The sequence below is a fragment of the Mytilus californianus genome, unplaced genomic scaffold, assembly GCF_021869535.1.
Source record: "Mytilus californianus isolate M0D057914Y unplaced genomic scaffold, xbMytCali1.0.p SCAF_20, whole genome shotgun sequence".
Classification (NCBI taxonomy): domain Eukaryota; kingdom Metazoa; phylum Mollusca; class Bivalvia; order Mytilida; family Mytilidae; genus Mytilus; species Mytilus californianus.
In genome coordinates this window covers 3,203,620-3,347,798 of record NW_026262669.1, presented here as the reverse complement: position 1 = coordinate 3,347,798, position 144,179 = coordinate 3,203,620, and the positions used below count along the sequence as shown (strand labels likewise).

At 32.4% G+C, this 144,179-nt stretch overlaps 3 protein-coding genes across 16 annotated transcripts; 1 reads left to right on the top strand and 2 right to left on the bottom strand.

Annotated features, from left to right (window-relative positions):
- Positions 1-2,337: 2,337 nt before the first annotated feature.
- On the bottom strand, positions 2,338-20,176 carry LOC127731807 (sodium-dependent multivitamin transporter-like). The gene is made up of 12 exons (XM_052240648.1): positions 19,838-20,176; positions 14,426-14,494; positions 13,363-13,414; positions 10,853-10,920; positions 9,725-9,805; positions 7,883-7,953; positions 7,633-7,770; positions 6,378-6,513; positions 5,615-5,703; positions 5,003-5,115; positions 3,515-3,672; positions 2,338-2,343 (listed from the first exon to the last, which is right to left on the bottom strand). Exons 1-12 carry the CDS (start codon positions 20,174-20,176, stop codon positions 2,338-2,340), a joined length of 1,320 nt encoding a protein of 439 aa, XP_052096608.1.
- Positions 20,177-50,382: 30,206 nt separating this feature from the next.
- On the bottom strand, positions 50,383-55,632 carry LOC127731647 (isoinhibitor K-like). Its single transcript, XM_052240401.1, has 4 exons — positions 55,585-55,632; positions 53,313-53,331; positions 52,114-52,287; positions 50,383-50,611 (listed from the first exon to the last, which is right to left on the bottom strand). Exons 1-4 carry the CDS (start codon positions 55,630-55,632, stop codon positions 50,541-50,543), a joined length of 312 nt encoding a protein of 103 aa, XP_052096361.1. The 3' UTR covers positions 50,383-50,540.
- Positions 55,633-65,545: 9,913 nt separating this feature from the next.
- LOC127731709 (phosphatidylinositol 4-phosphate 5-kinase type-1 alpha-like) lies at positions 65,546-132,878 on the top strand. 14 transcript variants are annotated; one of them, XR_007995703.1, is made up of 22 exons: positions 65,546-65,815; positions 67,929-67,969; positions 68,963-69,103; positions 69,702-69,832; positions 71,406-71,523; positions 72,427-72,579; positions 75,879-75,938; positions 76,942-77,181; positions 78,542-78,619; positions 79,193-79,298; positions 80,781-80,795; positions 84,045-84,162; positions 84,923-85,055; positions 85,605-85,692; positions 90,940-91,065; positions 92,370-92,538; positions 95,005-95,171; positions 97,409-97,668; positions 98,580-98,606; positions 102,297-102,320; positions 108,874-110,370; positions 132,689-132,878. XR_007995703.1 is itself a non-coding variant. In XM_052240514.1 (21 exons), exons 1-21 carry the CDS (start codon positions 65,743-65,745, stop codon positions 130,914-130,916), a joined length of 2,280 nt encoding a protein of 759 aa, XP_052096474.1. In that variant the 5' UTR covers positions 65,546-65,742; the 3' UTR covers positions 130,917-131,131. The 14 variants fall into 14 exon arrangements, 12 of the variants coding, with proteins under 12 accessions (XP_052096474.1, XP_052096478.1, XP_052096483.1 ...); XM_052240514.1 differs by lacking the exons at positions 108,874-110,370; positions 132,689-132,878 and adding an exon at positions 130,905-131,131; XM_052240518.1 differs by lacking the exon at positions 132,689-132,878 and having other exon boundaries at positions 79,193-79,274; positions 108,874-110,562.
- Positions 132,879-144,179: the final 11,301 nt, after the last annotated feature.

Sequence of the window (144,179 nt, the reverse complement as noted above, 5' to 3'; positions counted from 1 at the left end):
CGCCCGCCCTTTGATCATTACAGTTATTGAATAAACACGTGTTCAGCATTACTTTATTTGCTTTTACCTATTTTACGCATTAACAAATCTGGTATAGCAACGTTTTCCAGAAAGCCTATGTTCAAAGTTTAGAATTTAATTTTATTTATCTAAGTTTTATAGTAGATTTTGGAAATGTACACTTTCATTTAATGCTGAATTTAAACCAAACTCTGCTTATCCTTCCGGACACATGAGTTCACACCTTCTTTTTGATGATGTTGCTCAGTCTTTAGTTGTCTATGTTGTGTATTTTGGACTGTTGTTTGTCTTTAAATCGATTATCTTTTCTTCCAGAGCATCGTTAGTTTTTTTTTAATTATGAACTTGAATATCCTTTAAGTATCTTTCTCCTCTCTTTTTCAAATTGCTTTCATAAAATTAGTCTTATTTCAGAATAGCACATACATTATGTTAGGGAGGAGGAATTACTTTTATTAAGTCTTCGTTGAATCGTAGATGTTTGCCTTCTTGGTCACTTATTTATAGAGTAATATAATTGAAAGTCTATAGTGTAGATAGTGATATTAACCTGTGAAAATGGTAATGATGATAATGAAAGTAATTAGTCTTTATACATGTTATAAATAAACACTAAAAATTACGGTCATTATGTCATCTACATATCGCCCGGTAAACTCATGTCCATCGCTTCACCTTGTGCCAAGTATATTGTTTTAGTCATACAACTCCAACCTTTAGTAACAATGTTGTGTGTAACACCGCACTTAAGTAATATCAAAATTGAACAAATGCCAATGAATATTTGGCTAGAGGTTACATGCTAGTATACCGAAAATTAATTTCAGGTGTCTTCATAAAAAAATTCGGACCATATACCGGCATAACAATGTTTTACATAAGTGAACTTGGTAAGTAGAGAATTTTTCTCCTTTATCCACATGAGGAGAAGGATCTGATTACCCTTCCGAAGCTCACGGGTTGTGTTGCTCAGTTTCTAGCTTATTGTTATGTTGTGTTTTGAAGACTGTCTGTCATTTTGGTTTTTTTTTCTCGGCTTTTACTATGGCAGTGTCAGTTCGTGTTATTATATACATGTTTTTGACACAAGGTTTCGTTTAATGTCAGAATGTGGCCATTCCAAAAAGGAAACATGTAAAATACATAAGTGAAGGTACGATGGACAATACGGCAATGTTTTGGTTCCTTAAATCCAAAATGAAAAAGCATGTTTCAGATGTTTATAATATATTAATCTGCTATAAATAGGAATATATTTGTCTAAAGTCTGCTATACACATTTTCCCTTGCATTTTATTAAAATTAGTGAAAACTGTCAAAAGGATCTCATTATTATTGTGAATATAACGGTACGCAAACATAATTATTCAATCAACAATTTATACTTTAAAAAAAAACGTCATTACAAATTGAATATAAAACAGAAGTGCGTGAAGCTGTTATTAATCGAACAACTTTTCAGTGTCAATTTGAATGTTCGTTTCAGTCATCTTCATAAGTTCACTTGACGTCGCGTCCTCGGATACTTCCCTCCTCAGACAAGTATATAAATACTTTGAATCAATTGTTTGTTGTCTTCCGCCTATAATTATAAAATATCTTTTAGTCATTGACAAATAACGTTTTTACATTTTCATAATTTCATAAATTATTATGATACTAGTTAAAGTTGAATTACAAATTAGAAGACTATAAATATAATGATGTGGTCTTATATCATTTCCATAACAACATATGACAATATATTCGTTTACTTTATAGGAACAAAGTCGCGTTTTGTTTTGGAAGACCGTGCTATTCATACAGTTGTGTATACACCTTTGTCAGTTCCACATAAAATACGATAAGTGTTGCAAATTGTAATTGATTATCTGAAGTGGAAGAGATGTGGTATAATAATCATTGACATTACATAAGATTCCGATATAAGTACCATATCAATCCGCTGAACTGTTAGGTGCTGTTCCGTGTCAGACTCAATATTGGCAATGCAAAACAAAAACAGATATCTCTAGAAAAATACGTTAATAAGTATAAATTTTGGTTAGCAAAATTGTAGAATATAGGGATTATTTACAATATGATAACAAATTCAATCGCATTATTGAAAAATACCCTTTTGTCGAGAGGTTCTTAAACCCTTGCCGCTTGGCATGTTCATTTTCATTTTATATTTTTTTTGAAATGGAGGTAATATTATACAAACATTTATAGTACATACCAGTTATGATACTAACAATTATTCCAATACAAACACAGATAACAACACTAATGGGGGTATACCAGACATACGATATTTTGTAAATCCATAATATATCAGGTCTGAAAAGAAAGAAAAAAGAAAAGAACAATAAGTTTTTATTCAATTGATAATATTCGGTTAAAGATTTAATATTCAGATCGATGCAATATAGTGTTCATGAATCATACCAAGATATTATTCTAGAGATCTAAAATGACTTGTTTTTTTAAATCCTTTTATCCCATTTTAATTCTGTCAAAATTTTAAAATACTAATTGCATTTAATTCAATACTGTTGTGATCAATCAAGTTACTACCAACAGTCTGTGCACCCTACGGAAATGAAATTCGAAGCATTATTGTAATTGCACTACGCTATACTAGTAAATTGATGGTATTTGTTCTTATGTTTTGAATAAACTGCAGGTCTAACAAGTATAAGTTCATTAAGTAAACAACTTGCTTTAACAGAAACTTCACAAGATCAGAACGTGTTTCAATGAAATGTAACAAGAAGCAGTCATTAGCGATGTTTTCGTTTTTCATGCCTCCACTTACACCCTTATAAATATTTGATTTAAAACTATTTGGCATTTTTGTAAATATGAAGATTAAATATGTTCATACATTTGTAAAGGAACTGTCGTAGAACTAGTTCCGTTAGTGATAGTAATGGTCTGCAATAACCCTGTTGTATTTCCACAGTTATAAACCGGCCCAAGTTGAAGAAAAGGCGATCTTTTCTTTTCAAATACAGCACCAAAAGCAATCCATAGGACAACGGAAAACGATACTAACCATCCTACCAAAGCACCCTAAAAAATACAATGTTTTAGAACGTTTGGCAAATTTGTTTAGCCACCTCGCGTTGACGATATAATGCCAACTTTTTAATTTCACTCCCCTTACAGTATAAAATGAGACTATGAATCCCAATTAAATATGATATAACAGAAAATGCATTGTCGTCACAAAGAAGTGTTATTCGCAACAACCAAACTTAAATTTTGTATAGAAAGCTTCGAAGAAATGTTGGAGTTTGGAATAAGTTAACTTGAAAATGTGAATTGATTAATGACACTTTGCTTGCAGCGTCTATTGAATTAAATACTGGATACAGCTCTGTTATTACATATTTCATTCTCCTTTTGAAAAAAAGCTTGCTTTTCTAATCTTTGTATCTTTCAGAGCTAACCTGTTAAATAAAACATTTCTACATCTACATGAAACGAACAGAAGAATTATATATACCTTGTAATTAGCACACCTAAATGTTGCTCCCAAAATAAACATCCCAACAACGGGTCCATTAATGCAACCAAACGTCGCCTGAGTCACTTGTAATATCGGTCCACCAGTGTGTAATATAATGTAAGCAATACCAATGGCTAAACCACCGTATAAAATCACTGTAATAAAAACAATTGGATACATATGGGAATGTCATGTGACAAATGAATATAATTCCTCCTCCCCCAAAGAAAACACCATGCCGTGTATCACAAAATATATGGCAAAAAAATATTTATGAAATGAAAACATTTTTAAGAATTTCAGTGATGAATAAAGAAAAACAACACACCTATGCTTTCATCGAGCATTTAGAACTGTATTTAACATCGACACGTGGTTAAGGGAGCACATAAGGGTTGAGATTACATAAAATACTTTAACACATTTGCATATACATGTGCCTTTTACGGTATCATGTCATTTCTTGATGTTGTTGTTGTTAGAAGAATTCGATATTTTGTTTTGTTTTGTTCTGTTTTTAATGGTTTGTTCCTCTTTCTTCTTTATAAGATTGCTTGTTTAAACTTAGAACGCCAGTGAAGTCTACGTTCCGCTATATAGATGATGTTCTCTCACTAAATAATACAAAATTTGGTGACTATGTTGAACGAATCTATCCCATCGAACTAGAGATAAAGGATACTACAAATACAGTTAAGTCTGCCTCATATCTTGAAATTGACAATGAGGGTCGGTTGAAAACAAAAACTTTACGACAAAAGAGATGATTTCAGCTTCCCAATTGTGAACTTTCCATTTCTATGTAGCAACATTCCAGCAGCGCCTGCATACGGAGTATATTTCTCCCAATTGATACGATATTCCCGGGCTTGTGTTTCCTATCATGATTTCCTTGATAGAGGATTGCTGCTCACAAGGAAGCTATTAAACCAAGAGTTCCAAATGGTGAAGTTGAAGTCATTCCTTCGTAAATTTTACGGACGCCATCACGAGTTGGTTGACCGTTATGGAATAACCGTTTCACAGATGATATCGGATATGTTCCTTAGGTCGTAACTACAATACACTCTCTTTTCACGAATGTGACTTACCAAATTAGACTATTTACCGGATTTGTAATAACATAAGCAACACGAAGGGTGCCACATGTGGAGTAGGATCTGCTTAACCTTCCGGAGCACCTGAGATCACTCCCAGTTTTTGGTGGGGTTCGTGTTGCTTAGTCTTTGGTTTTCTATGTTGTGTAATCTGTACTATTATTTGTCTGTTTGTCTTTTTATTTTTGGCCATGGCGTTGTCAGTTTGTTTTCGATCTACGAGTTTGACTGTCCCTCTGGTATCTTTCGTCCCTCTTTTATGTTTATTGGTTGTTAATTTTTTAAGATTTTTAATTGAGTAATATATTTGTATTCCACATCATTTATTCGGCATATGTAACCAAAATCAACATTTATTTAAGTACTGTGGATTCATTATTATTCATACCTAAGCATTTACCAATCAAAAGTGTCTTTCCATCAGACACTGTCGGGATAATTGGTTTCAGAAAATCTTCCCATGTAATTATTGGAAGGCTGTTCAATCCAGAAGAGAGAGTGCTAAACACGTTAAAGAAAAGTTGACATTGAGATAAACACAAACCAACGATATAGTCTTGCCAAAGGGATATATTGAATTTGTATATGTACTTGTAGTCGATGACAATTACAAATTAACAGACGACAGAAGGCTGATGACTTGTTATTTATATTTCCGTTATGATTTCCTATCCTATTGCTTTTTCAAAAACAATTTAAAAAAACTGTTTTAGTGTAATTCTATCAATATCCTAATCAATTCAGGAGAATCACATTTATATCTAGTATGTTAAACATAACTATTTCCACCAATTCCATAGATATGTTCCAAGCTTCTAAATAAAGGCAACAGTAGTATACCGGTGTTCAAAAGTCATAAATCGATTAAGGGAAAAAAATCTAAGACGCATGGTTTATTTCAGTTCTATTAAACATAAATGCATATAACTGCATAGAAGAAAATGACTATCACAAGTGCGTTACTTATTTGATATGCACTAGCTCTCGTGTTATACAATACCTTATTGTTGCACTGAACAGCGCAGCTAGAAATAATCCTGGAAGGCCTGGGACTTCTTCAAATATATTCATTACAAAGTATGGTAAAATCTACAAAATTACGTCATGCTATGGATAGGAGTGATGTAAAACACCAAATAAAGTATACTGATTAACATATTAGAGCGTGTTTTTTTTCAATGATGTTCAATGTTTGTGATCGGTAGGCGCATAAATACTCCATATCCTGAATCTTGCTGTATAGATACATTTGAGTGAGGTTCCAAAGGTGTCCTTTCTAAGTGGCTACGATGAAGGCTTAATCTAAGAAGACTATACGAATGCAGTATAGTCTTTTTAAGTGTTTTACTTCCGTTTTAAAATTATGTTTGACTATTTATTAAACGGCAGGACTTAATTCAATATTCAATAACATTTTGGACTCGGTTATACCTATGGTCAATCTCGGATATATCAGGCTTTTAAACATTTTCATTTGTTTTGGAAATTCAAAATAGGTTTTCATAAACTTTCGAGTCAGGAACTAAGGTCATTTGTTTTTTCCATTATGTATATTTGGTGTGTACTGCAGATCATTTATAGTTTATTTTAATTACATTCAAAAGAATTTCCCATGTTGATTGGGAGCATTGCCTATTAAATAAAGACTTGTGTTTTATCCTCTAGATTTTTTTTTCTATTTAGTTTTTTTTTTGTCGATGAGTAACGGTCTCACTGACATATACCACACATCTTCTTTTTCATATAGTCTATATTTATTATACCTGATTTGGACTTTTGATCATTTTGCTTTTTAATGGATCACATCCTCTTTCATAGAAGTAAGAAAATGCCATTAAACCAAGCGTACACGTCGAAGTCCAAAACACAATAAATCCAGGTATGGTGGATCTAACAGACCTGGTTTACACATCATATACATGGTATAAACATATTGCTATCAGTAATTATTTCAAAAGTGCTGTTTTATTTGCTTTCATTTAATTTGTGGGTTCTCACCAATAAAGAGCTACTCTGACCTAGCCCTAACCCTTAATATAACATTAACCTATTATCAAACCTACATGAAGCAATACAGCTTACCCGAAATATAATAACCTTAGCATCTAACAAAGCCCAACCTTTAACACACCCGTATTTATACTGTAGATGCACCCGGTCTTTTTGGAATTCGGTCGATTCCCATAGCTTTAACCTTTATTTGTATCTTCTTGATTGATTGGTGATATTTGTACATCGTTGAACTTCTGCAGACTCTAACGTTATCCGAACCATAACCTTAAACTGAACCTTAACTATAAGGTACAGGAATTCATAAAGTAAATGAAGACTATGTTAGTATCACCAATATAGGAACACTTGACAGTCCGTTGTGGTATTAAAGTACAAACACAAATTAAGGCATAATCACTTCATTTGCACTTAGACAATCCTGATGAATGTGTAGTAACACCTATCTTACCTCCTATACATTTCTAGGAACATCATTGGTTAAAAGCGACCGCGTGGAGACCGTGTATATTTCATATAGGAATAGAAGGCGTGGTTTATTTAAATACACGGTTAGTAGTGGTGTTACGTCCCTTTATAAAAACAACATGACTTTAAGACAAAATCTGAAACGCTTCGCCCGGACAACAGACGAAGAAATTGTAATGCAATATTGAAATAAATGCAGAAAAACATTAAAAGTTAACAAGTTGTTATTGTTGGCATTTGTTGTTGTATAGACCAATGGAAGTATAGGTTCTTTATATTAAAGACTTGATCACTTTGATAGGCCACTAGTCGAAATACCACTTGTGAAGATAGTCGGTAAGATAAATGCGTTACACAGTGTGATATTGACCTAATACGATATATATGGGGTCAGTAAATTCCATATGGGGTTCGAGCTTCGCTCTCAGCACATATTGAATTTACAGACCCCCATACATATCGTATTAGGTCACTAGCACACTATGTAACTAATAATAAATATCAAGCTAGTAAATAATGCCCCTATTAAATCAAGATTACCTTTTAGATATTGATGTATTCTTACATGACAAAATCCTTTGTACAATAAGTTGACTGTACCCAAGAGAAAAGAAGTGGAAGGCGTTTCCTATAACTAACCCCCACACTGTATGCCTAACAGTCGGATCGAAGCTTATTCTGAAAAGAAAAAACAATGATACATTGAAATTAGCAGGTGCTTGCACAAATTATATTACTGGATATACGTATTGATCTTATTAGTTTGAGACATATTTACTTTTATACTCACTCTGTAAAATCTATCCTTCCACTTTCTTTTGCAACTGTTAAGAAATTTAATTCTTTCAAAGACATCAGTCCCTGTAGTGTAAAATATAAGAAAAAAATAAATTCTGTCTTTACATATTATATTTGTGCATATGTCAATAAATTATAATGAGTCCTTTTTCAATGGCAAGTGATGTATGCCTAGCAGGGTGTATCCTGTTTGGAGTTCATGCGATTATCTTTCTTTGTTCATATTGATTGTAGCCATAAACTGTTGACACAGAGATAAGTATCACCTTTATGTAATTTTGATAGGATTATGCAAATGTTGAAATTACAATGTCGACACTACAACATGAAAAGTATGAACAAGTTTCACATATAATAACCAATGAAAAAGGGATCTGTGTTAAACAAAATCCATGAAAATGAAATGTGCTAATGCTATTAAAACTGCATAGCAAATCCTATTGACTTTCTATATATAAGTGGTTACTTTCCTAATCACACACATTAACATATATACTATTCAAAACATTTAAATTCAACACATTGAGGGGCTGAGCCAAGTAGGGAAATGAGATGTATCGATGAAAATACAACTGCATACTAAATATCATTGACTTACTATATAAATGGTTCCCCTTAAACTGACATAATCACAAAAAATACCTTGCTATTAGAAGTTCCCCTTAAATTGATTTTATAAAAAATTCAACACATTGTTGACCCTGCCCAATGAAACAGAACGCCTACGTTTTGCCTTCGCGACTTCGTCGAGCCGAGAAAAGGTGTATTGGCGAGATTTGATCATCAGTATGCCACTGTTGCCTCGTGTTTATTCTACACGAATACATCATCATATATGTGCATTTATCAAGCAAACGTTGATAGCAACGGCTGTACACAACTTGGAACACAGTTTTGAAAAAAGACATTGTTTTCCAATATGCTCATTTCTGTTCATCTTACATTTTTACCACTTAATTGCCAGATAAATTGATCTGGGTTTTTTTTTGTTGTTGTTAGGAAAAGCTTATTGATTTGTTTATTCTTAAACTGTTGACACAGATATGTGTCTCGTCTGTATATAAAATACATACTAGTATAATGCAAATGTTGAAATTATAATGAAATCACATTTCCACGTAAAGTATGCAAAAGTTTAGGTCGAATTACCATGACTACATGTAAGTGATCGATGAGATAATGTCCATTTAAATGGAATATATGCTAAATGTTTCTTAACTTTGAATCTTTTGTTGTTAGTCTGTTTGTCTTTTTCGTGTTTAGCCATGGCAAAGTCATTTTATTTTTGACTAATGAGTTTGCTTGTGCGTTTGGTATCTTTCGCCTCTCTTTTGCAAATATTACATGTTAAAGTGTTGCTATTCGTCTATAAGTCAGTGTGTTGACTTCGGGAACGGACAAAATATTTCCAAGCCGTTAATCTTTATCCTTTGAAACAGGTCAGTTTACTGTCGTCGGAAAAGGGCAAAGCTATATTCTATGGGTTACCGTTAATGAAAATCTATATTACAGATGAACACGGATAAGTTCCAAATGTCGTCACCACTATCTCGTCCCTTTTTCCTCTATTGTTGTATAACCGAATTTGTAGTTACCATTGGTAACATGACGGGTGACACAACACAATGTGCTTGTATGTCCGTAGTACTAGAGATTACCCCGGTTTTTGATGGGGTGTTTGTTGCTCCCTCTTGATGTTTCTATTTAGAGTATTGGGGACTTTGTTGTATTTTCTTTTTATTTTGCCATGGCATTGTCAGTTTTTCGTCGACTAGTGAATACAAAATATCCCATTAGTATCTTGTGCTTCTTTTGTATATATTCTTTCCTTTACCTTTATTAATATTGATAATAATCCGACTATTATGATACAAAACTGGAACACGTCCGCCCAAATTACAGCTCTGTATCCACCCTAAACATTATATAATACATATTTAAGATACAATTTGTATTACGCAATATACATATAGCTTATATCACACTTTAGTTAGTCGTTATCGTTGAATAATTTATACATTATACAACGCAATCATTACATGTATCACATTTTTCCTATATATATATACAACAAAGGTGAAGACAGTGTATGAGTTCCTTCATACCAAGCTTCAGTTTCCATTAATGTTTTAGTATATATATATTGCATTGGTCGCATTGTTCAATGCAGTTAATTCAGTACAACATAACCCTAAAACACTTATTTACTCAATTTACTAGTGTACAGAATAACTCCAAATATAAACGTACTCACTAAACGGCTTTACTTTTGAAATGTTCATACAATCACCATACTAGTGTTAACAAAATAACTAACAAAATGGTAATTGCACTGACTGTACTTAATGAACAAGTGTACATACAAACATAACAAATAGTAATGTACTCACTATACTATTGTACAAACAAACGTAACAAATAGTAATGTACTCACTATACTATTGTACAAACAAACGTAACAAATAGCAATGTACTCACGATACTATTGTACAAACAAACGTAACAAATAGCAATGTACTCACGATACTATTGTACAAACAAACGTAACAAATAGCAATGTACTCACGATACTATTGTACAAACAAACGTAACAAATAGCAATGTACTCACGATACTATCGTACAAACAAACGTAACAAATAGCAATGTACTTAATATACTATTGTACAAACAAACGTAACAAATAGCAATGTACTTACTATGTTATGGTACAAACAAACGTAACAAATAGCAATGTACCTTCCATGCTATTGTACAAACAAACGTAACAAATAGCAATGTAATCACTATATTATTGTACAAACAAACGTAACAAATAGCAATGTACTCACGATACTATCGTACAAACAAACGTAACAAATAGCAATGTACTTACTATACTATTGTACAAACAAACGTAACAAATATCAATGGACTAACTATACTATTGTACAAACAAACGTGACAAATTGCAATGTACTCACTATACTAGTGTACAAAATAACTCCAACTGCAACGACAACGAATGACCCCCAAATTGGAAAACCAGTAACTGGAAAAACAATTATGACGTTATATTTGTGTTCCTCAAAATGGTTATCTCATTTCTTGTAAGAAATTGTAAATGGATTTTTAATTCTCTAATTTTTATGCTTTTTTCACATTTCTCGATCGGTGTGAGAAAAATATTTCTCATCTCTAGAGACTACTTTGTTCTCGGCAAATGATTGGTCGAAATTTAATTATGACGTCAAATTTTCTTGGTTTCTTCTGATTTTTTTATTGTGACGTCATGAAAAAAGGCGACCATGCCTGATGACGTCACATATAAAGAACATAACTTTATTCAAATCTTTGAAAAGGAAGGATATCTGCTAACAATCATTAGAGAAACAGATTCCACCACTTTAACTCGTGTATTACGATATTTCTCCACTCTCAACAGTTGAATTTTAATTCTCTAAAAAGCTCAGCAAACCTCGCGCTTTAATATTAAAATTTAAATGTCTCGAGTGGAGAAATATCGTAACACACTTGATGCAGTGGTGGAATCTGTATTTACCTGACAAGGTTAAATTCTACTGTCTTCGATAAATTGTTCCGAAAATTTTACTTAAAGAGATGGAAATGAGATTTACTTATTATTTTATAATGTATTTTTCCTGTATAGAGAAAATACACCTCTCACGTTAAAATAATGCAAATAAGAAAATCATTTTTTGAAATGACATTTTCAGCTCACCTGGCCCAATAGGCCAAGTAAGCTTTTCTCATCACTTGGCGTCCGTCGTTCGTCGTCGTCGTCGTCGTCGTCGTCCGTCGTCCGGCGTCCGTTAACTTTTACAAAAATCTTCTCCTCTGAAACTACTTGGCCAAATTCACCCAAACTTAGCAAAAATCATCATTGGGGTATGTAGTTTAATAAATGTGTCCGACGACCCCGCTTGCCAACCAACATGGCCGCCATGGCTAAAAATAGAACATAGGGGTGAAATACATTTTTTGGCTTGTATCTCTGAAACTAAAACAAAAGTATAATGGTTGCATTATTTCATGCATCAATTGTAAACAAAAATATCAGAATACAAATAAGTCAACATGACAAAAATTGTCAATTGACCCCTTAAAGAGTTATTGCCCTTTAAGTAAATTTTTAACAATTTTTCGTAAATTTTTGTAATCTTTTACAAAAATCTTCTCCTCTGAAACTACTGAGACAAATTTAACCAAACTTGGCCACAATCATCATTAGGGTATCTAGTTTAAAAATGTGTCCAATGACCCCGCCTGCCAATCAACATGGTCAACATGGCTAAAAATAGAACATAGGGGTAAAATGCAGTTTTTGGCTTATATCTCTGAAACTAAAACAAAAGTATATTATTTCATGCATTAATTGTAAACAAAAATATCAGGTGAGCGACACAGGCTCCTTAAAGCCTCTAGTTAAAAATACCCGAACCAACAAATGGCAGTAAATTCAAAATTCTAAATTGTATTCCAAATGTAGAAATATACTATCTTATACAAACCATTGTTTGTAATTACATACATTTTGTTTTGCGTTTCTCCTGAAATAAAACAGCATGTTGATTTTTAGCTCACCTGGCCCTGTGGGCCAAGTGAGCTTTTCTCATCACTTGGCGTCCGTCGTCCGTCGTCGTCGTCGTCGTCCGTCCGTCCGTCCGTCGTCGTCCGTTAACTTTTACAAAAATTTTCTCCTCTGAAACTACTGGGCCAAATTTAACCAAACTTGGCCACAATCATCATTGGGGTATCTAGTTTTCAAAATGTGTACGACGACCCCGCTTGCCAACAAAGATGGCCGACGTGGCTAAAAATAGAAAATATTGGGTAAAATGCAAGTTTTGTCTATTATTCTGATAACCGTTATAAATAGATTTTTTGCGTTTTTGTCTTATATCTTAAAATTTATAATACATAGAAAGAAACTTAAATAAACAAAAATGATCAGTAAGACAAGATCTACAATTAAGACAAATGGCGAAAATTGTCCGACGACTCCTTATTGCCCTTTAATGACGATTTTTACGATTTTTTTTTTTTTTACGTTTTGCCTTATATGATAGAAATTATGATAGATAGATAAAAATAATCAAAAATGATAAGCAAGACAAGATCTACTAACCGATATAATTAGTAGACTGTTACTCTTTATAGGAGTTATTGCCCTTAAATTAGGAATTTTTTTTACCCTCTTTTGTGTTTGGAGCAAAAGCTAAATAAGATAGAGAGAAACTAAACAGACTTCAATGATCAGCAATATAAGATATAAAAAACAGAGATTTTTGTTATTAATTCTATCCTCGTCTACAATGTTGGAGAGTGTCCTTTGTTGAATATGCATATAGACCAAGGTGAGCGACACAGGCTCTTTAGAGTCTCTAGTTTTTTTTCAGTGGTTAGTTTTTTCATAAGATGAAAAGTTGATTAAATTAAAGTACTGAATAGATAAATATTCAAACTCACTCACCAGTTACAAGAGCAATAGCTGGTCCATATAGTACTAATCCTAGATAGATAGCCTGTAATATAACCGTCACTAAACCTTTCAAATCAAAATAGTATGTTAAGTTTATTTGTGTATAAATCTGCTACATTCGTTTATCTTGTGTTTTCACAAAAAGTTTTGTATTTAGAATTACTGTTATTGATACAATCAAAAACACTTTTCATTGCCGTTTAATTTAAGCTCCAAAATCAACCTATCGAAAATTGAATGGAGAAATGTATGCTAAACGTTTAGCGGCGAATACAGAATATTTGAAGGCACATATTTTAATGTGATACAATCATAAACCCTGACTTTTGCTTAACCGACATTACATTACCTACCAAATTAGACTTAATACCGGGTTTGTACTAACATGAGCAACACGACGGGTGTCACATGTGGAGCAGGATCTGCTTATCCTTCCGGAGCACCTGAGATCACCCCCAGTTTTTGGTGGGATTCGTGTTGCTCAGTCCATTGTTTTCTATTTTGTGTTTTGTGTACTGTTGTTTGTCTATTTGTCTGTTTCTTTTTTAGCCATGGCGTTGTCAGTTTATTTCGACTTGTGAGTTTAAATGTCCTTTTGGTATCTTTCGCCTCTCTTTTACAACCTGCAAAGAGATATCGCATTCTGATCGAACACGTTAGTTTAATTAAGCGAGTAATCGCTTTTATTGCCTACAATACACGGAAAATTTGAACAAACCCCGCCAAAACTTCGTTGGTATACTAAGGTGCTCCGAAAGATACAGAATGTCTTGGTTCTCTGGTGATATCATCCGTGACTCTTGTTGAAAGACAATGATGAGTCACATCCGGAGATAAAAGAATTTTGCAATAGATGACAAAATCGATGTGAAAACATGAATCGGCAGTTGATAAAAAAAGTTGAATTTTAACTTTAACGTAAGCTATAATTCAAATAGGTAGGACAGTCCATAACAGTTGTTTAATAACACTATGGGTTCATGACTTCACACCATACAGTAGTAATATTTAGTAATAACTCTGTAGAAACAATAGAAATGCACAAAATACTTACAACTACTACAAGTCCAAGGAAAGAAGCAAGCTTTCTGGGAGCATGATGATTATACCGTAATTCCAAGTACTGTAAAAATAGGAATAATATACCCTTACTTTTGACACATAAACATTAAAATTGAGCACCAATTACCAATAAGAATAGTCAATAGAAAATACTCGTCTTAAGACACAATATATGGTTAAAATCAATTTCTATGTATTCTTGCATTAAATTTGATATTTGTGCATGTGATGTGTGTACAGAAAAGATTACCACGAGTTCTCATGAAGGGTAGGTACTCTTATCGGCGCATGAACTGCTTTTTAAGATCGATGTTCGCTCCTCTATTTCAAAATAACAAGCTGTTTAAATGTCTATTATAAATTTGTTCTATACAAATGGCGGAACTTAAAAAGAAGAAAAAAATGACAGGTATGTGTCCTTGTTTTTGAGATATAATCAATTGAAAATTTGGCAGGAAATGATTCTCTCAAGATTTTTAATGCATTTAACATTGGTACATTTTTCTTTCAAAAACTATGAAAAAAACAAGGAATTTATTAGATTTTCAAAAATGGCTTTTTGAACTATATGTATATAAAATTATGAAAAGAAAAAGTAAGGGTTAGCAGGCAAAATTTTTATTTGCTATACATGGATAAAACTAGAAGATTCCGAATATCTGACAAAAAGTCAAAAACATGAGTAGCGAACATCCTCAAGTTAACATTCTTTCTATTACCACATACCGTCTTCTTACTTTCGAAAACAAAAGTCAATAATGCTCTCAATGTGACTAATGTTATAGGTCGAAAGAAAACATTCTTGTTGCCCTACTGAGTGTTGTTTTTTATATAAATCATATATTTTTCTATTATTAAGTCTGCGTTTAAATAAGTTTTAGCGCTATCATACTGATTTGTTCCAATGATAATTTGCCTCTTAAATATAGAAGTTTGTTAATAGAATTATTAAGTTTCTTATGTCATTCTTATGTGTTTTTGTTAGAATACCAAATAAAACAAAATCTATATTAAAGTTAGTTCTATTTCTATTTTTTTCAAATATCCAGGAGATAAGGTCTTCCCATAATTGTAATATACAAGGACACATATTATTGGGCGAAAGAAAACCTTCGTGTCTATTTTTTTTTTCTTATATATTGATATTGGTGTTTTATGATTTTGTTTATACCTGTTTCGTGTGTTTGTATTGGTTTGTTTTGTTTTGTTTTGTTTCATTGTATTTGTTTAGTGTGTTTGTTTTTGTTTTGCTTGTTTGTTTATGTTCTGCTGGTTTTAATGTTTGGTTATTGCTTGTGTGCTTTTGAAGAGTGTGTGACACCGTTTTCATAGCGCATCACACACATTCATAATCAAAAAAAAAATATCAAACGTCAAAAGTCAAAGATTAGATAGTTGACGTTCGAAATCATTAAAAAATTTAAAGGATCGAAATCACAATAGCCTTACCCTCAAGGATCAACTAAAACTGAAAATATCAATGGAAAATATTGGCAGCATACAACTAGGTTAAGGAATAATTTGTATGAAATGCGAGATGTAACGGCATATTTGATTGGATGATGTCCGCCGTAAATAAAGGCAACAGTAGTATACCGCTGTTCGAAACTCATAAATCGATAGAGATAAAAACAAATCCGGGTTACAAACTAAAACTGAGGGAAACACATCAAATATAAGAGGAGAACAACGACACAACAAAAACACATCATCAAAATGTAACACACAAAGAAACGAACTATAATATAACAATGGCCATTTTCCTGACTTGGTACAGGACATTTTAAGAAAAAAATGGTGGTTTGAACCTGGTTTTGTGGCATGCCAAACCTCCCGCTTTTATGGCAACGTCAAACACAACACCAAAACGACAACATCACATGACAGGACCACAAAACAAATAAATGGGAGAACATATAGGACAAAGAAACACACGAATAATAGCTAACAAAAGGTACTAGGCTTAAAATTCAATACGCCAGACGTGCGTCTCGTCCACACAAGACCAACCAGTGACGCTCAGATGAAAAAAGTTTGAAAGCCAAAACAAGTACAAAGCTGAAGAGCACCGAGGACCAAAACTTCCAAAAAGTTGCGCCTAACACGGCCAGGGTTTTCTGCCTGGGACAAGAACATCCTTATTATTTAGAATAATTTATAATTTGGCAAACAGTAAATTTTATAAAATGACTATATAATAGATATACATGATAAAACCGAAGTGGGAACTAACTACAGAATAAAAACGGATACATTCCATAAAACAACTTAATCCAACACTTAAAAATACACAGCCGAGTTAGCCAAAGCCTCAACGCACAAAGTGACGTCACATTTGAAATTCTAAGAAAAAACACACAAAGTGACGTCACATTTGAATTTGTAAAAATAAATAAATAAGATAGGATTAGGATTGATATAAGATTAGATTTGTAATACTGACATTACATTTATTAATAACAATGAAAATTACAATACTTATTAATATCAAATTGTGGTAGTAATTAGAAAATTAATTGTATTATCTAGCTATGTCGGTGTTTCTTCTAAATCAAACTGTAAACCAAATATATCGTATAAATTTCGTTGAACCAAACTAAAATCTAATAAATGAAGGGGTGATTAATTATTTTTAAATGTCAGGGTCAATGGGTGCATTCGCCGTCAATGTCAGAGTCAACGGATGCAGTTGTCGCCAATGTCGGAGTCAATTGGTGGTTACGCCGTCAACGTCGTAGTCAATGGATATGTTTGCCGTCAATGTCGGAGTCAATATATCCAAACGCCGTCAATGTCGGAGTCAATGGGTGCATACGCCATCAATTTCGGAGCCAATGGGTGAATACGCCGTCAATGTCGGAGTAGATGGGTGCATATACCGTCACTGTCGGGGTCAATGGGTGCATTCACAGTCAATGTCGGAGTCAATGGGTGCATTCACCGTCAATGTCGGAGTCAATTGTTGCAATTGCCGTCAATGTTCGAGTCAATGGATGTATTTGTCGTCATTGTCGGAGTCAATGGGTGCATTTGACGTCAATGTCAGAGTCAATGGATGCATTTGCCGTCAATGTCGGAGTCAATTGGTGGTTACGCCGTCAACGTCGTAGTAAATGGATGCATACGCCGTCAATATTCGAGTCAATGGATGCATTCGCCGTCAATGTGTGAGTCAATGGGTGCATTCGCCGTCAATGTCGGAGTCTATAGGTGCATACGCCGTCAATATCGGAGTCGATGGGTGCATACGCCGTCAATGTCGGGGTCAGTGGGTGCATTCGCCGTCAATGTCGGAGTCAATGGGTGCATACACCGTCTATGGATGCATTCGCCGTCATTTTCGGAGTCAATGGATGCATTCGCCGTCATTTTCGGAGTCAATGGGTTCATTCGGCGTCAAAGTCGGATTCAATGGGTGCATACGCCGTTATTGTTGAAGTAAAAGGATGCTTTCGCCGTCAATGTCGGAGTCAATGGATGCATTCGCCGTCAATGTCGAAGTCAATGGGAGCATTCGTCGTTATTGTTGTAGTCAATGGATGCATTCACCGTCAACTTTGGAGTCAATTGGAGCATTTGTCGTCAACGTTGTAGTCAATGGATGCATTTGCCGTCATTGTCGGAGTTAATGGGAGCATTTGCCGTCATTGTTGTAGTCAATGGATGCATTCGCCGTCAATGTCGGAGTCAATGGGTTCATTCGCCGTCAATGTCGGAGTCAATGGGAGCATTCGTCGTTATTGTTGTAGTCAATGGATGCATTCACCGTCAACTTTGGAGTCAATTGGAGCATTTGTCGTCAACGTTGTAGTCAATGGATGCATTTGTCGTCATTGTCGGAGTTAATGGGAGCATTTGCCGTCATTGTTGTAGTCAATGGATGCATTCGCCGTCAATGTCGGAGTCAATGGGTTCATTCGCCGTCAATGTCGGAGTCAATGGGAGCATTCGTCGTTATTGTTGTAGTCAATGGATGCATTCACCGTCAACTTTGGAGTCAATTGGAGCATTTGTCGTCAACGTTGTAGTCAATGGATGCATTTGTCGTCATTGTCGGAGTTAATGGGAGCATTTGCCGTCATTGTTGTAGTCAATGGATGCATTCGCCGTCAATGTCGGAGTCAATGGGTTCATTCGCCGTCAATGTCGGAGTCAATGGGAGCATTAGCCGTCAATGTTGTAGTCAATGGATGCATTCGCCGTCATTGTCGGAGTTAATTGGAGCATTTGCCGTCATTGTTGTAGTCAATGGGTGCATTCGCCGTTATTGTCGGAGTAAATGGGAGCATTTGCCGTCAACGTTGTAGTCAATGGATGCATTCGCCGTCAATGTCGGAGTCAATGGGTTCATTCGCCGTCAATTTCGGAGTCAATTGGAGCATTTACCCTCAACGTTGTAGTCAATGGATGCATTCGCCGTCAATGTCGGAGTCAATGGGTTCATTCGTCGTTTACGTTGTAGTCAATGAATGCATTTGCCGTCAACTTTGGAGTCAGTGTGAGCATTTGCCGTCAACGTTGTAGTCAATGGATGCATTTGCCGTCAATGTCGGAGTTAAAGGGAGCATTTGCCGTCATTGTTGTAGTCAATGGATGTATTCGCCGTGAATGTAGGAGTAAATGGGAGCATTTGCCGTCAACGTTGTAGTCAATGGATGCATTCGACGTCAATGTCGGAGTCAATGGGTTCATTCGCCGTCAATGTCGGAGTCAATGGAAGCATTCGCCGTTAACGATGTAATCGACGGATGCATTCGCCGTCAATGCTGGAGTCAATGGGAGCATTTGCCGTCAACGTTGTAGTCAATGGATGCATTCGCCGTCAATGTCGGAGTTAATGGGAGCATTTGCCGTCATTGTTGTAGCCAATGGATGCATTTGCCGTGAATGTCGGAGTCAATGGGAGCATTTGCCGTCAACGTTGTAGTCAATGAATGCATTCGCCGTCATTGTCGGAGTTAATGGGAGCATTTGCCGTCATTGTTGTAGTCAATGGATGCATTTGCCGTGAATGTCGGAGTCAATGGGAGCATTTGCCATCAAGGTTGTAGTCAATGGATGCATTCGCCGTCAATGTCGGAGTCAATGGATTCATTCGCCGTCAATGTCGGGGTCAATTGGAGCATTTGCCAATAACGTTGTAGTCAATGGATGCATTCGCCGTCAATGTTGGAGTCAATGGGTTCATTCGCCGTCAATGTCGGAGTCAATGGGTTCTCTCGCCGTCAATGTCGGAGTCAATGGGTTCACTCGCCGTCAATGTCGGAGTCAATGGGAGCATTCGCCGTTAACGTTGTAGTCAATGGATGCATTCGCCGTTAAGATTGGAATCAATGGGTATAGTAAATATATGGACTTGACGGTGACAATTCTTCTTGTATTATTTCTAAATATTATTCTTTACCTGATAAACAGTTTTGATATCCAATGGGTGAAGTAGTGGTGCAATCAGCAGGCTAATCAGAACAAAACCAATGCTGACTCCCACAAGTATCCACATGAACATTGTTCCATATACGTACAATTCTGCAGGCATACCAAGTAGGAAAACTGAAGACTGATATGTCACAATCAACGACAAGGTAACCGGTATGGCACCCATTGTTTTCCCACCAAAGTAATATTCATTCGTTGTTTTGTGATGACGTCCTTTAAATGCATGATAAACCCCGATACCTATCGAAATGAATAAACAAGCACCGAAGATGACATAATCCAAAGGAGCAAACTGTCTGTGTGACATGCTAACTTAGTTGTCCTACGACCTCTATCCAATAACTTTCTCAAAATATTAGTTGTCCCACGACCTCTGTCCAATAACTATCTCAAAATATTAGTTGTCCAACGAGCTCTGTCCAATAACTATCTCAAAATAATACAAAAATATTTAAGAATCGATAAATTGTTACATTGAATGATTTTACAGTTATTTACCATAAATATATACTGAAAATGTATTTTGCAAAGAATAATTAAAATGTTACATCATAACAGATTAAAAAAGAAGAATCGTTAAAACGGAACGTGTCACTTGTGTAATGAAAAAGAATCACTATGTCATCTTTTTATATAAATTAAGAGTCGAAAATTTACAAAAGTCAGAAATTAGTATCCTTTTATGTGTCATAAATGCAGATACAGATTTCAACGAGTAGCACGTGGCAAAAGATCATTCGACAGGAATGTTATAGAAATCATCATAACAAAATTACTAAATGAAGTTCTTTAAAACCGAAACTGCTTAATATACAGGTAGCTATTATGGGAAAAAATATACAGATAACATGAATAATCTGTTCAAATGATTATATATGGCGTGATGTATACAAATATATATAGATGATTATTTAAAATCGGAGGTTTTTTTTCCTCATTGGCATTTTCCCCGACAAATGAGACTGTAATAATGCGGGGTCCCCTAAGTTGCTTCCCTCGACAACTTATAGAGTTATGTAACAGGTGATAATTAATAAAGTATGTTTACAATTTTTAAAAAAAGCTCGAAGCTGGATCTTCAAATTACAGTAATGTTTGTCAGCTTGTTTTTCAGCTGTTTACAAGTTTTCGAACCTTATATCACTCCCGATGTTTGTCATTGTCCTATTCGTGATATATGTTTTTGGTTCTGCGTATTTACCAATTAATGTCTGATTTTGATGAAAGTATTGTGCCTTTGTTTTAAATTGACAGCATGGATATCTATGGTTTATAAGCTCTTTGTGTTTGTTTTTTTTCAAGTATTTCAGCCTCGAGCATCACCAAAGACATATTCTTTTCGCAGTGCCCATCTGGTGTATAGGAATTGGAACCGTTAAATTTCTGTTTCTATACACATCATAAATTGGTCAAAATTTGTAATTATTTTTTCAAAAATATGAAGATTTATTTGAAAAGTATGATTTTACCTGCATGAATTTGTTAAAGACTTTTTTTTAAAACAAATTACATTCTACATCTATATTTTCACAGTTATATAATTTATAAAGCTATCAGATTTCAGATTTGTCCATTAAATCTTTCGTTCGTATTTGAAAGACTGGTTTATCAAAGGTTATACTGATTAAATTGTTGTTTTCCAAACTTTTTATTTGGTAATTTTGTTATTGATATTATGTCTGAAGAAAGAGGTTGATATTTCTTTTGTGTAGCATTAAAAAAAAAGAGAAGAAAAAAAACTTATTAAAAACTTCAAGCGTCCGCGGCACTTTTCTGGATTTATCTGATTTCGGGACGCACAAAGTTGAATATATATTTAAGAGCCACGGATGTATAAGAACTGATTCACAGAAACAGTTTAAGAGATACACGACCAACATAAAATTTGGTATCGAACCGACTGCTAGCAGCCGGTTGGGTATTGAATATCGAATAACGAATAACGAACCGGCTGCTAACTTCACATACATGATATTACAAAGTTAAAAATCCATGGTCTATCTCCAATGGAAATATAGGGATATTTTACAATGTTTGTAGTGAAATGTTCAAAGAACAGGATGCATTTATTTATCTAAGTTTCTTTTCTACTAGTATAAAAAACAACCGAATAAAGAGTAATTCTTCATGTTACGTACATTCGATTCTTATATAACTTTTTATGTCTCTGTCAAATATTTATGATATTTAGCTTTTAAACTTTAAATCTAAATTTTTACCACTATCACCAAATGGGAAATACATCATTATAAGATTCACACGACTTAGTGCTTCTCCAAAACTGATTTTCATTTCATTTTCGTTACGTACTTCATGTTACTAAACTGATCAGATTTCTCGAGAACTACCAGTTTCAGACTCCCACCTAATCATGTGACTGTTAATTTCTCGGGAACCACTAGTTCGGACTCCCACCTAATCATGTGACTGTTGATTTCTCGAGAACCACTAGTTTCAGACTCCCACCTAATCATGTCACTGTTGATTTATCGAGAATCACTAGTTTCAGACTCCCACCTAACCATGCGACTGTCTAATGACAGAAACTCTCCTATCAGTTGTATTTTGTGATATTCTATTTTGTGTTAATAATAAATTCGTCATAGATACCAGGATTAAAATTTTATACGCTAGACGCGTGTTTCGTCTACAAAAGACTCATCAGTGATGCTCGAATGAAAAATGGCAGATCTTAAATAGTCTCTGTTTAATTAATCATCTTATATTTTTCTAAATTTGGAGCGCTAAGGAGCTTGATAAAGTGTACAGACATCTTGATACAGTTTAGGATCTTGTGTTGCCAACTTTTTAAGCTTTATTTCCAGATTAAAAATTATATCAATGAGCTGATAGACAAAAAAACTTTCAGCCAATCAGAAGACGTGTTACATCAAAAAGTAATTTATACAGCGATATCTCACGAGTTGTTAACCCTATTACACGAGGAACCGACTTGCTCTGGTTAAACATGTGCGTGTTTTTTTATATCATTAAAGGAGTCTTAAATATAAGGCGCATATGGGAAAAGTCCGTTTTGACGTTTGAAAGTCATTATTGATATTAACGGATAGCAATTAAAAATTACGCAACTTGATTACACCTAGCTTGCTGGCCAGGGCAACCCAAATTTACGAGTTTGTCGTATGATACATATTACAGAAATTAGAATAAGTTAACAGGTCACAATCATAAGTGAAATAACAGTACAAAGCTTTAAAGTGTATCAATATCTCAGTTCTTAATCTAATTCACTTGTATACCTTCCTTTTGGTTCTCACATATCATCCAATTTTATCTCAAGACAAATGCCAATTAAAACTGGTAAGTTAATTCAAATGATATACAACATCCTGTGTCAATTATTCATTCAATGTATACATTTTAAGAAAGTTCAAAACTTGAATTCACATGTTACATAAAATTGTTTTTTAAAAATCCCGTCAAGCACAGCTGTCACAAGATAAATCAAAAGTTATTTAATTGATTAACCAAGTATAAAAAACATATGTCGTGAAATATTTTACTAATTTTCATGTATTATGTCGTACATGTGAAATGAATTTGTTTCTATATTTATCGCAGAAAGACTACAACTACTGAGCACCAGCTAGCTCTGATAAAAAACGCGAGAAATTTGTACTGACCAAAACAAAGTGTATGAGAAGAATAGTATGTACCGTACGTAGTAAAATGACCGAACTTGACTATTCATGTACTGATTCTCATTGTGAATCCTCTTGCATCTCATTTCATTTAACCAGATTTTTATTTGTTTATTACATATAACAAAAAGGATCAGTCACAAGTTATCACAACTTAGATAGTCCTCTCCTAAATATAATAAGTTATAATATATAAATATAAAGACATGCAACAACAACATTAGATAATTATAGATTTGTACAATAGTTATAGAAATAAGAAAGTTCACAATTTCTCAAATTGACAAACAACAGTCCTACTTCAAAAAGCTTATTCATCGACATACTAAACTAGTTTAGTGCGACGTCCATTTTCATTGAACTAGTACACATTTTTGTTTAGGGCCAGCTGAAGCCCGCCTCCGGGTGCAGGATTTTCTCGCTGTGTTGAAGACCTATTGGTGGCCTTCGGCTGTTTTATGCTCTTTGGTCGGGTTGTTGTCTCTTTGACACATTCCTCATTTCCATTTTCAATTTTATATCAGTTCAAAAGAGAAAGAACAATTTCTTTCTAAAGGTCAAAACATTCACTTTTCCGAATAAAATGCAAGACTTCTTTAATAAAGGATGTATTTTGACTAAGAGTTAAATTTTCGTTTCCATTTAGTTAAGTATCAAGATCTGATAACTAACAGACTGCTATGTAAAATAGTAGTACCGTAGTTTATTGTTATCATCAGTATTTTTTAATCACAAATACTGTTTAAACTAAAAGAAAACTAGCTAATGCATGTGGCTGACGCATGTCATGTTTTATGTTGTTGAGATAGAGCAAAAAAAAGCCTAAAAATACCTCAAAAATAGCCACAAAAAATACACGAAAACAATTAAGGATGTTCGCTGATCTTGTTTTTGACTTTTTGTCAGATATTCGGAATTCTCTGGTTTTATGCTTGTAGTGTCATTTTCAGGTATTCGGAATCCTACTGTTTTATCCATGTAGTGTCATTAAAAAAATCTGTCCGCCAACCCCTACTTTTATTTTCATGATTCTATTACATATAATTTAAAATCCATGTTTTGTATTCTTGAATATCTCTGCTTTTATAGTTTCTCTAATTTTACACTACCAATTTATAACCATGTTATTCTGAAACAGAGTAGCGAACATGTCGTCATTGACCTCAAAAGCTAACCAATCCTTTAAACAGGCTTATTCAGAAGGGATATAGTTACGATACTGTTGTCAGGTCATTAATGATGGCCTTTTTTGGAATTAATATTGATTCACTCATAGAGTCTTTGCATCGGAAATAACATTTGTTCTAAAACCAGTTGTTGGCATGCTCCGGGTCATGTTCTTCTCGTATAATGGATGGCATGATACTAAACCCCTAAAGGGAGGATTTGTTGTTTGATTTTCATCATCTGTTCTGGAGCTGGCATGTCAGTACCTGCTAGTCGTCCTTTGTTAATTTGTTTATCATTGTCACTTTGCTTAGTTTCTTCAGGTACCTATTCTAACATAGGACTCGGACTTCGGACTTCGGTCGCTTATAGGACCACTTAAATGGTTAACTTTTCAAAGAAAACAGTAGGTAGAAAAATTAGGAGAAAATGCCCCATATAATACCTTGGGAATGTATTCCACAACACAAAAAGGAATTAATTGTGTTCTGAAAGCCTACTGGTTACATTACTATATTATAGAAAAACAAAGGATATGGGGTAGCCATCCATGACACATAATCAGTATATGCACAGCAAAAACACACAAAAAGCAAAGGAACAACGCTTTTATTGCTCTTCTTCATCTCAAAGTCACAGTGAGTTCTTCAACACGGAGCAAAACACGGAGCAAAAAAAAAAAAAAAAAAAAAATTCACCTCACTGCAAGTTGAGTTACTTTCACTCGATAAATCGGTTTTACAATTGATCTGTTTTGCAATATATATATTTCGATGTAAAATTTCTGTTTTTGAATCTTTATGATTAATATACAATAACCTATGGTGCATGTGCTTTTTAATGATAGAATAGAGAATGGATACGGGGAATGTGTCTAAGAGACAACAACCGACCAAAGAGCAGAAAACAGCCCAAGAACACCAATGATACTTCAACGCAACGAGAAAATCCCGCTGCATATATATAGAAATAAGTAAAAGATGTTGGAAAATTGTGGGTTTTTTTTAAAGTGAAAATAGTGATTTGGCCAAAGAGAAGTAGAAATTAGTATTCAGCATTCATTAAAGACTCAACTTCGATCCTTTGAATGTTTTCAGGGCTCTCAAGATAGAAATGGATTGTGCTGGGACAAGCACATTTTATTAGAATAACAATGGTCTATAAGCAGTTGAATTTATTTCATGCTTGAACCGGTACAAATATTTAATTCAATATGACTTTAACAAAGAAAAGCATTGTAACCAATGGTAAAAATATTTGTGGTATGAGGCCAGTAGGACAACCGGAAGTGATTTTTTTCTAGCAAAACGTGACTTGGGGGTGTTCGGTACTCCTAGGCGAAAACATTGACTGTTTAGAGTTGGACATCAATTGAAAAATGGCGTGTTTCGGTGCAGTTTATAGTAGATTTTCTGCAAGTTCTAAACGTTTTCAAGCTTATATACTATTGTCAATCATAAAATTATCTAAAGGAGAGTGAAAATAGATATAAGAAGATGTGGTATGAGTGCCAATGAGACAACTCTCCATCCAAGTCACAGTTTGTAAAGGTAAACCATTATAGGTCAAAGTACGGCCTTCAACACGGAGCCGTGGCTCACACCGAACAGTAAGCTATAAAGGGCCCCAAAATAACTAGTGTAAAACCATTCAAACAGGAAAACCAACGGTCTAATCTATATAAACAACGAGAAACACCTATAAACCACATCAACAAACGACAACCACTGGACATCAGAAAAAACCAAATATAGCATGATAAACAGATTATCGGGTTTTTTGCATAGGTATATTAAGTAGTTTAAATTATCATGTGTGTTTGTCTCAACTCATTAGCGACATGTTTTCGCGATCTTAGATCTTTAGATGAGAAGAAGTTGTTTGATCTGTATATTTACCGATTGTGTCATATTCCAGTTTGTGAAATTGTGACTTAGTTTGGATTAGCATATACGGATATTTGTATCATGTCCGTACATCAGGCATCATTTCCTTTGGCGTACATACAATTCCCTCGGTTTTTTGTTGTTGTTTTCTCTATACAAATAAGAAGATGTAGTATGTTTGTCAATGCGACAACCATCCACCACAGATCAATGATGTACTAGATGTTAGCAACTACAGATCACCGTACGGCCTTCAACAATAAGCAAAACCCTTACCACATAGCAAGCTATAAAAGGCCTCGAAATGATAAAATGTTTTACAATTCAAACGTCCTGATTTATGTACAAAACAATAAACTAAAAAACCAACATGATACTCAGCAACAAACGACGACCAATGAAATAAAGGTTTCTGACTTAGGAAAGGCATATACAGAATGTGGCCAGGATATCATGTTTGCACCCAACTATCCTCTGGTGAAACAACACAACCTTAACATTTAAATAGATTTTTATCCAAATGGATTTTTGAGATTTGAACATAAGTTGTAATTTGTACAGTTCCTTATTTTCCTAAATATTTATACATTTCATTCGTATTCCCATGTCGAAGCATATATGTTTTATGAGTTAAGATTTGAATGCGTTTGCATAGTCCGTGGAATCGACTTGTAAAGTACGAGCCATTCATCTCTTTTGGGAGGCATATTTTTATTTTTTTAATTTAAATGTTTGATTTCAATTTTCTTGAAAAAAAATTGTTGTTACAAAATGAAAGAGAAAACAATAATTTGCTTACATAGAAATCAGTAAAAAAAATAATGAGGATGTTGATGTTCAAAAAGTAAAATTTTTTTTCCTGTATATTTTTGAAGAAAAATAATGTTTTTTACTTACATTGAAGAAACAAATGTTTGCCCAGAGAGACAAATATCATGCCTTTAAGAAAAGATTAATGGAAGGTGTTTCCGGGACCTATTATTTAATATTCAATTAAACTAATATGTTATGTCAAATTGTGTATATGATTTAATATGAATTTAACTCATAAAAATATCTTTACAACTAGGTGTCTTATGAAAAGAAAATTGTCGCAACAAGATCGTTTTGGAAAGAGTCGATTTGTACTTATGTGTTGATCAGTTGATTAATTAAGGTTGTACCTAACACTACAGGGGGATAACTCTGTAAAAATCAGCTAAACGTTTTAATAACGTTGTATTGTAAAGGAAATATTAAGCTTCTCAATGATCAAAATTAGTGTTTGTCAAACTGCTATATAACCAAAGAAATTTTTCTGATAAAGTGGTTGGTTCAAATTTTTTGAAATTTTTATATTTTTGTCAAAGGGTCAAAGTAAACATTTTGTCAAAATTTTATGAAAATTAAACGAGCCAAATTAATATTAGTCAAGGTGTTGGGTACCACCTTAATTAAGTTTCTTTTAATCATAATGTTAGGAAAATTATTGAACCGATGCATGCATATATACCAAACTAAGTCTTCTATGCACAATTGTTTTACATTTATAATGAATCCATAACGTATAACCCACAAATAATATTTCATTCACTTAATTTTTAATATTTATGAACGGACCTTTTATCTTTTTATAAGTTATCACACAATTAAATAACCAAAACATGAACATTGAGATTTCTACAATTAAAACTATCTTTATTTTGATCATGTATCGTAGGGCATTTACTTAACTGATTGTAAAAAGCAATAAAATTAAATATATACGTAGCATGCGGCATATGGTGACCGTAAATGTTGATAATTTTGTCCTGGGGTCTTTTTATTTAGTGCTGGTCAAACCTCATTAATTATGTGAAGACAGACCGTGCACACATGTGGGCAGCCTAAAGCGCAGTAAAATGATATAAATTCTTCTATGATGAATCCAGGAATTCAATTTCGACTCTAAACGAAAAATGCAGGTAAGCCATTTAATAATATCTATTCATTAGTATAGACTTTGTTTCCTTTGAAGGTACATATTTACCATACACCTTCATTAATTTATTATCATGATATCCCTGTTTTATTGATAAAACCTTTCAAGTATATGTACGGAAAGAGACAACCGGTATATTGTAAATCTGTGTGTGCGATCCGAAAAAAACAAACAACAATTAGTTATTTTCTTCTGTAAAATAGACCGCCTTTTTACGCTTCAGTATTTAATTTTTACTGGGTGGTAGCTATCTATGGGACATTCTGGTATTTAGTCAAGTAAGAGCCACGAAAAGAAGTCAAATAAAGCTTACGATCGCTGCAATTTGAGGAAAACACTTTTTCTATGATATTGTCGTGTGTAGAAAATTAATTTTTATCGTGTGTAGAAAATTAATGTTTATCGTGTGTAGAAAAATATTTTTTCACCAAATTGCACCGTTGTAAGTTTTATCTTACTTGTTTTAGTTGCTATATAGTTATATCGTCCATACATTGCCCTATCATTGTTAACTTCCTCGTCATTGCACCGTTGTAAGTTTGATCTTACTTGTTTTAGTTGCTATATAGTTATATCGTCCATACATTGCCCTATCATTGTTAACTTCCTCGTCATTGCACCGTTGTAAGTTTGATCTTACTTATTTTAGTTGCTATATAGTTATATCGTCCATACATTGCCCTATCATTGTTAGCTTCCTCGTCATTACACCGTTGTAAGTTTTATCTTACTTGTTTTAGTTGCTATATAGTTATATCGTCCATACATTGCCCTATCATTGTTAACTTCCTCGTCATTGCACCGTTGTAAGTTTGATCTTACTTATTTTAGTTGCTATATAGTTATATCGTCCATACATTGCCCTATCATTGTTAGCTTCCTCGTCATTACACCGTTGTAAATTTTTTCTGACTTGTTTTAGTTGCTATATAGTTATATCGTCCATACATTGCCCTATCATTGTTAACTTCCTCGTCATTGCACCGTTGTAAGTTTTATCTTACTTGTTTTAGTTGCTATATAGTTATATCGTCCATACATTGCCCTTTCATTGTTAACGTTCTCGTCCTTTGCACTCTGATGGGTAGCTGTCAATTACAATTAATTTAATACAATTATTTAAATGTCTTACATTTTTAATAAAAACTGGAACAAAACTTTTGTTTAAGTTAGCTCAAGTACACTGTACAAATCGAGCTTAGAAAATAAACACTTGTATTACAAGTTTAGTTATAAACGTGTTTAAGGTCGTGTTTAATATCTAAGTAAGTTATAAACGTGTTTAGGGTTGTGTTTAATATCTAAGTAAGTTATAAACGTGTTTAGGGTTGTGTTCAATATCTAAGTAAGTTATAAACGTGTTTAGGGTTGTGTTCAATATCTAAGTAAGTTATAAATGTGTTTAAGGTCGTGTTTAACATCTAAGTAAGCACACTTGTCTTGGATATAAACATGTTTATATATGTTTATAATTAAAGTGCTTATGAATAAAACCCTAAATTCTTTGCTTAAGACGATCCTAAACACAATTATTAACCAATTATCAAAAAGTATAGCCATCTTGTCACAAGTGAAAAATCATTGTACATGTATTTTTTTCATAATTGAGTTTTTGACCGGCTGTTTATCTCAAATAAGCATGGTTATATCATAGAAAATAAAAATTGGCAGTAAAAGTACAGTTTCTTTTCTATTTTAAACTAAATAGTTTATAACGTTTTGTGTTAGGAAACAAGACTTTTTGATCGTATCAAAAAGTATAGCCGTTTTGTCACAATGTCCGCAAAACGTTATTGAGGTCATACTCGTGTTTTGAAATTTATATTATAATTCTTTGTTTCCAGTCTAAATTAAATAAAAATAAAAAAATATAAATTGTAATATATCCCACGTATAAGAAAAGAGAATTTTAAATTACAACTCAAATATTGATCAAAAGAGATTCATAAAAAGAAATATCTTCATCATTGATTTTAGTATATCTGATTGATTTAAGGAGTCGTTCCTTAAATCATTTATCTATGATCTATTGTCTGTTTCAAATCGTCAAAAGAAAAAGTTTAATATTGTCGTTCATTAAAAAAAAAGAGAAAAATCTTTAACAAATTAAACATACAAAAGGACCTGCGTAATGCCGCAAAAACATACGGAAATGTGAAATAACATTAATACCAAATTGTTTACTACCTTAGATCTTTTGCGACAAAGAAAACATCGCGAAATGATAAAACATAGGAATGAGAGGAAACTGAAAGAAATGGCAATAAAAGGAGTATATATACAATATATATAAAGTATAGGAAAAATAAATTCAATATATAATTTATTTTTAAAAATCTGTGTAAATTTGGAAATTAACTGCTAGCAAAACTAGAAACTGGAACTGAAAAACTGACAATTTCTGTAAATAAGTATTAATTAAAAAAATACATATGCGACTACTTTCAGTTTCATGAGTAAAACTATGCATTTTTCCACAAACCGAAATCAAGTTAACAAATTCATTAAATGTAATTTAACTTTTCAAATACAAGCTTGAACGCTTGAAACGTTCTTTGGAACAACGTCAAAATCGTCTTATTTTAGGGGAGTCATGTAACGCTCAATAGTAGCAACACCGCGTGCAACGTCATACAATATTTAGTGTATTAAAACAAAAACTGCTTTCGTTGTTGTTCGTTTCAAATTATCTATTTTGCATACCAACATAACAAAACATAACAATTATTTCTTAAATGTACATTATAAATTTATATCTGTAATTGACTGATTAACTGACGCATGTTTATCTTCTTATATCTATATATTTTATTTTAATTGTCTATTCCAGACTAAAGTATTGTTGACTGTTGCTGTGTTGGTTGTGTTCTTAATAACAGTCGAAGGTCAGAGCTGTAGGACCCGCTGTGAAAACAAAACAACAAAATGTAGGAAGGAGTGTAAACACAAGCATGATGATATCAAAAAGAGGCAGAAGTGTGTAGATAAATGTTGGAATGAAGACGGAAAATGCAAGAAGAAATGCAAGCCCGGTAGAGCCCTGTTATCCGACTTTCTTTTTGATTTGGAAGATGAATGAGATATTTCAGCTTGGTTGAAAATTACAAAGAAATAAAAATGAATATAATATAAGTTTTATTTATTGACATGCAACATAAGGAACCAAAACTGACCTGTTTTCACCTACGGGGCAATTTTACTTGACATCCAAGATAATAAGGTCACCAGGGTTCCTATGATGTCTAATATAAGTATCAAGGTATCTATGATGTTAAGTGTTTTTTGCAAATTCTGAAGCGAGAAGGGGTCTAGGGGGTCTTTTCTCAAAATACATTGAATGTGTGCGCATTGATACATGTAATCGTCATAATACCTAACTTGGTGGTGACAATTTTAACGTACGTTCCTCCAGTGTGTTAGGGTCGATTTCCTAGCTTGGTCAGTAAATCTATGAATTGTGTTCCATTCCCGATCGTAACAAGTCTGAACTTTCTTGTCGGGTGATGCATGCACAGCAGAGGACGTTTATCTTGCGGACACAACCGGACATACTTAGGTTTGAGATAATAATTCATAATTTTTTTCTCTCTCATGGTTGTTTTTTTTCTCAAAGAAACGTTTTTATCTAAAGAGGTAGTCAATTAACTTACACTTACACGAGGCATTATTAATAATAGCTTACAGTGTCAAAAGTCAAAATCATATATCTGGATATAATGATCCTCCGAACTGTTAACACGTTTTTTTTTTAGCTCGAACGCAAATAGTTGAGCTCGGCAATTCCAATGGTATCATTCCTTTTTTTTACTGCCGCCTTTTAGACATTGCGTTGCATTAAAACGTTCAAACAGAACAAAATTCAATCAGGAATTCGTTCAGGATATGCATGTCTAAGGATTCTAATCGCTTCCTTGATACCGGTGATGTATTTGATCAATATAGCATTCATGGTTAATTGTTAAAAATTGAATAGATATAAGAAGATGTGATATGAGTGCCAATGAGACAACTCTCCATCCAAGTCACAATTTGTTAAAGTAAACCATTATAGGTCAAAGAACGGCCTTCAACACGGAGCATTGTTTCACACCGAACAGCAAGCTATAAAAGGCCCCAAAATAACAAGTGTAAAACAATTCAAACAGGAAAACCAACGGTCAATCCATATAAACAACGAGAATCAAGTATGAACAACAGATTCCTGACTAGGACAGGTGCAAATAAATGCAGCGGGTTTAAACGTTTTAACAGGCGCCAACCTTCACCCTAACATGAACCAGTAGTATAACATTACAAAATAGAAAGACACATTATAAAATATCAATTGAAATGGCTTTGCTCGATCAAAAAAAGAAATATTAACAAAACAAGTCAACATACACTGAACAAATGAATTTGATCTATGACACAATATAAATACAATATGTAAAACAATGTCAAAAAGACAACTATAACCTGGGACAAAAAATACAATAACGTACACAGATAGCTTTAGATATAACAATTTTGTTGTTGGGAGTACGGAAATATTTTTTACAAAATAAATTTGTTGTTCATAGTACGAGAACATGGGTGAAAAATAATGCTTCTTTTTGTAATTTTATTGGGACGTAAAAGCATTGATCACAGCACATTTTCTAGAAAGCACATACTAAAAATGTGAGCACAGTCAACGCTTTTACAACCAAATAAAATTTAAAAAAAACCATGCAATACTTATAATTACATTTTATGTTACAACCATAAAGATTGTTTTCATTTTTGCCTATTATCTTGATAGTGATATTGTATGGAGAGGAACTTTTAATGGCAACAATTATCACGAAGACAAGATCTACAAATATGTGAACAATGTCGTAATCGTCAGACGACTCCTTTTTGGAGTTATTGCCCTTTAATGACGATTTTTATCATTTTTTTTTTGCGCTATTGCCTAATATCTTAAAAACTATAACAGATAAATGACAACTTAAATAAGCAAACATGATCAGCAAGATAAGATCTACAAATGTGCTTAGTTGTTGAAAACGTCTGACGACTCCTTATTGGAGTTATTGCTCTTAAATGACGATTTTTATCAAAATTTTGGGTTTTTGCCTTATATCTTAAAGCTATAATAGATAGATAGAAACTTAAATAAGCAAAAATAATCAGCAAGACAAGATATACAAATAAGTAAAATGGCCTAAATTGTCAGTTCACTCCTTATCGGAGTTATTGCTCTTTAATGACGATTTTTACCCATTTTTAGTGTTCTGCCTCTTATGTTGAAAACTATTATTGATAGTCAATCTGATTGCCCCACCTTCTCCTTTTACAAGTGCGTAATTCTACTCTTGAGCTTGATCTACATTTACAATTTTCAAATTACATTTGCAACACTTAAAACTATATAGTTATTAAATGGCATACTATCGCGCAGGGGTACTGGAAGCCATAAGTTTAATGAAAAAATGCAAAGAACCAATGAATAAGCAATATATAGGAATCTTTGTACACCTAGAAGGAACATTCTCTTAATGATATCACATCAAAGTGTTTAGTTCAATCTGTAATGTTGCAGACCAATTGTGGTTAAGGAGACTTTAAATTTTCCTCTCAGTACTCCATTCTTTGAATGTTACATAGTTCTCATCAGGGTCTCGTTCCTTAGTAAGAATTATGTCAGAATCGTTGCACAAGAATGAGAAGTACACCTACTGTAACCTCAGTGAATGTCTTGTTCATGATGCACGAGAGCCTCTAAAAAGACTCTACTATTCATTAAGTACTATGTTTCCTTGATCAAACACTTGTTCAACCACTGTTTTCTAACCTATTACATAAGGTTCGGAACGATGTCATTTCTATATAAAGACCTTAAACAAACTTTTCTTTATTCTGCCCGAAATATGTTTGTCCAGTTCCACTGTTCCGATTTTGCAAAAGCAAAAAACAATTGATCACAAATGATAAATGATACAGGTCTCGGAAAATATTAACACATTGCTGGATTAAAAAATCAGAGAATGTCAAATCGTTGTGACAGGTCTGATCTCTTCTTGTAACATTGGTCAATGCGGACTGATTTATAAAGGCGGGTGACCATTTGTCTTGGCTCTACATGCGTGGAATACTGTCCAGAAATATTTAATGTTTTCATTATCATCTGCTTGAAGCCATCTGTGTTATCATTTTGTTAACTTATTCGTACCATGCAAGGATAGTGTTGCACAATTGAGTAATTATACTAGGTTGGCATACATCTATAATACTAAAATAACGAGGTCCAATTGGGTAGCCTGCATGACGTCAACACGAAGAATTTTGTTTTCCACATAATTAATATTACCAATAATTAACAAGTCCCGGGTCGAATCCGATACCGATACCAATAGTATATGTCACATGTAGTTTCCGGTTGTATGTATGTTCTGTATTTTCCTTCTTTAGTAGGAGCACCACCATGGGGTACGGTACATGTAAAAGAGGACATCTCATACACTGTATCGGTACAGATTTAATGTGAGCATTTGCCTACCCAGTTTCCGAGCTTGCCGTGACGGGTTTTACTAACAGAAAGTTAACTCCCCAAAACAATAAGTGCAATGCAATAAAACATACGAACATACACTCACCTGATTCGATATCCTCAAAATACAAAAAAAAATGAAAATATAAAAACAATTAAATACAAAACAAGGGATTAGGATGAAGTAAGAAAACCAGGACGGGTTCAATAAGAAAGATTTTAAAATCAGAGAAAACTGTGCACCTTATAATCAGCATGACTATATCAGATGACAATACAAATACTAAAAAGTATTAATAAGGCGTAGGTACTTTAATTCAGTCACGGACTCGCGATGCCGCGGGTGTGTTCTAGTACATATATATGTATATCTGGTAGGACGATTGACAGAGTGCACGTCCATGAAACGAATATTATTAGATGTAAGTATGAAACGCATGCATGCTCTCTTGTGGAGAGTTGTCTCATTGGCAATCATACCACATCTCCTTTTTTTATATATGTTTCAAAGCAAAAGGTTATATCGAATTTGCCAAGTTGGACTAAGAAAATGATGAAATATTGAAATTGTCGTACTATGGAACGATTTGTTAGCCGTAGTTGAACTCTTGTTGTTGTCAATACTGTCCACGGCTGCTGTTGTTAAACCGGCAGGTTCGCGGGAGGAACCACAAATTCTATTCAATGTTGAATTTTCCATAAATGGAATCTTCTAGTACTGCAGATAAATGGATAATTGGATCATTCATAAACGACAAACGTTAACAATAAATAAGAAGATGTGGTATAAGTGCCAATGAGACAACTCTCCATCCAAAATGACAAGTGTAAAACAATTCAAAGAGGAAAACCAAAGGTTTAATCTTTATAAAAAACGAGAAACGAGAAACACCCATGAACCACATCAACAAACGACAACCATTGAATGCCAGGCTCCTGACTTAGGACAGGTGCATACAAATGCTGTACACTTTGTCATTTACTAGTAGTACCTCCTCTTTTCCTGATCCTAGCATCCAGTATATACATTATGAGTTGGTTTTAATTCAGTTGAAGGTAATGTTCAAGAATAATAAAGAAATAAAACCGAAGAATCTTTGAAATGGATAATGTTATATTTGCCTAATGGAATAACTCGACCTCATCTGAATATTTGGCCAAATGATTATCAACTAATGTTTTTAATGACTTTCGAAAAGACTTTTGCCTGCATTATGTCTTTTTGAACTACCTATAAGTGCAGCTTTTTAAATTATCGATGTCATACAATCAGATTGTTGCGGTTGCTTGTTTCATTGCAAAACAAAAATAATCACTAAACAGAAGAAGAAACCACCTGCCTTGTTAATGGCCTGGCAAGCCTGATTGTACTGCAATTTTTAGATCATTACTTTGTCCTCTTTCAGTTGATCACAGAGGAAACTGTTCGACTCGAGAAGTATACCTTCTAGTTAAGTCTAGCTTAAATATTGGAATAACGCCAGTGTATATACGTGATCTCTCGTTGTAGACTACTGTTCTGCAAGAATGGTACCGTAGCTGCGATTCTCAATACTTTTCTCACAAATCTTTTTATATTTGGCTATGGTAAATAAATGTAGCATACACTTTGTGTTATAGAGCACTTAGCTTTACTGAAGGTACGTCAAAACAAAACACATTCTTATCTTCTATAAGGAAATTTTATCGATATTGATATCATATGGCGGACATCTTGAAAAGAGTCGCCATATTGAAATTTCAAGTTGGGATCATAGCTTATATTGTTATAAGTACCCAGTACTACTAATATGACAAATTTGAACTAATATAAGGGATATTTGTTGATTTTGATATTTTGTGGTGGACATTTTGGAAAAAGCCACCATATTGAATATCCAGGGTGGGTTTAAAGCTTTTGTTTTTTAAAACAACCCACAGTACTGCCATGCCATTTTGACCATAAATTTGACCTTATATAAATAATAAGTGTTGATTTTGATATTTTAAGGCGGCCATCTTGGAAATTGCCACCATTTTGAAATTTCAAGGTAGGTCCATAGCTTATATTATTTGAAACACCAAGAACTACTTCCATGCCAAATTCGGTACTTTTATCATCAAACCCACAATTTTTCACCAATCAGCCGGATTAAGATAATAGCCACTTTAAATAGTAAAAAAAAGGTGAGCAAGACTAGATCTACACATAAGTCAACATAGCCAAAACCATTAGTCAACTTATTGATATTTTTGCTCTTTTGTCATAATTTTTACCAATACTTAACGTTTCTACCTACTATCTTGAAAAAAAAAACTATAAGTTATAAATAAGAAAGACACTTTTAATAGCAAAAATTACCGGCAAGACAAGATCTACAGATAAGTCAAATAAGGCCGAAATCGTAAGCAGATGGCCTTTAAAGGAGTAATTGCTCTTAAACATGTTAAATGGCATTTTTTTACCCGTTTTTGTGTTTTGGGCAACAACTTAAGAAGATAGAGAGAAACTGTAAACAGAAAAAAAAAATAGCAGCAATACAAGATAAAAAAAAAGAGATTTTTCTCATGAATTCTATTCTATTCCACAATGTTGGAAATAATGAAAAAAGGGAGGGGGTCATGGATCTTTTTTTATACAGACCAAATATTTGTATCTATGAAAGATTTTAGTAAGACGTTGTACCTAATGTCTACTACTTTTGTTCTACATGTTGATATTCAGTATCTATCTGTTGTATATCATGTGATCGAAAGTTCAGATAATAGTTCAGTCGATTTGTGCAGATTTTAAGCAAAATTGCTCAGATTGTGATAAAAAGCATGAACATTTGCATAAAAGTAGTATAGGTCATGGAAAACATTTTCAGCTATAGACCCACTCTGAAAGTCGAAATTGAAAAGGTGGCCATTTTTAAAATGGCGGACGTTGCATTTTTATAAAATACTTCCAAAATTCATGAAAATTATATAAGTTTAACTACAATTGACATAAAAGCTTGTAAATAGAGTGACAGTGCTTACACCAATTGCTATGTTGAACAAAATTAATGAAATTGTTACTCATATTGAATGGCGGCCATCTTAAAAAATCTTGAAATTTTTTAGCCAAAATAGGTGGAGCTCCAAATTCAAAATTTGATGAAATAATAAATTATTTGGTTGATATTGTTTATCTGAAAACAACTTTAAAATAAACCTTCATTGCATGCAGACATAAAGAGTATCATATCATACAAGAAATGTCATAAGGAAAACATCTGCTAAAATGTTCTCAATTGACGCTTTACATATCAAACCATAAATTAGTTGTACATGTTTTGTCAAATCATACAATATCAGTCACTCTCTATTATATTCTATCACATTTAACCCCACATTAACACAGAGTAGTTAAACTTGATGCTGTCTTTACACATTTGAATCTTCCTCGGAAACCGTTTTCACTTTTATATTCTCATATTATTAGCTTAGAGAAGGACTCCGAAGCTTGCTGCATACATGTCCAGAAGAGTTACCATATAGTCCAGTTGATTTGTGAAACAATTATTCAGATGGTGGTAATAGTATCAAACTTTGCAGAGCTTCAGTTTAGGTCATAGCAAACATTTATAGCTACGGACACATTTCAGAAAATCAAAATGGCCGCTCTGACTCATATTCAACTTCAGAAGAATCCTTTCGTGTTTTCTGAACAGATATTTTGAGATCTGATCATTTGTTTTGACAGGATTTGTGCCATTGTGCTTAGTGATTCTGGAATGTTTTAGCAATTCCATTGCCTTCATTCAACTGTTCCAAGTTGAGTGATTTAGAAACTCAATTCAATGCGCAACATCTTCGTATTCTAGCTTAAAAGGGTGTATAGCCAGAACCAATGTCTATGTCTATTATTTTGTTATTTGCAGGGCATTGTAAATCCTCATGTGTCCTTTCCTGCATATCACACATCCTTTTCGACAAAGTGTGGTCATATATTACGTAGTTTTCTTTTCTGTTGGAAAAAGTCACTTTGGCAAATATGTAAGCAAAAGAAATTATGCATAATATACCTTCAATTTATTTAATAAATAAAACAACACATAAATAGGATAAGTGTGCCTACAGGTGTAGCAGCCTTTAATATATTAATTACAATCAAAATTCTTCAAACTAAAGTCCTTCACTATAAATTCAGGCAAGAACACTACCAATCCAATCATATAATAGAATACACAATCAAAATCTATCTACAAAAGAGGAAAAATACATATTAATATCATGTAATATATTTATATACCCACATTAACAATAATCAACTCTAAAAGGGTGGGTGGGTGGGTAAACATAGTAACGATCTGCTGCTACGTATATGCCATCCAATCATATTTAACATAAACACAAACCATGTGGCACTGCTAAATATTCTAATTCGCCAAGCTCAAACAAATATAAATTATTTAATAAATAAAACAACACATAAATAGGATAAGCGTGCTTACAGGTGTAGCAGCCTTTCGAAAGACAAAGAAAGCCAAGTAAATCTGAACAAAAAGTAATATTTATAAAAATTAAATTCCCAAACTTTTAGATAATGCGAGTTTTTCTTTAATATTTTCTCTTACATAGCCGTCTTTTGCTTTATCTGAAGCCCATCTACCATGCTTCTTAAATAATCTATCATGAATGCAGCAGCTGCAGTAGCTCCACCTGATCTCAGGCTATGTAATCCAAATTTAGACTTATCTAAGCCGATAAATTCCAAAGCTGATAATATAATTTCTCTATCTTTAGTATATGACAAAGGTTTAAGACCTCTCAATCTATAAGATCTAGATGTTTTACAAATACATGGACCTAAATATATAATCTGAAGATGTTACATCTATATTAGATAATAATAAATATTTCTCCAACATACTAACAGGGCCTGTTTGTGTATTAGTTCTAGCAATTAAAACTTGCGTGCCTTCTCTATAATGATCAGTTTTGCTTTTCTGTATGAGCAAAGAGACATGTGTATCATTAAATTTCAAATCAGATCTTTTTAGATTAACCATTTCAGAAAATCTTAAAAACCCTGCATAACTAATAAGACACATACAACAAATTCTAAATTCTATAAGATTGTTACATTCTTTACCATATTTATTAACAATTTTCTTTAAAATATCTGGCGTAATTGGTTCTTTTTTATTTACAATAACATGCCCAATCTGTCCATGAGCCCCTTCTTTAACTGATATACACAACTGTGAATTACACGGATTAGAATAACCAGCTAGTTTGTGAGCCCAGCTTAATGAATAATATACTTCTTCAACTTTAGCACACGAGTTTAATGTCTTTGATATATGTATTAAATACAATGAAACATAAAAATCTGAAGCTGGTAAAAGTTTAACATAAGAATAGTTATTAAACCACTTACAGAAATTGTTAACTGCATAAGAGTATTTTCTTTTGGTGTTCTCAGCCTTCGAACGGAGACAGAACTCAGGTAGGCAGTTGGATAAAGATGACAAATCTTGATCGACTGGCTTAGGTAAGGATTTTCAGACTCCACATGAAAAAATATCGGAAAAACGTGCATATCAAAATAGAAATATAATCTACTGTACCACTACTAGCTTACAATATATTTAATGACCGTGCCATATTTATTTTTCACACTGGCCATGTCAGGTGAGACTTTGCCACTTTAATTTGGCCTTGTCATCAGCATACGACCTTGCCACTAGATTGGCCTTGTCTTTATCATACGACCTTGCTCAGCAGCCTTGTCGTAAATTCTTACATGAACTCAGCGTTCAATTTAATAGCTAAAACACTAGAGATGAATTCAGAAGATCCTAACAAGGACTTATTATTCATACCATGAATAAAAATGTTCTGATTTGGTTTAAATTCTAAAACATCTGTTACAAAGGGTTGCAAATGCGTACCTTTTTTAAAAATCATAGTCCAAAATGACGAGGAAGGCCACTTTGGAACTATCAAAGTGCCTTTAGCCTTACATAATATTAAATGTTTGATTGCTCTACAGACAACGGATATTGGAGGAACAATCCAATTAACCTCTTTTTTCCAATTTTGCGTGAAAGCATCAACTGCTTCAACCCCTGGATTCCAAAACTTAGAATTAAATCTTGGTAATTCTTTTTTTCAAATTACTCGCAAACCTGTCCACAGTATGCAGACCCCACATGTCATCTACTAATTTAAACAATTCTTTATTTGTTCCCCAGTCTTCAAAATCAGTCATTTTAGAAATATAATCAGCTTTCGTAATCTTAGATCTCGGGATCCAAACAACGTCTAAAGAAATATTCAATTCAGAACACAACTTAAAAATATTAATAGCTATCTCTCTCTCGCACTTTACTGTTTTCAATTGCCCAGTGTAAATAACGGGTCATTAAACTTGTTATGTTACCCATGACTGGACACATTGCTATTACCTTTCCCGTTACCTGAGCTAATTTCCGTGCTGTGAAATAAGAAAGTTATTTAAAATACCAACCAATGATATAAGTGTATCATCAATCCGTCTATCTGATATACTAATTGAAAAATCAGACGAATCCCAAACTAAACCTAACCACTCTAAATATTGTACTGGTTCAAAAATAGATTTGTCCATGTTAATTAAAAACCCTGCTTCTAACCAGGAGGTTTTTACGAAAGATGAACATTAGGAAGCTTCTAGTATATGTTTACTCGTTCCAAGTCCATCATCTAAGTAAAGTACAATATCTACGCCATTTTCTCGCCAATATTTTACGATTGGTCGTAAACATTTTGTGAATAGATATGGCGCAGATGATAGACCAAAGGCTAACACTGTGAAATAGTAAAATTTATTGTTCCAGCAAAATCCTAAATATGCTGTTGTTTAGTACAAACGTCATAATGAAAATATCCGGACTCAAGATCAAATTTAAATAGATAGCAATCTTTTGTGAAATAATTTAAAGCCACCTTCCAGTCTTCAAATTTTATCCTTTCTTTTTTAATAAAAACATTCAATTTACTTAAATCTAAAATCAGACGTTTTTTGCCCGAACTTTGAACCGCAACACTTAGCGGATTGACAACAAACGGTTGGAATGGAGTTTCAATAATTCATCCGATATTCAGTAATTCTGAAATTGCTTCATCTACAAATTTAGAATGAACATTTGCAGATTTGTTATTCTAAAATGACATAGATGTAGAAGTCTGCAAAAATAGAATAATGTAACCATGTTTGATAGTATTGATAACAAAATTATGTTTCCAGAATTGTTAGATATAAGAAGATGTGGTATGAGTGCCAATGAGACAACTCTCCATCCAAGTCAAAATTTATAAAAGTAAACCATATATGCTTGCGTAAACTATACATTACTCCTTTTGCAGCAGATGAAATATCAATATTATCAAAATATTTTGCATGTGACAGAAACAGTTCAAACTGTCCGTAAAGATTACTTTCATCTAAAAAAGTAGTATAAAAATACTTATCATTAACTCTGTTGTCTTGGTGTCCCTGGGACAACTGGTTTTGTACTGAAAAGGGGGCACTGAGTTCGCCAGTGACCAGGCTGGTTGCAGTTGTAACAGATGTCATGAGACGAGGGTTCCCTCCGTCTGCTGGTCCAAAAGGGTGGCTGTTGATAGTTGTTTTGTCGAACATTATGTTGATTGGAAATTGAAGCAGTAGGAGCAAATACAGTAGCTGTAACGGTTTTATAAGGATGAGGTCTTTTCTTCTCCTTAATGCTCCTAATAGCACGGCTTTCAGAAGAACGGATGCGTTTCTCCTCTTCTGAGTCGGAGGCAAGGTTCCCTCCGTCTGCTGGTCCAAAAGGGTGGCTGTTGATAGTTGTTTTGTCGAACATTATGTTGATTGGAAATTGAAGCAGTAGGAGCAAAAACAGTAGCTGTAACGGTTTTATAAGGATGAGGTCTTTTCTTCTCCTTAATGCTCCTAATAGCACGGCTTTCAGAAGAACGGATGCGTTTCTCCTCTTCTGAGTCGGAGGCAAGGTCGTCACTCTCATATTCATGGACGGTTTTCCAGCCTGCGGGAGATTTGTCTGCAATGCGGATGAGCTTATTTCGCTTCTTAACTTTGAGGATAGCACCAAATACCAATTGAAGACATGCTGCATTTTCATCAGGAATACGTTTCTGAAGCTTAACAAGGTCGGTCATAATGTCACAATTTAAATTGAACTGTATTTGGTTTCCCTCACCTTTAAGTTTGACTGACCCTTCTTGCTTAAGTTTGGTTGCAAAGTTCTCATTACCAACGGCCAAGTCTTTATGAAAAGTAGCAATCTTCCCGTCAAGATAAGTTTTAAACAGCGAAAATGTATCCACCAAGTCTTTATTACCAGTATGATGTGCAGAATTAACATCAGGCAACGAATGTACACTAGGACCAGGCAAAGGTTCATGGTCAGAATCTAGAAGTTTCTCGGAGTCAGACATACCACAATAACGATCTGCTGCTACGTTAATTATAGGCAAACTTCGATTAACTTTATTTTCTCAAACGAACCCCTTAAGTTATACTTAATCATGAGCTCATATACCCGTAAAAGCCGCATTGCGGGTATATGCCATCCAACATATTTAACATACACACAAACCATGTGCTTGATATAAACACAAATACGTGTTTATAGTAAACAATCACTTGACCGTTACTACGTCATGTGACCAATAACTTTAATAAATATATTTCCTGTAACATTGATTTGCAAAACCAGTTGTAAATGCATCAAAACAGTAGTCCATTTTAAAATACCCGCCCAGAGCAGCCATTTTGATTTTCTGAAATGGGTCCATAGCTATAAATGTTTGCTATGACCTATGATAAAACTCTGCAAAGTTTGATGCTTTTACCACCATCTGAACAATTGTTTCACAAATCGACTGGACTATAATAAGTATTCGACAACAGTTTTTGTTCGAGATATTGCGGTCTTCGGGGAAATATTAAATCAATATATTGTGATTATATATAAGTAAATGTCAAATTTAATAAATGACCAGGTCAAATATATTAACAATATCTAACAGATTGGCACTGGATATATTGCTTATGAGTAATTACATGGCTAGGATGTAAAAACGGTATTCAAATCACTTTTTACCAATGAAAATCATGTGATCGAAATCATATACAATTAAAAATTTAATGCTTTTTGTCATTTTAAACAGTGTAAAGGCGTTGACCGAATCAATTGTGTATGAAACGTCGATGCGCTTTACTCTAGAAATGGGCATACGATCAACGCTTTAAAAACCCTTTAAAATTATAAAAGCGGGAACATTTAGATCTGATAATTACATTAATAAGCTACAAACATGAAATAACGAGATACAAGTTTTATCAAGCTCTATGTTTCTTTTCTTTTCCTATGCATTGCTATGACGTTGTCATTGGCAGCAGGTTCAATCATGAAATGCCGTCAGCCAATCAAAAGTACAGATTTTTATGAAAACATAGATTTATAATGTATTCTAATATGACGTCCTTATTACGCTTTGTAAACAAAGCCGTGTTCTTATTAGTACAAAATATGATTGATACTTGCGCACAAACTTACTGCAATTTACATTCTCGTTATTTTCATTTTTATCCTAATAAAATATATACATTTTAGCTGCTTTCGTAAACTGTTATTAGATATTGTTTAACAAAAAACATAAATCTACCCTGCTTTTAGTTTTTAAACTTAAAACTTATTAAATATGAGAATGTAATGTACATACTGCACGGGGAGGAAACGGGAACACCCAAACATTTCTAAGGTATTTTCGTACGCTTCGACCTATAAAAATACTGTATTTGTCAAAAATATAATGCCTACTCATGTTAACATGAGCATAAAGAGCATGACATTAAGGAATTATTTCTTAAGGATGTTCGTTACTCTGTTTAAAAGTAACAAGCTTTTTAAAAGACTAAAATAAATTGAAAGTATATGAATAAAGGAACTAAAAAATGCAGAAAAAAGATGAAGGGTCCGTGTGCTTGTTTTCAAAATATAAGCCATTGAAAATTTGGCGGAAAAAATTCTCTCTAGAATTTTCATACATTTAACATTGGCACCTTTTTTTCTTTCAAAAACTATGAAAAATAACAAAGATTTGATAAGATTTTCAAATATGGCTTTTTAAACTATATGTAATAAAAATATGAAAAGAAAAGTAGAAGTTTGCGGGCAAAATTTTTAAATGGCACTAGATGGATAAAAGTAGAGGATTCCGAATATCTGGCAAAAATTCAAAAACAAGAGGAGCGAACATCCTTAAATCATTATTGATTAAAGTTATATAAAACAAGTTTCTGGTGATTATAATGTTAAGGAAATTATTGAACCAATGAATGCATATGGGCCTTTTTAAAAATATGTCCATTTTTGACAACTGGAAAATAATAAAAATGTTGAAAATTAAGTGATTTAATTGTACAAGTCAATACTTTAACACCAGTACAAACTAAATACAAAATATGCAAGCTTAAACTGAACGGAAAGTTTGAAAACAACTATGTAAAATTGAACATGGTGTACCAAGATGTCCCCTTCGTAACGATTTTTTAAGGCTCTACCATACTTGAAAAATAGAATTTAAAGGTATTTTTTCTTCAAAAATCTGACAAAATAAATGATTTATACGGTTTAACTATTTGCTTCGCAATTTTAACTTCTAGACAATATTACAAATGCCCACGGTGTAACGATATATGTTTCCTATAAAGTTTATTCGCGTGCGACAAGAATATGTCCACGCCCCTGCATTGTCAATCACTTACAACTCTTAAAGTGAACTGTAAATGTTTTGTGTCATATCCCTATCTATGAACTTTTTCCCAATGTCGTGCAACAAAAATGTATATTTTTTCATTGTCGAAAAATCTGCACATACTTGTAGTGAAATTGTCCTGTAAAATGATGGCTGGGGGACTCAAAGCTGTTTGGTTTTTATTGGTGGATTTGGCCAAACGGATTTGAATCGATAGAAAGAATATTATATTGCAAACTCGGTTTACTCTTTGCTTGATGGCTTATTTAACGTTTGTCTTGAATACTATCGATCGACCAATTCTACAATCCAAATTCAACTTAAACATGGGCAATTTTCTCATTCTTATCATTTCAATTTTAATCGTTAAAATTTAAATGTTATTGGCATATGATATGGACAAAAAGGGAAATTATTGCCAAATTACTTAAGAAAAAATCCACTTGGTTGACACAACTTTCGGTAATGAATCCAATGACTGAGTGGGACAAGTTCAGAGGAAATAGTCCTGCACCGTTTAATATGTAAGCAAATAAAATATGTTTAAACTAACCGTTTAATAATAAAACTCCGTGTCAAAAACTAGAATCGCCATGATGAAATTCAAATTTTCACTGATTTTTTTTACTCACATTGTGATCAATTCTAGGTAGTACGGCGGACAGGTGGATGTGGTCTCGGTCGGTACATAAAATATCGATGTAACGTTAGATTGATTCTAGGTAGTACGGCGGGCAGGTGGATGTGGTGTCGGTCGGCACATAAAATATCGATTTAACGTTAGATCAATTCTAGGTAGTACGGCGGGCAGGTGGATGGGGTGTCGGTCGGCACATAAAATATCGATGTAACGTTAGATCAATTCTAGGTAGTACGGCGGGCAGGTGGATGTGGTGTCGATCGGCACATAAAATATTGATGTAACGTTAGATCAATTCTAGGTAGTACGGCGGGCAGGTGGATAGGGTGTCGGTCGGCACATAAAATATCGATGTAACGTTAGATTTCGACGATTAGTCCGGCTTTGCTGTAGTTTGGCCGTCTCTTGTTTTAAAAGAATTGATAAAAGACGTAATTATGATAAGTGATCATTGCTAATTTTCGTGAAATTTAAAGAAAATACATGTTTTCAAACATTTGTATTTATGATTAATAATGAATATTTTTAGTTTTTTGCAGGTGAGCGTTGTTCAACATAGAGATTAATTTGAAAGAATGTGTACATGTGGCACATTTCTTCATCTTTTTTTTTTCAATTGGACGCCCTTTCCATACTGTCGCTATTTATTGACTCGTCCTGAACATGCATGAAATATTTGCCACTGGATGTTAAGCAACTAACAATCAAACTATATAGTAAGTTCCCAACAATGATATTGTACAGTATGACGTCACTGAGTGGAAGTAATATTACAGGCTGGCTCCTCCCCTTAAATATCTTTTGATCTGTAGAACAGATATTTACAAAGGCAAACATATGGAACCATGACACATTAGCCTTTCTTTTAATGACTTAAAATATTAAACAATAGTCGCCCTTTGATAATTGCGACAACAAGAGGACTTAAAATACTAAACAATATCCTTTCTTTTAGTAATTGCCACTTTGTCACCAACTCAAAAGGAATTAGTAATATCAAACTTTAATTATCTCCAGATATCTGAAAATTTCTATTTTTATGCTTAAAGTTTTTAAGCTCTGGAACAAATTGTCTTAAAGGGGCACTAGCTACGAGATATATAAAAAATGCAAATATGATTTTTTTTCTTGTTCAATCATTTATGAAAGTGAAACAGTGAAATACTAATTCGCTTTTAGCAGCCAGTATGGTTCTATTTTGTCAAAATAACCAAAGAAACATCGATGATGAATTATTTACTTGCAAGTGAATAATTCGACCTCATTGAATCCGTATTCATGTGACCTTCAATTTAACCCCTTAGCTAGAGATGGATTTCGCATGAATTATGCGTGTACAGTTATTAAAAGGAAAAGAATGTCAACATTGAAAGTGAAACAAAGGTAAATCATTTGATTGATTGAATCGATCCACAAAAACTCATTCTTATACAGGTAAAAACGATGATTAACATATATTTCTAACCTATAATATGAAATTAAACAGACCTAGAAAAATCCAATTGCACGAGTTCGCTATCTATTTATATCTATATTTATGTTTATAGTGCTTATATGACCGTCGGCAGTATTCGGAGGTCAACTCGATAGTTAATTAGATGGCGTCTAGAATAAAATACACACGAAACGATGATACATGCATTGTAAATTGTTTATTTAAGACTTTTTATAATTTGGATATACGTTTTAGTATGTTATAAATCAAATATGAGAATTTGAGTCAAATCGGTGATCATGAATTTGACAGCCAATGCCCCTTTAAGATCACCAGATTTAAGAAAGTAAGCTTTACCATGTATACCTATCACGGAATCAATAAGTCAATTATATTTAGTAGGGGTTCGTGATTGACCATATACATGTATCGAGAAATGTGCCAAATTTTGTTGTTTTCTTACCTTATACAATTTCCAGTTAAAATAGGCAACACCATAGCAAAAAAGAAAAATGTCGAAAAGACAAAAAAAGTGATATCTTTTTGCTATTTGATACCATATAAATTTCCTTATATGTCTGTAAGTAGCAACCCTTAATGAAGGAACTCATGATTGGAAAAGTAAGCCCTAGAAAATGTGAAATCCCTACCTATACATATATTTCACAACGAAATTATAACCCATTCATATATTCAATAAGTGCAAAAGGTTCGGTATGTGACCTTTTTTTTTACTATACTCTAGTGGGTAAAGATTATTAATTGTGACAGTGTAATAAAATTTGATCAATGTCAATAAGTTTCAGCCGATGTGGAAATTTTAATGACAAAACGTTTGGGAAATTCAGTGAAGATCGTAACGTTGCACAACTAACTGAAAAATTATGACCCATTGATATATCACAATTGGTCAATTACTACCTATTGATATATTTCCTCGGTAAAATTGCACCCAATTGATATATTTGACGTATCAAAAAACGGATCAATTCCAGCGGCACATATGTATATATATTTATATAAGAAGAGAACCCCCCCCACACACACACCCCGTGAGCTTTTATGGATCTGCCAAACAGCTAGAAATTGTTTTGCATTTACTGTTGGTTTTTCCTTCAGTGATCAATTGTCATCAACTTTTAACTTGTTGATGTTGATGTTGATTGTTTTTTGGTTTATATTGTTGAATAAAAAATATTAACCAAATTTCAAATTACAATTGTTTGTTGTTTATATTTTTCTTGCAAAGGAATGAAACAAAACAAATCTGTAGTATATCTATTGCGAACATTGAAAATGCAATAAATGAATTGTAAATGCAAAACTTAAAAATTAAGTGTTTGATAGTCTCTAAACCGAGGATATTTGTGTTTTAGGTCTTTGGTCAACAGAAAAGAAAATGGGATCAAGATCAAAGGTCAAGATTATGTTGTAATTTTTATTTTTGCTTGTTATTACTTCACTTCAGATACGATAAGAAATATCCACATGAAATGTGTACTGTTATTTGGGACATGTCGTAACTCAGTAACTGCATGACGTCATTTTGGTGTAAAGGTAACGGTGTCATTAAAGAAGGGTATATTCCCCTTGGAAAGGCTTATATATAATATTCAAAATGATAGAACTTATTTACCATAAACAGTACAGAGATAGGTTTTTTTAATTTGAGGTCCTTGCTAAATGGCCTTCAAAGGTGAATTTGACGGTCTACAATTTGACCTTTGCTATAACTTCATATTGCTACATGATAAACCCACTCATTCTTTTGCATTTGTAGGTTTGAAGACATACGAGCTAAAAGGGCCAACCGGCAATGACCTAATGCAAACTGGATAACCGTGTGCACTAAATCAAAAGTACCAGAAATATCTCCAATAGTATATCCAAATCGTATATTTTTGGAATCATTGTAACTTCAGCGATTATTGATTCCGGAAATTGTTTTTAGTTCCCTTATTTCATGAAAAATGTCCATAAACTTTGTATTTTTGGAGTCAGTGTGAGATATAAACAATGTTTTTACACCACAGCCCCTATTTATCATTCTTATTTTCTTCTGAAAAGTTACTTTGGTTTAGATTGAAAGACCTGTAATTGTGCTCTAAGCAACTAGTTTAAATAGGAATTCGTGGTGAGATCCGTTCGCTCAGATCTTAATTGGTAAGGATTTCTGTGTTCCTGCCGATTGTCGGTATTTTTCTCCGGTGTGAAACATAGTTTGTCTCACACTGACTCTCAAATTACAAAGTGTATGGACATTTTTCATAAAAAAGGGAAATAATAAGTAAATATTACCGCAGGATTAATTTTGGAGACTTTTAAAATAGAGAATAAAATAAATGTTGAAGTATCTTTGTATGCTTCATATTGAAAAAGAAGCTTTTTCCTAGTTATGTGTTGACAACAAATGTTTTAATACAATAAAACATCAACTAGGGACGACGATCACCTAACACATATAGTATCATCATAAAATATATACAAATCATTACTTTGCTTAATCTTTTATTTACAAAATCAAGTCGGTGGTCTATTTTCATTTAGTTTTGCAGCCATGTAAGCAAAAAACATCCAAGTCAACTTTATTATGTAATAGGTATAAGATTATCGAGTCTATGATTGGTCCTTCCAGATCTGGCGTAGACCTCACTTACGAACTTGTTGTGGTACACTACCCTTTAGGATCTCGCGTAGACCTCGCTTACTAAATACATTACCTACAATATAAATAAAATTAACACATAGGTATTCCTTGTTCATTTAGTAGAGCGAGCTGATCCAAATACACCATGCATACTTAAAATAATACAATAGCAAGTTCAAAAGTGGTAAGTCGCGTTTTTTTTTTTTTTAATTTTTTTTTTTCTTTTTTCTTTTGATTTCTTTTTTTCTTCAATTTTTCTTCCCTTTTCGGGGGATGGGGAAGGGGGTATTGTAAAAAGGAAAATCTCGCCACAATCTGCCAGTGATGCTATAAACAATGATATTGAGATATAAAAGTAAGAAGATGTGGTATGAATGCCAATGAGACAACTCTCCACAAGAGACCAAATAACACAGAAATTAATAACTATAGGTCACCGTACGGCCTTCAACAATGAGCAAAGCCCATAGTCAGCATAAAAGGCCCCGAAGTGACAAATGTAAAACAATTCAAAGAAGAAAACTAACGGCCTAATTTATGTACAAAATAATGAACTAAAAACAAGCATGTTACACAGCATCAAACGACAACCACTGAATTATAGGCTTGCTTGGGACGGGCACATACAGAATGTGGCGGTATTGAACTAGTTAGACGGCGCCGAACATTCCCCCTAGATACTGTATATTTAGCATTGAATAGCTGATGCAATAATGATAAGGAATTGCATATACCTATGCATGTTATAGACAATATACTGTTTTTCTAGCATTGAATAGCTCGTGTAAGAATAATAAAGAACTACACATACCTGGTATAGACAAGACATTTTTTTATCTAGCATGGAAAAGCTCGTGCAATAATAATAATGAATTACACATACCTGGTATAGACATTTTTGTTTCTAGCATGGAATAGCTCGTGCAATAATAATAATGAATTACACATACCTGGTATAAACAATAGTTTTTTATCTAGCATGGAATAGCTCGTGCAATAATAATAAAGGATTACACAAACCTGGTATAGACAATATTTTTTTTTTATCTAGCATGGAATAGCTCGTGCAATAATAATAAAGATTTACACATACCTGGTATAGACAATACACTGTTTATCTAACATTGCATAGCTCGTGCAATAATAATAATGGATTACAAAGACATGTTATAGAAAATATACTGTTTATCTATATAGATAAGAAGATGTGGTATGAGTGTCAATGAGACAACTCTCCATCCAAGACACAATGTAAACGCATTATGTTAACAATTATAGGTCAAAGTACGGCCTTTAAAACGGAGTCTTGGCTCACACCGAATAGCAATCTATAAAGGGCCAAAAAATGACAAGTGTAAAACAATTCAAACAGAAAAACCAAAGGTCTAATCTATATAAAAAAAAGACAACCACTGAACAACAGGCTCCTGAATTAGGACAGGTGCATAAAAATGCAGCGTAGCATTGAATAATTCGTGAAATAATAATAATGTATTACACATACCTGGTATAGACAATACACTGTTTATCTAACATTGCATAGCTCGTGCAATAATAATAATGAATTACACCTACCAATACATTCTATTTCACAGTCCATTAACGTTTCAAAGTTGTTGGCATTACCCTGGCACCCACCATAGACAAACTTTTCACATTTTCCAGATCTCTTGTTGAAGTAATATTTATTAAAGTATCCATAGCAGGGACCGGAACTTGCTGGCAACCAACAAACATTCCGTTCAAGTCCTAAATCTATAATTATATTAAAATAAACATTATTTTATCTTGCCCACATAAGGAATATTGGTGAAATACATATAGTAGATGGTATTTGAGATCTGCTACATGCCTTATATTTATAATTATATTTAATATACATTGATTAATCTTGCCATTGTCGGGAACTTTAGTAAAATGCGTATATTGTAGATGGTATTCGAAGTTAGCTACATGTAAAATTTACTCGTTTTTTTTGTAGACATCATTTGGGAATGTAAATTCTTAAAAAAGGAAATTCTATTTTTTTTTCTTCATTCATGGCCGTTTAGTTTACCATTATTTTATTATAGATAAACAAAACGATTAGACCAAAGTTATTCCAACTCGAATTAGTCCTATTTTTAAATTCTGTTAATTGTGTGCGTACATATGCTAAAACTATATTTATTAAACAATTGGAAACAACTTGAGAGCGATTAAGACCTTGACATGTGGTATAGACACTTGTCGACTCGAGCGACTTAGACCTTTACGTGTTGTATAAGAGGCATGTAATATAGCCATTTGTCGACTCGAGCGACTTAGACCTTGACAAGTGATATAGACACTTATCGACTCGAGAGACTAAAACCTTGACATGTGGTATAAACACGTGTTGATTTGATTTACTTAAACATTGACACATGGTAGACACTTTTAAATGTTGAACACGTTTATATTGACGTCCAGACGCTTTACGTATTATCCATGTGTAATATTTTTACGTATTTCCTTTATGTCATATCTTTATGTATTTCCAAGTTGTTATGTATGTACGTATATATTTCCTATGTGTCATGTGTGTTGTTACATTTTTATGTCATTGACGTCTTTTTTTTTATAAATCTTTGTTTACGTACACCAATACCTATACTATAAGTCTTTGTAAACGTACACCAATACATTTTTTAATCATTGTATACGTACACCAATACATGAACCATAAATTTTTATATACGTTCATAAATACAAGTACCCTACAATGTATTCCGCCTAAATAATAATCTACTTACCTAATGGTTCCGAAGAAACCTGAAATATAATCATATAATTGATCATAAAAACTTAATATGTGTACATGTACGTACAAAATTATTAAATATTATACTTTTGATTATTTGATTCTTTTTTTTTTAATTATTTAACATTATTTCAAATCAATTAATATCATTTCATACAACGTTTGATAGCCAGTGAGAATTTAAAACTGGTACTAATCCTAGTCAATTAAAATTGGGAGTTGATGAATTTAGCGGCTTTGCTAGCTACATGTTCAGTAGTCAAAATTTATGTAGCCCTACGTAGCAGCTACGATATTGAACGCAACCCAGCTATAGGTAACAGTACGGCCTTCAACAATGAGCAAACCCATAATTCATGATAAAATTGAGAATGGAAATGGGGAATATGTCAAAGAGTCAACAACCCGGCCAAAGAGCAGATAACAGACGAAGGCCACTAACGGGTCTTCAACGCAGCGAGAAAATCCCGCACCCGGAGGTGGTCCTCAGCTGGCCCCTAAATAAAAATGTGTACTAGTTCAGTGAAAATGGACGTCATACTAAACTCCAAAACATATAAATGAACTAAAATTAAAAAACATACAAGACTAACAAAGGCCAGAGGCTCCTGACTTGGGACAGGCGCAAAAATGCAGCGGAGTTAAACATGTTTTGTGAGATCTCAACCCTCCCCTATACCTCTAACCAATGTAGAATAAACAAACACACAGCGATACGCACAGTAAAACTCAGTTTAAAAGAAGTCCGAGTCCGATGACAGAATAGGTAACAAAAAAAACTAAGCAAAATGACAATGATACATACATTAACAAAGGACCTCTAGCAGTTACTGACATGCCAGCTCCAGACCTCAATTAAACTGATTGAGAGATTATGTCTTCATCATATGAAAATCAAGTACAATCCCTCCCGTTAGAGGTTTAGTATCATACCATCATAAAATATATGAGAAGAACATAACCCGTATCATGCCAACAACTGGTTTTAGAATAAATGTGTTTATTTCCGATGCAAAGACCCTATGAGTGAATCAATATTTATACCAAAATATGCAATCCTTAATGACTTGACAGCAGTATCGTAACTATATCCCTTCCGAATAAGTCTGTTTAAAGGTTTGGTTTGCTTTTGGGGTGAATAATAAGCTATAAAAGGCCCTGAAATGATATATCATTAGTAGAACAATCCAAAACGAGATTTATATACAAAACAATAAACGAAAAACAAATATGATATACAGTAACAAATGGTAACCACTGAAATACAGGTACAGGAGCCTTACTAGGAACAGGCACAAACATAAACGTGATGTATTCTTCTGACGTTTCAGTCTCGTTGAAATCTCGTTCGGGAATTATTTCTTAAACATGTGATACAAGTGGAAAATATCAATGAATTCAAAAAATATTATAATCAAACTAAACTATGTGAAAAAATTGTGTACTTACAATAAGTAGTTTTTGAGTAATACAACTTTCAATTTCTATAAGCAATTCGGTCAGTGTCATCAGCCAAAATGTTGAGAAAATGAGTGAAGTGTACAAAGAAATGATTTTACTAAAAATATGTACATCCCATATCAGTTTTTTCTTTTCAAAATTCTGAGATATGTATTTTTTCAATCATTCATAACAAAGAAGTTGATATAATATGCTTTTAGTTCTTAAAAGAAAAGAAAAATCTAAAATTTACAAAATTTACAGCATGGTCAATTTGACACGAAAAAGCAACAAAATGTTATAAAACTTTCTTATATTAACACCTACCTATAGTTTTTTTTAAGTTAAATTTATTCAGATTGCATGGTCCTCTTCATCATTAGGGAAAGTATGAAAAAAGTTTAATTGTGAAACTGTGATTTTTTTCATCGTAATAGCCCAAAAAAAGGTAAACATTGATGAAAAATGGGAAAATCATAAAAATGTGGTACTATCAAATGGCCGTAGCAAAAAAAGAAGTTTACCACCATATGATTTTTTCTTCGTCAATTACTTTCTTACTTTCTTATAAACCCAAAAAATCAGGTTAAGAAAAAAAGTTTAATTCTAGAAATTGTTCTCCTCAGAGGTGTACATCCTTAAACATGTTTACTGGCACCAAACCTTTCCCCTAGGACAGTGGTGTACAAAACAGTAACAGGACAAGCCATATTAGAAGCTCAATCAATAATTAAATAGTAAAAAAAACTAAATTATACTTGAAATTTCAAGCACATGCGTGTATAAAATAATATGATAAATATATGTAATTTAAAATATAGTACCTGGATTCCTATAAGTGAAAGTACGAGGAACGTAACACAGTGAAACATAGTTGTAGATAAGTATGATTTTACATATCGGAAAATGTCAATTTATATAGTGAGTGAAACATATGTTGTATTTAATGACGAGTAGTAAATGTCTGCCGAAGGATCATACAATATTATCGTTCAATGATCATTAATTGTTCCTATCGTTTAATCATTGTTCCTGATCGCTAATTAATATAATCATTGTTCCCTAAGGATGTTGAGTACTATATACGCTTACGATGGTCACACCTGTTTCAATATTTACAGCAAGGCTGTGGTCATTTTTCGGTTATTCATCTCCTGTATGATTTTATTTCGGATTCTCAAAACTTCTCAAATTTTACTATTTTTGCATTAATTACTGAAACCAAAATTGTCAACAACAAAAGATACGCACCACATCCATTGATTTCTTTGGGGTAAATATCTTTTATTGCTTATGACTTTTGAAATGTGTCCAAATGTTGCCACAAGTTCATGAAGTCATAAACATCAAATTCTGTGAAAATGAGAATGTCTCTTAAATTTAATTTTTGACATTTGAATACCAAAAAAAAATGAGTGAAAAATTTGTTAGAACTAAAGTCGTGTGTTTCTTTTCACCTGAAAACAACGAAATTTAATTTATAGTTTCTTAATCGAATTATAGTCTACAGACCAATTTAAAATTGACTTATCTCAGACTTTTTATTTTTGACTTTTAAGTGGCGTAGATTTATTGAGGCAATTACCTCACCCAAATTTTACCAATTAAAAAAAAAGAGAAAATAAACGGATTTAAAATATATAACGTGTATGTTATGATATAAAGTATAATCTGATGATAGTTCTTAACATTTGACGTCTCTGCCCTTTATACACTCATTCCTAAATTAAGTTAAAAACTAATTGGTACAACTTTGTTTCATGACCAAGTTAGATACACATTTCTTGTTTTAGGAACGGATAAATAAGTCTGTGTGATTCAAACAACGGTTCTGTACTGTAAAACTAACATGATGTTTGATTTGTCTTTTTTTGCTTTTAACAGACATTTGATATAATTATTGAAATCAAATGTGTTTCTCTTCCCACATACTTTTACCTTGGTTGATATGAGTGAGTCTTTATAGTTTAGCCAGTTATAATATATCCATGTATCTTGTAAACGTATAAAGTTACTGCTAGACATAGCAATTGATCTTAAACTTTTTTTTTAAATATCACCGAAAGTGTACAAAAGCATATTAGAGGTTTGATGATTCTGTCAATTAGTTTTGTTTGGATCAGGATATGTCTATATTTTAAAACCGAGAATTACATATGTTATCAGCAGTTCCGAGAATTACATATGTAATCAGCAGTTCCAGTCAAATGTATTGATTTAATTCCCATTGGAACATACTACAATTTCATGAAAAAAGTCCGGATTTTTCATGAACAAGAACTTGCGCCATTGTGTGGTCAACTTCAACCCCCTCGAAAACAATATGAGAGAGAAAAACTACGCAACAGTTAAAATTTTTAGTTAAAAATAGAAGCCATGATTTGAAATATCAAGAAACAGTTTAAGTGAAACTTATGTAAAGCCCTTAAGGCATAACAAATCCTCTTTGTGACACGAAGACTGCAAACATTACAATTATTGATAATCATAAATACATAGTTAATTTATTTTTATCCCGCATACGGTTAGGACTGGGATTAAAAATGTATGGGCACCTTAGTTTCTCCCGTGCAATAGAAAAAACCTTAACCGGTTCGTTTGGCATTGCGGGATGTAACGATACTCTATGTATTAACCAAAACATTTCCAGCAATACAACCCATGCCTAAAAGATTTGTCAGTTTGGCCGTGCGGGAATTTATGCAAAGCCACGTCCAGTCGAGATGCTGACGTTATAAATCTGTAAAGGGATAGTGCAAATTATGCTCGTTACATGTTACAGAACCATTGAAACGACTCTGACAAGGTTTCATAGAGCCCTTTTGCAAGACAATTGTTTTGTCCAAGTCTAACATGCTTGTCTTTTGCAGCTGCAATCGAAATTCGTGTTCTCATTCTGGGTAACCAACTCTGCATATTATTAACCTATCTACCGATTTAGAGTGAATTTGTTTTTGTCAAGAATGTGTACGAAATATTTGTCACTTTATTTTAAGCAAACGACCGATCAATCAAACCTGTACACACTTCGACTTATTACATTTGTAAATGCTGAAAACTATTTTGCGACGCCGGTTTGCAACTAATGGTCTATTTTTGTATCCGCATCAAAGTCTTTAATCTACACCGAGGCCTTGAATCTCGAGCCTTAACTCGTTTGCCTCACTAAATATAAGGGTCAAGCTACGCCCCTGCATTTGTGATTGAAATCTCTATTGTAATCACTAAAATGAAAAGTTTTCTGTAATTTCAAGGTATGTACTATAAATTCAGAAACTATCGAGATCGAGTTTTTATTAATGCGAATAATGCGACTGCATTAGTATCGCAATAACAAGAACTCGCATTCTTATATCTGATACATATAACTTTATGCAGATTTCCGCGAAATCGCAATAAATAATCTTGCATTTTATTCCATTCTATAAAATTCGCAATAATAAATGCACGCAATAATTTCTGAATTCACAGTACTTCAAATTTGTATCAAAATCAAGGAATTGTGAAACATGATTTTTTCCGTTATATAAATATCACGCGTTTCAACATGAAAGAAGTAACGACAAAACGACATACACAGGTTCACGTTGCATTACATAATTATTATTCTTATTGCTAATTCATGGAGAATGTATACAGACGCATTTTAATTATCAATGGTGTTAGATATATTGAACAGATTCATCTGTATATATGCATCCCTCATCCCCCCTTTTAAATTGGCTTCTCTGTCGGATAGTTACAGTTCAAATTTAACCAGGGGTTTGCTGTCCAACTTGTCGCTAGTACTAACGAGTCGTTAAAATTTCTCAATCCTTTGTTGACTAAACCTTATATTAAAAAAAACAACGTGGACATATTGGTTTCAGCGGTTTATTATCATTTCGCCTCCCCCATATTAACGGCTAATTTATGAAGAAAAATACTCTAATCTCGCTTTAGTACCAGAAAATGTATCCAGAGCACTATAATTATTCTCTAAGCTCTATTCCCAATTTCTATATTAAACCCATCCCGTCTCTTACACACCCACACCATTCAATCACTGGTTATAGAGTTAAGGATGTTTGCCACTTTGTTTCAAAATAACAAGCTTTTTAAAAGACTATTATAAATTGAAAGTTTATGAATAAAGGAACTAAAAAAGCAGAAAAAAATGAAGGGTCCGTGTGCTTGTTATCAAGATATAAACCATTGAAAATTTGGCGGGAAGTGATTCTCTCTAGATTTTTCATACATTTGATATTGGCAATTTTTTTCTTTTAAAAACTGAAAAATAACAAGGATTTAATAAAATTTTCAAATATGGCTTTTTGAACTATATGTAATAAAAATATGAATATATTTTGAGTGTGGTTACTGTTCAAAATCATATTCAATTTGATGACTTTAACTCGGTTTTTGTGTTAAGATGCAAACACAGATAATTTAATTTACAAAAACACGGTGCCCATTGAACTTAACAATTAAGTCAATCATTTACTAGTGTAACATAATAAATTCATTAAACAATAAACTGACTAGTCCATAATGGGCCATTAGAATGATGATTATATTAATTATAGAAAAACTTCATAAATGTAGAATTTAGTAACTTAAAGTTACTAGGACATCCAGCAAGATATGAAGAGAGAAAACTCCGTCATCCTCATACAACGGATTTGTGTTTTCTGTAATAAATAATCACCACACGTATGTGCTTGGATGATTCATACATTACAATTACAGTATCAAAATTTGATGTCATTATTTTCTCGATTTTGGACACTGTAATTAAACATTAATCTATTTCACAGAAAAACTACACAGCAGTGGCGGATCCAGAAATTTTCATAAGGGAGGTCCTACTGACTGCCCTAAGAGGGGGCCCGCTGCATTCATGCTTCAGTGATTCCCTATATAATCAAACAAATTTTTCCCACAAAAGGGGGGACCCGGACTCCCCCCCCCCCTGGATCCGCCTATGCACAGTGAACTTATTTTTAATAGATAAACCCCTATTCTCCTTTCCTCCGCTGCTTAACCAAGTTTTAACATATTATCACGCTCCCCTTTCCTCCGCTGCTTATCTAAGTTTTAACAATTCGTCGTGTTATTCATGTACGGGTAAAGTTTCAACGATGTGGACTATTGTTTGTGGTCTTTTGACATATGGTGTTAATTTGCCACAAACTAATTGAAATACGGATCAAGTGTCAATGCTCCGCTTCCTTAATATAAAAAAATGAGGAGATGTTGAATGATTTCCATTCAGACTTTAGATTTAAAATGAAGTGTACGCAGTAAGCAATTATAGGCCACCGCACGGCCTTCAGCAATGAGAAAAACCCATTACGTATAGTCGGCTAGAAAAGCCCCCCCCCCCCCCCCCCCCGACATGAAAAGTGTGAAACAATGTAAACGAGAAAACTAACGCCGGGCCTAATTCATAACAAAACAATTTACGATAAAAATATGACAGACATGAAGCAACGACAACCACTGTACTACATTATGCGCATGAATGGGACAGACACATAGGTGTAGCAAGTATATAAAAGTCAGTTTATAGAGGATTGATATAGGAAATTAACCCCGTGTCTTATTTACTATAGGAGTATAGTTTGACCTTACTTGGCCTTAAAAAATGAAAACTCTTTAAAAACACATGCGTCCGAAGCGCTTTTCTGCATTTAAATGCAAATCTTCATCTGTTAATATATGCAACTCATTATAAACATGATAGTTTATACATGTGGTAAGATTTGTTTAGAAAAAAACGATGATGACGCATGCATACATTAATTAACTGGATAAAATTGGGCGGGGTCAGTGATAAAATGATTTGATTTAATATGGAAAATCTAGATTACTTGTTTACTTTATTTCAACTAAAAATCCCGAGAACTCCCACATTCCACCGATCAAAGATCACTTGTATACTTCACCTTTTGCAACCTTACAAGTATAGTTGATATATCTATAAAAGAAAGACACATCTTTGTCAGGTAGGCTAACAGGTAGTCATTTAATTTTAATCAAATATAACCCTCCTGGGGTAGGTTATTACTACCTTTACTATACTACACACATCATGTAACATCACCACTCAGTATAAATATCAATGAATGTATGACGTACACTTACAGCTTAATTACTACGCGGTATAGGGTTTGCTCGGTTGTTGAAGTCCGTACGGTGACCTTTAGAGATGAGCCTCCTCATGGGGGTTTTTGATTATGTGATTACTTGGCCGTTTTTATAGTGATTATTTGATTACCAAACCAAATATTTCATGATTTTTTGATTATTTGATAATCTAGGACTGTTTTTTTGATTATTTGATTATCTTGTTTAAAAAAAATAATTAATGATTATGTGATTATATTGGCAAAAAATTTATGATTATGTGATTACTTGGACACCCCAAAGAGGGGCCTCAGAGATATACACAAGGAAACTTACTTAGATAGTCTAGTTTTTAAACTTCAATGAAAGTAGTCAATGTATAACTGGTAATTTTGAGAGACGAGAGATTTCGTTACCACAAATTAATTAAAACTATAACTAAACTCTTCATATATATAAAGATTTGGTTTGTAATTTAAACTGTACATGTATAATTCTTTTTAAAAACAGGATATCACACATCCTATTTATTTACGGTGATGTTGTTGATAGAGCCCATAAGTTTAGATACGATCCATGTAAACTCCGAGATCCTTTGAATGAACTTATTCTTAAAGGTTGTCCATTTAACACCGTATTAAAACATTAAAATATCCTTTTAACCGGTACTAACATTGATCTTGTTTTTGGAAAACTTAATACATAACTAAATATGTATAACTATACAATTGTGTACACTTAATATGATCCTGCATTCTGTCGATACTGTTTATTTATATTTTGGGGATGCACAAGCTCGTAGATGTCTCATTGGCAGTATACATCTCCTTATTTTTTATATTTATCATGTTTACATGTATCTGTATTAACAATCCTTTCTCACTGATACTTCTCGGGCTCTGGAACAATTTATACATAATTATTCCAAGTTTCATTCATACCTTTAAACAAAACATTGCAACACATGTTTCGATAGTGTCATACTATACATGCACTTAATTTAATTTTTAATTTTAGATGATTTTTGTTAAAGGAAGCTTTTGACCAAGATATGTATCATAAATATTGTTTATCATGACAGATTTCAAAGTACATATTTTGTAAAATATTGCCAAAACTTTTTAATCTGCTTAGATTTGAAAAATGTTCCTGTTTCCTGTATCGGGAATTTCATGATAAAATCTCAGTTTTTGACACAAAAATAGTATTTTCTGGTCATGATTTTTTTTCAATTTCCTTACACAATCATCATACATCAATTTCATAACTATTAACTTGGTAGACTTTTAATACATCAAATGTAATAACATCCAGGACACAAAAACACTCAAGAAGGCTTTTGGAAATTTTTATTGATGCCTTTTGTTCATAGATTGAGTAGCATATAAGCCACTACCCACCGAGTTAAAATAAATGCTTGTTTCGGGGATAAATATAAAGGCAAAATATTTCAAAAATAAACTGTATCAAATTTCCTTTTAAACATTATGTCAGTAGGAAAGGACCATGTAACCTGAATAGGGGGTGTTATTTTTTGTAATGTAAACGATGTCGAGGAAATAAACAATCAATACAATAAAGATACATAAATGTGTTAACGTGTTAAAAATGTGCAGTGTATGTTAAAAGACCTTAAAATATGGGGGTGGAGGGGGAAGGTTAATTAATAGAATCCATTTAATCGTTTATAACTCTTATAAACCAACAAAAATTTCTATGCTTAGATTGATTAGATGTAGATGTTCCTTGAATTCAGGAATATTACATTTTTTTGTGAATTTTTTATCCAAGTATTCTTTTCTTTCTGTTGTAAAAAAATGCATTTGAGGAGATAATGGTATTCATCACCAATATCGCCATCTCCACATAAAGGTCAGGTCCGATTTTCTCTTGGGATATTAGAACACCTCCCACATTCTATTGGCAGTTTATGATTTACCATTTTAAATTAACAGAATATTTATTATATGTAAACATATCTTTGTCGCTTAGTACATCGAAATACTTTTCGGTTGTAAACAATTCTTTAAACAGTAGTTAATTCAGAGTTTTTGCAGAGGTTTCTACACTTGAGACCCAAGTTTGAATAAATTGGTCTTCTAAAGTAGTTTTAACAATTCGCTTAAGCCAATTTACTTCAGAAAAAGATTGATATGTCCATATAAAGGAAAGTCCACGTTTGTTTAGGATGTTTTCAATGCTTGTAGCCAAGTTGATCGGAAATTTGTTTTGCCATTTGAGTCATTAATTTATAAGCAATTGAGCACAATTTTATCTTTTTCCGGTCTAACAATTTTGTCCAATATAACAGCATTCTTATTTTAATATCAATATGCAATGGATATCTGCCTAACTCGCCGTAAATCATATAGTTAGGTGTTAAAGACTTAACGTGGAGTATAAGTTTACAACATTTCAGATGAATTTTTTCAAGCATATCATTGTTACCAAATCTCCATATTTCAGAACCATATACTAGTAAGTAGAATCTGTTTTACAAGTTTGTCAAAAAGGTCCATTTGACATTTAACAGAGAGATTATGGCAACGCCCTTTTTTCAATAAAGAATACATGGCTTTGGTAGCATTTTCAGCAAGATGTAATTTACAATTCTTAAACTTTCCAGTTCTTGAAAAATATACACTTAGATAATTAAAATCCTTTACGATTTCTATATTTAAGTCATTGTAAAGAAGCTTTAAATTCCTTGGAAGTCGACCTTGTGAAAACCCATAACTTTGGTTTTGTTAACATTGACTCTTAATTTCCATTTAATACTATGATTTTTAAATTTCGTTATTTAAATGAGTCTTGTAGTTCAGTTGCTGACTCGGCCACAATGACATTGTCATCTGCATACACAATAACAAATAACTTCAGCAGTATATCAAATCTGTTCTCAATGTCACTGCTTAATGTTTTAAGCCAGTGTCATTTTATGTGCTCAGAAAATCTTCCATGTAATTTAAAAATAAAGAAAATAAAAGGGAGAAAGGTTTTCACCTTGTCGGACTCCTATAGCGCATGGAAATAATTCTGATTTCTTTCCATTATATTCAAGGCCAGATTTAATATTTTGATACATATTGGAGATGCATTTAAATATTTTCCCATTTATATTATTTAGAAGAATTTTATGCCAAAAGGCTTCTCGCGTCACAGTGTCGAAAGATTTCTCAAAATCAACAAAAGCGCACTAAAATACCTTTTTCTCGTACTTCAGGACTTCAAAAAAATGAATGTGAGCAAACATGCAATTAACAGTAGAATAACCTTCGCAAATCAAAATTTATTTTCTTTTATTAGAAGAAAGTGCTCTGAAAATTTATGAAGTCTTCTATTTAATATAGAATTGAATAGTTTTCTAAAGGAATTAACAATAGTGATTGGTCTATAGGTTTTTAGGATTATATTTATCGCCTTTATTATTATAGAATGGTTTGTTGGTCTCCATCAACCATGACTCTAGAATTTTCCTCGTTTCCAATATCAATAGAGGACTTTATATAATCATTTGCACACGCCTTGTTATTCTTTGAATCATGGACACATTTGTTGATCTCTTCTCTATACTTATTGGCATATTAAGTTCTTTATTTATGTTATCGAATATATTTTCGGTAACTGGGAATGTATGGTCGTTAGGCGTATTTTATTTGTGCGAGTTTAATTCTTTAAAGAAAGAAAACTATTCTTCAAAACAAATATCTGGTTGTTTGTAAATTTCTCGCTCATTAAGAATTTTCCAAAACTCTTTTGGACTGCTATTTCTCATTTGATCCATCTTTTTTTCTAAAGTCATTTCTGAATCTCTTTTGTGCTTTATTCAGAACCTTTTTTATAGTGCCTTTCTGTCATTTTTACAAGATTACATAAATTTTCGGACTCTCAGATTTTACAACGTTGGAATTTTCGGTAAACACTCCTAGCTGTTCTATACATTCTTTGTTGAACCAAGGTTTATTTTGCAAATTTGCGTGAGGCTTCACACTTTTAATTTCTTGGATTTAATGTTTTTGTACCAAATGCTTTTGTTGCGGAATCAGTGAAGATTACTGCTATTTTATTTGTAATCATGTCAATACAATTTTGATCATCCTAACCATTTGTTATTTTCTAACTCTAATAAAATACTATTTATTTGTTCAATATTGATGTTATCTTGAAATACCTCAAACTTCTCATTTTCCCATTTTTGTAATTTAATGTCAGATAACAGGAGCAAAAAAACGATTATAGTTAATTCAACTATTTTCATATGTTTTATTACAGATTATAATAAGAAGTTCTTTCATAGTAAGTTAAGGAACTAGTAAAAGCAATGACAGATTAATAGAATAACACTTACTGTTATTAAAGCTTATTATTTATTAATTATATATATATATATTGTGTTAGGCCATAAACTACGATTAATAACAATACAGGCCGGAACATGTCGCATGTTACAATATTTTTTTAATTTGCATATTACTTTTATGGTGTAGATCGAAAGTTACAAATAATTACATCTAGACCCTAGATACCGTAAAATCAAGTCGCTATTCAATTCAAAGTATCACTGTGTATAGGTCCTAGTCAAAATGTACAGTTACAGATCGAATGTGATCTGTGGCCAGGTGAGCCGAATTTTTTATGTTTACGGAAATACATCCTTCCTTCTGTATGCGCATGCGATGTCTACACTTCCGGAATAATCACCCCATAATCTAGATGACAGAAAGATGGAATTTTATGAATTTTACGCCGCATTATGTACAATAGTCGATTGAATGTTGATGAGACAATTTAACACATACAATGGCTTAAGAAAACAGTAATCTAGACATTAAAAAACAAAAAAATATACCAGAAATCGATCGAAAACACGGAAGATGGCGACTAGTGTCGACCAAAACGTCCCCACACATAATGATCAACCTGTCATTCAAAATACTCCAAAAGAAGGTGAATATAATATGTGATTTGCATAACTCATATGATATTTTCTTCGCAGTAACTCTAATTAAGGTTATTAGATAGGGCATAATGTTCACAAGGTTAATTTACTTATATGATAATAACTTAATAAGTCTTTTAAATGTAAAGTTACACTTATACAGGAGATTCTATTGATTTTATGACTGCGCTGTCCTGGTTGATCTGGGGTCATTTGGGGAAAATGTTTCACAGCACATTGTGATGTAAAGATATTTGGTTTGTTACTTCAATTTTTTCTGGGATAAACATGATAAAGCACCCATTGGATAAGCACCCGGTTATATATTATTAACCTGGTCCTTTGCAGGAAGCATCCTGGTTACATTAGCTGAGTCCTATTCAGGCCATAATCTTGATTGCAAAATTACGATTTAAGTCCCCAAAGAATTTTAAAAATTGCTAAAACGCAGCAGCCGACTGACTTCATAGCAAAGTCAAATCAAGATTTTCGAAACAACCAAGGACTAATACTGTCAACGATTAAATGAAAATAATTACAATAGGGACTTTGAACATCCTCCCATTTAACATTCAAAAACTATTGAAATGGGAATCCGGTTAACAGTTTCAGTTTTCATTTTACTATGGTTTTCGTCGTGAGGATGTTACGTAATCACTTAGCTGATTTTTTTTTCAGTATTTTTATTTAATATGAGACGACCAGTTGTACTTTTCGGTAGGTTAAAGGGTGGAAATTAATGGGTGATTTTTTGCTATTCATTAATAAAAATTGAAATTATGTAAAGGTAAAAAAAAAAACAGCTCATGGATAAGTTGTTAATAAGCATGATAAGAGAGATATCTTTTATAATAGAAATAATACTTACGGCCTGATTTATGTACAAAATAATGAACTAAAAACAAATATGATATACACAAACAAACGACAACCACTGAATTACAGGCTCCTGACTTGGGGACAGGCACATAAAGAATGTAGTGCCACTAGCGGAGTTAAACATGTTAGCGAGGGCCCAACCTGGGACAGTGGTGTAATGGTACAACATATGAACAAACTATAAAAATCAGTTGAAAAGGGCTTGACTCATCAGATAGATACGAAGCACAAAAACAAGTAACAAAAACACAGAGTGGACGTGTCAGGGTAATTATAATACATCCCCACAACAAAAGACACTAAGTAGATCTGAGAGTACTAGCAGCTACTGACAGCTAGTTCAAAGCCAATAACAACTAATAAAAAAAACCATGCATCTAAGCGTAAAATATTAGTCAGTACACATCCAACATCCAATGAATTTAGTATAAAGACAACATACACAGAGAAAAACATGACCTTGTGCAATGACAAGGTACAGGTATCGACATACATGAAAATTCAAACAATTTCCTTAATGATAAGCACAAAAACACTACACAACTGAAACAGTAATGGAGTTTCACTTCCCGAAGAGGTTGACGACTTCTCCAGTCAGAGCTCAGACATAAATAAGTCTAAATTTGTAGGTTTCAAGATTTGTTTCCTTTAATTTAAGACAAATTATGACTTCAATAAGTCAATTAGTGTTAACCCTTTCAACGCTATACACGGCATATGCTGCGATGACGTACGCTGCGCTCAACTGCTGTTCGCGGCCACATGTCGCGATAAGGATGGATTTTTCCTCCAGACTCGTAACCATTCGGGTCCTCTCTAATTTTTCCTCTTATGAATCGAGGATATACAAGGACCCGTATGCGCTTGAAATCACGGGAATTTTAATGGTAAAAGCATGCAGTAGAAGAAAAATAGAAAAAAATATTTTGACAAATGCAAATGGTGGAAATTGAAAAAGACACTGTAAATATGGAAATATTTCAGCATTTCTATGGCGAAACTGATAACGAGGAATAGTTAAAAGGTTTCCCGTTATCTCAATGTGTTAATTACATTCAATTCGTGTGGGAAATGTGATTTGGTCGATCTTTACGAGACGTAGAAAAAGTTTACAAGCCTTGAGCTTCGAACTACTGGTTTATCGTAAAGACTGTGTTATATCAAAACAAGTCAATAGAGTACAGTTGTGTTGATTAATTGTAGTTATATAAAGTTTTTTTTATTTTGTGTTTTATTTATCAGGTACAGTACCTAAAGAAAGACATAAACCGTCACCATTAGAGGTTAGTAATTTTTTTGTATCTTTTCCAAGTATTCTTATATATAAAATAAGGAGATTTGCCCAGTATGATTGCCAATGAAACAGATATACACCAGAGATCTAATGACAGGGATGGGAACAATTATCATGTCTCTGAGGGCTTTCAAGAATGAACAAATCCAAAAGTTTCAAAAGGTCCCAGTATAATATAATGGGCAACACATGAAACAATTCAAAAGAGGTATAAGCAGCCTTTATTTATTCTTGTATCCTTTGTGTTCTTATGCAAATGCATTAGATGCTTCAGAAGTTGCATTCACAGATTCAAGAAACTCGAGACTTTCCATCTGGAATTTAAAAGTTCATATGTAGTTAAAACATATATTTGAAGTCCCAAAGACATCTGGAGGTCTTATGTAAACTTTAGCGTGTACAGTGAACTATAGTTTTAACTTCAACATCATTTGCCAAATTGTCCTCTGGTGGAGAGTTGTCTCATTGGCAATCATACCACATCATCTTATTTTTTGCTCACCTGGCCCAATTATGTATCATCTTAAAAAACACTATTAATCATATTAATAGAGGGACAGAAATGGTCAAAATGTTGAGATCTACTATTTACATCCAAAACAGTCAGGCAACGATATTGGCCTTTAATGAGAATTTATATCAATTGTTTTGCCTAATATAAACTATAATAAAGTAGAAACTTTAATAAGCAAGACAAGAACTGCTAGTATATCTAATGGCAAAAATATTCTGACAACTCCTTATTGGAGTTATTGTCCTTTGGTGACAAATTTCTTCCACCATTGTCCACTGTCCATTATTTGGCAGTTTTGCATAATATCTTAAAAACTATAATAGATACATGAGATAGACACTTTTAGATACAGTGTTGGAGAGTGTCTATTGTTGAAGATCCACTTAGACCTAGGTGAGCAACACAGGTTCTTTAGAGCCTCTAGTTATTTTCCCTATGGAATTACATTGATAGAATTGTTTATTTTAGCCACAGATTATTTTACCAAACCAAAACATGGCTACGGATACACTGAGGCCGACAAGTAGCATACATGCTGGTAAGGACAGGGAAAAGAAGATTGGGCACAGAAGAGTGGACCATCACACAGGAATGGTTACTTATAAAAAGGTAGATATTTTTTAGGGTGGTCATTATACACTATACATGTACCGTCATGACCATGGTCTGCAACAATGTAAAAATAGCATATAATTATATACTAATAGTGCTTAAAGTGGGGTTAAACATCAATCAATCATTATACATGTATGATGTCAAGTTACTAATGTAGAATCCTTCATCATAGGTATAGAACCACTAATTTAGGCCCGGTCACTAAGAACATACAAGAAAGTAGTACATATTTTCAACAAAATAGTCCTTACGCATAGCTGTAACTTTGTCAAAAAGTAAAACATTTTGGTAATTTTTGTGATGAAAGTTTCTCTTGAATAATATAATATATGAAATTATAATGGGGGGGGGGTGGCAGATTTATATAGAATATAGAGAATACAGTATTGTATTGTGTAGGTTCCTACTGTCAAATAGTGGTTTGATGGTTACTTATGCATCAGTTTTACTGACTCTGCTCTGCATCACCAGTTAAACTACAATTGTGACTGTCAGGTCCTCAATTGACAGTGGCAGCTACCGAAATTCATCATTTATTCCTTAGAAGATATAGTTTATACAGTGTTCAGAGTGTTTAAATTGTATTTTGTAGAAACCCACTTCAGAATTAATGGCTGCCATACAGTTGGGTATAGGACAGAGTGTAGGAGGTTTGTCATCTAAACCAGAGAGGGACGTTCTGATGCAGGATTTTGCTGTTGTAGAAAGTGTCTTCTTTCCTTCGTAAGTACATTTTGATGCACAATAGACAGAGTCAACTTAAAAAATATGAGGTCACATCGATGAAAAGAATATCAAAAAATTGTTGGTAAAATAAATATCCTATTACCCTATCCTGGCCCAAAGTAAGAAAAAAGTATACATGGTATAGGAAGATAGCAATACTTTTGAAAAGATTGGAAGTGATGTTCTAAATCTATCATTAAACATCACCTTACAAACTAGAATGCAGCCGTGTTTGCCACTTAATCTACACACACAAAATATAGTCCCTGTTACTTCCCATGTCCAGATGTCTATGTAAGTATGCTTCAAGGAACTGTGGAAGGTTTTGGTTAAACCTGTTAACTCAATATAAAAAGAAGATGTGGTATGATTGCCAATGAGACAACTCTCCACAATAGACCAAATGACACAGAAATTAACAACTATAGGTCACTGTACGGCTATCAACAATGAGCAATGCCCATACCACATAGTCAGCTATAAAAGGCCCCTAAATGACAAATGTAAAACAATTCAAACGAGAAAACTAACGGCCTAATTTATATACAAAATAATGAACGAAAAACAAATATGTAACACAGCAAGTTTGTATTTCAATAGTTTTGCAAATATGAAAATGAAAAATGTGCTACATCATTGCCAATGAGACAACTCTCCACGAGAGACCAAATGAAGTAGAAGTTGGCAGTAATTTTGCCAATGGATACAGTATATCAGTTATTTAAACAAAAGATCAAGTATTGACACCAAATTATAAAAGCAAGGTATTCATACATGTACATAGACAGTAATAGTGCATTGACTTGACATATCAACGATATAAGGATGAGGCTTAGAAACGGGGAAATGCGAGGCTCTGCCGAGCTTTTTCCCCGTTTCGGGCCGAATCCTTGTATCGTTGATATGTCAAGTCAATGCACTATTATTGTCTTTATACTGCAATCTAAAAAAAAACATTTTCAATTGTTGTTTAATGTGTTAATGTTATTATTTGATTTAAATATTGGAAAACTTCCCCCTTTTATAAAAAGGCCCCATATCATGCAGGCGGAGAAATATACAACACAATGAAATGTACATTACCTGTTGAAACCCGCTATCGATGGTGAACGCATTTGTTTGAGAATGAACTAAAATATCAACAATAAGCATAAAACATAATGATTTATAGTTTGCAAACCAAAAGTATTAACAAGTGAAATATGTTTTTTTTTCTAAAAATTGCAAAAGAAACAAGTTTGAGTTGTTGTATACATTGGAAACAAGAACAGGTTGAATAGGTCGTATGAATAATTAATTATAATTTCGGCAATTTCTATTTAAATATTCATGAGGAAAAGTGATATCAGGTCAGTGACTGTATATGACATAGAAATATACGGTCAACGCATTTAGACTGCTCAAATAGAACGAGTGCAGTATAAATGTTAGTATAGTGCATCTTTGATTCTTGACTATTGTCTTTGCTGAATATGGGGTAAAAAGTTATAAATGGGTATTATAAGAAAAATATCCATTTCTAAATACAGCAATAAAAATAACTGGATCAACTGATATTTTATATTTTTAGAGAAGGTAGTAATTTGACCCCAGCTCATCATCTCAGTGATTTTCGATTCAAAACATACGCACCAATTGCATTTCGTTATTTTCGTGAATTGTTTGGAATCCAGCCAGATGATTTTTTGGTAAGTAAGAAATATAGTTGGTTTGTTTAACGTCTTTTTTAGATTTTTTTTTAGAAGGGGAGTGCTTCTGACTAGTTCTTGAGTAGGGGTTTGTTTCTTAGGGACATATTTGAATATCAGTAATAAAAACACTACTGAACTTTTTACAGATAAAAACAATTATAAAATTTATGTTTTTTTTTTACCCCTATCAACAAAAAATGCTATTATCAAAAACATTTGTAATTAAAATTACTTATACAGATGATTTTAAAGATTCTGTTTCAACATTTTGTTCAAATGATGTGTAAATATTCCATTCATTAAATATTTCTATCTTATTACAGTTATCATATAAAAATAAGAAGATGTGGTATGATTGCCAATAAGACAACTCTCCACAAGAGACCAAATGACAAAGAAGTTAACAACTATAAGTCAGCGTACAGCCTTCAACAATGAGGCAAACTCATAACATGCTGTAACAGACTCACAGAATGACAAACACAAAACAATTCAAGCAAGAATACTATCGGCCTGATTTATGTAAAAAACAATGAATGAAATACAAATATAATATACAGCACCAAGCGACAACCACTGAATTACAGGCTCCTTACTTGGGATAGAATGTTGCAGAGTTTAACATGTTTGAAGGCGTCAACCCTCCCCCTCATGTTGTGTTGCGACTCAAATTGAGTTATATAACCCAGTTGATTAGATATTTATGTCTTGTCACAGTACGCCTGTCTGTCGTACATAATTTTAATCCTGGTATCTTATTATCATGTTGTACTGGGGCTCTGAAGAGGTTATTTAATCCAAATGATTAAATATTTCTGTCTTATTACAGTTATCGTGTTGTGATGAGGCTCTGAAGGAGTTATCTATCCCAAATGATTAAATATTTCTATCTTATTACAGTTATCGTGTTGTGATGAGGCTCTGAAGGAGTTATCTAACCCTGGTGCCAGCGGCAGCATTTTTTACCTGACAAATGATGATGAATTTATTATTAAAACAGTACAACATAAAGAGGCTGACTTTTTACAGAAACTTTTACCGGGCTATTATATGGTGAGATATATAATTAACTAGTACGCTATAAAATTAAAATAAAAATCTCCAAAAAAAAAAAAAATCACAAAAAATGAAATAAAGACATCTACAAATCTTTGTTATTTGAGGGAATTAAAACAAGCAAAATGTTACGATAAAGGATAGGAAACATGAAATTTATCACAAAATGAAATAAGAAAAGACCTCAATCTATTCGGTATGAAATGTAAAAAAAGTGTTGCTAGTTTTTCAATTAACATGTTTAATGAAGCTGAATTTTTTCCTTAAACAAAAAGATTGTATCTCATCATTCATTTTGTTGGAAATCTGTTCTAAAAATAAAGAGGAGGAAATGATTTATTAAAAACAAAAACAAATTATCATTAAGATCTTTTTTCCTGTTCTTGCTGATAAAAATTCCAGAAATAACTTTTACTGGAGTAATTTAAATAAAAATGTCACTCGTTTAAAAGCACATTAGAAAATATATGATTAATATACCAACATTTTATTAATATTTATGAAATGACGTGTCAGACTTAGTTATGTACATGTAGTATAATTTAATGAAATAAAAAATATAGCATTACCCATGACAAAGAAAAGCAAAATAAAGGCACCATCAATAGGCAACTGTTTCTTAACAATATGTCAAGCTCTCAATTGTCCAAAGACTAGACGAGTATTGAACCTTAGAAACATAATAGTACTACAAATAGAAAGATTTAGTTTCAAATCCATGTTAGGCTTTACATGAAACTTCATTGAATACTACGTCTAGTCAGCACATTAATTGAATTTCAATGAAAAAATAATCTAATACTGGAATCAATATAATCATGGTTTTTATTTTCCTGGATTTCGTGGGTAAAAGTAAAAATGAACAACACATTAACAGGCTGGTTAGCCGCACGTAAATACAATATTTCTTTATGGAATTGGTATCAGTCTGTGCCAAACTTTTTTGGTTTCTGTTTGACATTCGGTCAGACAGTGTTGTAGCTTTTGTCTGACCTAACAGAATTTGTCTGTCCAAAAAAAAAAATTAATTAAGCTTATTGTGTTGTTAATGTTTTTAAATGAACTGTGTTGTTTTATGATGATATTCACAGTGATCGGGAAGGACGTGCGCCAATTGCGCTTATCGACCAGAAATGGCGCATAGAGTGACAAATGTAAGTGCCCGCGTGGCGCATGATATTTTTCACTTCGTTTTGAAACGTTGAGATATCGTCAAATGGATTTCCGACCGTATTTCGTGCCGCCATGTGTGAGTACACAACTCCAATGATAGGAGCACCAATATATTTTTGGGACTTTTTGTGTGTTTTCCTATGGTAATAATAGCAACATGCGGTATGACTGATTACCCAAAAAACGTAATTAACCATCATTCATGATATAATTTTTTATAAACAACTTTAAATTTGTGAAAATTGGCTAGTACAGTCGAGAATTCTTCTCTAATTATAATCTTTTAAGTAAGCTTGCTTTTATTTCGATTGAAAAATCCAAAATCCTTTTTATGAATAGCATAGTATTTGTCTCCATAAAAGAGGCTTAACTGTCCTTGTCAATTTTTTTGGTCTTTGGCTCGTTTTGACATTAAACATGCCTTCAGCGAATTGTTGTCGTGTCTTATCAATTAACGTTGCTCTCTACTGTTATTCTTGTCATCGTGATGAAGTAATAATAATACAAGTGCAGAGGAAATGCCAGAAACGTCCTCTAATACGGAACGTCTGGAATAAGTATGGTATCGACGAAGACCCATATTTAATGTAAAAAAACATGAACATGAACAAGGGAACAGTACCAGTTTTAACATTGTAAATAAAGGTTATCGTAAATATTGCCCGGTTTGGAAGAAGTTATTGTATATTTATTGAAATTGAAATAACAAAATCACAGGAACAATTTCCATGATATTAATTAGAATCATACTTGTACGTACAGTGAAATATACACTTTTTTATTTTTTTTTTATTGTTAACGAATGGCCCACTCATTTGACAACATGGCCCATTAATTCTAAAATTGGCCCATTTAATTTATTTTTGGGGGGCCCTGGGCCCATAGAGAAAAAATCCTTCCAGATCACTGTATTCATGGTAAAAATTGCATTTTCATTGGGGCTTTTTGTCGTGATTGCTTCATTCGTCAGTCACATTACGTTTCAAGAGCTTACCGGGGATAACCCCTTGAGCATACTTCAGAGTAAACATTTTACCCCAAAGTTTTCATTTCTGTTGATCTGTGCGCATGCATATCAAAATACAATAATAAGTCACAGAACCAAGACAGTGAAAACACCAGACAAACGGACCGGAATTGACATACAATTTGGCTTACCTGCATCTATTTCTTCAGTCAGGCTGTGGAAAAAAACGGCATTTGGCACAGACTGACCTATGAAAATAAACAAGTCTATGTTATAAAGCTTTTTAGAAATACATTTTGTGTATTTTTATGCCCCTCCTACGAAAGTGGTTCACAGTTCACTGAACATAGAAAATGATAGTCAGTCAGGAGTACTTCTTGTACAAGTAATCTTTATTTACTTGAAGAAGTAAAAAAATATACTAATATAAGTTAATTATAATGTTTGAATAATCTCCCCTTAATTTTCTCAAAAATTCACTTGTATAAGTAAATTTTTTTTACAATCCCACAAAAATTCTCAAGTTTTGAGATGTAAAAACATGCCTTTAGTGATTTTTCCCAGGTAAGCTCATAATTTTTTATTAGAGTTCAATGTTTCATCTCATTAATTCAACAAAGAAACTGATTGCGCAAAGATCTGTATTTGCGCAAGGCCTTCAAAAATTGCTCCTTGGTGGCTTGTAAATGAGTAGTGTTCTGAAGATAACAGACAAATGAGATTTTCATTTTCCATGAAATTACACTTAAATGATTAGTTAAGACATCTGCAAAGGACAGACAATTTAAAATTTTATTAGAGCAAAAAAGTCCTAAGAATTCAAGAAAAGAAGATAGGATGACTTTTTCACTTATACAAGTAAAAAAATCTGAATGTCTAAGGGACATAACTAAGCCAATTTTTTTTTACCTATACAAGTAAATAAAATACACTTGTATAAATATCCTACAAATTTACGTATATAAGTATATTAATATTACTTCTTCAAGTAAATAAAAATTACTTGTACAAGTAGTACCCCTGACTGATAGCACGAGTGGGGCATCCATGTACTATGGACACATTCTTGTTATCAATGTTTTTATAATATGTGTTTGTTGATGGCAACACCTCAGATTTATTTGTATAAGTTTCAACCTCTTATTTTATCTTACAGAATTTAAACCAAAATCCTTGTACATTGTTACCCAAGTTTTATGGTCTGTACTGTTATCAGGTGAGTACTTAGTTCTATTAAAAGATTAGTATTTTTCCAGGTTTTTCTGTTTGTTTTTGAATATATAGTGTATTTGAAATTAGGTGAATTGAAGCCTTCCTGAAATTACCATTTTGTTTCTTGGATGTGTATGATGTTCCCTGAAGGAAATATTAACGAACAACGACATACAATCAAATTTTTCTTGAAAAAAAGCACAAATTATTTTATTAACTATGATTTGATTTTTACCTCAAAAATTTTATTTATTCTATATCTCTTTTGATATTATTCATTTTCCTATTGTACATGAAAAAATGTATAGAAATTCAAAAGAGCTTCATTTCCTCAGATGAAAAATGGACCTTCACTCCTTTAAAAATAAAAGTAAAAAACACCACAAGTCAAATACCAAACAATAAACCATGGTAAAGTTTAAGCTAAAGCACCTTTTCAAGTTTTGTGGTTATTAAAATGGGGAAGTATGTCTCAGGGTTGGATGGCTTCCAACAGTTTCTGTGCATGAACTTATGAACCATTCAACCAATGTGTTCTAAATTTTGATCTGTTATTACTGATGACAAAATAAAGGTCAAGTTCTATATTTAAGACAGGCATGGGGTGAATTACATTGCAATGTAATGCATTACATTAGAATTACTTTGTCAAAACCATGCATTAAATTACAATTACATGCATTTATCAAAGTAATGCATTATATTACAATTATTTTTGCAAAGTAATGCATTGAATTACACATTACATTTGTAAATTTTATTATCAAGTGAAAAGAAAAATCAAACATTTTGAAAAACAACATGAAGTCACAAATAGATTCTAGCATATGCATAAAATAGATATAAGAAGATGTGGTATGAGTGCCAATGAGACAACTCTCCATCCAAGTCAAAATTTATAAAAGTAAACCATTATAGGTCACAGTATGGTCTTCAACACGGAGCCTTGGCTCACACCGAACAGTAAACTATAAAAGTCTACTTAACGATAATTTTGTTTCTTTCAGTGTGGTGGTAAAAACATTCGATTTGTTGTGATGAACAATTTACTTCCAACAACAGTGAAAATGTCTGAAAAATATGACTTAAAAGGAAGTACTTATAAACGAAAAGCATCTAAACATGAACGGGACAAGTCAGTTCCAGTGTACAAAGACTTAGATTTTATAAATATACATGCCGATGGTATATATCTGGAAAAAGACAAACATGAGCCTCTGATGAAGACACTTATAAGGGATTGTCGGGTAAGTTAGGATATATACAAACAGGAAGACAAGAAACCTGAGGAAAGCATAAAATGTAGAAAATCAATGCAATAGGATATAGACACATGGCATGGTGCAACATGTTTCATAGACAAAACCATCAGGTCAGGGTTAATTATGATGCATTCAAACGAGATTACATGATAACCTGAGAAAAAATATAAGGCAGTTAAAACGATGAGATTTGGAAAGACAGCTGTCATGATAGTACATGTTTGATAACCAAATAAAACTAGACAAAACCATTAAGGAGGTGTTGGGTTATACCCCAATGAGACAGAAACCCAATAAAACAAATTACCAAAATCCAGAGATCAACAACTAGTCAAATGTCTAAACAATATTTTGAAGTTCTAATTCCTCCCAGATCATAAAAAGTTTAGAAACAAATTTAACAGTGACTCTAAAAAAAATTGCCATCAATATGGAATTCCCTAAGTTACATAAAAAATGAAAGATATTAAGCATAAGACAAACCACTGTAGTTCATACAAGGAAACATTTTTTTTTTAATTCTATATAATTTTATTGGAAATGTATATTTGTTAGAGATACATAAAGTACCCGGTACCTTATCCCGGTCTCGTTAACGTTAGTATATAGCATTTCATAAGGTTAGTACTTGTTAGTACACAACATACAGTTTTGCTAATAAATAATGTGTAACAGAATAAAAAGAAATTACTATGATATATTATAAATCTTAGTTAAGAAGATAAATTAATTTTTTTCTGCAACCAAATTGTAGAGGTTTTTATATTTGCCTTGTTTATTTGTCAATATTTTGTAATGTTGGAGAAGTTCATTTTAAAAAATTTCAAACACATTAATTTGTTTTGTTTTCTGCTCGGATATGTAATACACTTTATATATAGTTAAAAGTATGATTGTTAGAAAATCGTTGATATTGTAATAATTTGTATCGGTTATCCTATATCCATACAAAAGTGATGCAAGTGATATTATATGATGTCCTATTTTAAGTATGTCTAGTTTTATTTGATCCCAGGAAATATTTATATAGATGACAGTACGAAGAAGAGAACCTTAGATTAACTTCAAGAGTTCAAAAATCTGTATAAATAGACAAGTTTGAGAAAAGTAACATCTCTAGAACAATTTTAGAATGACTATCGTAGGCTTAACTTGGTGAAGAAACTTCTTGTGTAATTTGTGATTTCAAGAAATCATTTGGTTAATTTGGAGGTTTTTTACGAAAGAAATAGCTGCTTGGTTTATTTCATCACAAAATAAGTAATATATAGATCATAACAAATAATAAAAACATGACGCCCATTATTTTGCTAAATGCAATGTGTTGTATCCTATCTATTTTTAGGTACTTGAAAGCTTTAAAATAATGGATTATAGTTTGTTAGTTGGTATATATAACTTAGATCAAGCAGAGAGAGAAAAGGTATGTTAGTTTTATCGTAAAGGAAAGATTTACAAAGTTTAAACCTATAGGCTGTATGCTGAAAAGGTTGTGTACATGATTGTTCATAGTACTGGTCCCCTATATACTAAAACTGAAAATTGAAAGAATGAGCATTAAATTGCTGAAAATCATACAATTTTGAACATGAAATTGCTGAAAAATTGTGAAAATTTCTCGAACCAATACACAATGATAATCATGGACAATCAAAAACTACACTGGCATGTCTATTGTTTCAAAGTATTGTCAGTATTTCCAAACTAAGTTTCAGATAACTTATATTACTACAAACTTATTGACCGTGCATGAAGGCAGAACACTAAAGTTTATTTTATCTGACAAGTCCATCTGTGAGTTATTTTTTAAAAAAGTGACTAAAAATGTTCAATCATAAGGAAAAAAAACTAAAAAATTATAGAAGATACTAATAAGACATTTCAGGGGAGATAATTTAGTTGAGCTCTTGCAATGGATAACAATAAGTGGTATATTATATTACAGAGTAAAACCTTGTAGAAATTCCATTAAATATAATCAAATTATATATTATAGGGACGTGCACGGGAAGATTCAGGGGCAGATCATACAGACATTCCAGCGTTAGACGGTCCGTCTCCAGAGGCAGATTCTTCAGGTGCTAAACCCATAAATAAAACAGGTGTGCTTTACTAACAAACTAACATAGATATATAGTAGTATTCTAGTTACTAGGCTTTTTTGTTGACAGGTTTACATGAATCACGCTTATTACAGCTTTATTGAGTGTGTAGATAAAAATCGATGAGTTTGCTTGTTTGACAATATGATAAACCATACCTTTGTTTTATAGTTAAAAAGAAAGAGAAATAATGCATAAGTTAATTTACTTGTTTGTTAGGTAGACATTGAATTCGACATTACGTATATATATTATATACTACCCAATAAAACATATCATTGAGATATAGCCTTTTAGTGCTGATGTGGTGTAAAGCAAACATCAATCAATCAATCAAATAGAAACAATAAAAATGTCATTATTATTCAAGCTAGATGACTGTATTTGGAAACACCATGTCAAATCATAATGAACAACCAAAAAAAGTCCTGAACTAAATTAACATGTTATGTAATATATTAACCTTACACAAATTACAAAGAATAAAATAACTGTTCCCATCTTAGACTTTCTCATAAGAAATAGTGTTGATCTTTATTCCTTTAATGCTTAAATTCTTTGTGTGTTTTTATTAAAAATGATATTCACAAAATTTCATGAGTAAATTTAAATCGCTGCAAAAAATTATTGTTTTCATTGAAACACCTGTGTGTCCTATTTACCTCAAGAAAGTGAATTTTAAAGATTAAAATAAACACATACCATTTGGCTGTGTTAAATTTAATAGATTGCATGTACAACTCAACACAAGCATACACCTGTAAAGGAAGTTAGGGAATACACATGTTGAGGATAAATTAAATTAAATCTTGCTGTTTGATTACATACTTGGCTTGGAAAAACAGTTTTGGTTTTTTGCCATAACATTCATGACATTGTCAGTTTCTCTTCAACTTATGAGTTTGTAATGTCTCCTTGGTATCTTCCACATCTTGTTTTGGAATAAAAATGTTTGTTATTAGAACAGTTTATAAATTTATAAACAACAAATTTTCAGGGACCACAGAATAATTACTTATATTTATCGATGTTTGAAAAACACAAGTTTTAAGATAAGGAAAATGAAAATAGACATTTATTGTTCATACCAAATGTCACCATATATAATAACACACAAGTTTAATATCTAAACCTGAACTAATACATAGTGTAAAGTGTGTAGAATTATCATAGCCTAATTTGTTGTGTTGGTACGATGTTTTCATTTTTAGTTTTATGTATTTTTTTCTTATGGTCAAATTTAGCCAGTGAACAAATAAGACCATGTTGATTATGGATTTGTGCTACATATTGATAAAAAAAAAAGATTTTATCTTTTTGTTTGTAAATTTACATTGATAACAAGTATAGTCTGAGCTCTGACTGATAATTAACAAACTGCTAATTTTCACTGTTTTAAATTTCTGTTCAATTTTTTCGGTTTTTTTATTTGGTTTTCTTTTAGTACTTTGAGGTCTTTGATAAATTGTGTTTTTTTTGTAGACTCCAATGGAGAGAGTTAGTATTAAACATATTACTAATCAATGGTGTTGGGTACTAATATATAACTTTTAATTTTTGGGTGTTATAATGTACTCTAAAGTTCCTTGTTTCTAAATGTGTTTGCCGTATTGAATCATGGGAAATATTATGTACCCTGAATTTGTTTGGTTCTCAATGTGTGTGCAGTTTTGAATCATGGATAATATTCTGAGTATGATTGCCACTGACCCTGCAAGACCCTAGTGGGTAGTCAAGGTTATTAAACACCCCACATAGTAGAAGAAGTATGGTTGCCAGTGAGACAACTATCTGAATGTCAAAATCTGCACACCTGTATGCAAAAAGGTGACCATGTCTAATGACACCTCACAGAAAGAACACACTTTATTTTAGCAGATCATTTAATAACATATCTCTGGCAAATACAATATTTATCCACAGTTAAATATCAAAGCCTAACATTGTAATTATGAAAATTTAACTGTCTCCAGTGAAGAAATATTGTATCACATTAGAGATTATTCTAGATTCTATATTAATTTGGTTCAGAAATGTTTTTACATAAACATGATGAAAAAATGAGGAATGATATACCTGATATATTGTCTGGTAAAGTAACTGATTTGAAATATCCATCTGTTCACCAGATATCTACATATACCTAGCTATATATAGGGACCTCGGTTGCCAAGTGGTTTAAGTAGTTCAACTAGCCTATCAACACTGAGGTTGTGAGTTTGAATCCAGATGTGGCAGGTGCGCTCAACTATCTTAATTAACAACGATTGTCAGTTTTCCTGCCGAATGTTGGTGGTTCACTCCAGGCACTCTGGCTTACCACTAATTAAAACTGACCACCACAAAATAGCCAATTGTGTTGAAAGTGGCGTTAAACACCAATCAATCAACCATAAATCTAAAAACTATAAAAAATAGTATCATTTCATTTTGTATTTTTGATAATTGAAGTTATCACATAACCACACTGTTATCAAATGTTAATCTTTCTATCTTTATATAAAGAAAAATATTATTATTCTAAAGCTTTGCTATATTAAAATTATTATTGTTACTATTTTCTATGTAGAAAGCTAGTATAGTACAGACCTAATGCTATTAGTTAGTATATCAATTATTTACAAATTTAAGGAAATTAAAATTTTTTAGACAAATAATAGTTAGTCCCAAGTCAAAAAAGCCTGAAAGCACCTTTCAAATACAGAAAACCCAGTTTGCTGTCAATTTGATAGCATATTCCTTGTTTGTTAATTGTTTGCACTATAAATCAGGCAGTTGGTTTACTCTTTTGAATTGCTTTCACATTTTGTCATGCCAGGGCCTTTTATTGACGAAAATAACACTTTTTAACCGGATTTTCGAAGTAAAAATCGGTTATTGATTTGGGGATGTAGTTTTTCTGGTTTGGGGCGGGCAGCTGCGAAACAGTGTCCGCTCATTTATATGGAAAAAATTTGAAGAAATTTTTTTAAAATTTAGATATGTTGTTTCCTGTGACTAAATGAAGGTCAAGTTCAATTTTCACGATTTTAGCTTTTCTTGTTCAGTTATAGCCCTTTCCCAAGAATTCAATTTTTGATGAATTAATCCATTTCTGTATAAGGGGAAATAACTCATTTTTTAAAAAAAATTTAAAAGACATTGTCTGATAAATGACATCTTGGATTTTTTTTTCTTTTCTTTGGTAAATTGTTTGAAGAATTTTGTGGTATGTTTGTTTGTTATTCTGTATAAACTAATTTTCTGAATGCTATGATATGAAGTGAACTCCTTTAATTAGATAATAATCTATTTTTTATTAAAGGATATACATGATATATTTCATTACATTTAAAGTTGTTGAAGTTGCAGATCTATATTAGTTTGTGACAAATTAAAAATTTGGAACTATTAATTATATTTGATTATAATTTGAAAATAGATATACATTGTGTTACATCATATTTCAAACGGGAAACCAACGGTCTAATCTATATAAAAAACGAGAAACGAGAAACACTTATGAACCACATCAACAAACGACAACTACTGAACATCAGATTCCTGACTTAGGACAGGTGCAAACAAATGCAGCGGGTTTAAACGTTTTAATGGTACCAAACCTTCACCCTTTTTCCTGAAACAATAGTGTATTTCTGTTCAAAGGGAAATAACTCAAACTTGTTCAATGAATCAGTAATGATAACATTAAAATTTCTTTATAACTATTTTTTTTAAGTCATGTGATTTCAAAGGTAGATGTCACAGTTGTTATGTGGTATTTTATTTTGTTGTGTGTGTTAATGTTTAATTTTTACATGATCCTGTTTGGGTTCAGATTTGCAAATATCATTTTTATTTCATTATTAATTAGATAATAATCTATTTTAAATATTCAATCACAATCCAAATTCAGAGCTGTTTTAAGCTTAAATGTTGTGTCCATACTTTTTCAACTGTTCAGAGTTCGACCTCTGCAGGAAAATCCGGTTTGCTTTCACTCTGACAGCCTCTTGTCTTGATCTACCTTCATTTGGAACTCCTAAACCAAAACATTTGAAAGCCAGGGATATATTAAAATTCATAGAACTGTGGTCAAGGAACAGTTGGTTACTCAGATCTGTTTTTCTTGGTAAAGGAACAGTTGGTTACTAAGATCTCTTTTTCTTGGTCAAGGGGCAGTTGGACTTCTATTAAAGGCCTAACTGAGTACATCAGGTTTCATCTCAGAATAAATTAAGTGAGTTTTAGTCCTTCTTAATTTTCTTGACACCAACATTACCAAGTTAAAATGTACATAATTATTCCCAATAATTACTTTGCAATATATGTTAAAAACAACTGATACAGAAAAAATATAACATAAACTATTGTTTTGATATGTAGCCATGTGGAGGACTAATGTTACCTGTTTTCATTCCAAAGCTAATAACAGACATGATTTTCATCAGTTGTAGTAGTAATAACCGATTTTTTACTCTTAAGAAATAAGCATTAACATGTGTTGGATTTAGAATGATTTGTTTGAAGACAGATTTTTTTTAAAGTAATTTTTGTATAACATATCAATTTTTGTAATCAAGTAAAAGTAAAGTCTGTAATGAAAATAAAATGTTGTGTACCAATTGGATAATGGAAGCCTATTAAGGCTTAATGTACAATGTCATAATAACAATACAATGTAATTAAAACAATGTAATGATAAAAATACATTGTAGTGGTAACAAAAGATTCACAATTTTATGCCTGTATCATCTTCATCCTTAGGTACCTCATTAACAAGAACTAAGTCTATGAAGACGAGACTGGCAAATTATTCCACGGCTATAGAATCTATACAGGCCAGAAATGTAGACGATGAAGAGGAGGAGGATGAAGATACGCCGTAAGTAAGGGGTTCTGTTCAGGGTGGGGAGGGGCACTAGATGTCAGTAGACTAGCACAGTATTCCACAGCTATAGAATCTATACAGGCCAGAAATGTAGACGATGAAGAGGAGGAGGATGAAGATACGCCGTAAGTAAGGGGTTCTGTTCAGGGTGGGGAGGGGCACTAGATGTCAGTAGACTAGCACAGTATTCCACTGCTATTGACCTTATCCCTGAGTTACTACATTATTGACATGTACCCCAAATTTCCTTTCATTCTTATAAATAGTTATAGACAAAGGAAAGCAATAGTAATGTTCATAATGGAAAAACAAATGAGCAGCTTTATAAAATGCAATTAAAACCCTATGGTACTGACCTGAGATCTAAATCTTCCAAGGTTTATTACTACCTTTGACAGTTCAAACAAAATAGTGCAGTGAAGTGATCTATCTTTAGATCCTATCCAGTCAATGTCATGCAATTTATTAATGATATGTTTTACTTAGATATTCAAGTTACAATATTATGTGTATTTGAATTACCATACTTGTAGAAATTCACTAAATTGCCAAATGAAAGCAATCTTTACTCTTTAGTGCTCACAAGCACTTTGATTATATAGATAGGGGGGATTTCACGCTTGTAATGATTAATTACTATCAGATTCAGTAGTAATTTGTATTGAGCTTTTTCGAGTATTAGATCTGTGAAAATATTATAAAACATTTTTTTTTCATACCATGCATTATTCTATTAATAGCTGTCTATTTTTAGGCCTGGTGGTATTCCTGCCAAAAATGCAAAAGGAGAAAGGTTGTTAATATTCCTTGGTATAATAGATATATTACAGAGCTACAGACTGAAGAAAAAACTTGAACATACCATGAAATCTATAGTTATAGATGGGGTAAGTGTCAAAGAACATACCATGACATTGATAGTTATAGATGGGGTAAGTCTCAAAGAACAAACCATGAAATCAATAAATATAAATTGAGAAAGTCTCAAAGAACATACCTTGAAATCAAAAGTTATATATGGGGCAAGTCTCAAAGAACATACCATAAAATCAATAGTTATAGATGGGGCAAGTCTCAAAGAACATACCAGGAACACAGAATTGGTTTTGGCTGCAAGTTAAGAGTATTGGTTGGATTGGAGTCTGAATATTGTTAAAAAGTTGATGAAGTGTGTTGGTTCAGTATAGTGCCTTTTGACATAGCAAGATATAGATGTTGATCGCAGAAAATGCAAATTTTATTGAAACCAGGTGTAACTCTATATCATCAATGGAATTTTTCTAACAAGACAAAAAATATAGAAAATTTTCCTGCAGGGATATTAAAGTTATATTTTGAAATTTTTTTACAATTTTTGCACATCTTATACCAAGTAGGTTTTGTAAACAAACTGAACACATTACATTACCAAACTTGACATTCCTTTGTATTTTCAGGATTCAATATCTGTACATAGACCTAGTTTTTATTGTCAAAGATTCCAGGATTTCATGTCCAAAAGAGTTTTCAAGAAACTACAAACTCGTAAGTTTTTTACTGTGACAATTTCAATTTCTAGATAGATTTAGGTCTGTCTTTTTAATTTGTGTAACTGAATGTTTTTTGTCATTTGGGAAATCTTTTCTCTATAGCACATCTTTGAAAGTCTCTGTTTAATTTATTTACAGTTTTTGTAGACTCAGGGCCATTTAGAGCTTTTGATTTTGGACAAACATTGGCTATTGTTGAAGGCCATATGTTAACTTCTCTTATGTTTATGTATTGTTGGGTTTCCATATCAGTAACATCTTCTTGTATTTATAATTGTATCAATGCAATCAGAGCCTGATCCTGTTCCAGAGATTAATTTGAAAATGCAGTAGTTTTATATGATTACACATTGTGGTAAAAGTCAAACTATTCATATTATTTTCCAAAATAGTATCTTACTTAGACATGTGAGAGGGTAATACACCAAGTTGAATTATAAAATATCCTTATTCAGATATGTTGGATCATATGACATCGTGCTCTTTATCCTTTTCAGTAAACTTTATGACAGAACAGTTAATTTGAACATCCATGTATTATCATGGCCAATATCTTATTGACAAAATGATTGATGATGGTCAATTGATAGAAAGTGCATCAGTGGTCACATTTTAGTGTGCTGACTTTGAGTTCAAGAAGTCTTTGGTTCGATCACAGCTGAGTCAAACCAAAGACTTTAAATTTGGTATTAGCTGAATCTGGGCCAGGAACACAGCTTTCATAAGTTAGAGCAAAGGCTTGTTAGCTTGAGTCAGAATAATGTGTGGTGTTGGTCACATGCCTTCATATGGACGTTTACCTTGTAGATAGCAGATGAAAAATCTGCTTCAGTTTTCTCTGTGTAGAACAAAGCAGGGTATATAATCATTGAAATGTTCTTGTGCTGAATATGTAATATTTGTAACTGGATGTGCAGCTGTCATTAATCAATCAATTTGTACAAGTTTTGTTCCGCCACTTCCATTTTCAATATCAAAACAAGCAGTGACCATGACAAGACAGTCTTTCAAATTAGTTTTACCTAAAAAAGGCACAGGTAACAATTGTCTATATTAACATTAATAGAGAGGTGTCCTGTACAAATAACTTCAACCCTTATTAAATAACTACATGTCTAGTACAAAGACATTTAATTTATTTTCACCTGTCTACAAAGAACAGTTCATCCACATAGCTGGTTAGACATTTAATGTACTTACACCTGTCTACAAAGAACTGTTTCTCTAAGTGACCAGTTAGATATTATGCTTTGCTATATAGACACCATTATTTATTTTGCTTTATTTTTGCTATCTATCAGTGGACCCTCCAACGTTCAAGGGATCCCAGAGATTTAGAAAAATTGCCAGATTAGGTAAAGAGTTGTCTCCCTTGAAGCAGTTGTTTTCATTTTCATCTTGGCATAGTTGCCATATATTTTGTGTTTTTGCCTTAATTAGTTTTTTGTTTTGTTTTTTTCAACAATATTTTAATTTCAGTTCATATTTACACATAGTTTGAATTCCCCATGGAAGCTGTCTCCTCAGATTTATAATTCATGTATAAATACATTTAATGTCATAAACGCACAACCTGTAACTTTTGTGACAACCTGAGTAGAAAAAGGGAAGACCAAAAACACCCTGGTTGAGGATAGGAAGAACAGTAGCAGGGGTCAATTTGTTTTTAGTGTCCAAAATAACATTCAGAGACTTACTGTTTGTGCTCAATTCTTGTTTAGTCTCCCGAATAGTAGCAAGGGCAGAAATTGTCTGCCTATTTATATTAATGAGTATATACCACAGTTTACACTGTGTCAAGATTTCAAGGGAAAAGGAACTTAAGATGTCTATTCTTTGCTGTTAAGGTACAGGTCAGTGACTGACCAGGAATTAATCTTTGCCGTTAATGTTCAGGTCAGTGACTGACTTGGAAGTGAGTTTTTTTTCCCTTAGACAACTGTTAGATGAGTTCAGTCCATAAGAATTGTAGGAAGATCACTTCTTTCCCTTACATTATAATTTGGTAGATCTGTTGTATTTATCCTGTCTATTTTTGTCTTTCTGTCACAAAAAGTGTTGCCACAAAATCTCAGTAACTTAGGAAAGGAGCATTGCATGAAAAAATTACTTCATATTGTGTGTTGTCACCTCTTATTTCATTTTATAGCTGGTTAATTTATTTGGACTTTAAATCTTTTTTGATGGTATAATCATAAATTCCATGGAAATTGTAGATTTATGGGACAGTTTGGAATGTGTCAATATATATTTATTTACTGAATTGTCATGTATTTTTTTCTAAATTGAAGTTTGTTTGTTACCAAAATTTGTCAGCACAAAATAGAATCATTTTACATAGGAAACATGCAGTACTTGACAAAATACCTACTTTCCATTTGATATTTTTGTAAGAATGATTTATGGGTTTACTATTACAAGGTGTAAAGGTAGTTATACAGTTTCCATGGAAATTCTAAACACAGTGTAGCATGGTTACAGTTTACAGTATGTTGATATATTTAGTTGCATAATTATTGTATTAATTTTAAGTAATTTGAAACATTGATTAATTTTCTCTGTTCATATCACTGATCACAATCTAAATACATATTTATCTTCAAGGCAATACCAAATAAATTTTTGCAGATTGATGCAGTATTTCAATGCGCTATAAACTTTTAATTTTCCTGTGGGAAGTTTTTGATTTAACTATATTTTTAAAGCGTCAGTAACAAAATTCTGGCAAAGATCTTGAATTTTTATTTCTCTGAAACATATTTATTCAAAATGAATGTGCTTTTACAGTAGCTGGATATCTAGGGTTAGTAACTTACCTTAAAAGTTCTTACTCTCTCAAATATACCTATAAATGGTTAGTTCATCAATTTTATGGGTCGGTTCCCCTGTTAAGATAAAAATGCTTCTGATTCTTAAATTTCTGCATGTTCTATATGGAATTTCCTTTTAAAAAATAGAGTGTCACCCTTATTTTTGAATCTTCAGGAAGAAGCAATTTAAAATAGAGAGATTCTTTGATTTCTGTAATGCCATGGATTGTCAAAGTGCATATTTTTCAGAACCTTTTGTTTTTTCAAAATATTTTTTGGTAGGTGCCTTGTGATGTATTTTTTGATATTTTTCAATAGGTTCCTTGTGATGTATTGTTTTTGCTATGTTTGTTGTAAACACATTATTTATTTTACTGTAATTCAAAAGTCTTAATTGGTTTTACTTCCATCAACAAGAGGACAGTCAACAGAAATATACACATTGTCTGTCTTAGAATGTTCAACCTCATTGACAGTTAAGTGTGATCTATTGCTCTGTGTTTAGAGTTCACTGTGACTATGATCTGAAGGACAGTAATACAAGTACTGCTCCTTTTTTTTGGTTTTGTTAAGTGTGTGGAATGTTTTTTTATTGATAAATACACCATTTTCCTTACCTTAGACATCAAGTCATCAATTTATCCTGTCCTAAAAGTGCCACTTGGTTAAAATTTAAGTTTATGTTATCATTTGGTAATGTTTTTAGAAAGCATTGAGTCATTTGCTGGCATTCTTTGATTGGTTTCTTGCTTCATGAAACCTCACTTTGTGTATAACCCACTGAAACATGCTATGGAATACACTTATATTTAGAATAACTAAACTATTATCTTGAAAGTTTGAATTTATTAGTCCAATCTAGTATGCTAGGCTATCCTGAATCGAGCTGTCAGAGTACAAATAAAATGTATATTTTGAGACAATGTATAGTTATTCTCTTTATACTGCAACTCTTACAACTGTTTCAAATGAAATATTTTGGGGTTAAAACCATCAATTTTTAAAAATGGACATGGTGAAAATTCTGCGATTCTGTTTTCTTTCTTGACCTCATAAATAAAACTTACTGAAACCCATTGTTAACGTCATAAACAAAGCAATATACAGTCAGTGACTGTTTATCACTAATAATTATATAAGTCGATGCAATTTGACGGCCCACCTAGCACATACAGTTTCAGGTTGTTCAATGTGTTTTTTCATTTGATTTTGCCATTTGATTAGGGACTTTCCGTTTTGAATTTTCCTCGGAGTTCAGTATTTTTGTGATTTTACTTTTTGCAGTATAAATTATAAATTAGTAAGTTTGTTTTTCTAGTCCTCACTGATCTAGGATTTTGAATTCCGTGCCATTGTATTAAATATGAAGGACAAGAAGGGCAATTAATATTTAAATGGAAAGAGAGTAGATGGATTTTATTTTTGGAAAAGATTGCTGTCAACATTGTCAAGCCATCAATAACCTGTACAATGCTATACCACAAGTTCAGCTATACCACAAGGAATTTGATGCGACTGTCATACAAGTGAGAGGTTTAGTGCTTTAAAACCAGGTTCAATCCACCATTTTCTACATTTGAAAATGCAAGTACCAAGTCAGGAATATGACAGTTGTTGTCCATTCGTTTGATGTGTTTTATCATTTGATTTTGCCATTTGATTAGGGACTTTCCATTTTGAATTTTCCTCAAGAGTTCAGTATTTTTGTGATTTTACTTTTCACTATTATAAAGAGTTCCAAATTTCCTTTGATTATGCCAATTTATGATTCAAAACTTTATAATAATGAAATTGACATAAAATCAGATATTTATAGATTATAATTGATCATCTTTACAAGATTGATTTTCTCGCTTGAGCAGGCACGTCCAAAGATGTAAAGATGACCAATGATAATCTGTTTATTGCTATTTTGCCTTGTCATTGATCTTTACATTGACAACGGCCGGTTTGCCATACTTTTTATCCATAACTTCCCATCTCACTCTACTGCACTTAGAAAGGTCATTAAGGAGAAAGGAAAATAGCGATAATCATATTCATAACACTGGAAAATAAAAAAGTATGAAAAATTTATCAGGGCATACTATTCTTTATAATTTCTTTGATTCAACATTACCTTATACATTTAGCTTTATCCATTATTTAAGAAAAAACAATTAAAAACCATTAGGGACAGCAAATGGTCTAGATATAATTGTAAAAAGTAGTTTCTATCAAGTGCCCTATAAGCTGTTTACTAATGACTTGGAATTTTCTCCTAGGTGGTATGCATCAATCTTGTGACTTTCATCACAAAAGATGAAAACCAGTGTCAGAAGAATCCTTCAACAATAGCATCATGCTATGCGCAGACATACTAATTATTATACTTACCAGTTTTGTATTTATTTGACTGAAAGATAATTGACTTTCATTTTGTTTATTTTCAGCTATTAAACATTCACCTTCCAAAAGAAAACCTGCATACCCAAGAAGACACGGAAATTCTGAAGGAGAAGGTGAAACCTCAAAATATAGGGCATATAGTTACTCAGATGAAAGTCAACCTGTCTCAGGTAAAGATTATCAAAATATAGGGCATATAGTTACTCAGAGGAAAGTCAACCTGTCTCAGGTAAAGATTATCAAAATATAGGGCATATAGTTACTCAGATGAAAGTCAACCTGTCTCAGGTAAAGGTCATCAAAATATAGGGTATATAGTTACTCAGATGAAAGTCAACCTGTCTCAGGTAAAGGTTATCAAAATATAGGGTATATAGTTACTCAGAGGAAAGTCAACCTGTCTCAGGTAAAGATTATCAAAATATAGGGCATATAGTTACTCAGATGAAAGTCAACCTGTCTCAGGTAAAGGTTATCAAAATATAGAGTATATAGTTACTCAGAGGAAAGTCAACCTGTCTCAGGTAAAGATTATCAAAATATAGGGCATATAGTTACTCAGAGGAAAGTCAACCTGTCTCAGGTAAAGGTCATCAAAATATAGGGCATATAGTTACTCAGAAGAAAGTCAACCTGTCTCAGGTAAAGGTCATCAAAATATAGGGCATATAGTTACTAAGAGGAAAGTCAACCTGTCTCAGGTAAAGATTATCAAAATATAGGGTATATAGTTACTCAGAGGAAAGTCAACCTGTCTCGGGTAAAGATTATCAAAATATAGGGTATATAGTTAGAGGAAAGTCAACCTGTCTCAGGTAAAGGTCATCAAAATATAGGGTATATAGTTACTCAGAAGAAAGTCAACCTGTCTCAGGTAAAGGTCATCAAAATATAGGGTATATTGTTATTCAAAGGAAGGTCAACCTGTCTCAGGTGAAGGTAACTAAAGTATAGGGTTTATAGTTACTCAGAGGAAAGTCAACCTGTCTCGGGTAATTTAAAACAAAACATTTACAAAACACAAATATGATAGACATGAACCAATGACACCACTGAATTACTGGCTCCTGACTTGGACAGACACATGAACAATGTGGCTAGGTTAAACATGTTTGTGAGTGCTTAACCCTCCCCTAACCTGGGACAGTGGTGTAACATCACAACATAAAATAAAACTGTAAAAAATCAATTGAAATGGCTTACCTCAATAGATCAGTGTGAAGCTAAAAAAAGATAACATAAAAACAATGGAAAAAGAACCAATATAAGAATACTGACAGTTACTGAAAGCTGTTCAAAGCCAACCAACAGATAATCTATGTTCTCCCAGAATTAAGTATCAATCCATACACATCCAACAGATTTAGTGTAAAAATGTTATAAACAGTCTGAGAATTGAATGGCCTTGTGCAATGCCATAGTAGTGGTGTCTGTTGCTCTTAAGATGTTTGAATTCAATACATTTTTTTTTCAGGAGCCACAGGAAGACGCCCAGATTTAGTCCCAGAAAACTCCACACCTCCTCCTACATTCGCAGAGGCCCTAGAAAGAGGGCCATCACCACGACAACAAAATAGGTCACCTAACACATCAAGAGTGTTATATACAGGGAGAAGTATTTCTTCTGAATCTGAAAACAAAAGGTAAGAAATTGTGTACTATGAATATAATGTAGTCATGACATGTTTATATTAGGAGAGGTTTATCTAAGGTTGGTGGTTTTCTCAAGGCACTCTAGTTTCCTCAACCTATACAAGCTAACCCATGATCTTGCCAAATTTGAGAATGGTGTTCAACACCAACAAATCATTCAATAGAACACCATTAAAAAATAAACCCCCCTATATAATTGCATTATAAGTCCACCTTCTTTGAAGAGTTTTTTCACAAATGAAAGAGTTTGTTTTTCCTTCGTTTTACGAACTTGCTTATAATAGACATTCTTCAATTAGCCATATCATTAATATAACCAGTGATTTATTTAATTGTTGTCTCGCCTGTGACGAAAGTTCCAGTATGCGAGACATAGGTATTACTATCCAGCGGCGGTGTAAACTATTTGTATAAAGCTATATATTTCAAAAGGTAGAAGACCTGGATGCTTCATACCTTGTATGCAGATACCTTATGTTATGAAGTTTCCATCTGTCATATGCCCATTGACCTTGACCTCATTTTCATGGTTCAGTGACTGCTTGAAAAAAAAACAGTTTTTTTGCCATGTGAATTTCTCTCTTATTATTAGTAAAAGGATAACTATATTTGGTATATGGGTTCCTTGCAAAGTCTACATGTTCGACAGACAGGGTTAACCTGACCTCGACCTCAATTCATGGAACAGTGATCATAAAGTTAAGTAATTAGGTACGTTTCTCAGATACTACAAGCAGCAAGTCAACTTTATGTGGTGTATGGAATAATTGTAAGGGGTACATGTCAGACTGGCAGGTTTCATCTGACCTTGACCTCATTTTCATGGTTCATTGGTCATTGTTAATTTTTTGTGTTTTTGTCTGTTTTTCAAGTACTTTAAGCAATAAGTCAACTATATTTGTTGTATGGAATGATTGTAAGGTGTACATGTCTGTCTAGCTGGTGTCATCTGACCTTGACCTCATTTTAATGGTGCATTGGTCAATGTTAAGTTTTTGTGTTTTTGTCTGTTTTTCAAGTACTTTAAGCAATAAGTCAACTATATTTGGTTTATGGAATGATTGTAAGGTGTACATGTCTGTCTAGCTGGTGTCATCTGACCATGACCTCATTTTCATGGTTCATTGGTCAATGTTAAGTTTTTGTGTGTTGGACTGTTTTTTAAATACTAATAGCAATAGGTCAACTATAATTGGTGTATGGAATGATTGTAAGGTGTACATGTCTGTCAAGCCAGTATCATCTGACCTTGACCTCATTTCCATGGTTCATTGGTTAACATTAAGTTTTTGTGTTTCGGTCTGTTTTTCAATTACCATAAGCAATGGATCAACTAAAATTGATGTATGGAATAATTGTAAGGTGTACATGTCTGTGTGACAGTTTTTATTTGACATTAACCTCATTGTCATGAATCTTTAAAAATGTTAAGTTTATGTGATACTTGTAGTAAAACCTTTATCTTTAAGACTTTCAAACATAAAATCAATGGTGAGTAAAACATGCGAGACATTTCAGCGTGTGCACTCTTGTGTTAATATTTGGGCAAAATAAATCTTAGATTCTGCTGTGTATCAATTTAAAGAAATGAATGAAATGGCAATTTAAAAATTTCGATTTAATTTTTTACCCAATTTGATATAAAAATTAACATTTTTAAGGTTCAACATGTTCAAACAAAGCTCTTTTTTTATTTTAAATGACACAAATGATAAATGAAAAAAAGAAATTTCGTAGTAAATATGCTGAGTGTCTATAGAAACACAACACATCATATTCAAAGTAGTCAATTTTTCAATAAAAAAAAAATAATTTCAAGGCATTCCTTAAACGTTTTATTACTTAACAGCTTGGTCTCACATCAAGATTTTTCAGTTCAGAAATTTGGGGTTAGTCCCATAGGTGTCAAAACTCACAAATTTTCATCCAAACGTGAATACACTACCAAACCCAAGGCGAAAGTTTTCAATTTTCATAATGTTTTTACAACATTTGCTTTGTGGTTCATTATGGAGGAAGGACAAAGTGTAAATTTCATATTTTATTGGTTAAAAGTGTAGAATTTTTATTCATTAAAATCTGAAAATCAAAAAGCTCTGAAAATTGCTCAAAAATTTTCTGTATGCATATCCCAAGAAGTCATTAAATTCTTAAAAGGATTTGTCAACTTCCGATGAATATCTGTTGGTTTGAATTTAAATCAAATCGAAAATGAATGTAGGGATTGTGTATCTATTATCACTCAGTATATAGGAGATAATGAGGTCAAGGAACATTTTGTAACTGCCTATACTGTTAAGTTAGAGATGTGTTTTGAGAGGCATATGTCAGCTAGCTTAATCAGTGAATAACATGTACACATAGTCACTTTAAATCAGTCCAATTGAAATTATTTAATTACAGAAATTCAACATCATTTCGACTACAGCATCAATGTCTAGTTATTTATATTTCAGGCTAGATTATTCCAGTAGTGGTAAATTTACAGTAACATATCAGGAGCCATCACAGATTCCAGCGTCACCTAATCTCAGTCTGTCAGAATCGACGCCCACTCATACAGATTTTACAGAGGGTACGCCCAGTTACACGCCTTCTACACCCAGCTGTTACAGTGAAATAGGTACAGCTAGTGACAGCACTGCTTGTCAATGGAAAGCTTAGATTTTACCTTGGTGTTTTATATGGCCACTTTTAGCTTCAAATCTGTTAGCTTTTTATTTTATGAACACGATCAAAAATTGTTGATATGAGCATTATTAGCGTTGCTTCTCTGTGCAGCTTGACTATTTTGTCAACTTATTATGTTGTGACCAAGGACATTATGGTAGAAATGAGCATTTGTATCTTTGCTTCCGTGTGCAGCTTGACTATTTTGTCAACTTATTATGTTGTGACCAAGGACATTATGGTAGAAATGAGCATTTGTATCTTTGCTTCTGTCTGCAGCTTGACTATTTTGTCAACTTATTATGTTGTGACCAAGGACATTATAGTAGAAATGAGCATTTGTATCTTTGCTTCCGTCTGCAGCTTGACTATTTTGACAACTTCTAATGTTGGGACAGTATCGTAGAAATGAGCCATTTGTAGCATTGCTTCTGTTTGCAGCTTAATAATTTTATAAAGCACTGCTTATTATATATCATGAAATAAGTTTGGCCTGTTTTAATATACATTTAGTTGTCAGAAAGTGACCAAGCACACTATATAATCCACCCACATTTTGCACATATACATGTATATGTTGAATCTTACATTCAGTTTTTGGTTTGTCAAAATGAAAGATCCAAAGCTGATTATTCACATTCAACTTGAATAAATAAGCCTATCTTTAATCTATTCATAATGATAATGCATTAAATGACCAAAAATTCCTATTCACAGGTTGACAAAAAAAAAATTGCTAACAAATTATTTGATAGATAACAATAGTTAAAAAGTATATTTCAGACCCTTGATAATTGAATGTGACCTTATCAAACTTTTAATATGAAGTAAGATGAAAGAAAAGAAAAGTAAAAAAAATAAGATACAAGGTTATTAAAATGTGATAATTTTATTTGACTGAATACATGATCTATTTTATACTTTGCACAATGGGTAACTCTCTATAATCTTCAATCACCTTGTAAAATGGTCTAGTACTAAAAGCATGAACACCACTTCCGTCTGACTAGTAATATCACATTGTGAAGAAGCATCACTTTCCTTAATTGCTTTTACAGAGTTGTAATTGTTATATTTTAACTGAGATATCATTTCATGTCAATTTTTTGTAGGGTTATGGGACTTTGATTAAGAAATATTGAAACTGACTTATTGACAAATACTTGATTTCCCAATACCATTTTTTGTCTGCACAGATGGAGAATCAACACCATTCCATACTAGCTGTATTTGGAAGCCAATCACCAAATGTTTTTCATGAATAGTTCAGATACAGTTCATATTTTATTTTTTTTATTACCACCCAAGATGTTGCTTTTTCTTTTTTCTTTTCTTCTTTAAGTATGTAAAATATAAGTATTTGATATGTTAGCAATGAAAAACTTAGATTTGAACAAAAAAGTAATATGATAATTGAAGAAAATTAAATTAAATCTTTATATCAGATTATATACCTACAATTAATATAAACATAAGAAGATGTGGTATGATTGCCAATGAGACAACTCTCCACAAGAGACCAAATGACACAGAAATTAACAACTATAGGTCACCGTACGGCCTTCAATGAGTAAAACCCATACCACAAAGTCAGATATAAAAGGCCCCGAAATGACAAATGTAAAACAATTCAAAAGAGAAAACTAACGGCCTGATTTATGTACAAAATAATGAACGAAAAACAAATATGATATGCAGCAACAAACGACAACCACTTAATTACAATAATTAATTATAATGAATGGAAGTTAAACATTACGATGCTGATCATGGCATGCAGCTGTTGAAAATAATCCTTCACATAAATTCCCTAAAGTTTTTCCTTTTGAGAAAAAATGAGCTGTTTCTAGCATAGTACTTCATTAAACACACTTAGTCAAGCTTGATACTGTGTCATCTCCTTTTCATACATTCACTTCATTTGAACTTTGGTGAATAGTTGTCTCATTGGCAGTCATACCACATCTCCTTATTTTTATATCAACTCTTGTTTGATTCATAAATATTTGTCATACACTTGTGGCATTCAGAGGTTTTACAGTGTATCATGATTTATACTACAGCTCGGCCTTTTGACGACTTGTAAGACAAAGCTGCAATGTGTAATAGTTTTTTGTATTTGCTTAACAAAATGTGGGTGTGCAATCTTGAGTTTTATCCAACATTTAATCCTAAAATCTCTATTTACAGAACAAAGTTTCCAAGCTGAACTGGACTCTGAGGCTCCATCATCTCAATCTTTATCTCCAATTAAATCTGTGAACAATACAATGATAAGTAGTACAGAAACATCATATGCATCTGCATTAGAATCACAGGGACCAGAAAACCAGGAACTCAACGGTGAACTGGATGCTAAAAGTGAGGACACAACTTTAACTAGCCAGGAGGGAAATGTAAGAAACCCAACTGGAAATCCAAGCCAGATTGAGGAGGAGGAGGAAGAAATGGTAAGTAGTTTTTTAAGCAAGGGTAAAGGGGCTGTTTGAGGTGAAATGAATTATAGTATGCTTAAAAAGAGCTTCTTACAGAATACTTTTTTGCAAGTCAGTCTGAAAACTGTTCACATTAAAAAAAGAAACAATATGATTGCAAATTTGTAAGATTTGACATATAGAATATTGTGAAAAGAACGTTTGATGTTTCTGAACATTCAGAAATAAAGTATAATCATGTATAGTAGATAAACCTTAATATAAATAATGGTAATCCAGTTATCCACGGCTTTATTGATAGCAATCTCCATTTGTTTAAATTATTGTTTTCTGACCTGCATTTTATATTGGGATGCTACTCTTATCAATTATTTGTTTTTATTTGTAAATTTTACATTGGCTTTTTGGAAAGGAGATAAGATTGTATAATTTTTGAATTTATTTGTTTTTATTCTTTATTTATTAATTTTGTGTGGTTGTCCTTAACAGGCGTAAAGTTTTTGTTTCATATGATGCAACATTTTGTTTTGGCTCCTTGTCAGCTCATGTATGCTAAGGATTTTAAATTGAAAATTGAGAATTAGTTAACAATTGAAAAGGAAGCATTCAAAAATTTGAAAATATGTTTCTGAAACAGGGAATAAGAAAAAAAGACATTTCCTATACTTCTGCTTGTCGTCATACATCGTGTACATCAGTTTTGCTTTATGTCAGTTGTATTGGATTTTATATTTTAATATTCTAACATTTAGTGTATGATTTATTTATCACTAAGAACTCATTTGAAAGTTTCTTTCCCTATATATTTTGGTACTACTTAATATTCCGATTTCATGTAGAAGTCATAACATGTTTTCCTTAAGTATCATTAAGAAATGTTGTAAATAACAGACAATTTTAAATCATTTTGATAAAATAATTTTTAGAAGAACAGGAGGGTGATAATTTATGAGGTAATAGCATGAACTGTATATCTACACACACAAAACACATATACTTCTCTATCTTTTTAGTTCTGTCTATTGTCATATTCACACAAAATAGATACAGTTGTATTTCCCAGCATTTTCTATTTCTAGTTTGAGTGAAAACCCCTACATTACAACTTTTCATTCAGATGATTGCATGAAACTTTTATGTTGAATATTAAATCATGCTAATATTGAATTCTTCTTTTGTGATTCACACTTTTGGAAATAATGAATAACTACATTTGACAGTGTTTTGGTATGCTTAGAATAACCAGAATTCTTGTGTAGTTTATTTGTGTACAGTTTTAATGATTGAAGATTTTACAGCATTATCTATCACCCAACATTACTGTCAAATACTAATTATACCCCCGCTTTGAAAAGGGGGGGGGTATACTGTTTTACCTCTGTCTGTCCATCCGTCAGTCCATCCGTCAGTACATCCGTCCGTCCCATGAATATTTTCGTCGCATTTTTCTCAGGAACTACTTGACAAGGATTTCTGAAATTTGGTTTCAGGGTTTATATAAGTCAGCTATACAGTGTGATGCGTTTTCAGATTCATCACTCAACAACTACCTGTTTACCGAAATATTTCGTCAGGGGTATCATCAGTGAGCAGTAGCTAACAGTTTTACTTGTTGAATCATTCCAATACTACAACAAATAGTTATAAGTATCAGTCTGTAATACAGTCATGCAATAACCTACAAAATATTTTATTTTATTTTTTTAAGAACTGTAGGGTACGCTTCATTAAATGGGTAATGGTTCCTCTCAAAGAAAGGAGAAATTACCCAAAAGTTACAAACAAAATACACTGCAAATTATGGAGTTATCTTCAAAATTTTGAAGCAAGAACGAGGCACTAGTGGCTGAGGTCATCTACGTTTTTGCTGAATCCATATGTTTCCATAAAAAAAAAACCAAATCATTCATTTGATACGAAATACAATGAAATAACCTATGAATAATTGAAATTTAATTGAGAAACCAATTTGCTATTTAATGCTTATGACTTGAAAATGTTAAAGAGACGGTAAAATATTCTCCAAATTTTTTGTTTGCAGAAATTTCATGAAAATACATTTTCAGGGATTGTAGACACACTTTAAGGGATAAAGGGTGGTATGACACAGTTTTTTTTAAATAGTTTTTTGTAATGCACGACATCCAATGCAAACAGAAATAGAACAAAATATATTCACAAATGTTTCTGTCAGAAAACCAAAACAAATTAAATGAAACATAGCTAAGTTGTAATCCAATCTTTGGAATTATTGGTAGGAAAGAAAACTTGATGGAAAGGGAGAGTACTGGAGTAAGTTCTTGACCTGTATCCTTAAAAATATGTTAAATACCTCCTGTGTGGAAAACCCCAAAATACAAATTAAAAGAAAAATGCTTGTATGTATTGCACAACATTAGGCTTTGGATTGGTGAATGATACAAGTTGATAGCAAAAGTGATTGGCTATCAAACTACAATACATAAACAATGAAACATGTATTTAGGATATGTTTAGAAATTTTACTTGACTTGAATACATTCTAATCAACCATTGACAGTGTTGGTAGTGCACATAAGCATGAAACATCTTATGAAAATGTGAAATTCTTGTTAAATATATACTATTTTATACACTTGTCTGAGAGGAAAATGTAGAAAAACAGTTGCCTTGGTCCTACCATGATAAGATATTGCAATTTATCGGCAATTTGTACATTTTCCCTTTGATCTTACTGCTTATATTTTTAAGATCATGCACAGGACTTGATACTCGAAAATAGTAGGCAATGACATCATGTTTCAGTGCAGCAACATTGTGTGCTCAAATTCTTCCACCTTAATTTATCAATAAAATGCAGGCGACTTCATTTATACAACCAAACAACTATCCCAATGTTTTGTACGTGTTTAAGTGGTTTTACTAACTATTTAATTTTACTGCCTCCTCTCAACCAAAAAACATACAGTTTCGTTTTCTGTCATTCCAGCCGTCATTCCACAACAAACCATTACACGCAATTTTTTTCTAAACGCCTTCAGACATGTCAGATATTGGGCTGATTTTTGGTATGTGAGTTAACCATAATGAGTTGCAGATCAAGTTAAAGTTTCGTTCCGCTCTGATAATTTTTTTGCTGAAATTACAGGCTTTGGACTTTGATAAATTGTTGAAAATCTCAGTTATATGGACTTTTTTTCTTAACGCCTTCAGATATTGGGCTGATTTTTGGTAGGTGAGTTAACCATGATGAGTTACAGATCATGTTTAAGTTTTGTTTCGCTCTGCTAATTTTTGCCGAAATTACGGGCTTTGGATTTTGATAAATTGTTGAAAATCACAATTATACAGACTTTTTTTCTAAACGCCTTCAGATATTGGGCTGATTTTTGGTATGTGAGTTAACCATGATGAGTTACAGATTGAGTTTAAGTTTCGTAACGCTCTGCTAATATTTGCCGAAATTACAGGTTTTGGACTTTGAAAATTGTTGAAAATCATAGTTATACAGACTTTTTTTCTATACGCCTTCAGATTAGGGCTGATTATTGATATGTTAGTCTACCATGATGAGTTACAGATCAAGTTTATGTTTTGTTCCACTATGCTGATTTTCATGTCGTTTCAACACATCTTGTTAGATTTGCAGTACATCCACTTCCTGTTTGCTGATAGTTTGAAAATGAAATACTCATTGATCAAGGAAATTTTTCATCAAACTAGTATTGGTCTTGAGAGCTGGATACTATCCATGCATGTTTGTGTCAATATTTGTTGTTGAAATTGCAGATTTTTCAAATTTTTGAGACAGGGGCATTCATGTCGTTCCGACACATCTAGTTTGATACTGACTTCATCAGTTCGAATATCAAGCAAGACCGCTAGGGCAGCTCATATTCTTGATGATAAAGTCAGTTTCTAAAACAAAAATGCTATTATTCTATATATATCATACAGTCAACATATATATTATCAAACTCTAGGGAATATTATCACTTATAGGCAGTACAGACATTCAGATTACACTTGTTCAGACGTAAGTCACATGTTCACATTTGTTTGTTCAGTTTCTTATTGTTTTATCTGTGAAGAATTAGGTATTACTATTCTAAAAGAGATGACATGAACAATTGTAAAGAGTTAATAGGGGTTTCTTAAGTATCAGCTGTGAAGGGTCACTTGTATTTGATGTTCACAATCATTTGGATATGTTATTTTGATTCTTCCTGAATATTATTATTAGCCTCTGGATATTAATCAAACAATTATCAATCAATATTTCCATAGTTTTTAAACAGGATGGTGGATTTTCATTTCTTTTTTTCTCCCGGGTTTTTATTCTTTCTGCATTGTTTCATGAGACATGACTTTTTCTGGTATCAAAATAGGCTGAAGCACGTAGTCTTTAAGTAAACTTTTTAATTGATTATATAATTGAATTACAATATATCAATGTAGAAATGAGACAAAGTGAACCAGATATTGATTATGAAACAAGTTGAGAAAACAAAGTCTTAGTTATTTGTAATATTGGACGTTCATTTACAGAATTAACTGTTTATCATATAATTTCCATAGATTTAATTAAAATACTTTGACAGGGTAATAATTACTATCATTTACTGTGTACACATAACATGTGTAATCTACTTCTAAATTGATAGGAAGAAAAAACAGACGTATTAGAGGTATATTATATGAACACCTTACTCCATGCTTCTGTTCTGTTTCAAGTGTTCTTTTCTTATTGTCTATGTTTCAAGTTATCCATCTGGATCTATTTGAGCACTTCTCACCAATGGTTGATTCTTGCTGTAAGCCAATCGGAACTTATTCTATCTGTCCAAAGTATGTCTATCTTCACTCATCTTTTAACAAGGAATGAAAAATCTTTTTTTTTCTTGCCAGCTGAAATGATCCTTTGTTAGCTGTCATGTTTTGGATTGATCATCAGTCTGTTTGTCTAAAGCACTGATGAAACTGTTGCTTCTTGCTGATTTAATATCATTGACAATTTAGTGTTTTTAATCAGGAGAGTTATCATTCATGCAAGCAGTGAAAGAAAAAATGGCAGATTCCAGTGTTGTGAATTTGAAGAAAACATTCATTCATATTCATATCCGTGAAGAAATAAGTTTGTGAAACTGAAAGGAGTGGAACACAAGGGGTTCACGAAATTCACCTATTGCAGTACCTCTGTTGCAAAAAGTTCTAATTCTCAATTTGAGTTTGACAATGAATACATATATCTTTTGTCATGACTATATGTGTTGCTAAAAACATGAAAATGATGGTTGTTAAAAGTTGAAATGACGATTTTGTGCGAAAATTAGGTGACTGTTGACAGGGTTAGACAGGTGACTGTAGAAAAGAGTTAAACTAAACTATATAGAGAAAAATGTATAGGAGGGTCTGATATTCAGTCATTCCCAAGGTTGCCAGACATTGGGCAAAGTCCAGTAAAAATTGGTTTGGTCCAGTTAAGTGATATGCATTACTGGACCAAATGACCAGTAAATTTAGATTTTGTCCAAATCATATGTGTTAATGTCCTGTAAAAAAGACTCTGGTCCAGTTAAGAAGAATGGTTTACTGGGACCAAATGTCCAGTTTATTTCTCAAGCCTTGTGAACCACTGCTGATATTGATTGTTAGAGTCTGGTCACCGCTGAAATGAGGTGACTGTTTATACAGGTATGACTGTACCAAATAAAAAAGAAGCAACCTTTTTGTAAAAAAATCATATTATTTAAGGGGAGTTTGGTTAAAGTGTATATCCCCTACAACAGATATTGCTTTTAAATGGCTTCAAAAGTAGAACTACAAATTAAAGTAGTTGCTTTCACTGGTACTGGTACTGTTAATTGACATGTAATCCCTGTGGTATTAAACTGTTTTTTTGTGAATGCATGCACTATTGTCACCCAGTTCATATCGAGTGTATGTGGATGCTTTGTAAGCTTTAGGAATGGTGGAATTGAAATGAATTGAATTATTTATTTGTAAGTCAAATTTCTTTTCAAAGGTTGATAAAACAAATATAGCTTTCTGACCAATTAAGTATTGGACACAATTACGGGAAATCCTAATTGAAATATTTATTGTATACTTGAATCAGGTTTTTTCCTGACGCAGTGTATCAACAGTATGCATGTGTTAATCTGTTCTTTTGTTTGAAGCCTGTGAAAACATTCCTTTGTGTTGAGAATATTATGATATGTATACATAATCAATTCAGATAATTTAAGCATGACAGCATATGTAATTAGAAGTAACTTCAGCTCCAGCATGCATTGAATTTAAGTTAATATTTACAGCAAATTATAGAGGACTAGATGATGAGATAATAATTAGATTTATAACTTTGAAAATTTAAATACAACTATAACACATTTTTGTTTAGGGGCTAGCTGAAGCCCGCCTCTGGGTGCGATATTTTCTCGCTGTGTTGAAGACCCATTGGTGGCCTTGGGCTGTTTTTTGCTCTTTGGTCGGATTGTTGTCTCTTTGACACATTCCCTGTCTCCATTCTCAATTTTATCAAAGAAAGGTTTGTTAGTACAGGTACATTTAAACAATCACATTAAATGTAACGCTTTTGTGTACCACCAAAATTGATTGAATTTGAGTAATGAATTATTTTTTATTTATAACTTGGACATTTAAATTGTAACCAAGGCTTCTTGTCAAATATAATTCTTATTAAGATACAAAGATATTAGATATCATGTTTTTAAACCAACAACAATGAATGATATTTTAAATACTTGAGAATTTGTTATTTAGAATTTGGACATTTAAATTGTCACCCCATGTCAAATAGAAATTTCTGTAAGATAAAGAAATGTTATAGTTCTCACCTTTATGGCTAATTCTATTGAATTTATACTGAAGTATCTGATAATTTTCATAAGAATAGACATTTTTATTAAAAAGAACAGTTTGATAATCATAGCATGTTTAAGTGGATAAGATAGAGGCTAAAACTGATGCTTATTTGTAGAACAACATATTACTATTGAGTGCAATTCTATGGATATCTTTTCTTTAAATCAAAATCAAGGGGAAGGATTTTTTTCTTACTATAATAGAATTCAATGTTAGCTACATGCACATTTATTCAACTTATTTGAGCATCAGAATGTTTGCCTCAATTTTTAGAAGGCAATCTATCTTTACTTATCAAGGTCCATAGATCAATTACATGAATTAGGAGATTAATGTTATGATAGCCAATGAGAAAACCAATCACTATTGTCCAACTGTCGTGGATGTAAGGATTTATAGGTCACCCCTAGCCTATAACAAGAAGCAAAACCAATACAGTATAGTCAACTATAAAATGCCTTGACATGTCAAAATGTAAAACATAATATTTTATGTAAATAAATGTAAATGCATTGGAGTTTAGTATGACGTCCATTTTCACTGAACTAGTACACATTTTTATTTAGGGGCCAGCTGAGAACCACCTCCGCGTGCGGGATTTTCTCGTTGCGTTGAAGACCCATTGGTTGCCTTCAGCTGTTATCTGCTCTTTGGTCGGGTTGTTGTCTCTTTGACAAATTCCCCATTTCCATTCTCAATTTCATTTATTTATAAATGTATAAAAAATGTGTTTTTTAAAATATCTTTAACTAAGAGACTGTAAGAATTAAGCAGATGAAACATTACAGCATGCCCACTGTTGTTTTTAAAAGTGAACTATCATAAAACATAAAAAAGATTAAACAGTACACACCAACATCCCACAATATAACCCAGCAGAGTAATTTTTTTTACAATCTCATACTCCCATAGTTTGTTGTGACTGTTTAAACATGAACTATGATATCTTAACATCTAATTCGTGTAGTTTGCTGTATATTTATTTTATAGATTAACATTGAGATCTAACAAACTGTTTTGTATTTTATTTACAGCTTTAGTGAGGTAACATTAGCTTCATTGGTTGTGGGTAAAAATGATAATACAACTAGCTGTTGACATGGTAATACTGTCATGTGACAAATCATGTGACATTAAATACTGGTGACCTGAAATGATGTGACATGACATACTTACATGTGTCAGGGGCAAACAAACACTTTGATAAGTCAGGTGACCTAAACAGCTAACTTGTGAGGCGTGAGGTGATATGAAATGCTTACACGTGATGAAGCAGGTGACTGACACACCTGCATGTGATAAGTGAAGGGACATTTGATAAGACAACCAGTTAACAGTTTTTTTCTTAATTTTCTACCAATAAGCAATCCTTCTTTTACATTACATCAAGTCTGTTTTATACAAGCTCCAAACTTCCTCTAGCAATGGACTGAGTTCATTTTTTTCATTCTTTATGAAGTCACAACCTGCAATTTGAAAGTTAGTATAAACTGTAAATATTGTTGAAGGGCAAACCATCTGGATAAACAAAAGTAACAAGCATTGATTTCTCAGTTACAATTTGGTATGATTTGATTATTAGTGCTCATTTTTTCAAAAATTTATACTAATCACAAGTTCAAAAAAATCAACAATTATAGTTAAATGCATATGTTTTGTTTATTCAGTAACTGTGAGAGTATTAAAGTCACAGCTAGTTGTAACCATGACAACCAAGTTATGGATATTTTAACAGCTAGTTGTAATTCTATTAATGTAGTTATTTGCCAGTTGTAACCACTAACAACCACATGTTTAGTAACCATAACAATTAAAATATTATTCCAGATGTTGTTATCAATGGATATTTTCCAATGAAACCCCCAACATTTCTGTTGTAAGGCCTTCAAATGTTCTTAAACAACTTATCTTTGTTAACCTTGACTCTTAAGGGACCAAATGAGTTACTGTGTATTGGGTCTGTATTGTTAGTTTATTTTTTATTTGATTGTATTTTTTTCATGATGTCAGTGATGTGTTTCATTGTTGTTTTTCTTATTCTTTTTTTAGATTTTATTACAGTGTTATATATGCTTTATTATAAAATAGAATGGCTAGATACCATATGAACATTGTTAAGATAAGAAATATCTGATTTTTACTTCTATAGTTTGTTGTGCTCCATGTGGTTGTCTTCTTTAACCCCATCATCAATTTCAAAAGGTGACATGTACTCTGATTTCATTAGGAAAGTTTGTATCTTTTTTAATTAATACATAATTAATCAAGGTCATCTTGTGTTTTGTTTACTGAAACATGTTACACTCAGCACAAACCTTTCAGGGGACATATGGTCTCATATGATGGTTCAATTGTTGAAATATAAATGAACCTAGGAGGAAGAAGTGAATAGGGAGTATTTAGGTCACCCTGCTCCTTCAGTATGTCAATACGTATGTACAGAAACTACAGTTTGCCTCAACCAGATGTTATGAAACTTATACACAATGCTTATTATGACCAAAGACAGGTCAAGTTTTTTTTATTGCTTCACTCCCACTGTTCTCGAGTTATGTACCTTTTTTTAATGGGAACATTGCTTAATGTCTCATTTCTGTGCTCAAAACTTTACTATGCATCAATCAAATGTTATTAAACTTATGAACAATGAATATTACCACCAAACACAGATCAAGTTTGAATTTGGGTGGTGTCACTTTCACCGTTCTTGTGTTATGCCCTTTAAAAATAGAAAATTGCCAAATTTGCAGTTTTGCACACTTAACCTACAGATTCAAATGTCATTAAATTTTAAACATCAATAGGTTTGAATTTGTACACTGACTCTTGCATATATGCAAGTGAGGGCATCTGTATCACAGGGACACGTTCTTTTTTAATCTTATATTCATGATATTTGTTAATAAAAATCAGCAAAGAAACCAGGCTAATAATTTTGTTTGCCAGACACATGTTTCATCTATATGAGACTCATCAGTGAGGCTCTAATCAGAAATGCAGTTGGGAGGCCAAATCAAATACACGGTTGAAGAGCATTTAAAAAATATTCCAATAGTTACTGATAAATACTCTGCAAAAGCAAACAAGACTGCATTTGTTTGCACCTATCTTAAGTCAGGAATCTGATGTTTAGTGGTTGTTGTTTGTTGATGTGGTTCACGAGTGTTTCTCATTTCTTGTTTTTTATATAGATTAGACCGTTGGTTTTCCTGTTTGAATGGTTTTACACATCATTTTGGGGGCCCTTTATAGCATGCTGTTTGGTGTGAGCCAAGGCTCCATGTTGAAGGCCGTACTTTGACCTATAATGGTTTACTTTTACAAATTGTGACTTGGATAGAGAGTTGTCTCATTGGCACTCATACCGAATCTTCTTATATCTAAGAACTAGGGAATGCATTCTGCTTTTCGAGTTTAAGCTTGTTTTATTAGATGTAACATAGAACAATTTCATCAAACTGTTACAACTTCATGTTTGCTTAAAGTTATTATATTCCTAAAGTGAAAAGTAGCCTTTTGATACTAGTATACTAATACATTTTACAAATATAGTTAGCATGTACCACATATAGCCAATTTTAATAATTATCTTATACTATAACAATTTTATTCTTTTTTGGTGTTGCTAGGGATCAGAATGAAATATTTTTTTAGATTAAAGTATACAAATATAAAACTCTTGTGGCATCAATTCCCCATTATATTTTGTTAGAATTTTATGCATCCTTATGATATGAATTTTAAAAAGTTTGTATAGTTATAAAACACAAACATGAAAATGTCATTTGGTCTGTGTTGGAAAGGTGTCTTATTGGCAATCATACCACATATTTTTATTAATATATGTGACAATTCATTATATGTTCATCTTTTATTTCCTCCAATATTCAGACTTAATTTAGAAAATAACACTGTAAAATAGGTATGCGTTTGTAATTTAGTTTTGTCCTTTAACTTACATCATTCCTCATGATGTGGTATTTTTCAATTGAAGAACTATTTTAATAAAGCAATCATTTCTTTCAAATATTTAGCCAGCACTCACTTAAAAATGACAATATCTTCTATTCAACTGAAGTGAACAAAGGTTTCAATTTGTTGGTGTTCAATACTGTCCAAGATGCCCAATTTTAAGTATTATATCAACATTTTCTGTAAGAGACATCATGTAGTTTGATGAGGTTGAGAAGATAATGTTTTATTATATATTATGGAAGGGGTCACAATGATTGTAAATTGTTGCTGATAACAATATAGTTTTGATGTTGAAATATATAATGTTTTTTAATAGTACAAATATATGTAGATGCTATTTTTATAATGATGTTTAATACATTTTTCTCTCTTTTACAGACACATTTGTAGCATAAGGAAAACTTCCAAATGTAGAGACTGTGATTGAAATATTCCCATGATGCAATACAACAGACTCATCCATTGATCATCCACTTCCTGTTATCCCATAATTCATCTCTGTGAATAGAACATCCCAAGAAGGAACAAATTTATTATTATTTATTTATTTTTACTGTCAGTAATACTGGTATTTTAGATCAATTTTATTAGGTCATATATTTATTTTACATACAGTCATTGTCTCACTGTGTATTGCAAATAATCATTTTGAAAACAGAAGGAGAGATTGAACATATATAGAACAACTTGTCAAAACATTCCTTATATGAAACTTTTGTAGTCATTTTATGCTTTTAATGACTTTACTGAAGGAAGGAGTTTTTCAAATGTACAACTTTCTTATGAAAGAGATGAATGTGTACAAAGACATTAATATAAAATAGAAATAGTGCATATTCATGTTTGATATAAAGAAAATTCAGCTAATATCAGTATTTTGGAAGTTGCATTACTTACATGTTCTTTCCAACCAGATGTTAATTAGCATTTCAATATCTTATATAAGTGACTAAGAAATGATAGGTAGACAAATTTCCCTTCAGTATTCATTAAAAATCTTAAAAAAAACCAAAAAAAATCTTTAACAGTAGTTACAGATTCATAACAGGGCTTGATACGAGATTATGTTGGCTGCTAAATAAGAAAACCCTTCTGTACCTGAGGATCCCTAAAGGAAATTTACCTTCTTATGAAACTAAAATAACCTGTATAAGGTAAACCAGCCCTGATAAAAGTGTAGTAACCTGTGTAAGACAACCACATTTTAATATAAAAGTGTAGTAACCTGTGTAAGGTAACCACTAATAAATAAATGGTGGTACCCTGTGTATGATAAACAACTTAGAAAGAAAATAACTTGTTTTAAGATAAATGATATCTGCTAAAAGACGGGTAACCCATATATGTTGAAAACTTCAGGTAAAGGAGAGATTGCCTGTATAAGATAACTTCTGATGGAAGGAAGTAGCTCCTATTCAGTAAAACATATTGATGTGAAAAGTGAGGTACCCTGTGTTTGGTTAATAGTGTTGCATGAGCAAAGTTCATGTATATCATGTAATAAGGATATTAATTTTAAATGAAAGAAATAATTCTGAAGCTTAAACATATTATTAAATGGATAATAAGATCTGAATTCATTAAATATCTTATTAGTTAATCAGGCCCATTTTATCAACTTTCGATTTTGTGTATCTTTGAAAACAAACGTATTTTATGTTAATACATTGTTAATAGGAGGAGAACAAACAACCCAATCTTTGCATTTAAAATAATGCCACTGATACACTTGCTATGAATTGTTCCCTTTTAACAAACAACAAAACAAATAGCTAGTACAGTGTAGTGGTGTATCACTTGATTTTTCAGGAATTTCTTTAAAAGCCAACACTACAGTGTATATTCACTTATTATGAATGTTATCATCATTACTAGGTAACAGTTATCATGTGAATATTATGTTATAGAATATGTAGGATCAAATAATTATAATGTCACATAATTGATCTATTAAACTGAACTTTTAACTATTCAAATAATCACATGATAGTCATGTGTTTGATATGAAAGTGTAGACAACTATTGTAAATTAAATCATTGTAAAAATTAAACTATTTTCTTACATGACATTTGTTTTTTTTACTTTGTACAAGTTTAGACATCTGAAAGTTTTAGTACGTAAGCAAACGCTATGATACACTGGACTTTCTTTAGCATGTTTAGTGAGATTTGGTTTGTTGCAGAATGCAAGACATAGAGATAACAATCCGGTGGCAGTGGTGGGATAAACTATTTGATTTAAGCTTTATATATCAGAAAGAAGAAGACCTGGATGCTTGATACCTTGTATATACATACAAAGTTATGAAGTTTCCGTCTGTCATATGCCCGTTGTCCTATACTTCATTTTCTTGGTTCAGGAACTGCTTGAAATTGTTTTTTTCAGTGTACTCATGAGTAATAGGATAACTATATTTGATATATGGGTGACTTGCAACATCTGCATGTCATGTAGGTAGGGTTCACCTGACCAGGACCTCATTTCATGGATCAGTATCTCATAAACTAAGAATTAGATCAACTATATTTGGTGTATAGAATGATAGTAAGGTGTAAATTTCATTTGACCTTGACCTCAATTTCATGGTTCATTGGACAATGATTATTGTTTTTGGTTTGGTCTATTCCTCAGATACTATAAACAATATGGCCACTTTATTTGATGTATGGAATAGTAAGATGTCCATATCAATCTGGCGTGTTTCATTTGACTTGACCTCATTTTTAAGCAGTTAAGCTGCTTTATGCGAGCACCCTAGATTTGTGTTCTACCCAATAAATGCTGAAATATGTGCCATTGTTATTATCTGGCTGGCTATTATGTTATTCATAACTAATTGAACACTTTTTTCATACTTTTAATTCTGGAATACAAAAAATATGACCAGAAAAACCTTAAATGATCGTCGAACCACCCAAAAGTTTTGAAGTTGCACATAGGAAGTAGTGCTCAATAGAAATCCTTATGTAGTTTATTATCCCCTGTGCTTTTGGCCAAGATGTCAAAGAACAATTGCATGAATTATTTCATCGCCGAAAATCTCTAATTACAAGTCGTTTACTGTTGCCAAATGGCACAAAGCGCAGGAATATTGTATAACGGCTGTGACTAATATGACAAGGAGTTGAAGTCTCAGTTAGCGGTAATTTTAACTTCGTCGACAAAACGTAAATCAAGGACGTTTTAAATTTGGTGATTTCTGATAATAATCATTTTGTTCAACCGTTAGCTTTATACCGAAAATCGCCAACATGTTATGTGTAAATCCGAGTAAATCGTATCTGACTGACAAAAACAACATTGAAAAACAATGGATGCCATAAACCGGAAATGAAGACAATTATAATACCGGATCTAATTCCGGGGGCGGATAAGGGTAATTCCGGGTTTGCCGATCAAATACAATAAAAATATAATAATTCCAGGCATGAGACAAAATACATCTATCATGATGAAAGATAAACTCTAGAATTGAAAACCAAAGATATATTGAAAAGAAAGAAAAGGCAGGAAATATTTTATACAGAAACTCAAAATTACTTTTAGTTCACAAATTTTCATGTCAAAAACCAATAAAATGTGACAGTATTTTCCTTATCATTAATAAATATTGATATTACATGTAGATGTTTTTATTGTTTAAACATATTACTACAATTCCATGAGGTAATTTCTTCTCAATTTTGAAGGGCCTATAAAAATCTGGAAGTTTCTTACTTTATTTTCACAGAGGAACTAGCTAATATAATATATAGTGCAACTAAATATGATACACTTAAACAGTTTTGAATTTGAACTGTTTAATATAATGGTATAATTAGTAATAAATAATCAATTGTTGAGACAACACACCCACCCACAGGGATACCCTCAGCCTCCCTCAGCCTTCCTAATACAAAAAAAAAAGATTATTTGAATTCATAAATTAATATACAAGACAATTACATTTATTATTAAACATGTTAAACGACAGTGACACTGACAATGAAACAAGCTAACTTAACACCAAAAGCACATTAAAGTATCTTACTGAGTTATGAACTATTTCAAGTAAAAGCAGGACCTGGAATTTAGGTTGTGGACCTTTCAGTTTGGAGTGTCAAAGGTCCTGGACTGTCCAGTACCAAATGTTAATTTTAACCCCTGCATTCACAGTACAGCGATTTTGAAGTGTATTGCAATTCCAAGTAGAATTTACTTTTGGACATTAAACGTTTCGAATGCGTATTAAACTAATTCAAATCAGTTAATAATGTGAATCGAATTCGAATTATGTGTGAACGCAGCATTGATATATCTAAGAAATGAAGAATATTAAAAAAAGATGGACAAAATATTTGTATTAAATTTGTTGCAATTTTTGTCTTGCCTTGACAGAGTCAAAAAGTGAGACATATATATATATATAGGCATGCTGTTTTGGCGGAATCAACAATGTATTAGTTTGTGATTTTGTGATAAGGTCTGGTTTCTGGTAGGTCAATGACATTTTGTAAGTAGTTGTGTTAGCATAGGCAGATCTCATTACCATAGAGAATATTTGGCCCCACCCCCTTAGTCATGGTCTATTGACTTTGAAACTTTGCATAGTTTACATGTATATGTTTGTGGTTAGGTCAGTTTAGTGGGAACCACTAGTGGTAGGTCAATGATATTTGGTGTGCAGTTGTATAAACTTTTTCATTTCTAATTTCCATTGAGATTATTTGGCCCCGCCCCCTCAATCATGCTCTTTTTACTTGAAAATTTTGTTACTTTGAAATTTCATTTATTAGTTTTCGATTAGGTTAGTATTAGGGAAACCAATAGTGGTAGGTCAATGATAATTGGCATGTAGGTGTAGAAGCATTAGTACGTCTCATTTCCATAGAGGATATTTGGTCCTCACCCCTCAGTCATATGCATGATCTATTGACTTTGAAACTTTTACATAGTTTACATGAATGAGTTTGTGATTATTATGATTATGTCAGTTTCAAATTACCAGTAATCTTAAGTCAAAGCTATTTGGTATGCGAACGTATTGGTATTCAAAAGTTCCATTTCCATGGATATTATATAACCTCACCCCCTCATTATGGTTTATTGACTTAGAAATTGAATTTGTGTTAAGGTTTGTTTAAAGGGAACGACTTATGAAAAGTCAATGGTATTTGGTTTGCAGTTGAACAAGCATTGGCACCTTTCATTTCCATAGAGATTGTTTAGCCTTGTACCTTCAGTCATGGTTCATTGACTTTGAATATCACTTACATGTTAAAGTATTACTATTTTAAGTGTAACATTTGCATTATCAAAATAACAAATATGCAAAACATTACGTTGTGTTAATAGCTTATTATAGATTAGACATGTGTAATTATTATAAAAATAAGGAGATGTGGTATGATTGCCAATGAGACAACTATCCACCAAAATTCAAATGAAGTGGATGTAAGCAATTACAAGCAACCGTACAGCCTTCAAAAATATATGTTGCATCATTGCTAGGCCATTATAACAACATCAGCATTTCTTGTAATACTAGTATACAAGAAAATTACACCATTTCAGATAGTTTCAGGTATGATTTGATAATTGTGCATAGTGGCACCAGCTGATCCAACTAAAAGCGCTAATATGGCATATTCAAACTCTAGTACATAGTGGAATTAAACCATACACCACTGTTGGACACCATAATTGAAATTATTATTCTGAAAAGAATATTCCTCCATGCAGCCTGCAACAATTAGCAAAACCTATACTGCATAGTAAGATATAAACGACCACGAAATAACAAATGTAAAACAATAAAACTAAAGCAGCCTGATTTATGTACAAAACAATTATGAAAAATAAATATGATATACAGCAACAATCAACAATCACCAAATTACTGGGTCTTCACTAAGGACAGGTACATACAGAATGTGGCGGGTTAAACATGTTAGCTGGCACAAAACTCTCCCCTAACATGGGACAGTGTATGTGCATAATCTCAGACATTAAATCTTTAAAAAATGAATTGGAAATAACTTTTGAAAGTGGTAGGATTGGATAGCAGAAACATTACGGTACAAACATTATTTGATACTTGAGAAATAGCTGAGATGTATAGATTCTACCACTGCATCGAGTGTGATACGATATTTATCCACTCGAGACAGTTAAATTTTCAAATTTAAAACGCGAGGCTCGCCGAGCGTTTTAAATATTTAAAATTTAACTGTCGAGAGTGGATAAATATCGTATTACACGAGATTTGGTGGTGGAATCTGTTTCTCTAATGATTTTCAAACAATATGCAGGCAAACTTATTCCGTCTTTTCGAATGATCTGTAAAAAGATGTGTTCTTTCTATGTGACGTCATCAGGCATGGTCGCCTTTTTTCATGCCGTCACAATAGGAAATTCAGAGGAAAGCAAGTAAATTCGACGTCATAATCGGATTTTAACCAATGAGATCAACTGAGATCAAACGAACCACACGTTGATTAAATTTTTTTTATACAATGGGTGCAGAAAGGGATAAATTGACGAAGAATTAGAGAAAAATATTTGCATCCATTCTTCCACTATATTCATCTTAACTTCTGCCAAGTTTACCTTTGATTTTTTTAATTAACTGCCTATAGCGCCTTTGAAGCTTTGATTATGGTTGTTCTTTCTCGGATTCAATAAGCAATAAGGTTCATCTGTTGAATTCATTTTCATAGAGCATTGATTATGTCATCTATACTACTTAAGTACTGAGGTCCAATTTGTTAGCTGGCATGATGTAAAAACGATGTTAAAGAATATAACTTTATATATTACTAATATAGGATAACGGTATTTTTATACGCCCGTAAAAATTTTGACGGGACGTATTATGGTATACAAATGTCCGTCTGTCTGTCTGTCCGGCGTAAACATTTGGTACCGTAACTTGAGAACGACATCCAAATTTCATGAAACTTAACATAGTTGTTTCTTATGATAGTCAAACGATCTGTATACTTTTTGGTGAAAATAAGATTAAAACTTTTTGAGTTACGGGACTTAGTAACTAAAACAGGTGTGTGTTTTTTTCACATGTCGCGCTGTATCTCAAAAACAATTTATGATTATTGCTTAAAACTTTACACACTTCTTAGTTATATTAATCTTAAGATCTGTATACTTTTTGGTGATGATTGAAAATTTTATTTTTGAGTTATTGAGTATTTTGTAAAAAAAAAGGGGGAGGGGTTTTTCACATGTCGCGCCTTAACTCAAAAATGATTTATGATTATTGCTTAAAATTTTACACACTTCTTAGTTATATTAATCTAAAGGACTGTATACTTTTTGGTGATGATTCAAAATTTTATTTTTGAGTAATGGAGTATTTTGTAAAAAAAAGGGGGAGGGGTTTTTCACATGTTGCGCCATATCTCAAAAACGGTTTATGATTATTGCTACAAGTTTTACACACTTCTTAGTTAGATTAGTAATCTAAAGATCTGTATACTTTTTGGTTTTTTGCTTCAAAATTTTATTTTAGAGATATTGATTTTTTTTTTTTTAAAAAGGGGGGTTTTCACATGTCGCTCCGTATCTCAAATACGATTTATGATTATTGCTTAAAATTTTACACACTTCTTAGTTATATTGATCCAAAGATCTGTATACTTTTTGAATTTAAAATTTTATTTAAGAGATATTGAGTTTTTTGTAAAAAAAAGGGGGGTTTTCGCATGTCGCGCTGTATGTCAGAAACTATTTATGATTATTGCATAAAAATTCACACACAAGACAACGGGCGTATCATGCGCTCATGGCGCAGCTGTTTATTTAAGAATAACACCATTCCAGGCCCTTTTGCTTTCCACATGATTAATATTACTAATAACAGGTTCCTGATCCAATTCGATACCGATACCAATAGTATACATCACATGTAGTTTCTGGTAGTAACCTGTTACCTTCTATAAACCCTTCCTCTATCAGGAAAACCTGGAATTCTTCCAGTGTTTTTTTATATCTATGTTACGCTATAGTGCAATATTTAACAAATCTGTTTTCTTCCACCTAAATACCACTATTAATTTTTGGTTAATTAGTTAAAAATTAGATTTAGTTTATAGTTAGTTTATAGTTAGTTTATTGTAGTAAGAAAACCAGCACGGGTACAAACAGAGTTTGAAAGGAGAGAAAACTACACCATACAATCAGCATGACTTTATCAGATGATAATACGAATGCTAAAAATCCAGGCTAAAAATAAGGCATAGATACTTTAATTAAGTCACGGACCAGCGATATCGCGGTTGTGTTCTAGTATCTTTAATAATAATGTGCTTTGTCAATTTTGTGAATTTATGTGGATGCTGATCCTTGTTTATCACCATTAAATATTTTTATAACATGCTTTTAATTTTTTGTCGATTTAGATCTTGTACACGCTTGGCAATATATTTTGAGGATTGAAAGAAATTAGCAAAGGAAATTGTGACATATTAATCTCCCTAACCTGTCCTTGGCAAAGCCTTGGTTAGGGTCAGAATTGGCTGTTCACAAAATCTGTCGATGACTAATTTTTTCAACTCTATATAGAGAATATAGTCACATGTTTCCCCGCTGAGAAAACTTACAAAATATGAATCGAAACAACACAGAAACAGGTCCGTAATAAGTGGTGCACAATTAGTACCAGTTGGAATTCCGATCATTTGGCGATATACTGAATCTCTATAGCGAAATTATTTGTATCTAGCATGAGCATGCAATTCATCAGGTACTTCAAACGAATTTTTGACAAACCAACAGTAATTAATTCTACCATTTTCTAGACATTACGAAGTATACTAGCAAGTAGAATAGACAGTTTAGTAGTGCAACAATTGCTTGAAGACGAAATAAACCTATATTTGTAAGATATTTTGTGCAGCTTCGGAAGCTATTACATGGTTGGAACTTTCATGTAATTCGGTTCTGCTTGTGAAGATGTAGCAAAAAAATTATGATTGTTAACGATGGAACGATTTTTTGTCAGTTTTTCTCGTTTTATCCATTTCATACAGTAAATATGGAGTGAGTCGATGATAATGTTACGACAATAATTCCGCGTACGATATTTAGGCCATTTACTAAGGAATGATTTCAGTTCTCGGTCCTGGACGATGTTAAGGTCTCCTGTTATAACAGGGGAACTGGGACTATACATCTATTTGGAATTACTGCTGTTGCATGAGGTAGGTGTATTGTCACTGATATTAACATCTTGACAAAACTGTCTTTAAATAAAAACGTTTTTACGGGTAGATATTTTGTAAACATGACAAATAAGAGGGGGGCTCAGTATTATCAAAATAACTAGGAATTTGTTCTTTTACAGCATGATCATTTAGAATGCCAGCAATATTTATAAAAATAAGTATATCATGTATATATTTTAAACATAATGTCCATGCATGAACTTTTCGTCGCTTTTTTCTTGAGAACTACACATAATAGCTGAACAAAATTTGTTATGAGGCTTCATTTCATCCTGCCATACCGTGTGCCAAGGTTGCAGAATCATCGCTCAACAATATCATTAGTGAGCAATAGCTTGCAGTTCTATATACATGATATATTGTATCTGTTTCAGTCATAATGAAACACAATTGTCTCACACTTGTTAACATAAAATTTCATTAGGGACATACCTACAAACATACACATCATATTGACCATGAGTAACATACCGGATCAACTGATATCATACACATCATATTGACCATGAGTGACATACCGGATCAACTGATATCATACACATCATATTGACCATGAGTGACATACCGGATCAACTGATATCATACACATCATATTGACCATGAGTGACATACCGGATCAACTGATATCATACACATCATATTGACCATGAGTGACATACCGGATCAACTGATATCATACACATCATATTGACCATGAGTAACATACCGGATCAACTGATATCATACACATCATATTGACCATGAGTGACATACCGGATCAACTGATATCATACACATCATATTGACCATGAGTAACATACCGGATCAACTGATATCATACACATCATATTGACCATGAGTAACATACCGGATCAACTGATATCATACACATCATATTGACCATGAGTAACATACCGGATCAACTGATATCATACACATCATATTGACCATGAGTAACATACCGGATCAACTGATATCATACACATCATATTGACCATGAGTAACATACCGGATCAACTGATATCATCCCGCTTTTTGTAGATCGGTATCTTTTATGAAGTGATTTGTACACTGTTGAGTAAGAGAGAGGTTTGGCTAGCTATAAAACCGGTTTAATCCACCATTTTCTAAAAAAGGAAATGCCTGTACCAAGTCAGGAATATGACAGTTGTTTTCCATTCGTTTGTTGTATTTGAGCTTTTGATTTTGCCGTTTGATGAAGGACTTTCCAGTTTGAACTTTTCCTTGAAGTTCAGTATTTTTGTTATTTTACTTTTTGTTTGTCTTTTTGTCGTTTTTAGTTTTTGATGAAATAAAATGTTTGTTGCTTGTTTCTGGTTCCAATCGATGTCAACAAAATCAACGGTAGGGATATCAAGTGATGCCTAAAATTGTCAAAGCAGATATGTTCTTCATCAGAAGTCCTCTAGACTAAGAGTACTTTAAGGAATGTCAGTCTTATACTGTCAAAAACTGTGAATGCTTTTCTCAGCTCTAAAGACTAAAAGACACAAGGCTTTACTAAGACAATTCGATGTTATGCATTATCCTTTCTGTAAAAATTGACACCACGAATAAATTAACATACAATCCCACAAAGGAGCAACTAAAGACAAACCAAACATGATTGATTATAAAACATATCGCTTCAATTGATCCATATTTCGTTGTAACATTTTTATATTTACTTTAGTATTAAAAGAATGAGTGTCTGTGTCAACAAATATAAACGAAAAATTTCAAAAGTCGGTTATTCTTTCTATACAAGAACACAATAAAAAAGTACAAAAATCATGCAGCAACAAACGCACAAGAATTATTCAGTAACAAACGTACAAAACTCATTCAGTAACAACAGTACAGAAATCATGCAGTAACAAAGGAACAAGATTAATGCAGGAACAAAAGTACAAAATCATGCAGTCAACAACAGTACACAAATCATGCAGTAACAAATGTACAAGATTCCTGTAGTAACAAAAGTACAAGCTTCATGCAGTGACAACAATCATGCAGTAACAACAGTACACAAAGTATGCAGTAACAAATGAACAACAGTCATGCAGTAACAGCAATACAAGAATCATGCAGTAACAACAGAACAAGATCAGGAAAGGCAGTAACAGTACACGAAAAATGCAGTAACATCAGTACAAGAATGATACAGTAATAAAAGTATAATAATTATTCAGAAAACAGCAATACCAAATTCGTTCAATAAGAAAAGTAATGAAGTCATGCAGTAATAAACAGTACAATAGTCATTCAGTAACAACAGTACAAGAATCATTCAGTAACAATTGTACAAGAATCATTCCGTAACACAAATGAAAAAATCATTGAGTATCAACAGCACTAAATCATTAAAACTGAACAAAGTCTAGGTGTGTAATCATTAAGTTTATCGACCATTTAATCCTACTATCTATATTTGCAGAACAAAATTTCCAAACTAGACTGGACTGCGTATCAATTATCTCAAATTTTATCACCATTTAAATTTGACAGCAATACAATGAACAGTAGTACAGAGACATCATATTGCTCATCATTAGAATCACAGAGACCAGAAAACCAAGAACTCAATAGTGAAATGGATGCTTAAAGTAAGGACATTTTATAAGCTTCCTATGGATAGGAATACATCTAATAACATTAGAGTACAGGGGTAATTTTGTAGAAAAACCAAACATATTGAGTCATAATTGTTTAATTTGTTTGTTGTACTGTATTTCATCAAACTTTGTATAGGACACTATGTAGACGTTCTTGGAGGATTCTGCTCTTGTTACAGATTTATTGTCATTTTGATATTTAAATAAAAAAGAACTTCAGACTTTATCACTTTGAATCTATTTGTTTTTTTTTGTTTTGTTAATTTATGTGTTTTCACTAACACACTTTAAATAGTTGATTCGTGTGTGATGACATTATTTTGGGTCCTTTTGAACCTATTCATGTAATAAAATAAAAATTTAAATATAAACGAATGTAAAATAGAGCAGCATTTGCCAAATATTTAGAGTTTAAAAAAAAATCATGTTGCTTAAACAAGGCATAAGGTGGAAAGACATTTGATACTTCTGCTCTCATTCATACCTCATGTACATGTAGAGTTTTGCTTTTTGGATTTTATTGTTTTAATATTCTAACATTCAGTGTTTGAATTTATTTATCTCTTAGATATTGCTGGAAAGTGTCATATTCCACATATTTAAATACTTTGTAAACTGCTCAGTTCGTGTAGATGAGCTGTATATCTACACACACAAAACACATATAATTCTCTGTCTTTTTATTTCTGTATATTCTTATATACACACAAAATAGCTACAGTTGTATTTCCCAGCATTTTCTATTTCTAGTTTGACTGAAAACCCCTACATTACAACTTTTCATTCTTGCAGACGTATGCATGCAAATTTTATGTTGAATTAAATCATGGTAATATTGGGTTCCTCTTTTGTTATTCACACTTTTTAAAATAATTTATAACAACATTTGACAATGTTTTTGTATTCCCAAAATAACCAGAATTCTTGTATAGTGTATGTGGTCACTATTTTAATGATGGGACATTTTACAGTCATTATCACCCTCCATTACCACCAGTTACTGTTTAAAACATGTAAATACTACAACAAATAGTTAATTATTATTAATCATTAATCCATATAATAACCATTCAAGCTAAATGAAAAAAAAAGTGATTCACATCATTAAAGTCTACAAAATATCTAATTGTGCTATTTTACTAACTGCAGTGTACACGTCAAGAAATGGGTAATGGGACCTCTCCTAGAAAAAAAGGAGAAGGGACAAATTCATTAAAAAGTTGAAAAAAATCCTCTGCAGAGTTATCTATTAAATGTTGAAGTAACAGCTAACCTTGTGAATGCGGTCATCTAAGTTTTGCTGAAGTCGTTTGTTTCCATAAAAACAAACTATTCATTTGATACCAAATAAATTGTACAGATATTGAGAATGTATTTGTTCAGACGTAATTCACATATTCACGATGTTCATTTTTCGTTGAGTTTCTTACTGTTTTATCTGTGAAGACGTAGGTATTTTTTTTGACAAATCCTGGAAATACTACTTATGAAATATTTAGTTTATTATACTTGAATCAATTAAATGCACGCGACTTCATTTATACAACCAAACAACTATCCCAATGTTTTGTACGCGTTAAAGTAGTTTTACTAACCATTTGATTTTACTGCCTCCTCTGAACCAAAAAACAAACAGTTAAGACAAACTGCTGATAAAAAGAATAATGGCATTTTATTTTTTGATACTGACTTCATCAGTTCGAATATCAAGCAAGACCGCTAGGGCAGCTGATATTCTTGCTGATAAAGTCAGTTTCAAAAACAAAAATGCTAGTATTCTATATATATCATACAGTCAACATATATATTATCAAACTCTATGGAATATTATCACTTATAGGCAGTACAGACATTCAGATTATACTTGTTCAGACGTAAGTCACATATATATTATCAAACTCTAGGGAATATTATCACTTATAGGCAGTACAGACATTCAGATTATACTTGTTCAGACGTAAGTCACATATATATTATCAAACTCTAGGGAATATTATCACTTATAGGCAGTACAGACATTCAGATTATACTTGTTCAGACGTAAGTCACATATATATTATCAAACTCTAGGGAATATTATCACTTATAGGCAGTACAGACATTCAGATTACACTTGTTCAGACGTAAGTCACATATATATTATCAAACTCTAGGGAATATTATCACTTATAGGCAGTACAGACATTCAGATTATACTTGGTTCAGACGTAAGTCACATGTTCACATTTGTTTGTTCAGTTTCTTATTGTTTTATCTGTGAGGAATTAGGTATTACTATTCTATGACATGAACGATTGTAAAGAGGTAATTGTAGTGGGTTTCTTAAGTACCAGCTGTGAAAGGTCACTTGTATTTGATGTGCAGTTTCACATTCATTTGAATATCTTATTTTGATTCATCCTGAATATGCATTTATTGTTAGCCTCTGGGTATTAACCAAACAACAATCAATCAATATTTCCATAGTTTCTAACAGGGTGTCGGATTTTCATTTCTTTTTTTCTCCCGGGTTTTTATTAGGTCTTTCCATTTTTTCGGTGGAAAGACCTATTGTATTTGTTCTGATTATTATGTCTTTCCACTTTTCTGTGGAAAGACCTATTGTATTTGTTCTGATTATTATTATTTTTTTCCGGCAAATTTTGTTCTCGAGTAAAATTTTTGTTTCGCAAGATGTCGCTTAGATATTTCTTATATAGTATCATACAGTTTATGCGCTTTTTATTTTCACCCATTCTAAGCCGAACAATTTTCTTTGTAGGAGTTGTCTCCCCGAACACTGTTTTCCTTGTGACTGCATCTTCTCCATAACCGTATAAGAAAGCGACAAATTTATTTTATAAAATTGCTCGTTATTTCCTTCGCATGATTTGTCCAATTTTGACCGAAGCCATACGAACACTCCATATGAGAGTTATTTCCCCTTATGCATTTGATATAAGTGATATGCATTTCTATCTTGTAAACCATAAGTGATAGAGACCTAGGATCTTTTGATTTGAGGTCCTTGGTCCAAAAAAAAAAAGAAAATAAGGTCAAGGTCAGAGGTCAAGGTCATATTTTAAATTTTGATTTTGGCTTATTTTCAATTCTTTTCAAAAACCGTATAAGATATCGACAACATATTTTTACTAAATTGTAAGTTGCGACATGTCGTAACACATACATTTTGGTTGAAAGGGTACACTAACATTAAATTGGAGTTTTCTCCCCTCTTATATTAAAAATTAGGCATATAGTGATATAACTCACTAACCATTAATAATTTAGACCTATGGTCTTTTGATTTGAAGCCCTTGGTTTATGACCTTGAAATTGAGCTCAAGGTCATAGGTAAATTTGACGTTCTAGATATTGACCTTTGCTTTTACCTCATATGTATACATGATAAAGCCTTGGGACTTTTTGCATTACGTTGCAAGCCACTTGACCATGGAAAAGCCAACCGGAAGTGACCATGTGTAATCCGGAAGTAGCTATTTTTGTGTACTTATTTAATGTAAAAGTATATTAAACCATATATTTTTGGAATCAGTATCAAGTAAACTATAAAAAAAAAACCGGAAGTGACATTTTTCAAACCGGAAGTAACAATTTATCTCCCTCATTTAGAAAAAAAATGTATAGAAACCATATATTTTTGGAATCAGTGTACAATAAGCTATCATTTGACGCTGGATATGATATTTTAAACCGAATTTTAATAGTTCTATATCAAAATAGATCTTTATGGGTGGAAAGACCTTCAATTGTTCTCTAAACAATTGGTTTTTAATTCTTTTTGCATTGTTTCATGAGACATGACTTTTTCTGGTTTCAAAATAGGCAGAATCACATAGTCTTTAAGTAAACTTTTTAACTGATCGCATAATTGAATTACAATATATATATCAATGTAGAAATGAGACAAAGTGAACCAGATATTGATTATGAAAACAAGTGGAGAAACATTGTAATATTATATGTTCATTTACAGAATTAACTGTTTATCATATAATTTCCATAGATTTAGTGGTTTTCTTTTTATCGCCAAACTTTGACAGGGCAATAATAACTATCATTTACTGCGTACACATAACATGTGTAATCTACTTCTAAATTGATAGGAGGAAAAACAGACGTATTAGAGGTATATTATATGAACACCTGACTCCATGCTTCTGTTCTGATTCAAGTGTTCTTTTCTCATTGTCTCTACATTTAAAGTTTTCCATCTGGATCTAGTTGAACACTTCAAACCAATGGTTGATTCTTGTTACAAACCTAATAGAACTTATTCTATCAGTCCAAAGTATGTCTATCTTAACTCATCTTTTAACAAGGAATGACAATCTTTTTTTTTCTTGCCAGCTCAAATGATCTTTTGTTAGCTGTCATGTTTTGGATTGATCATTAGTCTGTTTGTCTAAAGCACTGATGAAACTGTTGCTTCTTGCTGATTTAATATCATTGACAATTTCTAGTTGACGGTTCAACATTTCATTATTTTCTGATTTATGCATGTCCTGGTCTTACTTCCAGTTTTGAAAAAAAGTTGAAAGCTAAATTTTTGTAAATGAGAAAACTGAAACCTATCTTTGCTCCAGTTCCTTGTATATGACCCCTATTTAATGAGGTCACAACAGGAACAGGAACTGCGGTACTGACATGATTTAGAACAAACTTTTCTTTTCTTAAGTTGTCTGTTTATAAATTTATGAATTATTAAGAAGTTAAGGTTTCAACTCCCTTGGTCAAAGTTGACCTTAGATAGATTTGACTATTATTTTGGTCACATAGCTCTTCAACTGTTTCGTTTCTGAAACATCATTGGCTTTCAAATATTCAGCTTTGAGCGTACCTGATAAAGGTAAATCCAGAAAAGCACTTCAGACGCATGAAATTAATAAAGTGCTGTTTTCATTGTCTAGAGTGAATTTTAACTGAATTATACAGCCAAACCTGTATTAAGCAGTTACTCGTGGGAAGTATCAACAGTGACAGCTCAAAAGAGGTAACCTTTGAAAAGAATTTCCGAAAAATGTTGATTCTGACATTGCTCTTGACTGGGATTGTGGAAAATTGTTTTAGTTTTCAATCGAAAGGGTTATCACTCATGCGAATAGTGAAAGAAAAAATGGCAGATTCCAGTGTTGTGAATTTGAAGAAAACATTCGAAATATGTTCATATTCGTGAAGAAATAAGTTTGTAATACTGTGTTCAATGCAAACTGAAAGGAGTGGAACACAAGGGATTCATGAATTCACCTATTGCACTATCTCTGTTGCAAAAAATCAGATTCTCAATTTGAGTTTGACACTGAACACGTATATCTTTTGTCATAATTAGATTGGTTGCTAAAAACATGAAAATGACCGTTGTTAAAAGTTGAAATGACAATTTTGTGCAAAAATTAGGTGACTGCTGACTGTGTTAGACAGGTGACTGTAGAAAAAAGTTAAACTATATAGAGAAAAACGTATAGTAGGTCTGATATTGATTGTTAGAGGCAATTCATCGCTAAAATGAGGTGACCGTTTAAGCAGGTTTGACTGTACTAGATAAAAAAGAAGCAACGTTTTGGAAAAAAAAAAAATTATTATTAAAGGGGAGTTTGGTTAAAATGTGTATCCCCCTACAACAGATATTGCTTTTAAATGGCTTCAAAAGTAGAACCACACAAGTAGTTGCTTTCACTGGTACTGGTACTGTTAATTGACATGTATTCCCTGCGGTATTAAACTGTTTTGTTTGATGAATGCATTCGATATTGCCACCCAGTTCATATCGAGTGTATGTGGATGCTTTGTAGGCTTTAAGAATGGTGGTATTTAAATGAATTGAATTATCTATTTGTAAGTCAAATTTCTTTTCAAAGTTTGATAAAAAAAATATAGCTTTCTGACCAATTAAGTATTAGACACAGTTACGGGAAATCCTAATTGAAATATTTATTTTATACTTGAATCAGGTGTTTTCCTGTAGCAGGGTATCAACAATATGCATGTGTTTATCTTCTCTTTTTTTTGAAGCCTGTTTAAACATTCCTTTGTTTTAAGAATAATATGATATGTATACATAATCAATTCAGATACTTTAAGCATGACATCATAACTAATTAGAAGTAACTTAAGTTTAAGCATGCATAAAATCTAAATTAATGAATACAGCAAATAACAAAGGGCTAGATGATGAGATGTTATTTAGATTTAAGCCTATGTTGGATCATTACATCTCGAAAATTAACATAGCAATCTGATGACCTTTGCAATCACTGAAATTATCTAGAAAATTGATATACCTAAGGAAGAGACTTTTAGGTATATTGACATTTAAATAGTCACAGGCTTGCTAAATACAGATTTACAAAGATAGATATTTTAAATGTACTTCTTAATATTACCACCAAAACTTGAAAGATTTATAAGATACTTAAGGATTTGTTATTTAGAACCAGGACATTTGAATTGTCATCCACTTACAAATGATTTCAGATAATGTTATGTAAAAAGAAGTTATTTCTTGTATGTCTTAATCTATAGATTTAGTACTGAAGTATTTGATAATACAGTACATGGTCTTTTTTTATCATAAGTATATAATCACATCATAGATACCAGGATTAAAATTTTGTATGACAGAGACGGGTTTTGTCGAAAAAAGACTCATCAGTGTCGCTCAAATAAAAAAGTTGAAAAGGCCAAATAAGGCAGCATTTTATAACACATCATTATTTAAAAGAACAATTTGTAACATAACATGCTTAATCTGATAAGATAGTGATAGAAACTATCGTGCATCTGTACTACAACACGATATTACTATTGGATGCAATTCTATGGATATCGTCTTTTAAAACAAAATCAATGGAGAGGAATTTTGTTATCAATAATTAAATTGAATTTCATAGGTTAATAAAAAATTGAGCAATTTATTTGAGCATCAGGAGGACAGCCAAACCCTAATTTTTTAATTAGTGTATTGATCAGTATGATAATGAGGAGATGTGGTATAATTGCTAATGAAGCAACTGTCCACCAGAGTCCCAATGACATGGATGTAAGCAACTATAGGTAACTTTATCCTTCAACAATGAGTAAACCTATCTTGTATAGTCCGCTATAAAAGACCCATACATGACAAAAAGTGAAACTATCCAAATGATAAAACCAGATGACCTGATGTATGACAAAACAATAAACATGATAAATAAAACATAATTTTAACAGACAGCAAACATGACGACATTTCAACATACTGACTGTTGTTTTTGAAGTTTTGAACTCTCTTCATGTTCATATTGCGTGAAAAGCATATTAATTATGTTAAGAATTATCAAACATATTGGACAGTATTTTATACCACATTAACCAGCAACATCCAACAACAACCAGTCTTAATACTTTTGTCATATTGCCATAATTTGTTATGACTTTTCTGAACCATTTAACCTGTTTAAGCATGAACTAAGATATCTTAATATCTAATTCGTGTAGATTGCTGTATATTAATTTTATAGAGTAACATTGAGATCTACTAAGTAACCAAATGTTTTGTATTTTATTTACAGCTTTAGTGAGGTAACATTAGCTTCATTGGTTGTGGGTAAAAATGATAATACAACTAGCTGTTGCCATGGTAATACTGTCATGTGACAAGTCATGTGACATTAGTTACTGGTGACCTGAAATACAGTTGTAGGGATTACATTGACATGAAATGTTTAGGGGAAAAGAAATACTTTGATAAGTCAGGTGACCTGAACTGCTTTTTGGAAGTCATGTGATATATAATGCTGATAAGCAATCCCTCTGTAAAATTACACTGAATTTCTTTTTTACAATCTCCCAACTTTCTCTTGCAATTGGCTGATTTTGTTTTCATTCCTTTTGCAATTTGAAAGTTGATATAAACTGTATAAGCATTAATGAAGGGCAAACCATCTGTATAAGCAAAAATAATCATGCAGTGATTTCTTAGCTATAATATGGTATGATTTGAAAACTAAATTAAAAAAAACATTTGTTCTGACCACAAATAAAAGAAAATTAATACTTTTAGTCAAATGCATATAACTATTTTGTTATGTTTGTAACTGTGATAGTATTTAAGTCACAGCTAGTTGTAACCATGACAACCAAGTTATGGATCTTTTAACAGCGAGTCGTAATTCTATTAATGTAGTTATTGCCAGTTGTAACCACTAACAACCACATGTTTATTCCAGATGTTGTTATCAATGGATATTTCCCAATGACACCCCAACATTTCTGTTGTAAGGCATTTCAATGTTCTTACACAATTTACCTTTATTAACCTTGACATTTTGGGGCCAAGATGTGTTATCATGGAGTTGGTCTATATTGTTAGGTCTTTGTTATTTTATTGTTTTTCAATGATGTCAGTGGTGTGTTTCATTGTTGTTTTTCTTCTCCTTTATTTACTTTTTTTAAAAGTGTTGTATATATGTTTTATCATCAAATAGAACGATAAGATACTACAGTGTATGTGAACGTTACCTCAACCAAATGTTATGAAACTTATAAAGTTCTTATTACCACCAAACAAAGATTCAGTTTGAATTTGTCACTTTTACTGTTTATGAGTTATGTCCCTTTATGAATAGAAACAATAAAAATGCTTGATTTGATGTTTCCGCACTCAGAACTAGAACATTACTTTGTCACAATCAAATGTTCTGAAACTTATAGACAATGCTTATTACCAACAAACAAAGATCAAGTTCAAATTTTTGTGGCGTCACTTTCACGGTTCTTGTGTTATGCCCTTTATACATGTTATTATTGGAATATTTGAAGTTTTGCACACTCAACATACAGAAACAAATGTCATTATGTCATCATTTGGTTTGAATTTGTACATTGACTCTTGCTTATTTACAATCAAGGGTATCTTTATCCAATGGACACATTCTTCTGTTATTCTTATATAGATGTTAATAAAAATTCTAACATGACGTTCTTCAAACGCTTTGAGTACACACCCGTGGTAAAATATAAATATATTGTTTGGGCTGTTCCAATCGTACTCCCGCGTCATATGTTTTTTTATGAATGAGCTACCCGACGTCATAGAACGATGACGTAAGAATATAAGCATTTTAAGGGAAAATACACGCTTGTGAAACCGAAAATCATCACAACAAGGAAACGTAAACAAACGATGCAAAAATGTGTTATATAAGCCATTTTTGTATACATATAAGACATATAAGTACAATTATCATTTATAGAAATATGTTATTGTAAATAGTTTAAGCATGTCATTTATTCAATTTGCTCCGGTCTTTTACGTCAATTTAATAGTTCGTTTATTTATGGGAACGGCAAATACAATTGCCGTATTTGTCCTATTAGAATCGAAATAATAAATGGGGGCTTGAATATATCGCTCAGGGTAAAATATTTGTCATAAAGGGCCAACCCGTGGTAAAATCACGATATATTCAAGCCCCCATGAATTATTTCTTAATCATCAAAGATATCAGGCTAATAATTTTGTAAACCAGACACATGTTTCATCTATATAAGACTGGTCAGTGAGACTCTAATAAAAAATGCAGTTTGTTTAGGCCAAATCAATGCAAGGATGAAGAGCATTAAAAACTGAAAATACCAATAACTAGTGAATGTAGACTGCTTTAAAAGTTAAAGTTTGTTTTAAGAGATGTAGCATAGATCAATGTCATCAAACTGTTACAACTTAATGTTTACTTACAACATGTACAATAATTATATTCCTTAATTGAATAGTGGTCTTTTAATGCAATTTTACTAACAAATTTTACAAATATAGTTAGCATGTACCACCTATAGCCAATTATAATAATATTTGACGTACTATAACAATTATATTTTTTTTGGTGTTGATAGGGATCAGAATGAAATAATTTGTTGGATTAAAGTATACAATATATAAGTTTCTTGTGGCATCAATTCCCCATTATCTTTTGTAATAATTTGATGCCTCTGTATAATCTGAATTTTAAAGAGTTTTTATAGATAACAAACATAAAAATGTCATTTGGTCTCAGGTGGAGAGTTGTCTCATTGGCAGTCATACCACATCTTCTTATTTTTATATGTGATTTATTATTGGTTCATCTTTTATTAACTTCCATGTTCTGACTTAATTTGAAATATAACACTGCAAAATAGGTATTAGTACGTTATTTAGTGCATTCTTATATTTCCATTATACATTCATTTCTATTCAAAGAATTATTCTGATAAAGCAATCATTCCTTTCAAATATTTAGCCAATATTCTCTTAAAAATGACAATATTCCCTATTCAACTGAAGTGAACAAATTTTTAATTTGTATGCTGGTGTTCAATACTGTTCAGGATGCCCAATTATACGTGTCATATAAACATTTTCTGTTAGAGACATCATGTATTGGGATGAAGTTGAGTGAATAATGTTTTATTATATTTTATGGCAGGGGTCACAATGATTGTCAATTTTTGCCTATAACAATATAATTTTTGATATTGAAATTTTTAAGGTTTTTTAATAGTACAAATATTGCTTTTGTTTATGTATAGGCTATTTTTATGATGATGTTTAATACCTGTTTCTCTCTTTTTCAGACACATTTGTAGCATAAGGAAAACTTCCAAATGTAGAGACTGTGATTGAAATATTCCCATGATGCAATACAACAGACTCATCCATTGATCATCCACGTTCTGTTATCCCATAATTCATCTCTGTGAATAGAACATCCCAGGAAGGAACAAATTTATTATTATTTATTTATTTTTACTGTCAGTAATACTGGTATTTTAGATCAATTTTATGTCATATATTTATTTTAAATATAGTCATTGTCTTACTATGTATTGCAAATAAATATTTTGAAAACAGAAGGAGAGATTGAACATATATAGAACAACTTGTCAAAACATTTCTTATATGAAACTTTTGTGGTCATTTTATGCTTTGAATGACTTTACTGAAGGAAGGAGTTTTTCAAATGTACAACATTCTTATAAAAGAGATGAATTTGTGCAAAGACATTAATATAAAATAAAAATAGTGCATATTCATTTTTGACAACATTTTTGATATAAAGAAAATTCAGCTAATATCAGTATTTTGTAAGTTACATTACTTACATGTTCTTTCTAAATAGATGTTCATTAGCATTTCAATATATTATATAAGCGGCTAAGAAGTGAAAAGTAGACAAGTTTCTGTTCCGTATTCATCAAATATTTAAAAAAAACCTTAAAACTAACAGTAGTTACAAATTCATAACAGGGCTTGATACGATATTATCTGGTCTGCTAAATAAGTAAACCTTTCCATACCTCAGAATCCCAAAATCCCGAAATTTTTCTACTTATGAAACAAAAGTTACCTGTATAAGGTAAACTAGCCATGATAAAAGGGAAATAACCTGTATAAAAACCAAATTTTAATAAAAAGTGTAATCTGTGTAAGGTAACGACTGATAAATAATGGGTGGTACTCTGTGTACGATAAACAACTAAGAAAAAAAGTAACTTGTGTTAAGATAAACAATTATTGATAAAAGAAAAAGATTCCCGGTATAAGATAAATATCTTCTGATCGATGGAAGTAACGTCTATTAAGGTGGTACCTAACACTACAGGGAGATAACTCTGTAAAAATCAGCTAAACGTTTTAATTACGTTGTATTGTTAAGGAAATATTAAGCTTCTCAATGATCAAAATTAGTGTTTGTCAAACTGTTATATAACCAATAAAATTTTTCTGATAAAGTGGTTAGTTCAATTTTTTTGAAATTTTTATATTTTTGTCAAATGGTCAAAGTGAACATTTTGTCAAAATTTTATGAAAATTAAACGAGCCAAATTATTATTAGTCAAGGTGTTGGGTACCACCTTAAGTAAACATATTGATATAAAAAGTGAGGTACCCTGTGTTTGGTTAATAGTGTTGTATAAGGAAAGTTCATCCGTATCATGTAATAAGGATATTGAATCGATACTGAAAGAAATAATTCTGAAGTTAAAACATATTATTAAATTGATAATAAGATCTGAATTCATTTACATGTTAAATATTTTATCAGTTAATCAGGCCATTTTATCAACTTTCGATTTTGTGCATCTTTGACAACAAATGTATTGTATGTTAATAGGGGGGAGAACAACCCACTCGTTACATTTCAAGAGCTTTTTTAATTTACTAATTTAAAACAATGCCAGATATTCACTTGCAATGAATTATGGATTTGTCTCTTTTTTTATGAAGAAAAAACAAAACAAATAGCTATTACAGTATGTTCAGTGTAGTGGTGTATCACTTGATTTTTCAGGAATTTCTTTAAAAGCCAACACTACTGTGTATATTCACTTATTATGAATGTTATCATCATTACTAGGTAACAGTTATCATGTGAACACTATGTTATAGAATATGTAGGATCAAATAATTATAATGTCACATAATTGATTCTATTAAATTGAACTTTTAACTATTCAAATAATCACATGATAGTCATGTGTTTGATATGAAAGTGTCGACATCTATTGTAAATTAAATCATTGTAAAATTAAAATATTTTCTTACATACTATTTATTTTTTACTTTATACAAGTTTAGAAATCTGTATGTTTTGGTACACGAGACAACACTATGATATTCTGGACTTTCTTTAGTGAGACTTGCTTTTGTTTTTTCGACTTTAGAATTCTGTCCAGGTTAGTTCTTGTCTGCATGATCTGTTAATGACATTTTGGTATAAAATATACTGTGAAGCTCAGCCACAGAGTGGGACAGCATGATTTCAATACATGCTCTGAGCTTACTTTCAATAAATATGTACCATATTTGATTACAGTTATGGTTATGAAATGTGTATGTTTTTTTGTACTTTTCCACTAATGAGGTTTCAAAAGGTTGAAGGTTTAGAACTCAAGCATTAAATGGAACCTTGCCACATAATCATGTTCCAGCCCATTTCTTTTGTTGACCACTATATAACTGTTGTTGTCTTATGATGAAGTCAAGAAAACAAGTGTTCTGTGTGGCTATGTTTGTATTTGCAGCTTTAACAATTTGTTCAAATTTTTGATCAGGTCAGTTTAAACAAAACCACTAATGGAAAATCATTGATATCTGATAAACAATTATATAAGAGTTGACACATTTCATTTCCATGATGACTATTTAGGCGAGCCATTTCAGTCATGGTACATTGAGCGAAAATTTTGCATAGTTTACATGTTAGTTTAGCCATCTAGATTTCAAAATTTGAAGTACTTAAAAATGAATCCAGCGACACACATCTTAAAAGGGCCTGTGTTAGATGTTTCCATTACTTTGAAACCGTTGTATGGAACCGGTTGTCGGTCTGCATGGTAAGCATTTTTTTAATGTCTACTGACCAAAGAAACAAAAACCATCCTTTGGGTATCTTATTTAAAAATTGTCATGATGATTCAGCCTTCAAATTTTCATCACCGCTACAAATACATATACATATACTGAAAAATGGGACAATATGAAAAAACATAATGGATAGGGAAATTCTGCTTGGGTAAAAATGTTCAGAATATCGAGATATACTTATTGTCCATTATGACCAAAATTGTTATGTTTATGGGCATTATTTTGAAAACCATTATAGATAACTAAACAGCAATTGAAAACTGATCCGCAAGACAAGAAATACAAATAAATCCTCATGGTTGATCGAGAAAATTGTCAATTTTGTTTCTGATAAAACACAAATTGCGTTGACTTATTTTTTTACCCTCTCAAAAAGAGGTATATAGTGATACACTTAAAATGACTAGCATGCGTTCGTTCATTCTTAGGTCACAAGTTTGGTTACCAGATGATAATTACTGTACAACTCTACCAAATCATTCAGAATTTTAAAACTATGTCCTGAACAATTAAAATACAGTTCTTTGGTTTGGTTTGGTTTTGACTTAGTGATTTTGACATTAACGGTTCAAAAGTTTTATTCTAAGCTATCCACAGCTTAAGGATCTTTCTGTACTTTGTATACTGTATCTCCACATCAGTTCAGATATAAATAACACAATACAGTTAAAAAATTTCTTCCATTTTCTATTTTTGTTTTTTAAGAATTTTCTTCCATATGTACAAAATTCTAATTTACACAAAATTTAAAACTTCTACCTCTAAGTGACGTTATTAAAAACCGATTAAAGGTGGATTCCTTTGCCCAGTCAGCTGTGTTCATAATAGACTTAATTCACAGATGCGCCGTTAAAAAGTGCCCAAGATGGGCCAAAGGCTCTTGTATAATGAGCACGAAATTTCTTGTCCTTCTCCTTGTAAGCACATTTAATTGCATTAACAACCTAAGACGAAATAGTCTGTGATGTAACCGGTTTGTGCTGTTCAAAAAAAAAAAAGATAAAAACAACTTGTTTTCAATCTCACTGTCACATTTATTGAAAGTTTCAGTTTTTTTTCCAAATAATAATAAATAGACCGTTTAGGATTTAATAATTTATCTGATTGATAAGACGGAATAAAAATCTTGCTGCCAAAATGTTTTGGTCTATCCTGTTTTGATAGTCCATGACGAAAAAAAGTCACCCCTTTCTTCTGCACAACAATCGACTTTTCCCCAAAACGCAAAGATTGTATATCACTACATCTGCTGAAAGAAGTAATTGTGATTAAAAATGCAGTTTTCCAAGAAACAAATTTCAAATGAGCATGTTTCATGGGTTCAAAAGGGGCTTGTTTTAATTTTCTTAAAACTAAAGGTAAGTCCCATTCAGGTAAACGGACTATTTTTGGGGGGTCTCGAGTAAAAAACACCCTTTATAAGACGAGTTATGTATGGATGTTGTCATAATGGAATTTTTCCAATTGGAGCTAGAACAGAAGATAACATAGATCTATAACCAGCTATGGTTCTATACTGAAAACCTTCTGAGTATAAATATGTCAAAACACAGCCGCCTCCGTCAGAGAGACACTATAGGGATGAATTTCCTGTCTTCTACACCAGCTATTGAATTTTCAAATTTTGAAAGAGTTATCTTTTTGAGTCCCAGAGCGCCATGAGACAGTAAGTTATTTTCTAGTTTCTTTGGAAAAAACCTTTCTTTTTAAACTTTGTCGATAAAAACAATGCAGTCAGATAGAATACTGCTGGATTTGAATAAATGGCAACAGTAGTATACCGCTGTTCAAAACTCATAAATCGATAAAGATAAAAACAAATCCGGGTTACAAACTAAAACTGAGGGAAAAGCATCAAATATAAGAGGAGAACAACGACACAACAAAAACACAACATTAAAATGTAACACACACAGAAACGAACTATAATATAACAATGGCCATTTTCCTGACTTGGTACAGGACATTTTAAGAAAAAAAATGGTGGGTTGAACCTGGTTTTGTGGCATGCCAAACCTCCCGCTTTTATGGTAACGTCAAACACAACACCAAAACGATGTGTTTGCTTTTGGCTGGTGTAATAGATCTTCCCTTACCGACAGGTCCTTGGATAATCTATTATGTACTTCAGAAGATTTGTGAACCAATGTCTGCGTGGCCAATGTGGGGATATTAGAATAAACTCCTCATGTGTTGTAGTATTTGGGTATTAGACAAACTGGAGGGTATGCATACGCAAACATGTTGTTCCAAGGAAGTAGAGCATCTATTGCATATGCCTGATGGTATGGGTTCCAGAAGCAATAGATCTGTGTTTGTCGAGAGGCGAAAAGATCTATGTGAGGTGTCTCCCAAATCTGAAACATCGCATGTGTCACCTCTTTGTTTAATGACCATTCTGTTGGTTGAATTTTTACCCTGCTTAAATTGTCTGCTAGTATATTCTTTTTATCCTGCAATTGTGCAGCTTTCAGAAAAAATTGGTTTTCTAGTGCTAATTGTCAAAGCTTCCAAGTTCTCATACAAAGCTGGGGAGAACGAGTTTGTTTATGTAACGAACAACCGTTGCATTGTCTGAACGAATAAGAACATTTTTGCCTATTAATTTTGGTAGGAATTGCTTTACAGTTAGAAAAACTGCCTCCATTTCTAAAGAATTGATGTGAAAAGTTTTTCTTCTACTGATCATGAACCCTGAACTATGAGACTGTTATTGATGTGACCTCCGTACCCTGATTTGGATGCGTCTGTTGTTACTGTTATTGACGTTTCCCAAGGTGTTATTTATCTGCCCATAACTAAATTTTCTATATGTTTAGCCACATTCTGAGGTGACCTTTTAGATGTTTTGAAAAAGGAATTTTTATTCCTAGATTTTGACATACTGGTTTCAACTGAATTGGTCTCTTAAAGAGTCTTGCATTTGGAATAAGTTATTTACATGAAGCCATAATACCTCATAACTGAAGAACATCTCTTGCTGTTGGTTGATGTTGCTTTTTTAGGATAAGTTCTACTGCAGGAACGTGTTTTGCCATCCTTGCTGATGTAGGACGAACTATTCCTTCTTTTAAAGAAAACACTACCTATGTATGTAATTGATTGTGTTGGAATTAGGCTTGACGTTTCAAGATTTACATTTTTACTACAAACTCTAAATTTGTTAGGAGGTTGAGGGTTTTCTCTCGATCTGAAATCAGCATTTGTTTGGCCTGATTTCTCAAAAAACAATCATCTAGATAAGCCACTAGACGAATAGTTTGGGCTCGTAAATGAGCTGCCACCACAGAACACACTTTGGTGAAAATTCGAGGTGCTGATGTTAGACCGAAGCACAGCACCCGAAATTGGTAACACCGATTGTTGACACAAAATCTTAGATACTTTTGTGTGTTTCGTGAATTGGTATATGGAAATATGCATTTTTCAGGTCGAGAAATTGCCCAATCTCATTTTTGTACTAGGTTTAAGACACTGTTTAAAGAATCCATTTTGAAATGTTTTTTTCTGGAGACACTTGTTCAGAGGTTTTAAATTTATTACAGGTCTCAAATCCCCTGTCTTTTTTGGTACTAGAAAAAAAACGTCCTGTTAACACTGCAGTTTTTTTCTTTTACAGGTACATTTTCTATAGCGTTTTTTTTACCAAAAAGTTGATCTATTTCTGTGAACAGAATAGGCAAATCTTTCGCAGGAACATTTGTTTTCTATATTCCTGTTTGTGGAATTTTTCCCGAAAATTCCAATTTATAACCCTCTTTAATTATTTTTAAAACCCATCAGTCGTTTGTTATTTTTGCCCATTTTTGCCAAAAAATGATTTAAACGACCTCCTACAAGTATCTTCGAAATCTGACATGAAATATTTACCTGCTTTTTGTAGTCATTTTGATCTACTATTGCCTTGCATGAAAAGAAACCTTCTTTTCCCCATCAGCCTCTTGTCTACCAGAACCAAGACGTCTGAAATTAGGCTTAAAACCACCTTTATTTTCACAAGGCTTAGCCACTATCTTAGGAATGCGAAAATTTAAAAAATATTTTTTTTTGCCACTTTTGGACCATTAGTGTCTTGACTAGTATGAATGACAGTACTCTTCCTTTTAAAGCTGGAAGTTGAAGCAGTCGATTTACGATTTAATTCTGGCAGTAAATCTTTGATTTGTGTTTTCGTCTCTGAACGATTTTTCAGTTTCTCTTCAAAATCTTCAAAAAAAGAACACCATAACTTGACAGTTTAAGTGCTAAATTTTTTCATTTAGCTCAGCTATGTCCTCTAGACCTGTATCTAACATTGCTAACAATGTAGCTTTCCTACGAATCAAATGATGAATCGCAGCAGTTCTAGCTGTTTGATCCATAGCTTTCACTGACATAGCAAAAATGTCTTTCACCATTTGAACAAGTAAATCAATGTTTGGCTCGGAATCATTCAATTTTTCCATTAATCAACCTAAAGCTTGTTGCATGTATGCGGTTATAACTAAACCCATTATAGCTGCTGACTGACCTTTGAAAACCATATTTTCAAAAGTTTTCTCGTGTTGAGAAAAAAGTGTATTACGAGCTTTAACAGCTAATGGACCATGTCGTTTACTAATTAAAGTAATGCCATCTAGTTTTGGTAAGTTTATTATATCAGCAGATTTATCACTCACAGGAAAACTAGCACTATATTCCTCTTTATACGTTGACAATAAAAGAGGATTATCACAGTGCAAAGATGATTCAAAATATTAATCTGACTTTGAAATAGAACAATACCACCTTCAGATTTGTCTGGTTTTGGCATCTTCACCAAAAATATCACCAATAATATCTCTATTGTCATTCTCAGTATTAAGAGAGTCCTTATCAACTACCGAATATCTCTGAAAACGGTTATCATTATTCAACCTATTGCCAAACATCATTTCAGACAATAAGTTAACTTTGAGATTTTTGTTGATCTTCTAAATACATGTACATTCGGTGAAATATTCTTGATGAATAATATTTAAAAAATATATTCCAAAAATTAATATAAACTGATTTAAAAGATCTTCAATTTATATAGTATTTTTTTCGTATTCAAAACAAAACTTACTCATATTTCTCTGTGGTATTGCTTTTCAATAGTTAAGCAGGTGTGAGCTGGTCAAAAATACACAACTGGAGATATGAAATTGTGCCAGTTACATCATCTTACAATTTGCTTTATTGGATATTTAAATTTTCTTAAATACCCATCTTGTCTTTTCACGTCTTTATCTGGATTTTTTTTGCATTTAAGCAACAAGAAATTTCTTGAATCTTTGTGAAATATAAGTTTGAATCAGGGAAACTAAAGATTATATACCCAAGACAAAAGAACAATGATCATTAGGCAAAGATTAAACTTTCAAAATAATTTTATATTACTAGAGCTCTCACGACAAAAAGTGCTTAAAAAGTGGCTTCTAATTTAATTTATGTTTTCAAAATATTTGGTGTACCACATAAACAGCAAAGTGACAAAGGTCGTAAATTTACAGCTTAGGTTATCTGAATTAATGCTAATGTAGCCAGAACTAGTTATTGTTCACGGAAAGCCAATACATCTCCAATCACAGGGTAGTATTGAGTAATAAAACTAGAATATTCATGACATGCTTTCTGCATGGATTAGAAACAAAGAATTAACAGTGGTCATTTGGAATCGAATTCGTCCATATACAAAGGAATTCTGCTCTAAAGAAAGGTATTGGACGATCACCAGGTACAATTGCTAGAATAATTAAAACTGTGAAATAGTCAGTGCCATAACTCTTCATCAATTGGTAACAAATAAATTTCAAGACAATTTTCTATCTCGTAGGCCCGAGAACGCATTTATTTTGTAATGCATTTCTTTTAGACAATAAATTCAAAATTAAAAAAATCGCACCTGCGCTATCTCAAAAAAGAATTTTACAGTGTAGCGGTCTACTTTTTGGACAAAGTATATCAAAATTATAAACAGTCGACTAGCTTTAACTCAAAATATGGACAATTCTATGTTAAGGGGTCTATTATTCAGTTTGACAGCTTCAAAAATACAAATTTTTGACCAATTTTGACTGGACCAAATCACTACTTTACCTAAAAATTTATCACTCAAATGTTTTGTTACATGTAATTTCATCCCCCGGCTTAATATTTCATGCATCAAATATGAAGAAATAAATTTCAAAAGTGTACGAAAAAAAAATTACAAGTTATACACTGTCCACACTAGGGACTATATTTGATAACTGTGTCCTTGCAATATAAACAAATAAGGAGATGTAGTTACGATATTGTTGTCAGGTCATTAAAGATTGCATATTTTGGCTTTAATATTGATTCACTTATAAGGTCTTTGCATCGGAATTAAACATATTTATTCTAAAACCAGTTGTTGGCATGACACGGGTTGTGTTCTTCTCATATATTTTATGACGGTATAATACTAAACCCCTAACAGGAGGGATTGTGCCTGATATTCATATGATGAAGACATAATCTTTCAATCAGTTTAATTGAGGTCTGGAGCTGGCATGTCAGTAACTGCTAGTAGTCTGTTGTTATTTATGTATTATTGTCATTTTGTTTATTTTCTTTTGTTTCCTATTCTGTCATCGGACTCGGACTTCTCTTAAACTGAATTTTACTGTGCGTACTGTTGTACGTTTGTTTTTTCTTCATTGGCTAGAGGTATAGGGGGAGGGTTGAGATCTCAAAAAACATGTTTAACCCAGCCGCATTTTTGCGCCTGTCCCAAGTCAGGAGCCTCTGGCCTTTGTTAGTCTTGTATCATTTTTAATTTTAGTTTCTTGTGTATAATTTGGAGTTTAGTATGACGTCCATTATCACTGAACTAGTATACATATTTGTTTAAGGGCCAGCTGAAGGACGCATCCGGGTGCGGGAGTTTCTTGCTGCATTGAAGACCCATTGGTGGCCTTCGGCTGTTGTCTGCTCTATGGTCGGGTTGTTGTCTCTTTGACACATTCCCCATTTCCATTCTCAATTTTATGTAGTATGAAGAGGTTTATTCAATGAGTTTTAACATTAATATGTTACTTATTAATTTATTTCATGTAATTGACATTCAAACTTAAGTTCCTCTCATTTTATCATGTACAAAATGCATTTTTACTTTGAAATTTTTTTTTTTATTTACTCTCATTTTCATTTTAGGCATTAACATTATTGCCTGGACATAATTTTCAGGATTTAAGTTTAAATCCTAGGATTTAAGAGTAATGCCTAACATTATTTAGGCAATAGACTTACTGCCTAGGCGTTAGCTCATTGCCTAGGATTTAAGTTTAATGCCTAATTTCACTTATTGCCGCTAACATATGCAATGTATTGCATCAATATAATATTATCATCTCCTGTTTCACCTGTTATATTTATAAAACTCCATACTTAGGAGCACTTTGGTGTGCACTTAAGTTCACTTAAAAAAAATTGTTTTGTAACAATTTAAATGAGAATAAGTAACTTTCAATAACATATACTTTATGTTTGAACAAGTAATTTAAATGTAGATAATTATAACGGATCAAAAACTAAATTTTGCATATATACCTCCATCTTTCAAAACTATTTGTTTATAGACTGGTATCAGTACTAGACTTATAAAACATTGAAATTTATGATGATTATTTACCTTACCAAATGAACAAGTTTATTAAGAATAAAATCAAAATGATATGCTTTGTTTCATGGTTTGATAATTTGATTCTTACTGGAACCAACATCAAGAACACAATAATTTCTAAATATGGTTGAAATACAACTAATGTTCTCAAGCTGAGCCTAGCAATATTCAAGGAAATTTATACACTGTCCAACAGTGACCTTGCAATCTGGGTTATTGCGCTAAAGTGCCCTTTCAGACAACTAGCACCCTTCTGCCGTGATATTCAAGCTGGAACACTGAGTTATGTAAACTGTTTTTATTCACAGAAGAATGTTGGGATTCATTGTCAGAATCTATATCTTAATCAAGACCCTTCTTTCGTCTCTATTTGGTTGAAGGGAAATTTCATCATCAGTGTTATTGTCATGACTTGCAACACAAGCATGTCTATGAGAATTCTGCCCTCCTGACGTAGCAATTTCTCCGTCCGTTTCTTGATGTCCACCTGAGAAATCAACTTTTTGAAAAGAGGTAGAAAAATGTCCATACGAGAATTCACCGAATTCATGGTCTCTTTGACACTTGAAATTTCTGCTTTCAATTCGTTTTCTACATTTAATGACAAACATGTTGTCGAAATTGTCTCAGCTTCATCTGACACTTCTTAACCATACGTGCTGCTAGCAGTAGAAGATTTACGATAATATTTACTCGTAGACTTTTTGCGATTTCCGGTCTGCTTGACTGACGATTTCTCGTTTTTATCAGAGCGAGACGGAGTAGCTTTAGGATAATTTGCCTCTTCACTTGCCGAATGTATGGCCGTAATAAAAGCTTCTGCCATGCTGACAATGAAAAGCGTCTATCTCAAAACTTATAACTATTAAAATACACGTGTATATAATTTAAAAAGTAACATTTTCCAAGAGGAAAATATAAAGCGCGTGAATACTTTTCGCCAAAGACTTGGGAATAACACATGCGGGGTGGGAGTCGATACACCTGAGCGCTTTATTGATATTTTAAAACGCAAACGACGGTGTGAATACTAATTAGGAAGAGATAATCCTAATGTAATTTCCAATTACGTAAGTATTATGAATAAATATGAAATACCGCTACATCTTTTCTTTAGAAACTTGAACACACTGTTAAGGACCATACAATATAAATGTCAACATCGGTTTCGATGGTCTTAAAATCTACCGTTTAAGAGTTATGCCCCTCAGTTGCCTTAAAATGGTATGTCTTTGGTTTTAAAAGAAAATTTAAATGTGTGTAGCTCACAGTGATATCATACTTTAACTTTGTTTAAACCTGTTTATTTACTTTTGACTTCAATTATTTATCCCTTGAAATTTTTTATTAACTGTGTATTTGCATTCAGGTGTCACAGGTCAAATTTATTCGTTCATTGTGTGTTAATTTACGTTTTTTGATTGAGTTAAGCCTTCCAATTGATATTTTATAGTGTGTTTTTCTATGTTGTGATGTTATACTATTGTTTCAGAAAAGGGAGAAGGTTTGGTACCATTAAAACGTTTAATCCCGCTGCAAATGTTTGCACCTGTCCTAAGTCAGGAATCTGATTACAGTAGTTGTCGTCTGTTTATGTAGTTCATACGTGTTTCTCGTTTCTCGTTTTTATATAGATTAGACCGTTGGTTTTTCCGTATGAATGGGTTTACACTAGTAATTTTTTGGGGCCCTTTATAGCTTGCTGTTCGGTGTGAGCCGTACCTTGACCTATAATGGTTTACTTTTATAAATTGTAACCTGGCTGGAGAGTTGTCTCATTGGCACTCATACCACATCTTCCTGGCTTTATTGCTTTGACGTAGATTCCATAGCTGTCACTGGTCGTAGTCAAAATGTAACCATACCATACACATAGAACTAGATTATACTGTTGTTACACATGGACATTATTATCCTAAGTTTTCTAGTTGAACAGATTTAGAATGGATTTTTGTAAACGTTGATATGCCATAGAGTTAAGAACATCCTAGATTAGAGATGTAAAATAAATTGTAAAGCGTATTATATAATTAATCTTCCAACTCGTGTATTACCTTGAAACCGGTGAATTCGAGTCAACGAGTGAATAAGTTTGATTTTAGGGATAAGATTGCTGTCAATCAATTGAAGACCTTTGCAACTGACTTCTTCCCATGACTCTGATGCTTCCTATTCAGGAACAAGTCAGATTCTTCATATTATTTTGTTTAAAACAGTAAAACAAACAGATTAAATGTAAACTCTCTGTTAGTTTTCTTCTGAAAATCCTCATGTTTTGATATCTTCTTTTTGTCTGCGATTTTTTTACAATACGAACAACCTATTACGCAATATCTACTAGTATTTTTAGTATCACGTCAAAATGGGAATTTCGCTGTGTTCTATTGTGCCGGAATAACACTATATCCATCACATAAAAACTGAAGTGGTATTATTCCAATCAAGTTAATTTGATAGAACTTTGATTTTGAAATTCCATAAGGCAATGGAGAACCACAATTTACATGTTGTCCTCTATCAAAAGATAATCCAAGGTTTGGCATGCCACAAAACCAGGTTCAACAGTCGCAGGCAGTATAAGAATTATATAGTCACAACAGTAAAAGAATCAAACAGTCGCAACTTTATACTAATCATTCAATTACGACAACACAAAAATCATTTAGTAACATCATAAACTTCAATCATTCACGAACAATTCAGTAACGACAGCATAAGAATCATTCATTCAGTAACACCAACATTAACATCAACCATTCACTAATCATTTAGAAACGAAAGTATAAGAATCATTCAGTAGCAACAACATAAACATCAGCTATTCACAATTTTT

Coding starts and splice junctions, on each gene's coding strand:
- LOC127731807 (XM_052240648.1), bottom strand. CDS start 20,176: ATGTCACACAGACAGTTTGCTCCTTTGGATTATGTCATCTTCGGTGCT. Junction 14,495..19,837: donor ATATCAAAACTGTTTATCAG/GTAAAGAATAAT, acceptor CTATTTTTACAG/TACTTGGAATTACGGTATAA. Junction 5,116..5,614: donor CTGTTCAGTGCAACAATAAG/GTATTGTATAAC, acceptor TAACGTGTTTAG/CACTCTCTCTTCTGGATTGA.
- LOC127731647 (XM_052240401.1), bottom strand. CDS start 55,632: ATGTTTCACTGTGTTACGTTCCTCGTACTTTCACTTATAGGAATCCAG. Junction 50,612..52,113: donor CTGTGAAATAGAATGTATTG/GTAGGTGTAATT, acceptor TTTATATTGTAG/GTAATGTATTTAGTAAGCGA.
- LOC127731709 (XM_052240514.1), top strand. CDS start 65,743: ATGGCGACTAGTGTCGACCAAAACGTCCCCACACATAATGATCAACCT. Junction 67,970..68,962: donor ATAAACCGTCACCATTAGAG/GTTAGTAATTTT, acceptor TGTTTATTTTAG/CCACAGATTATTTTACCAAA. Junction 69,104..69,701: donor GAATGGTTACTTATAAAAAG/GTAGATATTTTT, acceptor TGTATTTTGTAG/AAACCCACTTCAGAATTAAT.